Source organism: Hyperolius riggenbachi, chromosome 5 (assembly GCF_040937935.1).
Source record: "Hyperolius riggenbachi isolate aHypRig1 chromosome 5, aHypRig1.pri, whole genome shotgun sequence".
Lineage (NCBI taxonomy): Eukaryota > Metazoa > Chordata > Amphibia > Anura > Hyperoliidae > Hyperolius > Hyperolius riggenbachi.
In genome coordinates, this window is record NC_090650.1 from 227,036,343 (window position 1) to 227,180,521 (window position 144,179).

General features: G+C 43.4%; 1 protein-coding gene across 1 annotated transcript; it reads left to right on the top strand.

Moving 5' to 3' along the window:
- Positions 1-13,475: 13,475 nt before the first annotated feature.
- UBE2QL1 (ubiquitin conjugating enzyme E2 QL1) lies at positions 13,476-95,689 on the top strand. Its single transcript, XM_068234584.1, has 2 exons — positions 13,476-15,023; positions 94,824-95,689. The coding sequence occupies exons 1-2, from the start codon at positions 14,202-14,204 to the stop codon at positions 94,953-94,955; spliced, it is 954 nt and encodes a 317-aa protein (XP_068090685.1). The 5' UTR covers positions 13,476-14,201; the 3' UTR covers positions 94,956-95,689.
- Positions 95,690-144,179: the final 48,490 nt, after the last annotated feature.

Here is a 144,179-nt window from a genome sequence, read left to right on the forward strand (position 1 = left end):
AGTAATAAGAGTATAACATAAGCTACATACCAAATGGAAGGAAATCAAATGATCTGAAAATTGAACTCCTGGTTCGGGCTCATGATTATTTTAATGCATATCAATATATCTTATTGTGCAAAGTTTGGATCAGGTTCTCGGACAGACAAAGATCAGCATTGGACAGGACCTAGGTAGACAACAAAGGTCAAGTCACAGAAAAATACACACACACGTAGCTGCAATACTACAGCAACTTGGGGTTGCTTTAGTTGGCCTTTAAGATAGCTTATGTCGATGGTTCCTGTGATTGTAACAACCCTAGGTTCATCTAAAAGACAAAAGAAGACCAGGAGCCCAATGGTGCAGAATCATGTAAGATTCAGAAAAGCTAATTGCTAAGGATGTATATACTCACAAAGGTGGGTTGCAAATCCTTGCAACCACCGTCAGAGCAGGCGGGAAATTATCCGTCCCCGCTCAGTTTTCCAGGTCTGTGTCAGGAACTGGGTGGTCGCACTCCGGAAGTTCTTTAGGACAACTAAAAAACTATCACCTCTAAAAGAGGTATGACAAGACACCTAAAACACTTAAAACAGGGTGCAAGCACCCTCGAAACGCGTTGTCAATTTTATGTGCTCAAAAGACCTTTTTCAATAAACTGGTCCAAATTCTTCAAGAGAGGTAAGATTACCTCTCCGTTTGTAAGGTTAACAGCTTATTAGCCTATATTTTATGTATTGGGCGCCTCCACCCCTCTTCTTAGTGTTTTGGATCATAAGCATGTACACGCATGCATGCTCTCACGCTGCACACACGCTTGTGCTGGCTCCTACATCTTTTGACACAGAATCTTGAGCAACGGATGCACACACGGCGTTACACACCTCAACACATAAAAGTATGTCCCAGTGCATATACAGACCAGTATGTGCATAATACATGTACCATAAAACCATAGTACATGCCAACATCTGATTTTTTTAAGCCATTATTTTTAATCACTAGCTTAGCTCACACCGTTTAGGCATTGCACGGGCTAGTTTTTCATTATGTCGAAACAACATTATTCCATTTGTGAATTATACTTTTAAAATCATTGTTAATTTCTTGGGGATTTCTTTAATATTTCCACGCTTGGTTTCTGCCACAGAGTTAAAGTTATGTAGCAGAACCCTTGATCAGCTATGGTGCAGGTATAGCCAAGTATCAGAATCACTCTATTTCGCCGAACATGACTGGGTCATGCCTGGAATTGGTTTTGGCAAAAGCAGGGCACAAGTAGGAGGTCAATGACAACAAAAACAGTTTACAGCAGTAACAGACTGACAGATAAGCAGATAGCAAAACAGTACAGTGGCAATAATAAAAACTAAAACATTATCAGTAACAGCAGCGCAGAGTACAACAGGGGGGAAGAGGAGGGGGTATTTTCAGAGGGGCATGTACAGCTGAGTACCATTATCAGACACAATAGAGTATTATCAGCGACAGTGCTTTGAGAGTTAGTTTTAGGCTTAGGTGTAGGAGAGTTAGTGTTAGGCAATATAGTTAAAGCTTAGTGTTAAGCTATGTACCCAAGTTGCGATTTTCCAGATGACCAGCGATTTTTTTGAACACAAATGTTTCTGCGATATTGCGACATGGGTGCAGACGCACGACCACGCGAACATTGCTTAGCATCGCACCACAATAACGACTGTCACGGCAGATCAGATTGCTAAGATCTCCTACGACTCCCGCACAAAGTACCACAATCGCTTGAAGTCTTGTTCACTCCCGACGTGTGGCGTTGCGTAAGGTTGTGCATATCTGCCGGCAGAAAGGGGACATTGCAGGACCCGTCCGGTGGTGAGTACGGAGCTTTAGACATAGTTATAGGAGGGTTAATGTTAGGTAATAAAGTTAGAGGTTAATGTTGGGCGTAGTTATATAAGAGGGTTAGTGTTAAGCGATAGAGTTAGGTTTTAGGCAAAGTTATAGGAGGGTTTATGTTAGGTAGTAAAGTTTAGAGGTAAATGTTAGGCATAGTTATAAGAGGGTTAGTGTTAAGCGTTAGAGTGAGGTGTTAGACAAAGTTATAGGAGGGTTAGTGTTAAGTGATTGAGTGAGGTGCATAGTTATAGGATGAGGTTTAGTGTTAGACGATAGGGTTAGAGTTTAGTGTAGTTATAAGGAGTACATTTGATAAAGGCGCCAATAAAAAATTAGGCAAGAATAGCAGTTGTAGAATATCAGGAAATTTACTGATATCCTACAAACTTCCTTCATATAGTAAAATATTGGTAATAGTTACTGATATTAACTATGACCTAACCTCTCCCTACTCTTACACAGAACCCTCCACTGGTGGTGCCTAACCTAACCTTAACACCCCCCCCTCCCGCCCCCCCAGTGGGTGCCTAGCCTTTACACCCCCCCCCCCCCCCACACACACACACACACACTAACCTTAAAAACCCCATGGGCACCTAACCTTAACCCCCGTGTGCGCCTAAACTTAAAGTAACACTATCAATACCCAGTGTTCCTAAAATGACAATGTACAAATAATATCTAAGTAGCTGTGTAAACATTTTCCTACTTTTCATGTTAAATATCAGAGGCGAAAGCTTGGATTCATTGTGTGTAGGATTTAGCTCTATTGGATCAAATCATTCGCAAAAGGCGTGTCTGCTTCAATGCTCAGCCAATGTTGTTTTTGGATATCAGACTAAAGAGTATTTTTCTCTGAAAGCAAAAAAAGTATGAAAAGCTGGGGAGTCAGGTTTCATACACAATTACAAATTTTTATAACAAGTTACATTTCCTCTGCTATTCTGCAGACAGCTCAAAGGCACATGCAGCTGTCAGTGAAAGCTTTCTCACACACAGGGTTAACAAATATAGTGTGAGGGAATTCCCCCCTCCCCTCATGGTTCACTGGGCCGTCAGATTTGTCCAGACTTGCCCTCAGTTAAGAGTGAAAGGAATTTAACCTCCTGGGGACTGCCTAACGCCGATAGGCGTGGCCACGGCAGCAGCCCCAGGACCGCCTAACGCCAATCGGCATCAAGTCCTGGAGCTGCAGTTTGCAGGAGATCGCGTGCAGGCTGCGCGCGCATCTCCTGCTCGGGGGCGGAGCTCCACCCCACCTTCAGTCTCCGCTCGGGAGACTGTTAGACGGCAACACTGCCGTCTAATTACATAGTACAGCGCTGCGATCAGCAGCATCGCTGTACTGGGGACAGCCGTGTAACACGACTGTCCCCACGTGTGTCTCGGCAGTGATCGGCTGTCATAGGCTGGAGGGAGGGAGGGGGTAATATATGAAAATAAAAAAAAATAGCAAAATTTATTAAAGCCGACTCAAACCAAACATTTTTTTAATTCAAAATATTTCGTTGCACTGCTCTGACACATACAATGATAAATAAACACTCCTTCAAGTCTATGAGCATTTCAGTGCATGCTTTTCACGCTTCTCTTTATACAGGTGGCAGCCATTACTTTTGAGCTTAGTAGGAAGTTTTAGATCATGGGTTTGTTTGTCATCAGCTACCCTTCCTCACAGGGGCGTCGTCTATGTGAAATCTCACACAAGCGGAGATCACCTCCCCTGTGACATCATCAGTAGCAGCCTGTGTTTTGTTTTTTATCTCCTCCACCAGTCTGCCGGATTCTGTCCCGGCAATATGAAAGGAAGGGGGGGGTTTCTCAAATAAATGTAAAATATTTTATGTTTGTCATCATGCAGCTGAAAAAAGGCTGCTATTTATTATTATAATTTAGAAACTAGATTTTATTTCTGTAGTCTTGTATTTTTAGTTTGGGTCCACTTTAAAAAAAACGAACATTTAGTTAAAAATAAACAAACAAATAACCATCCGGGGGGCGATCTGACCCCACCAATAGAGAGCTCTGTTGGTGGGGAGAAAAGAAGGGGGGAATCACTTGTGTGCTGTGCTGTGCGACCCTGCAGCTTGGCCTTAAAGCTGCAGTGGCCAATTTCACAAAAATTAGCCTGGTCTTTAGGGGGGTTTTCCACTGTGGTTCTCAAGTGTTTACAGTGAATGGGAACCGCTTTAAAAAAAAAATGAAGCAAATACTTACCTAAGGAGAGGGAAGGCTCTTGGTCGTATAGAGCCTTCTCTCTCGGTGCCCTCTATCCTGTGCTGGCTCCACCCCCCCCCCCCGAAGGCGTGCGGCCCCATACTGCACAGGCGTGAGCGTGCAAGAGAGCGTGCTTGCGCAGGCGCAGTACAGGGCCGCAATTCTTTAGGAGCACTTGGGCTCCCAGATGACTTCTGAAGCTTCCTTCGCCCGGGTAAAGCAGTATTTGACTAATTTAGTCAAATACTGCTACCGGGCGAGCCAGCACCGGAACAACGGGACCAGGAGAGGAGCCGGAAGTCTCTATAGGACCCAGAGCCTTCCCTCTCCTTGGGTAAGTATCTGTCTCATTTTTTAAATGCGGTTCCCATTCACTTTAATACAGTAAACAAAAGAGGTAAGCAAGTGAAATGTATACATCATTATTTACCAGCACTTCAGGATCTCTCTCAATCCCAGGTTAAAAAAAATGTTAATCGATACTGTTCCTTTAAAGGGAAGGTCCAGGATGAATAAAGAGTTAAAATCGATTTACCTGGGGCTTCCTCCAGTCCCTGGCAGTCGTCCTGTGCCATCGAGCAGCTCCTGGGGCCTCCGATCCCCTCTAGTGCAGATGCCGACTTTGCCAGGTTGGCATTTGCTTGCGCTTCACCATGTGGCTCAGTGAGTAGCACTGACGTCATCCGGACTGTACTGCGCGGGCGCAAAACTACTGCGCCTGCACAGTACAGTCCGGATGACATCAGTGCGACTATGTGAGCCGCACGCTGGAATGCAAGTAGGCCTCTTGTACCGGAGGGTATTCCGGGCCACCGGCGGGGAGTGAAGCTGCAGCGAGGGCACACAACGGATGCCAGGGGCTGGAGGAAGCCCCGGGTAAGTAGATTTTTACTTTTTAATCATCCTGGATGTTTCTTTTAACCTTGCACCCCTTTCAACTGCTCTGGTTATCAGAGAGTAATAGAGAAGGGCGAGTTTGGATTTTATAGTGTTAGGGGGTTAGCGTTAATTTTACGTTAGTAAGCAAGAGCAATAGTGCCACGCAAATTCCCAATAAAAAGCCATTTTAGATTATCCTTATAGAGGAACTTCAGCCTAAACAAACATACTGTCATTAAGTTGCATTAGTTATATTAATCAAAATAGATAGGTAATATAATCTATTACCCACCCTGTTTAAAAATAACAGACAAATGTTTGTGATTTCATGGGGGCAGCCATGTTTTTGGTTGAAAGGAGGTGATAGGGAGCATGAGACACAGTTTCAACTGTCCTGGTTCCTGATCACCCCTCCTAGCTGCATGCGCTAGGCAACAAGAACAACAACATCAGAAATCCCATCATGCTTTGCACAGCATTTGGGTAAAAATGCCTAGGCAGATTTCTTTGATGGGGCGGAGTTTAGCTTCTGTGCAGCTAAAATGAGGCTTGGGTAATAAAAACAAAGTTCTGATGCTGTGAAACTGTTAAAGAAACACCAGGCCTTTTCAGTGCTGCTGAGCAGATTTTTAGTCTGAAGGTTCACTTCAACAATATTTTAAAAAACGGCAATCCTGACACCCAAATTAACACAAGCCTTTTTAAATGGATATGCCATAACCGACCAAACCATTATAGATGTTTGGAACTTCAATCTTCTCATGGTCCACTCTTCTTCAGGATACCTCCAATCCATACACTACTATTATTTTTAACAATGGAGAGGGTGGATTCATTATTAAATATACAGTGGTTTGCAAAAGTTTTCGGCCCCCTTGAAGTTTTCCACATTTTGTCATATTACTGCCACAAACATGAATCAATTTTATTGGAATTGCACGTGAAAGACCAATACAAAGTGGTGTACACAAGTGGAACGAAAATCATACATGATTACAAACATTTTTTTACAAATAAAAAACGGCAAAGTGGGGTGTGCATAATTATTCAGCCCCCTTTGGTCTGAGTGCAGTCAGTTGCCCATAGACATTGCCTGATGATTGCTAATGACTAAATAGCGTTCACCTGTGTGTAATCTAATGTCAGTACAAATACAGCTGCTCTGTGACAGCCTCAGTGGTTGTCTAAGAATATTGGGAGCAACAACATCATGAAGTTCCAAGAACACACCAGAAAGGTCAGGGATAAAGTTATTGAGAACTTTAAAGCAGGCTTAGGCTACAAAAAGATTTCCAAAGCCCTGAACATCCCACGGAACACTGTTCAAGCGATCATTCAGAAATGGAAGGAGTATGGCACAACTGTAAACCTACCAAGACAAGGCCATCCACCTAAACTCACAGGCCGAACAAGGAGAGCGCTGATCAGAAAGGCAGTCAAGAGGCCCATGGTGACTCCGGACGAGCTGCAGAGATCTACAGCTCAGGTGGGGGAATCTGTCCATGGGACAACTATTAGTCGTGCACTGCACAAAGTTGGCCTTTATGGAAGAGTGGCAAGAAGAACGCCATTGTTAACAGAAAAGCATAAAAGGTCCCATTTGTAGTTTGCCACAAGCCATGTGGGGGACACAGCAAATATGTGGAAGAAGGTACTCTGGTCAGATGAGACCAAAATTGTACTTTTCGGTCAAAATGCACATCACTCTGAACACACCATCCCCACTGTCAAATATGGTGGTGGCAGCATCATGCTCTGGGGGTGCTTCTCTTCAGCAGGGATGGGGAAGCTGGTTAGAGTTGATGGGAAGATGGATGGAGCCAAATACAGGACAATCTTGGATGAAGACCTCTTGGAGTCTGCAAAAGACATGAGACTGGGGCGGAGGTTCACCCTTCAGCACAACAACGACCCTAAACATAAAGCCAGGGCAACAATGGAATGGTTTAAAACAAAACATATTCATGTGTTAGAATAGCCCAGTCAAAGACCAGATCTAAATCCAATCGAGAATATGTGGCGAGATCTGAAAACTGCTGTTTACAAACGCTGTCCATCTAATCTGACTGAGCTGGAGCTGTTTTGCAAAGAAGAATGGGCAAGGATTTCAGTCTCTAGATGTGCAAAGCTGGTAGAGACATACCCTAAAAGACTGGCAGCTGTAATTGCAGCAAAAGGTGGTTCTACAAAGTATTGACTCACGGGGCTGAATAATTACGCACAACTCACTTTGCAGTTATTTTTTTTTTAAATGTTTGGAATCATGTATGATTTTTGTTCCACTTCTCACAAGTACACCACTTTGTATTGGTCTTTCACGTGGAATTCCAATAAAATTGATTAATGTTTGTGGCAGTAATATGACAAAATGTGGAAAACTTCAAGGGGGGCGAATACTTTTGCAAACCACTGTATTTCCAAGCTAATTACAACATTGATGTTGCTGAAATGTCACAGAAATACTCTAACAATTGTTTTGCCAGCTCAGGTGATGTCAGCATCCTGTTCTAGTGGCAAAGTCACTGAAGCATTTTATGGATGAAGGAGGCGGACATACATTGCATTGAAGATGAGTCAGAGATCATGATGCTAGATTACCATGGATACTGTAGAATGCTGGCAAATCACTTTGAAGGCAATTTGGTGAACAGATAGCACTTCTCAATGCAATGTTATGAAAGCATAACAGTCAGGAACAGACAAGTACTTTCCTGACATCTGAACTGCTAAGTGAAAAGGTCATGTGCCTGTGCCTTTAAAAAGCCTTACTGAAGATTAAAAGGTAACCAGTAATAGCCCAGCACCATTTTAGAAACCATACACTGTACTGTGATTGGCTCTACGATGACTGCCCCGGATTGCTGTGTAATCATAGAGCTGAATTTCACTGTTTTGTAGCTTACACATCATCTAAGGACTAAAAACATAATGATGTGTGATTTTGTTCTTAGTTTTAAAATCCCAGAGAGACAATGGTCCCCCCTTTTCACTGATAAAAACACCTTAAATGAAATTACGGTACTGATATTTTACTATGCACTGCTCAGCACCTATTCTAACCTTAACCCTCCGTTCTAACCCCCACCTAATGCCTAACCCACCCATAGGTGACGAACCCTAACCCCTTCACCTAATGCTTAACCGTAACTACCCCATATGTGCTTAAAGTGAAGAGCCCCTACCTATTGCCTACCCCCCCCCCCCCCCCCCCAAGTGCCTAACTTTAATTCCTAGTGTGGGCCCATGGTCTACTGCATAATACACAACTACATAATGCGCAGAGCGCTCCCAGCCACGGGCAGACGCTGTAGGACACGTGCAGCCATGCCCAACTTTGGCGAGCCAGAAGAGGCTGCCGGGGAGCATTTAGCTGCCAAAGGAGGGGGACGAAGGAGAACTGGGGGGAGCAGTGAGCGTCAGGACAGCTGCCAATACATGCCTGCTCCCCCGTTCCTCCTACTTAATTCGGCTCTGGTATCCTTTAAGCTCCAACCACCTCTTATATCGCCCCTCTGGTGCCTCTTCTCTGTTCCCGCAGGCATGTAAGCACTGATGTAACATGCCATGGGTCATGGGGACAGAGATGCCACTGCAGAGAGCCCTAGAAATAGGAGGCCTGAAGAAGGATGGAGGAGAGGAGGAAGAGTGTGCCAGCTGCTCAGGTGAGATATGGTGTATTGCTGTGCACGCTGCATTAAACCGCAGGTCTCACTGCTCTGATCGTGACACCAGTGGTGGCTCCAGGTTCAGATTTTATGGGGGGCTCAAAAGAGGCACAATGGTTGGCAGGCGGGGCTCACTGGCCCCCCCCCCCCCACACCAAAAAAAGGAAAGGAGTGAGTGCATACTAAGCGTGCCATGTCAGGTAATGCCAGCTATAGGTGCCACCAGTATAGGTAATATAGCTGCCCCAGTATAGGTAGCATAGTATATGTAATAAAGTTGTACCCAGTATAGGTAGCTAGTATAATTGCCCCAGTATATGTAGTATCATTGCCCCAGTATAGGTAGTATAGTTGCCCCAGTATAGGTAGTATAGTTGCCCCAGTATAGCTAGTATAGTTGCACCCAGTGTAGCTAGTATTGTTGCTCCAGTATAGATAGTATAGTTGTCCCCAGTGTAGGTAGTATAGTTGTCCCAGTATAGCTAGTATAGTTGCACCCAGTGTAGCTAGTAGAGTTGCTCCAGTATAGATAGTATAGTTGTCCCCAGTGTAGGTAGTATAGTTGTCCCAGTATAGCTAGTATAGTTGCCCCAAATGTAGCTAGTATAGTTGCCCCCAGTGATGGTAGTATAGTTGCCCCCAGTGTAGCTAGTATAGTTGCCCCCAGTGATGGTAGTATACTTGCCCCAGTGAAGGTAGTATAGTTGCCCCCAGTGTAGATAGTATAGTTGCCCCAGTATAGCTAGTATAGTTGCCCCCAGTGTAGCTAGTATAGTTGCCCCCAGTAAAGGTAGGATAGTTGCCCCCAGTGTAGCGAGTGTAGTTGCCCCAGGAGGGGGAAGCAGCGCAAGAAGGAGGGGCAGCGGAGACAGCTGCAGGGGGGGAGCAGACCCCCCCCCCTCACCTGGGTCCCTTCCTACTGCTTCTCAGTTCTCATCCCCTCCACATATGCGGCGGCAAGCATGTAGAGAATTACTCACCCCACTTCTGCGTTCCAATCGCTGGAGCGCAGGATCACCGTCACCACAGGTCTCCACCTTCAATGGTGCCCACTGTGCTTCCGCTAATCAGGAAGCACAGTGGGCAGCATTGAAGGTGGAGACCTGTGGCAACGGTGACACTGAGTTACAGCGCTTGGAACGCAAAAGTGAGGTGAGTAATTCTCTGCCTGCTTGCCGCCGCATATGTGGAGGGGAAGAGAAGAAGGAGGGGACCCAAGTGAGGAAGGGTGGGTTCTGGCCCCCCCTGCCGCTGTCCCCGCTGCCCCTCCTTCTAGTGATGCTTCCCCTTCTGCTCTGCCACTGTGGGGGGGTTGGTCAGGGGTCGGGTGGTCTTTCAGAGCGGCTTACAAGATGTCAGCTGGGGCTTGAGCCTGGGTAAGCCCCAGTGTTGAGCCGCCACTGCGTGACACCCTGTGCCAAGTGGTTCTTTTTAGGGGGAGAACCTTGGGGCTTCTACAGGCCCTGGGCAATTTCAAAATTGTTGTATTCATATACACCCCCTTTATGGCTACTGTGTTTCTTCATGGTAGATGACTTAATAAATATGTCTTTTTATCCTGCTTGTGTACCCTTATGGTGAATAAGCATATAGGAAAGAGAAACCCAGCCAAAATCTATACTGTCTTGATAACATTTAGACTTTTCATAGATGGCCCTCTCCTGAACTCTCAACCCAACCTGTCCTCTCATGTAACCCTCCTCTCAGAAAGTGCTGACCATAATCTCTTGATCCGCTGTCTGTCCCCATGTGACATTACTCAGCAGTACTGGTACTGCTGAATTGACTGAACAGCACGGTGGCGTAGTGGTTAGCGCTCACACCTTGCAGTGCTGGGTCCCCAGTTTGAATCCCAGCCAGTGCAATTTCTGCACTGAGTTTGTATGTTCTCCCCGAGTCTGTGTGGGTTTCCTCTGGGCACCCTGGTTTCCTCCCACATTCCAAAAACATACAAATAAGTTGATTGGCTTCCACCTAAATTGGCCCTAGAGTACAATACATACATAGACATATGACTATTCGATTGTGAGCCCCTCTGAGGGACAGTTAGTGACAAGACAAAATACTCTGTACATCGCTGTGGAAAATGTTGGTGCTATATAAATACTAAATAACAGAAATAAAATAAAAGTTCCATGCAGGTCTCAAGCCTTTCTCACATGTGACTGCACTTTCAGCCAGCCCCTTTCACCCAGACTGTTGTTGGAAGTGTCCACAAGCTGCAAGGCTGGGAGCATATCATGCCAGTTGGCATTGTTTTGTACATACACAAGCAAATATACAAGCTCCCAGAAAATAATAATCCTAACATTTGAATAGCGCTTTTCTCCTGCCGGACTCAAAGTGCTCCAGAGCTGCAGCCACCAAGGGTTGGGCTCTAGAGGCAACTCAGCAGTTGGGAGTCTTTGCCGAATAGGTACTGACCCTAAACAGTATTCGAACCCTGGTCTCCCATGTCAAAGGCAGAGCCCTTCCCCAATACACTATCCAAAATATGGGGCGTGGGATGGCCCCTGCAGTTTTCTTAGTGTAAGCAGCTGCAGGGAGTGACAGTAAAGATGGCCATACACAATTCAACCAAACCATTTGAATTTCCATTTTAAAAAATAAAACAAAAAAATAATGGATTGTATAAAAGATTCAAATGTTAAGGGACAGGTAATGGACATATCCCCACATGGGAGCGTCGCACCTGCCCCCAATGTTCTCTCTTTGGGGGTTTTAGAAATGCAGGCTTCTGGCTCTGCTCTCTAATTGCAGGCAGTTTCCCCGAGAGCTGGGGAGAAGACCGGCGGCGGAGAGACTGATTCGCTCGCTACTTCGCGAGCTCCGGGAGGTGACCAATCAGAAGCCATCGGGGAATATATAGGGCCGGCCGAGTGACCAGTGCGGCAGCCGAATTCAACAGAAGAAGATCATTCCCCCCGGCGTGGACATTATTCTTGGTGACACCTCGGGTAATGTCTTCCTGCAGGTGGACATTTGTTTATTATTATTATTCATTGTTTATTATTGTGTTCTGAGCGATTTGGTTTCCTCTGTTTGTTATCAACAAACTTTCAAATTATTTTGGTTACCTGAGGTTAAGGTAACTTTTTATTTCCTTGGTTACCCCAATAAATGGCCGCGGCCTTTTGCCAATAATTTGTGTGGTCTGTATTTACTATTAGTAATATTAAGTAAGGCCTCTTTCACAGTGGGACGTTGCGTTTGATGCAACGTTAAAGACGTACAACGTGCCCCTAACGCAGCGCATGTAGGTTATGAAATTGGACGTAATTTTGCACTGCGTTATGAGTCTCTTGGTGCGTTGTTTTCGTTGCATACCGATGGAACGAAAACTGCGCATGCGTTACATTTAAAAAAAACAACATTACTGAGAATGTGCAACAGCAACACACATAACGCAGCAGATTTATTTCTAAACGCACAGCATGCAGCACTTCCTAAATATTGCTACAAGTTACATACAACGCAACGTGTGCACTGTGAATGTCACACAGACTTTGTATTGCTGTGCGTTAGTCTGCGTTATAATTTTTTATAACGTGCGACTTTAACGTCCCACTGTGAAAGAGGCCTTAATGTTAAGGTTCAGATGTTAAGGCATGGGGTGTGCGCTATCACCGCTATTTCTCCAATCTTTTAATATCTATTGGACGTGGTGGAAAATTCTGGTTGATTTATAGAAAAAAAAAAAAAAACTTTATAATTAGCTTGTGGTGGATTAAGGCGCGTACACATGCCGGATTACCGCAAACGATGGGGCGGCCGTTCTGCCGAGCGGATCTATTAAACCAAGCCTTATCAGCCTGCCGACAGACTGTACACACAGGCAAACTGTCGGCAGAACGGCCGCCCTGTGGGCGGGTGTGACGACCCGTCGTTTGCAGGAATCGGTCAAGAAAATGTATTGCATTTAGAAGATCTAAATAACAAATTGTATGGTGTATGGTCACCTTACTTTTCACATAGAGGGGTTTAGATCATCTACTATAAAGGATCTGCTGCTGACATCTTGGTGAGAAATACTATAGGATAGCTTCAGTTGTTTTGTGGAGTCCAAGGCCTCGACAGGTCACACGTTCTGGGGGTACCAGGAGATCCTACATGAAAATAGGCAGGCGGTTTTAACATTCTGACTGATCAGTGTCCCTACTCAAACCCATCCCTCTACTATGATAGCGATAGACACTATAGCAAACATTTCAGAACATCAAAATGCCATACCTTTGTCTCATTACTATCAGCCTTATGCATTTTTATATTCTTTAACGTTTTTAATCTCTACACACAAACAACTAATACGGGGAATGTAGAAAACAATGGACTTTATTTATTCGCAACTTTGCATGACACAAGACCCACTTAACTGATTGATATCTGGACATCTTTCAAAAAAAGACAGAGGAATGAAACCTGAAAAGCAAGCTATGTTTATCTGTCTCCTCCTAAAGAGCTGTTCTTCTATCCTGTGCTGAAACCAGGCTTACCAGACCAGTTCCAGCATTAACTTGTGATTGCTTTATAAAGAAATTGGGTCAGCAGTTAAAGAAACTGGGTGCTGGGAGGAAATCGTGGGGGCACTGGTAATATATGACCCTTTCAGTGCCAAAGAACAAAGGAGATAGATAACAGCAGGAACATCTCATTTTTTTCCTCCGCTCAGCCCCCTTGAGATGATGCAGAATAGCTGCAGACCCAGCAATTTAGGATGCAGCACAGGTAACAGGAATGGGGGGGGGGGGGGGAGAGAAAGAGGAAGGGCTTGCTTGACGTCCTAGAAAAATGGGAGTCACCACCAGCGCATTAATCCAGGGTCTAAAGTAGCCACTCGTGTGCCTGCCTTGGCTGATGCTTACATGTGAACTGCAAAACTCCTTCCCCCTCCTCCTCCCACCTCTACAGCAACCCTCCCCCCTCTTTTGTGAGGTCTGCAGATGAGACAGAAGGGATAGGGCTGGCAAGCGATCAGTACTGTTTCACTGCACCAGAAAGAAGGTGAAAGCAGATCCAAGGAGAAGAGATCAGAGCACTGCAGTCAGATAAGGCAAGGTGAAAGGGACCACAAGAAAAGCAAGACGTCTGGACGCAGTACGTATGCCTGTATGCACATTCATGTTCAGGATCAGCACCAGCAAAAGGCATGTTGTGCTGAAGCTTATAGAAATGAAAAAAATACAGACTAAGCAAGCCGCAGCGCTAGTACATTGAATGGGAATGGCCATGTACAGAGCAATGCAGCCCACTAGTCATAACAGACTCATCCTCCACTTTCTCCAGCGTCCATGAATCAGCTACTCAGCATTTACTACGCTTGTTTTTTACCAGGCGAACGCTGCATAGACTGACATGGCTTTTATTTATTGAATTCATTGTAAGAGGATTATGGATCGGCTCTGATGGTGTCATCGGTACTGCATTGCCATCTGTGATCTCGTTGTAAGGAAAGGCACTGGCATCTTGGTGATTGTATAGAGTGCAATCTGTGACACTGCATAGAAGTCGTGCCTGAGCTCAGTCATCACGAGTCCCCCTGCAGTATTGTAAGTGGCAGCAGATCGTCGCTGGAAGGGACCTTGGAAGATGGCCACTCTCCTGCGAAAAATAGGACTGATTCGCCTTAATGACCGGGATACAGAAGACCCCAAGCATCACCACCACCGCAACCAGCAGGGATCGTTGAAGAACAGCAAGGGAAAGAACAGCAGCAACAAGCAGCAAGGAGGTTTAGCTGGAGGGGGTGGGAGTAGTGGCGGGGGCAGTAGCGGCTGCTGCAGCAATAACTCGACAACAACTGAAGGGATGCTCGGCCAGGCTGAGACCAAGGGCAAAAAGACTGAACAGTGCCATAAGGATAATAAGCATGGTACTGCTGCAGGCAGAGAAAAGAATAGTGCCAAAGAGACCAGCACCCCAACCATTACAAAAGAGTCCAAGCAGCAAGGGGGTAGCAGCGGAGGTGTGGGGAACAAGCAAAATGGGGGGTCCTCCTTGCAACCCCTTGTACCCCCCAATAGACAGCACTGTACACAGGTGAGGAGCAGGCGACTGATGAAGGAGCTTCAAGACATCCGCAAGCTGAGTGACCATTTCATCTCTGTGGAGCTGGTGGATGACAATCTATTTGACTGGAATGTCAAGCTGCACCAGGTGGACAAGGACTCCACCCTCTGGCAGGACATGAAGGAGACCAACACTGAGTACATCTTGCTCAACCTCACCTTCCCGGACAACTTTCCCTTCTCCCCACCATTCATGAGGGTGCTGAGCCCCAGGTTGGAGAATGGTTATGTGCTTGATGGTGGTGCAATCTGCATGGAGCTTCTCACCCCCAGAGGATGGTCCAGTGCCTACACAGTAGAAGCGGTCATGAGGCAGTTCGCTGCCAGCCTTGTTAAGGGGCAGGTAAGCAAGGGGCTGGCATCACTCAGGGATTTAACAATGCCCAGTGCAAATTGCTAGACATTAATATGCCTCACCTTCTGCTGCAGTGCATTGTGTGTGTGTGCGTGTGCGTGTGTGTGTGTGTGAGTGTGTGTGTGTGTGTTATTATTAACGAAAGTGCATTTTCTTTACAGGTAACCATGATTGCGAATTAGCCAAAATAATAACTGATGTAACTGTTTCCTACAAGCACAGTATTAAAAGGAGTATATAATGTGGTGGTCCAGTCGCCTGAAGACAATACAGAAATGATAGGTGCTATTGACATGTTGTTGCTGCATTGTTCTCAGCCACTGGCAGCTTTAGTAAAGCGTAAAGATTTTAATTAGCAGATGACCATTGCATGACCTCAGAATTTAATTCGCTGCCTACATTTATGTTTGAGTTATTTTCAGATAATGTGTGCTTCTGGAGGTTCTAGAGCCCCAAGGAATACCATTTAGCACAAGCTTCATCATCCTGAGGTCATTGAAGCACCTGTCTTTTTCACCAGAATGAAAGGAATTGTATTAACACGTATTATTCAGAATTTAAATTAGGATATTTTTCTTTTAACATGTATTAGAAGAAATCAATAAGTAATATTTTTATTTTTACCTTTATGACAGTCTAAAATCTTAGAATAGAACAGAAACTGATTATATTAATAATGATGATGATGATGACATTAGCTCTATAAAATATTGGCTTATATATAATGTATTTCTCAGATGTAGAGCTGACAATTTATGACCATTTGATAAGTGGCAAGCGGATAGTTTAACCAGAGCTGAGATTCCAACAGGCTTTACCATATAGCAAGCAGATTAATTTCCACTCCAGGCCTGCCTGGAGAGCAATCATCTTGTTCAAATGGTAAGGGTTTATTTTAGCCCTTTACTAGTTCCCAAAATAAGGTGAGCTTTACAGAGCTTTTACCTGCAGTACATACACTGATCAACTGCGGGCACTGTTTCATTTTAACCTTAAATGGTTCTGTTAATATTTTTAGAAAAGATTAAAAAGTTATGGAAAATGCAGTTATCTCTAATAACATAAGGGAGAGCGCATTTATTAAACTGTTAAGGGATCTAAAGTATGTCTGTACCAGTTCACAATAGTAGGAGTTAAGATTATTTTAATTGCATATCAAATGTGCTAGATGGAAGTTCTAAACCTGTTTCTCACAAGAAATCCACTGAATCAAGCAAGCAGCCAGCAAATTAATTTGTACCTGTTCAAAACTGATGATGATGGATCACCATTTGCTGATGATCTTTCTCATGACATGCAACAATAATAACGTATCTTCATGAAGGTATGCAGCAGAAGGATGGCTGCAATACACTGTGTCCTTCTACATTAACAGTAATATATGGGTTAGCCATTTTATGTTAGGTTGAATTGCCATACATCATTCTTTTAGAATGCCATTTTGCAGGCAGTTTATTCTTCCCATGATTTGTTTAGATGTGTCTTCCATGACCTCAATTCTCAGGTTATATGTCAACCTTTTCTCCGGGAAAGACTCAATCTTTCTGTATTTGCTTTCAGGATGTTACTTTGCAGATTGATCACCTATCTGTATAGATTGTATCCTTCCCCTTGGATAAGTGCATATCTAGAAATCAATAGAAAGATAAATCATATTACGGTAACATTTATGGAAATGAAGGAGAAAAAAACTTGGTTTGTGTCATAGTGAAAATATACTAAATGCTGAGTTTAGGCAGTAAATATGCTTCCACTGAATTATGAATGAATGCTTTATAAACAGATAAGAGTCTGACAAGAAACAGTATGATACACTTCCTGGGGCTATAATTGAACCAACTTTAGATGATATTTTATAAGCCATAATTTTGACATTTACAGGATAAGTGAAACCATAAGATAAACTTCAGGTATGACCTTGCCCATGGCTGCCCTTAAAAAGCCCTGTCCAAGCTAGAGTTTCTCTGTTCTACGCTGTTTGGCCTTTCCAGAACTGGCTTAAAGGTTAGGGCACACTCGGTTCTCTTCTGGCATATAGAAAGGAATGGGGGATGGGCTGGTGGTAGCAGGATGGTCATTGTTCTCCACTCAGAGGTAGGGGATGCAATAGAGCTTTTGTTTTGGCCAGGTTAGGGCAAGGTCAGCATTATATGCATCTTTCACTTGCAGTTAAGTACTACACAGGTAAATATACTGGTACTTGAAAATTAGTCTGCCTTTTTATTGGTAATATAATCATACAATTGCATTTTTATGTAATTCAAAAGGTAGTTTTCTGATTTAATAGTAGTTTAAGAGACTATGAACTGGAATATGTTCATGTGATTGATTTGTTTTCTTATTGTTTTTATGCATTTATATAACACTGAAGTCTTTCACAGTGCTTTATAACATGCACTGAATAATTAATATCCCTTGAAGGAGCTCACCACATAATATACCTGCCATAGACATAGTCTGATCGATGTCCCTTCAATAGTCATAGTGTAATGTCCCTACCATAGTCATAATCTAATTTCCCTATCATAGTCATATTCTAATGTGTAGCAGTAGGAGAACAGAGGCGCCAGCAGGATAAAAGTGGATAAAAACTTTAAAATTTGCTGGGAGGAAGTGGTGGACTTACCTCCATAAAGCAGACACGAAAGACTGTCTGAATAGTAGTCACATTTATTAATTAGTACCCCAAAACAGTGCAACGCGTTTCGCAGGCCCAGCCCGCTTCATCAGGCAATAAAAATGGGGACAAGACAGAATTTCAGCAATAGCAGGTGTAGCGCCTCAGTGAGACGCTACACCTGCTATTGCTGAAATTCTGTCTTGTCCCCATTTTTATTGCCTGATGAAGCGGGCTGGGCCTGCGAAACGCGTTGCACTGTTTTGGGGTACTAATTAATAAATGTGACTACTATTCAGACAGTCTTTCGTGTCTGCTTTATGGAGGTAAGTCCACCACTTCCTCCCAGCAAATTTTAAAGTTTTTATCCACTTTTATCCTGCTGGCGCCTCTGTTCTCCTACTGCTATACCGTGTCCACCCCTGGTGGAGGGGTGATCTACCCCCTTTCGCATCTACAGAGAGCGACTTCTTATCCCTGAGTGAGGACAGGTCTAATCTCCTCACCTGCCTATACAGTGGTTGCCTGTGTGGTAACCCATGTTTGTGAGTATAATTTTCTCACGATAACCTTTACTTCATTTATGCTTAACATACTACACTATATTGGGCTCTCGGTTTCTCTACTCTTTATATTCTAATGTGTCATTAGTAGTCATAGTGTAATGTTTCTACCATAGTCATAGTCTAATATCCCTTCAATAGTCTAATGTCCCTACTATAGTCATAATCTAACGACCCTACCATAGTCATAGTCTAATATTTCTTCAATAGTCATAGTGTAATGTCCCTACCATAGTCACCCTCTATAATAAAACCCTTGTGTCCTTGCGTCCTCCTGTGTCCGCGCATTTGGGCCAGTGTGCATGCGCGGCACGTGGACGGACTTGGGACAGCAGGAGGATGGGTGCAGGGGGTGGGCAGCTGTGCACACGCTGGGGAGGGAGGCACGGTGGTTGTGGGTAAGGTGTGAGAAGGGGGGGGGGGTTGCGGCCAAGCCCTAGTGCCCGGTTTTTAACGGGCGGGTCTAGTAGCCTAATATTTCTTGAATAGTCATAGTATAATGTCCCCACACCAGTCTAATGTCTGTCATAGCCTAATGTCCCTATCACAGTCAAAGTCTAATAGCCTTACCATAGTTATCAAATGTCTGTACCATAATCATAGTCTAATGCTTCTTCAATAGTCACAGTGTAATATCCCTACTAGTACGTGTCCAGTTTCAACTAGTCTTGCCATCTCTTCACGATGCGCTCCATACCAACGTTTCACATCACTCCAATACTTCCTCCTTCCAGCTTTGAAGGAGAAGGTATCGGGATCGGGAGAGCTGGAATGGAGCACAGCGGCTGGAGGCAGCAGCAAGGGTGAATTAACACCCACTGCCGCTGTCCACATGCAGGTTCTGATCAGAAGCATGTTCTGAACATGTCGACACTAGTACCTACCATAGCCATAGTCTAATGTCCCTACCATAACCATTACATAGCAACTGCGGGCGGTCCTGTGAAGTATCACTACTGCGATACGTCACTCGCGGGCACTATGTTAATTTACATAGTTACAACTATGTAAATTAACATAGTAGTGGCTGCGAGTGAAGTGGCCCGCCCGCAGTTAAAGTTGCGCACGTTGCTATGTAAACAAAGCGTGTAACTAGGGAAGGCACACTCCTTACATAGCAGCGAGCACTGCTATTTAAACCGGTTTAAAACCTTGACATAATATTCAATAAAAACATGTTTTCCTACTTTTTATATGCCTTACGGTTATCATATTTGCATTTGTGCATAAGTATTATTATTCATTTAGAAATTATAGGTTCCCAAAAGTATTGTTTTTTGCTTGTGAGCTGACTTTGCATTTTGTTAATAAATGGTTATATTCATTATGTATTGAAGGCAGACATGCTTTGACTCTCTGTCTGTGTGGAGCTGCTTCTCCACAGTCAGAGAATGTGTCACATTCCTCACTTGATACATTTAAGTAAACACAAGAGAACATAATCTACAACTTTGGATGCATCCACATTTCTCTGCACTGAACTTTCAAACTCTGTGTGTAACCCTTCAAATGCTGCTCTAGTAGAAAAAAAAATGCTGGTTGCATATAATATGCTGTAAATAATGTCATAGGGCAAAGGTGAAATGCTGGGTTATATTCCGCTTTAAGGCAGGCAAATTGGGCGATCATTCACATTAAGCTGCGCTGCTTGATGAATCAGGCCCATAGTATAATGTCCCTATCATAGCCATAGTCATTATCATAGCCATAGTCTAATGCCTATACCATAGTCATAGTCTAATATTTCTCCAATAGTCAAAGTATGATATCCCAACCATAGTTATAATGTAATGCCCCTACCATATTCATAGTCTAATATTTCTTTAATAGTAATAGTGTAATGTCCCTATCTTAATCATGGTCCGAAGTCCTTACCGTAGTCATAGTCCTATGTCTCTACCATAGTCATAGTCTAATGTTTCTTCAATAGTCATAGTGTTATGTCCCTACCATAGTCATAGTCTGATGACCCTACCATAGACATAGTCTGATATTTCTTCAATAGTCACAGTGTGATGACCCTACGTTATTCATAGTCTAATGCCCAAATCATAGTTATAGTTTAATGTTCCTATTCATAATCTGGGGACAATTTGATGGAACTCATTAACTGTACCAGTATGTTTTTTTGTGATGTCTGAGGAAATTGGACTACTAAGAGTAAACCCTTGCAAACATAAGAAGAACATGCAAACTCCATGCATGCTGAAAATTGAACTTGGGACTGTGGTGTTGCATGGTGTAGGTGTTAACCACATGGATGGACAAAGAAGGGACCAGGATGGAAAAAGAAGGTTTAGAACCATTGTAAGATTTTTATTGTGTGTCTTTGTCCATAGACCAGAGATTATTTTAATTTCTTGGTGCTGGGAATCTCTCAGTCTGAACAGCTATTAAATCCTGACATAGGTCCTAACTGTCCCCCAAACTGTTAACATGAGATGTTTGTATTGCGGCCTGCATCACCCATTTGTGAGATACTCTTGGTTCATGGACAGTTATTTGTAATAATATTGTCAGGAACTAAGGAGAAATACTCCAATTAGAAACATAAACATTGACAGTTGTAAACCATTTCTGTTCTAGCAAGGAAAAAAAAGGTTTTGTCTGTAGTTTCCCTACCCGTCCACCAGGTCCTGATTGTAGCTGACATATTATGTGCATGTGGACATTGTGTTGGAGGCATGTAGAAGTGAAAGTTAAAGGTCTGATTCAATTACAGTAATCACTAGCGTTATGAGCCAGCAATGGTCTAAAGGTGGCCATACACTACTGCGGGCCGATCGACCCTCTAATTCAATAATTTTATCGAATCAGAAGAGAATCTGTGCTGCAACATCTCAGTCAAAAGGATGTATCAGACATGCTGGAAAATTTTGGCCGCGAGTGCTTGATTGGGTGCACAGCGGTAACTGCGTTTGATATCCTGACGACCGACGGACTCCTGGCCGATGTTCCCCTCCCCCCCCCAAATGTATATGTGTCCCCGTGTGCATTGTGAATGTCTCACCTCTCTGCCAGCGCAACTCCTGGCCTCCTCTGGTGTCTGACGGCACTGCGAGCGCCTGTACCACGTAGCAGTGGCGCATGTGTGACGTCACTGCACGCACCTGGAGCGGGAGTCGCATAGGCGGACTGGTGAGACTTTACTGAGCACGGGCAATAGGAGGACGCTTTTACACTTGCGGGGCAGCCAGGGAAGCGGCGGAACTAGGCTGATTTCTGATAAGTTTTATGCTGAAATCTATTAGAAATCGGTGTGGGGTGTATGGACAGGCAACAGATCCCTCTCTGAGCAGATTTGATCATAGAGGGATCTACCTCATGGTCGATCGGGCCTTACATTGACCTGTGTATGGATACCTTAACAGGAACCTGAGGTGTGAGACCTATGGAAGCTTGAGTTGCCTGGCAGTCCTGCTGATCTTTCTGGTCAGTAGGGTCTGAATCACGCACCTGAAACAAGCAAACAGCTAAACTTGTCAGATTTGTCATAAACATCTGATCAGCATGCTTGTTCAGGGTCTATGGCTTAAAGTAATAGAGGTAGAGGATCAGCAGGACAGCCAGGCAATGGGCTTGATTCACAAAGCAGTGATACTTGTTATCATGCTGTAAAAAGTGCCTCGCACAAAATTTTGCGTGAAAACGGTTATCGCGCACAAAAATTCACGTTTGCACGATAACGCAATTTTTTTGTGCGTTAACATTCCGCTTTCATGCGATACATTTGCGTTAATGCGCGACCGTTACAGGGCGAAAAATCACGTTATTTTTGCATGTGATAACCGTTTTTCACGCAAAGCACTTTTTTACAGCCGTGATAACAGTTATCACGGCTTTGTGAATCAAGCCCAATGTGCGTTATTTAAAGGAAATAAGCATGTCAGCCTCCATATCCCTCTCACCTTGGGTTTCCTTTAAGATGTAAATAATTATTCTCATGATGCAATTCAGTAAAAAAGTGTCAGATGCGCACTCACTTGGCTGTATGAGAAAAAATGTGCATCTGAGAAGCGAACATCTTTTTTTTTCTGATGATCTTCTCTCCTGATACAAATAGTGATTTTACATATCAGAGGTGTTAAAGAGAACCCGAGGTGGGATTTAATTATGTTACTGGGGCACAGAGGCTGGTTGTGCACACTATCACCAGCCTCTGTTGCCCCATGGTGTGCCTCCAGGACCCCCCTGCGCGCCGCTATACCCCCCGCAGTGCTAGCGACACACAGCATGTCGCCAGCACAATGTTTACCTATGCCTGTCTGTTAGCGCCGCTCCCCCGCCTCCTCTGTATCGGCGCTACCTGCCCGTGTCCCTTCCCTCCCGCTGATTGGAGGGAAGGGACGCGGGGGTGTAGTGCCGATACGGAGGAGGCGGGGAGCGGCACTAACAGACAGGCATAAGTAAACATTGTGCTGGCGACACGCTGTGTGTTGCTAGCACTGCGGGGGTATAGCGGTGTGCAGGGGGGTCCTGGAGGCACACCATGGGGCAACAGAGGCTGGTGTTAGTGTACACAACCAGCCTCTGTGCCCCACTAACATAATTAAATCCCATCTCGGGTTCTCTTTAAGCTTTTCTAAAGGTGCCCATACATCTAGTGATGTATGGACAGATCTCTATTTGATTGAATCTGATCAGAGAGAAGTCTGTTGGCTGCACAGCATGAAATCTCTCAGGAATCAGGCTTATCTTGCCACCTTTGCGCTGCCTTCTCCCCAAATGTTAATGTGTCCGCCTGTGCATCAAAATATCTCACCTGTCTGGCCGCCTGGAGTCCAACTGCTCCTTCTTCCTCGGTCGCCTACCACGTGGCTGCTGCACTGGCGCTATGAGTTGAAGCCACGTTTACATTTGGGTGAACAGCAGCCAGGGTGTTCCTCCACATTCATCGTTCATCCCAATATCGTATGCTGTTACCGCCATGCACCCAATCGACCACATAGGCCCAAGATTCCCCAGCATGTTTGATAAATTATTATTATTATTATTTATTGTATTTATAAAGCGCCAACATATTGCACAGCGCATTTAACTGATTTCTGGCAAAAATCAGTCAAATCGTCGATTGGGCATACTTGGTGCAGCACCGATTTTCATCCAATATAATAATAATTATCAAATCCGAAGGTCGATTGAACGCAAAATCGCCAGATATGTAGCCACCTTAATGCTTTACCCCGATGATAACGTACATTAGGGTTGGGACACACTAGAAATCATAGAACGCTATTGCAGTTGCTAGCATTTTGTGTAGGCACTTTGCAGGCGATTGTAACTGCGATTTCCTGCGATTAAGGTAGTGATTTGTAAAGAGTGTCAGCAATTTTATAGCGATTCTCAATTTGATTGGTAGATTCAAATACACTGTGTTTCTTGGTTGTTCCAGCGCTTTAAAATCACATGCAAATCATTACATTTATGATTTATGCACACTTTGCCCGCTCTCCTATACTTTGCATTGAAACGAAAGTGCTTACAAAATACTGCATGTCCTGCAATTGCAATTTTCAAAATCGCAGTCGCTATAGTGGGCTCACCTCCATTCACTTTCATTATCAGTGTATAAGTGTTTTAAAAAAAAACCGCTGGCTATTCTCAAAACTCCATAATCGCTCAAAAAAAGCACTCTAGTGTGCCCCAGGTCTTACTCAGCTCCTCAGCATGTTGCATTTTTGCTCTAAAGCAGAATTAGTTATCACATACTGTATGTACCCACTGATAAGCATCCCCATGCATAAGCTGAGCCCCTCCTCACTTTTGGCATAACAATAAAAGCAACTTGCCCTCGCTCCGGCTTGCATCCTCTTGTGTCCCTTGCAGCCTATGAACTGGCCACTGGTGCTCCAGGCTTACTGTCATGTGAGCCTGGGGCTCTACTGGCAACTTCAGAAAGCTGCTGGGAACATTAGAGGATGCCAGCCGGAGCAAGGACAGGTAGCTATATACTGTACATGCTGCAGCAAACTCCGCAAAGCACCCTCTTATAGGGGCCACAGCACATATCAGCAAAAAGCAGAAAATCGTTTGCTAACGTTTTTCTGACAGTTTGTCATCAAGTTTTGAGCCCCTAGGGGGATATGGTACCGCGAACGCAACCAACACTAAAAGCTACATGCAGCTTTTTGGAGATTTCAATGCTCTCATTGGTAAACACAGTGGGCTTGATTCACTATAACAAATTCCTTATCAGAGTTAACATGCCTTATCAGAGTTATTCCCGCACTTTGATTGGCCCCATAGGCTGCCTGTCAAGTTTCCTGTCAATTGACAGGAAGCCTATTGTGCCAATCAGAGTGCGGGGATAATGTCCTTTAAAGTGATTGGACCCGCAGGGGCTCAGGGCAGCTCTCGTCATTGCCAATTAGCAGGCATAAGGTCGTAGGGCTCGCTATGCTACTCTAATAAGGCATTCTAACTCAGATAAGGCATGTTAACTCTGATAAGGCATGTTATATGTCATTGATATATAAAAAGAAATCAAGGAGTGCTATGTGGTGCATTAATCTATAATTTAACTGATAATAAAATGGAATCACACTTACAAGATGGAAGTGGTAAAATCGCATGTAACTCAGCAAGTGGGTAAGTGGGGAACCTCTTTCAATGCCTTTGTCTGAAATCCCAGCAACATGGGAGTCCTTTATGTTTAAAATGACATCAGCGCTCAACTGGTCTTATCTGTGTAAATATTCAGTGTATCAACTCACCGTTTATATCAACACTCCAAAAAACATTTATAGCCTATTTTCAGCGGAAGACCTATAGCTCTAATCCTAAATTGTTTAAATCAAAATTGTTATTGCATCAATATATGACCAATTAATGGCCTAGTATCAATGACCTAACTTCACTACCTGACCTGGGACCTTGTTTCCAAGGACCCTGAAGGCTCTAATTGCAGAAAATAATTTCTAATAGCTCACACACAATTTTGTTAAAACGGCAAAAGTCCAAGTTAACAAGTCCTAAATTCAAATAAGTCCCAAATTCAAAGAACTCCTAAGTAGGTGAATGCAGGTACTTCTCACAACATCAGAGGTTATCTTTTTTTAAGGAAAACGATTATGCTCACCAAATTCAAATGCCAATTGTAACAGTTGGCATTCAACACATGTGGCCCAGCCAGTAAATCTCAACCGATCCTCCTGTGTGCTTCCAACCGTATCCAGACCATGCATGAAAAGAAAAAAAGAACTCTATGGCGTAGTATGCTTGTAATTCTTCACCACTTAGGCCTCGATTCATAAAGCATTCCCGCATGCGGGAATGCAGAAAACGGCACACTTTACCGACCACACAGCAAGATCTGTATTCATAAAGGCTTTTCCGCATGAAAAGCCGACATTCGCGAGCAAAGTGATAAATCACCGCCTTGCGCGGTGATTATCACAGCAAAAGTAACAAGTGGTCAATTCATAAAAATTAGAGGTAGCGGTATGCGGACGGGTATTACCGCTACCTCTGATGTGGCGAGAAGCGTGCGGAATCCGTTGCAGTGAATGGGACAGACCTCCCAAGCAGCTGCAGAGAGAACACCGCACGGAGGGATTCCGCCTGCTTCTCCGGCTTCCGCATGTCTCCCGACAGCCTAACGCCTGCCTACAGCGGAGTATCTCCGCACGCCTGTCACAACAGGCAACATTTTTATGAATTACCACCCTGAAGGCGGAAATACCGACAGCGGTGTTTCCCCGCTCGACTTTCCCCGCTCGCAGGCACTTTTATGAATCGAGGCCAAAGTGCCCATCACATCAAATCTCGCATGCCGTGTCCCAGCACCAGCAATTCTCTCTCATGCAGGCACTCCCAGGTTATAACACTAGCCGATTACCAGATATTATGGCTGACCCGTCAGAACCAGCATATGCGTTTGATCAAGCAGCTTGAATCTCTTAATGCAGTGTGTTAAACCTCATAGCACCTTAAACTCAGACATAGATATGCATAGCGTGATACCGTTTTATTCCAAATAAAAAAGATTAAAATTTCACTCACAAAATTCGGATAAAAATGCGCATATCAATAAGAACATCCACGTGGCTCAGCGTCTCCTTCTGTGGTTAGGCTCCGCCCATGGGAGTCCTGGTGGATGGAACAGTTTCAGTGTTGAGTGAGTCCTTCGGTCAGTGTGCCATGACACGTTCCAGCGTTGTTACGTGTTATCAGATGACGCTGCAGTACCAGGCACTGCTATTTGTTGGTGCATCGTTGCTAGGCAACGCACACACAGGAACTATCGGTATGGCACAGTGATGACCGGGACTGGGCGGGGTTAGTCATTCAATCCCTCACTGCTAGCTCTAGCCAGCTGTCAGTCAGAGGCACTCATGCCCCTGGCTGCCGTGAATGGCCGATTGTAACTATTATGCAAATAGCAATGTTTGACAACCAATTCTAAAATTACATTTTTATATACATATACAGTATTTATTTATGTAAACATATTGATATGACCGCTCCTATTCATCTCAATGTGGGGTGCAGTGGATTCCAGAGGTAAACGAGGAGGACAGCCACTGGCAAATGCCCATTTGAACCGGCCCATAACCCTTAAACTGTTGGAGACATCTATAGGTGTTCTGAGTTTTTGCATCCATATGCCATGGACGTCTAAAGGCATTTTAGTACAAAACTACTTCTCAAGTTGCTCATGTTTTTGACATGGACAAGGATCACTGGGCTCCTCTTGCATCTTGTGTCAAAGACCATGTGAGCTGGTATTGTTTAGGTTGTGAAGCCCCATGCTGGCTTGCTCAGCCATTCCGACAAGGGGTTAAAAGACGCTTGGGAATAAGGCCACTTAATAAGAATATTTAAAAAAAAAATAGCTAAAAACAAATTAATTGAACTATAAACAAAAAACTAATATAGGGATAGTAAAGCAATAGGTGATAAGTGATGTTAATTATAGGACGTCATGAAAAACAGATTGCATGTTAAAGTGTACTCAAGCTGACATGTGATATATAGAACTAGGCTGTGTTGAAGCAGTTGAGATTGGTGCAATGGATATTGTTGCATCTCAGCCATGTCATAGATCGCAATCTAAATTTCTGACTATGGGGCATAGGGGTGTTTGGGGCGAGTACTGGTAAGTGTATGGCTACTGTAGCAGAATACACATCATGTGCCGACGATAGCGTAACAGATTGGTAGGAAGGCTAGTGTTGGGCGTATCGGTATAAGGAGGATTTGTGTGAGAGCAGAATCCAATTTTTTTCATGGCCACGCATGGTTACCTTTGCCAAGTTATGCAAAACTTTGACAAAGGGGATCCTGTGCGCCACTGAAAAAAGAATCAGATTCTTCTGCAAGTTTTAATGAATGAAACACACTTCAACCTTATTGGTGCGCAATCTGTACTTACAAACTTTGCAGAATCCCAGTGGGCATCTGCGTAAACACTAGAGCCTATCATTAACCGCTAAGTTGCAGTAGGTTTTGGTATATTCAGGGCTGTTTCATACTACCTTCCACTGGTCTGCATTTTTACCACTTTGAACAACAGATCGAAATGGAAATGCATCAAGTGTCATGCTTTTCTTTGGGCCCTTTCTGTGGAAAGTCTGACTGCAAGCGTGTTTCCAGACAGCAGATTGTGTTGCTATTTATCTGATGAATGTGCACAAGTGTACTCTGGAATTACATCGGACTCTGCATTTTACTGGTCACTCTCTATTGGAGGGGGGTAAATATTATGCCGGCCACAGTTGGACTTGTAGCGGGACAGTTTACCCTGGCCACACTTGCGAGGGGAAGGGAGGCGGATTGTTGTACTGGTCATTCTTACAGATTTGCAGTTAGCCTGCCACACTTGTTTTTAGTGGGGTGTGGAGCGCAATTGACTTCACCTGCTGGGGGAAGGGGGGGGGGGGGTAATTGGGAGGGAGGTGTTCAGGTGGTTAAAGAGAACCTGTACTGAGTAAAAATATTTTAAATAAACACATGAGGTAACGTCAAATGAACATTACATCGGTACCTTGCCATCAGTTCCTTTCAGAAGCTCACCATTTTCTTCTGACAATAATCCCTTCCAGTTCTGACAATATTTTGTCAGATCTGAAATATATCAGTTGCTGTCAATAAAATATCAGTTGCTGTCAGTTATAGCTGAGAGGAAAACTGATGTAATATCCATGTTTCCCTATGGCTCAAGTGGGCGATGTGTGTGCTGACCAGAAGGATGTTATGGGTAATGGCCATTTTCAAAATGGAGGATGGAAAATTCCCTTGATCACAGTGAACAAACAGGACGCGGGACAGGAGAAAGACACTGAGGAGTAGACTACATGGAAGATAAGTATGACTTGTGAATGCTTATCTTGACTTTTAATTTTCAGTTCAGGTTTTCTTTAAAGTGTACCAGAGATGTCATCATAAAAAGATTTGAGACTTACCCAGGGCTTCCTCTAGCCCCATGAGCACCGATGTGTCCCACACCGTCCTCCTGGCTGCCTTCGTTCATCCGCAATCACTCCCTGTAAACTGGCTCAGTCGCACCAGACGGTTCTTCTGCGCATGCGCGGCCTCCATCACTCCTCATTGACAGTAATCCGGCGAGTAAAATGTGTTTAGAATGATGTAAAGCATAAAAATAGCTTAAAATATTGTGTAAATAATCATCAGCTGCAGTAGCTCTATTACGTTCCTGTGTCTTTCTGCTTAAGCAGTCTAATGCTGTGCATACACGGTTAGATTTATGCCCGGCTTGGCCCCGCCGGCGCCTGGATCGATCCCCGCTCATCCCCGCGTGCGCTCCTCATCTTCCGCTCGTTTTCTTCCCATTGTCCGCCCGCGGGTATCAAGCGGAGAGTCGAGCGGCTCGCTGATCGGACCTGTCGGAAATTATCAATACAGCCATCAGCGGCTCGATTAATAAATATGAACGTACCGTGTATCCCCAGCATTAGAGGTTACAGCTAGAAACAGCTCATTGTGAATGGGGAGGGGGGAAAATGCAAATACAGGTCTTTCACTTCAGATCCTTTATCTGTAGCTAAATAATCTCTCACCTGTTCTCATATGATCTGTGATAAAGCAGTGTGTGTGTGAGCAGGGAAGAAACAAACAGTTAGGGCTCGTTCACACTAAGGGCTTTTTTGCCCTTTTTTCAAGCGCAGGCGATTTTCAAAATCGCCCTAAAAATGCTTGTGCAATGATTCCCTATGAGAGAGTTCACATCTGAGCGTTCACATCTGAGCGGTTATTTTCCGATCCGCTCAGCAAAGCGGTGCCTGTACCTCAGTGGAAGATATAGGAAAAACGCTCACAAAATCGCTTTGTGCAGCGATTGCGTTTGTGTTTTTAAGAATAAATACATTGTATTTATTATTTTCTGGATCAACGAGTTCACTTCCTGACTTGTGTCAGGGAGTGAATTAAAAAACACCCTGGAAAAGCACTGAGAAAAGCACTTTTAACAAAAACACACCGGCCACCCAAGCGCCGGGAATCACAAAAACAAAAAAATAAGACAAAAACGCCCAACGCGAACGCTAACACAATCGGAATGCAATGTGAACAAGGCCTAAATCATTGCTCTATGCATAGAGAGGTGGAACCTTCCCACATGGTACAGCTCAAGCTTCAATGCTGACACAAGTTGATAAACAAAGCTATATTTTCACATAGGCTGTGATGAGAGACCTCTGAAAATCTTTCTAGTGTTGCTGGCTAAAAGCTTTATAGGAATGTGGGGTTTACAAAAAAAAGTGTTTCTTTGATAGTTGTTCTTCAAAGCCCCAGTTCAGGTTGTGAGAGAACGCGGAAAAGCCGCCGCGTGTACTGACAGCAAGGCGGCTGATTCCGCGTCCAACGCGGCGGTCTGCACGCGGAAGCAAGCATCTAGTGACATGGCAGAACGCGGAAAAGCCGCCGCATGTACTGACAGCAAGGCGGCTGGTTCCGCGTCCAGCGCGGCGGTTTGCACGCAGCAGCGTGCAGCTGGTGTGGCCGAGCCTGTTAGTTCACACAGGTTTAGGAATACGCGTGCGCGCGCTGAAAGGCAGAACTGTGTTATCACTCTGTTATACATCAGACTAGTTCCAGGGTGTAGAGACCACGGACCTCACACCCAAGACTAGGCATTGTTTGATATTTGTTATGACCTGTTGCTTTCCTGACTATCCCTCTGCTTTCTGATTCGGTACCACGCATATCTGATATCACATTGCCAAACCCTGCCTGTCTTGGACACCGAATCAGCCTTTTGTCTTTATACTTTATCTGTCTGTGTGTTGCCGACCTGGCTTGCCCGACCTCGAGAGCTATCTCTCTCCACTTAAAGGGACACTTAAGTCAAGAAAAAAAAAATTAGTTTTACTCACCTGGGGCTTCCAATAGCCCCCTGCAGCTGTCCGGTGCCCTCGCCGTCTCCCTCCGATCCTCCTGGCCCCGCCGGCAGCCACTTCCTGTTTCGGTGACAGGAGCTGACAGGCTGGGGACGCGAGTGATTCTTCGCGTTCCTGGCCACAATAGCGCCATCTATGCTGCTATAGCATATATCATATACCATATAGCAGCATAGAGGGTGCTAATGTGTCTGGGAACGCGAAGAATCACTCGCGTCCCCAGCCTGTCAGCTCCTGTCACCGAAACAGGAAGTGGCTGCCGGCGGGGCCAGGAGGATCGGAGGGAGACGGCGAGGGCACCGGACAGCTGCAGGGGGCTATTGGAAGCCCTAGGTGAATAAAACTCATATTTTTTTTTACTAAGTGTCCCTTTAAGAGATAGTCTCCAAGATCAGTCAGTGACATCCACCTTCAGGTGTCACTCACTCTCTGGTCCTTCCTACCTTCAGCCTGACTCCACCCCTTGGAGAGTTTCAGCCTGCTGGAAGGTTTCTGTACTCTCCATAGCAGTGTCTTCTGTACTGCTTAGGGTCACCTGTTCATCAGGTGGATTGCTCAAAGTCATACTGTTACACCAAACACTCACCATATATGTCTAGAGGTGTCCAGAGGTTGCACTATATCTGTATTATTGGTGATTCTGCAGATCATCAATAATCAGGTATAGATCTGTATTCTTGGTGATGCTGCAGATCACCAATAATCAGATTCTCTCTGCGTGCAGACACCGATCGTTACACAGGTACAGTTTTATATGTATTTAATAGACCATTATTAAAAAAAAGCGAAAGCTAAATAAAAAAAGAGTCTGTTGTACCAGTTCATCGTTCCCATCTCCTCCCCAATAGCCTACGGCTGGCTCCTCACACCTGGCCAAGTCACGTAGGCACATTACTGTCACTCTCCAGTAGGGAGGAATGGCTTCAGATTCACTGGGAATGGCTGGAGGTTGCTAAGGGAGACATGAAGGTTTGTGAGTTGATGAAGCTAGTATTTTCTTTTTTTTGGTTTTCAGACAACTTTTATGTATAATACAGTTAGGATGAATTCACACTGTACGTGTTGTATAAAGCACACATTATATTGAGCGTGAACGGCAATGGAGACTGCACAAAGTCTGCATGCAGTGAGTTAGAATAACATGATTCATTACAACACAGAAGTGTTAACAGGCCCATAGAATTGTATAGTGAACTGGCATACTGTAACGATTGTGGAATTCTCTCCGTGATCAGCGCACAGGACGTGCGCTGACACTGCGGAAATCCTCCACAAGCGTATAATTTGAGGGAACCCAGCAAAAGGTGCAACGCACCTGTAGAGGGAAATTCCTGTCGGCAGGTGGAGCTGTGGAGTGCAGAGGAACAGCTCCTCTGCCCTGCCACAGACGCCAGACAGGAATTGTACGAAGGGAAGAAACGCAGGGCAAGATAGCCCTGAAAGAGAGAGAGAGCAAAGCGACAGAGGGTATGCGTGTCCGCCAATCTAGTCGCCACCCTGCGACGATGAACCCACAACCATGAAGATAAGGTGAGAAGGCAATCGCAGGAGATGGCGATTGCTAACAGCGACACAAGACAGAATAAGCACAGAGGAGGAATGTATGTGTGTGCACCAATCTAGTCGCCAACCTGCGACGGTGGACACACAACAAAGGAAACCGAGTGAGAACGCAATCGCCTGAGAAGCGATTGTGAATGAGAAAGAGCAAAGGGACAGATTGTATGTGTGTGCACCAATCTAGTCGCCAACCCGCGACGGTGCATACACAACAGCAGATATGAAGTAGGAACGCAATCGCGAGAGAGGCGATTGCCAGAGGTGACACAAGGCTACAGCAAGGCAGAGCACGAGAGTAGCAAAGGCACAGCAAATCATACAATGAGAAGATAAGGAAAATAACAAACGCTAACTAAACGCGAACACCGCACTCATTCGCAACAGCGAACGCATTTACTGCGCGGTCTCCGCGTGTTAAGCACAACAGAGACAAGCACGCCTAACCAACCACCGACAGACAAACATGAAACATAGGACGCGAGCGCTTGCTTAACGGTTACCTCACCGAGCCTGCAGCAAGCGTTCGTATCAGACAAGACAGATACACGAAAACAGGAATAAGTGAGAGATACGATCCACTGCTCTTTCCGCCAGAGCGAGTGCGATCCAAGTAAGGAACAAAGCTTGCAGGATCCCCTGCTCTTTCCGCCAGAGCAAGTGCGATCCAAGTATAGCAAGATAGCTTTAGCAGGATCCACTGCTCTTTCCGCCAGAGCGAGTGTGATCCAAGTATAGAAACAGAGCGAGCTGAATCCACTGCTCTTTCCGCCGGAGCAAGTGCGATCCAAGTACAGCAAGAGAGACAGAACAGGCAATACAAATAATACAATCCTGACTGCTCTAGCAAGGATGCCTAGCGCAGTCCCAGGAATTACTCTAAGCTAATCTTCAAACAATAAGCATGGCTGACACTCCAGGAGTGTTTCACAGGACAAACCCTTATGACCAGCGACGTACTGTGGAATCACATGGTATATATAGAGCAAGCCTACAAAGGATGTGGCTAGGCAATTTGCATGACAAACGTATGCAAATTCCTCAGCAGCAGCAAGCTGCAAAACTGACAAAAGGTCTCTCTTCCAGAGACCTGCAGAATGCAGACCTGAACAGTGGTCAAAAAGCTGCCTGCCTGTGCAGGCAGCTGAGCGGATCATTACACATACAGAATTATGCTGCAATGGAACTGTTGTAGTGTGAAAGGGTGATTAAAACTTGGGCTTTCATAAAAACCTTTCAGCACACGGTTATAAAAAGGGATGGTGAGTGAAATGCTAATAATTGAGGCTGCTTTTAAAGTGGATCTGAGATAAACTTTTACACATTTCATAATTGTGCCCCTACATACTGTATATTTTGTAGAGCATTCCTCAAGCCAAATACTTTTTTCATGTTTTAATGCCCTAATTCCCTATAAACTAAGCAAGCCACACCCACAGCCCCTCTAGCTCATAGGCTGAATCCCATATAGCAAGTGTTCATGGGAGCTCTGTCTGGGGAGGAGGAGGCTTTTCCCAAAGGAGGAGGAGGAGGCATTACCAGCCGGGAGCTGCTGAGATTTCAGAGGCAAGGGGGTGGAGAGGGGAGGAGAGAGGAGGGAAGGGGAGTTTTCACAGGCTGAGGGGTGGAGATGCAGAGCTGCTTGCCTGTGTAATGATAACAAGCAGAATATGGCTGCTCTCATTGTATCACTGGAAGAAATAATCATATACTGTTGAAGCTGTCTGCAGCTAGATTTACTGTGTAAACCATCTAAACTTTAGATAAGATATATAGACAAGTTACTTGCTGTAGTTAGTTTTTCATTTCGGATCCACTTTAACACTTGTGCGGTGATCCCACAACAGGGGAGGGGGCCACGGGATTACCGCACCACACAAATCCGTACTTCATATGACCCTGCGGCAGAGAGCGCGAACAGGGTAATCTCCACAGCTTTTTTCAGCCAAGCTGCTCTCTTCCTATAATACAAGTGTAGGAACAGATAAAAGGTTTTGACAAGGCTGTGTAAATCTTAAAGATGAATGAGACTAAAAGAAAGCATAGCAGCTTTACTTACCTGGGGCTTCATCCAGCCCCTAGAAGTCTCTGTATCGCTCAGCGCAGCTCCACTGTCACCCAGTCTCCTGCTATCTCCACCGTAGTGGTGGCCTCTGCATAGGTGTATGCCACTTGCGGTCACGTTCCCATGATCTGCCACCAGCGCATGCGCAGAAGCTGCCAGCCACTACAGAGGAGACAGCAGGAGACTGGGTGACAGCAGAACTGCGCCGATGTACACAGAGACTTCTAGGGGCTGGAAGAAGCCCCAGGTAAGTAAAGCTGCTATGATTTCTTTTAGTGTCATGTATCCTTTAACTTGGTGGTAAAGCGGCACTGTGTGCTATGTTGTCTTTCTTTCTGGTGTTTAGTCGAATCTTTCTGCTTTCTTACAGTAGAGATATGGCCCGGGCTTGCATTCATCACTGGAACAACAGAGAGGTGTGATTTCAATGGGGAATGTTGATTTCAGCTTCAGTGTCACTGGCATTGGTACTGGGGGAGATGTCCCTACTTCTTACCCTTACCTTCTTCAATAACCCCCTCCTTTGCTGGTCTGATAGCCAGTGCTTCCATTATACTGCTGCTGTTCCCCTCACATGCAGAGCACTATAGTGATAGTGGAGTATATTATCGCCTCCAGCATCTGGTCCTCCTCTTTGGTGCAACTGCCTCATTCATCTCTGTCCTGGTTCTCTGCCATTTTGCATGTCGTGTGACATTATATTACATGCAAGAAGACCTGGGAGCAGTTGTACAGAAGTTAGGGACAGTGGACGACTGCATCAAAAATAAGGACCTGAGCTGGAAGAAGTAATAGATTATTAATCCTCTATTGCTGCTGTACTCTGCATGGCAAAATGGAGAGGGTTCTTTGTGGCAGCACCTTAAAGAAGGAAGGATCTCAAGGTAGATGCATTTGTTTTGGAGGGTGGAATGAAGGGAAGGGTGTCACGGTGGCCACATTTGTTAAAAATAAGGGGTTGTAATGGTGGCTTCAGCTGTGGATTGAGGGACACAGGCAGAAGGGTCTCATTGTGGGGCACTCTGTTTTTGGGAGAGGAGGGGTTTCATAAAGTCAGCACTTGGCTTGTTTTGGAGAGGGCTGTCATGTTAATCACAAGTGTTATGGGTGGGAGGCACATATGGATTGAAATAGTGACGTTTGTCTTCCAACATGCAGAGTGTAGGCAAAGCAGTATACCTACATTGCTGTTTGGGGTTTACAGAAGTATTTCCATCAGCATTTCAGTCCAATTACTAAAGCTCTGGTGTTGGAGTCAGTCAGACTAAGAAGCAGTTTGGGGTACCTCTTCTGACTCCTGGTATGTTTAAATTGCAATGAATAATACAATGTAAAATATGTGTGCAGAAAACATCCTATTTCAAAGATAATAAACGTAATAAAGTACTTCCCTGCAGTAAAATTAAAGCCCAGTATGTAGCTGTGTCACTAGTGTGACGTCCAGCTGAGCTGTTATGAAGCCTGACATTCACACATAATTGTAATCTGTATAATAGTATATTGCAAAAAGTCTTTTCATTGTAATTGAATTGTGATCTGTTTATTTGAGTGTAAATACGTGTAACTATAGTTAGCTCTAGGGCTAGTCCCACATGAGTAAACAATTTACTTGGCTCAAGAAATAAAATAATTTGATACATTATTATATATTATTAGACCCAAGCCCGTTTAAAAACGGGCTCTAGGGTCTGCTTCTCCCCGCCGTATGTTACTGCACACACCCGGCTGCCCGCTCACACGCCCGCCAGACTCCCTGGCCCCGTCCTCCTGTCTCTGTGAGCCTGGGTCCGTGCTGCGCACATGCACAGTAGCAAAAAGCACGGACCAGCTACACAGAGACAGCACACGCAGGGACATAGGGGTTTTATTATAGAGGATATGCCTGGGGCTTGATTCACAAAACCGTGCTAAAGCATAGCATGACTGTGCTATACGATTAGCACACAATGTGATGCGCGGGAAGGTTTGCGCGTGTAACTATTTACATGAGCGCATGTAAATCTTATTGTGCGCAAACCTTCATGCGCGTTACATTCTGCTCTAAACGCATAGCACTGTTGTGCTGTGCTTTAGCATGGTTTTGTGAGTCAAGCCCATAGTATTTAAATAATATAATCATGATTATACAGTGCTAATATATTGAATATACTGTACACATTGTCTGCAGATCTGTTGTGAGTCCACTGAGAAGATTGTGTACATAGAATGCAGAGGTCTCCACTGCCCACAAACCCAATTGAGTGCGTGAAGAATAGACGATTCTGCCTATATCCACTGGAGACTAAAGGTGGCCATGCACTTGACCATTTTCCCATAGATAGCAGGCAGATTGTGATAGAATCTGCTAGAAATCGATGCCAAAAATGATGCCCAATCCATTTATGTCTGAATTCGGTTGATCATGCAGGATGGAAAATGTAGCTCTATTGGCAGTGGGTCAGGAGTGTGTGGCTAGCTAGATTTGGTCACGACTGAAGCAGAATATTGGCAGCAGAACTAACATTTAACTGTTCTCCCAGTGTACGTCCTCCCGTGTCCGGTGGGATTTCTCCATGCTACGGGGCTCCTCCTCCCTGTGTCTTCTCTCTGTGTCACGTGTCAAAAGCTGGAGTTCAAACACTAGAGGTCCGGCATGTATGCTGGCGAACACTAGTGTTTGAACTCCAGCTTTTGTCACATGACACAGGTAGAGAAGACACAGGGCATAATAGAAAAAGTCACTGGACACAGGAGCATACATGCTAGAAGGACAGGTGAGCACTCTGCTGCCAACAATTGGGGATGGAGATGGAGGAGACCTGAGCGACCAGGCAAGTGACGCCAGCTCCACTGATTTTCAATTGATGTGATGGTGAAATCAATTGAAAATCTGTTTACAGTGTGTGGGCAGCTAATAAATATCTCTCTGATTAGATTTGAGCAGAGATGGAGCTCTCTGGTGGCCATCTATAAGTATATGGCCACCTTAAGTTTAACTGCACATTACTCTGCTACATGTACAAAATATTGGATGGGCTAAAGCAAAATAGGCACATTTGACATTGGCTGAGCTATATACTTTAGAACAGGGGTCTCAAACTCAATTTACCTGGGGGCCGCATGAGGCAAAGTCAGGATGAGGCTGGGCCGCATAAGGAATTTCACAATCGCGGCGCATCGCTGCCTCTGCCCGCCCCTCTCACTCTTCCTTCACAGAGAGGGGTGGGGAGAGGCGACGATCCATGCGGCGATTGACATCAGGAGGGGCAGAGCTGAAGCTGAAAGCTCTGCCCCTTCCAGGAAATGCTGGCGGATTGCCCCCGGGCGATTTGGGGGCTCTGCAGCCCTCGTTTAGCGGCGGGGATGCGGCGGATTACTTGGGAGCACTGAAGCGAACTATAAGGAAGCTTTTGCCGGCGAGGGCCACAAAATATTGTATCGAGGGCCGCAAATGGCCCGCGGGCCGCGAGTTCGAGACCCCTGCTTTAGAACCAAACTTTAACAGTATCCTCATTCATGTTGGTAGTGTCAGTCTTGGTTAGCCAATAGGGTTCAGCTTCCTAACCAGTAGTTCTTTGGTTTGTTCCCAAAAGCAGATAAAATACTTTCTTCCCATAGATTTAAAATTGCTGAGCTTTGGCAGTGAAGAGCATGTTGATTTTATTTCAACCAACATGGAAAACACATTAGTATATTAAAAACAGAGAATCAAAGGTACTACAAACCGAGGAACTAGAGTTGGATGCCTAATGTTTACCTTACCGCACTGCACAGTGTCTCCTGGATGAGAGAGAAGGTTCAAGATGACCACACTGTCTTGGTGACCACACTTTTAATTGGGATATGGGAAGGGGGGACATGGTGGCTGCACTTGTTATCTGACCCCTGGTGGATAGTCTCCCTCAGGGTGGGAGGAAAAATCCTCTTTTAAAATATGGTCACATGACCAGAAGCAGCCCAGCTTATTAAGTAAAACTGCAGACTCCGTGAGTGTGTCTTTTGGCACTACTCAGACTCATCGTGCTGTTCATAGTGCAGGGGGAGAGGCTGGAGAACCGTTCCCTGAGAAGGTTGCAGTTAGAGTTGCTCATGTAGTAGCATGTGATCAGGTAATTGAATTGGCTCTGAGTTTCTGTAACAGTTTCTTGCGTTAGCCTACACAGAAATCATAGAAAGCAGCCCTTGACATCTGTGTTTAAAGTATATCCAAGGCACAACTCAGGTCAAAAGTCAATTTCTTACCTAAGACGAGGGAAGCCTCGGGATCCTGTATAAGGTCCCACTTCACCCTCCGGTTCACCGTTGCTGAGCACAGACCTCCAAAGAAATCTCACAAGCTCTTTGTCAGATTCAAAGCTTTGAACCGCTCTCTTCAAGCACAGGCACAGCCATACTGTTCCTACACGATACGGCTACACCTGCGCAGTAAGCCATGCTACTGTGCAGGCATGGCCTTGCATACATGCCTGTGCTTGTGCACAAAGAGGAGCACAGTTCCAATGTGCAGGAGGGTCCGGGCTGCTGCGGAGCTCCGGAGGAGGTTGTGGGAAGCCTCTGGAGGATTCTCTGCCTCTGGGGCATCTTTCAGCCCCCTCATAGCTTTAGCGGTCCTTCAGTTTCATCCCAACCTGCTTTGTTGTGCCTATGTGCGTCTCCAAAAGCTGACCGACTAGACCAGTCATTGGCTACTGTGCATGCGTGGTCTTGTGTGCCTCCATCCTGCACACATCAAGGAGGCACGTGGACTTGGCTGCGCATGCACAGAAGTATTATGGCCTAATAGTTTAAGAGAGAAATGAGATTAACTATTTGGTGCTTGCGATACTTCTCAGGACTGCCCACAGTAAATTGCTTACATAGCAACGCGCATAACTAAGGAAGGCACACTCCTTACATAGTAGCGAGCGCTGCTATGTAAGCACGCCTTACATACATACATAGCGACCGCTCGCTCACATTAAACTGTGCTGCTTTAGCAGCACAGCTTGATGAATCAAGGCCATTGTGCTGTAAGACTTTACGCACAGTATTCTGCTTACCGCAGTTTAGTGAATGCACCCCTATGTTACATGTTTCTTCAACAATTGTCTGCGACCTCATTTTGCAACCCTCACTGGGTCATAGCAGACCACAAAGAGGTGTGCTATAAAATTAGCAGAATACTGGATCTGTCTTTGCAGTCACATGCACAAACCCTTAGGGCCTGTTTCCACTACACGCAGATTGGATGCAGAAAAACTGACTAAATGAAAGCCTATGTGCCTGTTTCCACTAAACGCAGTTTTTCTGATGCAGATATTCCCATAGGCATTCATTGGAGTTAGTTTTTCTGCATCCATTCTGCATTCAATCTTCGTGTAGTGGAAACAGGCCCTTAATGAGAAATGTTTGCACTGTAAGGGCTTGTTCACACTAACGGCGTTTTTACCCTTTTTTCAAACGCGAGCGATTTTAAAAATCGCCCTAAGAACGCTTGTGCAATGATTCTATATGACAGAGTTCACATCTGAGCGGTTCGGTTTCCGATCTGCTCAGAGAAGCGCTGCATGGGCCATTTTTGTGGCGATTCCGCCTCAATGGAAGATATAGGAAAAACGCTCACAAAAACACTTTGTGCAGAGATTGCATTTGCGTTTTTAAGAGTAAACACATTGTACTTATTATTTTCTGGGCCAAAGAGATTACTTCCTGACTTGCGCCAGGGAGTGAATTACAAAACCGCTCAGGACAAACGATTTGAAAACCGCTTAGCACAAAAACGAATCACCCACCCAAGCACCGGGAATCAAAAACAAAGATGTGTCAAAAACCACCCAAAGCTAATGGCCACGCAAATGGAACGCAATGTGAACAGGGCCTAATACAGTTTTTCTTTGTGCATTGCTTGCAACTTCTAATACATTAAGCGTTTGGCTTTTCTCACTATTGCTTGCAATGACCCAGGCAGGCTTGCTGATTCAGTTAAGCTCTCCTCTGCTTGTTAGAATGCCCCAACCCTGGAAAACCTTAGTAAAACAGGCCCGTCCACATATTTCTCTTCAAAATTTGAGCTTTTCCCAGTAGCTAAGACTTGTCACTAAATCCCCTTGTTGACATACCAGAACAAAGCTATTAATATGAAAATATACTTCCCAAACCATATAAATATTCATGTCTTGTGAGCTATGTAAATAAGCTCATAGGATTTATTAATTTATTCATTGGCAAGTGACCAGAAGAGATGAAAAGAAATGTTAATATTTACTTTGTCAAAGATGTTCTGTCATCTTTACTGTTTTTTTAAAGCGATCCCGAGACGAGGCTTGGGATCAAAATTAGGTACTCACCTTAAGAGAGGGAAGCCTCGGGATTCTATTGAGGTTTCTTTCGGTGCTCCGGTGTCCCCCGTCGCTGAGCGTGGCTCCTCTGAGCGTGGCTCTTTTTCTTGTCTGTCACGTACATGGGATGCGTGAATCCTCTGTGTGGCCGGATGGGTGCAGCCCTGGAGTACAGGTGGGTGCGTCCAAAGCCAACTGCTGAGTGCGACTAGATAATCCAGTGCGAGGTACAGGCACAACAGACAAAAGATGTAGTCAGGGATAAGCCAGGAGTCCAATAACATGAAATCAGTCCGAAACAGGTGAGGTACAGGAACGTAGGTCAAACGGATAGTCAAAGGATTGCCATGGATCAAAGCTAGGATGTCAGTTCATAAGGGAAAGCCTGAGCTGGTAGGTTGCCATGGGCAACCACTTGCTGAGGCGTGGCACTGTCTACCAGCATGGCCACGTAGTAGACACGCGAGCTCGGCCGTGTATGCACAGTAGCACGGAGCCTCTGGCTTACTTCGCATGCACAGGCGTGCTCGAGCAGACACGAACGAGGGAGAAGAGCTGCGTGGCCCCAATGTAATTAGCGGCAATGCTGGGCTGTGCTCAGCAACGGGAGACATTTACGTACAGAGGTAAGCCTCAATAGGATCCAAAGGCTTCCTTCTCTTTAGGTATCTAATTTTGTACCCAAGCTTCGGCTCAGAGAACCCTTTATCTGTGTACCTGAACTGACATCTAACCATACTAGCTGGATCCACACTTGTCTGTCAGTTTTCTACGCCACTTTTTCTGCATGAGTTGTTTGACAGTGCTGCATTGTTGTCAATTGTTTTTCTGCATGTGGAAGACACAATTCAGTGACGTAGCCCATTGATTAACATTAGTTCTCAGTTTTCCTGTGCAGAAAATGCACAGAAAAACTGACGAGTGTGAATCCAGGTATGATGTCGCCTCTTACCATTCCATTTAGTGCTGTATATTATCTTCTTGTTCCATCTCCCACAGACCCCCTCATGAACTTGTGCATAAGCAGTAAAAATGCACTCATCTGCGACCGCACACAAGTATGTGTACCAAGCAGAATTTTCAAGTATGAGACACAAAGCTTGCTCGGTGGAGGGGTGTAATAAGGTGATAGTACAACAGAGTAACCAAGCAGCTCAGGGTGACCCAAACTACTAGGAATGTATAGGGGGATAACCCACAATGCACTACCACTAAATATGCAAATTATCCCTTTTCGCCCTTGGTAAGCAAAGCAAGCATCCAGAACCGCGGGTAATAAGGCAGCATTTAGTTATGTATTTCAGGCAATGCCTCATTAAAGGGGGGGGGGATTGAGATTTGCTTTAAAACACAGAGTTTTCCCTGTAAGATTACTTTTGTCTCCCCAATTACTTACTTCAAAACACTGATCAAATCATGGGGGTGCTGAAAACTTCTGCCATTTTACTTCAGTAGGAGCCAATAGCAATTCCTGTACCTTCCTAACCATGGTCTGGCAAAATAAGCTAGTATGATACTAGCAGCAGACTAATGGTGATCACTAATGACCCAATCTTTATTGTCCAGTCTTGCCAAATCTATGTTGTAGAAAGATAAATTGAATGAATACTTTAGGCGGTCTCTCATATTACATATACATGGTAAGATTGGACAAAAAAGATTGGATCGTTTGTGGGCACCTTAAAAGAATACATCAAACTCCCTTTTAACCATTGTGCCTGTGTCATGCAGAATGGGGGTTTGCCCCAAATTTTCTAAACAGAGCATGCAGGGCTGTCATGAAATGATGCATTAAGAGATGTTATTTGGACAAGGAAAAAGGATTGCATGTAATTACCTTCTGTTGCAGGAAGCTGCTGTGGTTCTTCCCATCATTTTCTGAAGCACCAAAAACAAAAATTTGCTTTCCTAAAACAGAAAGAATTTGCGATAATTCAGGTTGGAGTGAGCTCGAGATGTCTCCCAGGCACCACTGCTGAATATATGCAAATTAACCATTGTACCCTTGGAAGCTAAACACACCTCCAGAACCGCTGGAATGCAATGATGTGTCAGCTTGTTAAATTGTACAGAGCCATAATAATCCAACATGCATACAGACTGTTTCGGATTGTTTGATCCTCATCAGTGCATGGCATGGATTAATTTGGCTCTATGGAGTAGGGCTTGTAAACCGAGAGGTACAGACTAACCAGCAAGCTCATGGTGACCCAGAACTCATTGGAGTGTGTAAGGGACTACAATGGTCCTAAAAGCCCCCTTACTAAGATGTTAAGAAAAACAAAAAATTGCTTTCTTAACACAAAAAGAATTTGCGATAATTCAGGTTGGAGTGAGCTCGAGATGTCTCCCAGGCACCACTGCTGAATATATGCAAATTAACCATTGTACCCTTGGAAGCTAAACACACCTCCAGAACCGCTGGAATGCAATGATGTGTCAGCTTGTTAAATTGTACAGAGCCATAATAATCCAACATGCATACAGACTGTTTCGGATTGTTTGATCCTCATCAGTGCATGGCATGGATTAATTTGGCTCTATGGAGTAGGGCTTGTAAACCGAGAGGTACAGACTAACCAGCAAGCTCATGGTGACCCAGAACTCATTGGAGTGTGTAAGGGACTACAATGGTCCTAAAAGCCCCCTTACTAAGATGTTTCTGAAGCACCGTGACTTACATAAGGCCTTACAGAACACAAAAATAAAGCACGGCATATTTTATTAGACTGATAAGTAATTATAAACAGTGTTTAGAGGCAAATGGTAGGAAGAATAACTTTTCAGGTATCAAATCTGCTTTCCGCTGGGCCCCAGCTTGTTTCCTCTCCTGTGGATTCAGTGGGTGGGCATGTCAGTCCGGTATGACCATGCAACACTCGGAGTAGGAAGATCAATAGATGCCAGACTACATGCTGCAGAATCCTTGCATTATAATACAATCCATTTATCCAAATGGTGGGATGGTTGCTGGAAGTTATTGGTGAGCAGTATGAAGATCTAATTTTGGTAAGCTGGGGCATTGTATGATAAGCCTTTGTGGATAGGTCCAGAGCATCAGGCAAGCAGAGAAGCACAATGGGGTTTCAATCTGAAAAGTTTAGTTCCAAAAGTAATACTTAAAATTTAGACTAATCAACATGATTTGAAAATTTGCCTTGGCCAATTTTGGGCTTACTTTGACTTAAATTAATAGTTTTTTTAATAATATTCACAAATTTTAATATTGTTGAAAGATAAAAAAATCAGTTAATAGTGTATTAATTTCTCTCCATTCACTTACAATCATCTTTCCCATTGCCTCTGTAGTTGCCAATGAACTCGTATTGCTGTTGATTGTAGCACAGGGGACGCTCTTACAGCAGCATAGCACATCATAGCCTCACACAGCATTCACACAGATTCAGCCTCCATGAGCTCCGTTTGTTCTGAGGCCTAGGACCCAATAGAGCGCTTTAAAGAAAACCTGAACTGAAAATTAAAAGTCAAAATAAGCATACACAAGTCATACTTACCTTCCATGTGGTCTACTCCTCAGTGTTTTTCTCCTGTCCCGCATCCTGTTTGTCTACTGTGATCAAGGGAATTTTCTGTCCTCCATTTTGAAAATGGCCATTACCCATAACAGCTTTCTGGTCAGCACACAGTTAAACTGTAACATCGCCCACTTGAGCCATAGGGAAACATGGACATTACCTGATACATCAGTTTTCCTCTCAGCTATAACTGACAGCAACTGATTTTTTATTGACAGCAACTGATATATTTCAGATCTGACAAAATATTGTCAGAACTGGAAGGGATTACAATACAATACAATAACATTTGTAAAGCGCTTTTCTCCCATAGGACTCAAAGCGCATAGTTGTGTCTCAGATTAATACAGGGTTGCATGCTGGGTTGTGTTACAGAGGAGATAGTCAGATGTTCATGAAAGCCAGACTAAAGAGGTAGGTTTTCAGTTTAGACTTAAATGCTTCCAGGGATGGAGCTGTTCAGATTGGGTGTGGTAGGGAGTTCCAAAGTGTAGGGACAGCATGACAAAAGGCTCTGTCTCCAAAGGTTTTGAGGTGGACTCTGGGGGTGACCATGGTGTTGCGTCCTTTTGATCTAAGATTGTGGGGGGTGTGATGCAGTTGCAACAAGTCCTTCAGGTATCCAGGGCCCAGATTGTGCAAGGATTTGAATGTCAGTAAGCCAATCTTAAACAGAATTCTCCATTTTATCGGTAGCCAGTGGAGTGAGCTCAGGGTTGGTGTTATGTGGCAATGTGGATTATTGTCAGAAGAAAATGGTGAGCTTCTGAGAGGAACTAATGGCAAGGTAACTATGTAATGTTCATTTGAAGTTACCTCATGTGTTTATTTTAAATATTTTTACTCAGTACAGGTTCTCTTTAAGCAGTTCTTTGCGGATTGCCAGCAATGAAAGTGGATATAGGTGAGCCAGTTGGAGCGATTGCGATTTGGCCAAATCACAATCGTGGTGCCTGTTGCACCATTATGCTAGTGATCACCATCCAATGTTGAGAATAGGTTCGCCACAACATTGTTTTTCATTCAATGTACATATCTATTTCAAAGCATTTTTGCTGCGCTTATACTACCCATAAACCACCAGCTTACCCAAAATCCCTCGCAGAACTTCAAATCTGCTATTCAGAATTGCTTATGCAATTGCTAGAACTAAATTAAAATCACTACAAGAAATGCTGGGAATCACTGCTGAAATCATTTTACAAAATGCTGAGCGATTGCGACTGCGATCATGGATCTGTAGTGGGTTCCAGGCCTCAGTGATATTATTTACTGTGAGCTTGTGCGAGTTCCGTGAGAGGCTATCCTCTCTTCCAAAAAAGTTACCTTGCAGTTTCCCTTTATTAGTTTTGGGAGCAGTTATCTACCGACCTGAATCCCCCCTCCCCCCCACACACACCTTGATCTTTTCACCCCATGCAGCATACAGTATATGTGCATGTAGAGACTGGAGGAAAGGGGAAACTAATAGGTTTTGGCACTAAGACCCACAGTAGATTGTTTTCAGTTCCTGTGGGGAAAATATAAGTGTACCTGCCTGTGCAAGTACCATTTGCTTAATCTTTAGGAAATAGGGGGGGGAAAAAGCTCGTTAAAAATAATTGCAATCAAAACTAAGTATAACGTACCTCCCATAGTGTCTCATTAGCTTGTACAGATGACTGTAAAGGCCCATACGCACGGCATACAAATGTCTGTCGCTGCAAAGTAGCGACAACAGACAAGCGACAATTCGGGATTTTATAGCAGCGATAGTTCGCGCTAGCTACACACGTAACAACAGAAGGGGTAAAGACTCGGCAGAAGATAATATCAGCTCAGTGCTCCCTTGTTCAATAGTTGTTTCCTGTATCAATAATTATGAGGTGAGACGAGCGCGCTGTATATAATTTATAGTGTTTGGTTGATATCTTGTTCATTAAGTTTTTTACTCTGCAGAAGATGTCTGCTAGCCAGTCGACAACCGGATGTTGCGTAGACGTCTGTTGCTAGCAAGTCTGCAGTCTGTAGAAGACTTCCATACATATGTGAGGACAACAACAGACTCCGCGACAGAAATCAAGAGCAATTCACCAGTTCAATCGCTCAAACATGGCCGTTTCAGCAAACAGTCTGCTGACAGTCTAGTCTTTGTCTCTTGTTGCGTTCACACAAACAAACCGTATGCCATGTGTATGGGCCTTTAATCAGATACCAGCCAGGGCCATTACAAATAGGAGGTATGTTTACTGTACACAGGTCAACTAGAGAAGAGCTTAGAGTCTATTTAAGCGCTGATGCTTACATTGTTATGGCGCACAAAAAGCTGTTGCTCAATCCAGTGACCGGTCTGTCTGTAGGTGTGTCCGGTACCAGCCCAACCACTCATCACTGAACCAGTTCAGGATAATTAGCTTTTAGATAGTTGGGACTTTATCCCATTGTTGCTATATTAGTTGAATAAGGCTGGAGGTATGTCTGTTTTCATGCACCTAAAGTGAATTTGAAATGGGGCAAAAAGAAAATGCTAAAGACTTTCCTCAGTAGTGCAGAGACTCCCCCCATCGTCCTATACCCCACTGATCCAGAACTGGACCCACTAATCTTAGCCAACAAGGGCTTAATGGACATGTTCTCATGGCATTCACAGATATGGTCAGCGCAATAACACAAGGACGTTTCTGCATGGCTTTTTTATACTTGCATGTTAGATGTAATGCTACTGTGCAGCCACGGACCATACTCCTGCATGCGCAATGCGGCTGCGCACGTATAAAGATGAGAGCTCGGCCGCAAACAAGAAGAGGGTCCTCCAGCAGCAGTGGAGTTGAGTAGGACATGAGAAGCACTGCACCATCCCACACTCCTTTTGAAAGTTATAGGTTTGCTTAAAGTCTTTTTAATGCCTTTTACATCTATTTTACTTTACATTTTAAAGTTTTTCATTTTATCTCATTGCTCGTCAATATTAAGCAACCACGAAAACACTTGTGAGATAACTTTGTGCTAATTTTCCATAGTAAGCAATGCCTATATGGAGAGTTTTTGCATTAATTACATTATTTGGTAATACTGATTGATCCAATAAAGTCTCTCTCATAGGTGACTTAAAAGAAGACTGTGCACCTGGAATTATTATTTTGTAAACAAACCTCCTCATGAGGAAAGTTAGTGAAAGAGTGTTCCATGGGCAGGGGGCAGGTGCTGGAGTGAGTGTGATTACTTACCTAAGTGGTACTGCTTCTGGCCGCTCTTCCCCTCATCTTTTCCATGGACCAACAGCAGCTGTACCACATTATGAACTTTCCAGCAAATTTGTGCACACCTGCCGCAATGCATGCCGGAAGATGGTGTTCCTGGATGCAAGAACAGAGATGTCTTTTCATCCACGGACTACATACAAATTTGTTGGGAAGTTCATAATGTGGTACAGCTGCAGTCAGTCCATGGAGAAGATGGTGGCTCACTTACATATGAGAATTAAGAGGAGCAGCACCCCTTAGGGAACTAATTACACTCACCCAAACCCTTGCTCCCGCAACGGAACACTCTAGAGAAAAATATTGCAGGTGCACAGTTCACTTGAAGGACTAATACGAAGTGAACCTAAAACCTGCAATATCACTCAGTCTCCATATGTAGTTGAGCAAAAAGGAACCTAATGACATAGTTGCATTTGAAAAAATTGCTTCCTGGTACTGATGGAGTTATGTCATTTGATCATTTATTTTATTTATTTATTTAAGTATTTATATAGTCCCGACATATTACGCAACGCTGGAGTATATTGTCTTATCACTTACTGTCCCTCAGAGGGGCTCATAATCTAATCCCTACCATAGTCATAGACAAAAATGTCAATTAATGATTGTCTACTTTGTTGGCTGATGGGAAATTATCTGAAGACTAACTTTCTCTGCTCACTCTGGTCTGATGATTCTGCTAACACCCAAATCATCCCATGGAGACTGAGCTCTGAAAGGCAGGCTTACCTAAAGGCCTATACACACCGTCAATCAGTGTGACCTGATGGAGATCAGGATCCGTTCCTTGGGGGCATAGCGGCACAGGAGTGATGTTGTGCGCTGCTTGCAGGGTAAGTGGAGAGAGCAATGCTATCTCCTGTGGCTTGGCCGAAGTGATCCACCAGGATGGATCGCTCATTGGCGGCTGCCCTACACATGCTGGATTGTCAGCCGATGCGGTCATTACCGGCCGTCTTGGCCGAATTTCATCTTGTGTGTACACAGGCCTTACGAGTAGACTGTTATTCAGCATCATCACATGAACAGAAGTTTTTTTTTTTTTTTGTACTAGTAAAGGTGCAGTAATCTACAGTAATATATGTACCAGTGGACAAGGTCACATACTCATACTATTTGACCCCTTTACACTATGCATGTTTCAATGTGCAAGGGATACAACCTGCGCAATGCATAATGCAACAGTTATGGCGCATGAACCGTTATCGAGCCCCATCCATTCCTTCCACATCTGCAAATTCTGCGTGTGTTGTCCAGAAATGCGCAGGAGTCAGTGCAATATGAAAACGGTATCGATGAAAACACAACATGCATAATGTGAGTGAGGACTTAGAGATAGATTTTGGTAGTGTAACATTCTTTTCAAGGAACTCTCTAACGGACTCGACTCTCAGCGTTAGCTTGTTTGATTTGTAAGGCCTGGAACCCACTAGGAGCGCTTTGTGATTTGAAAAGCTTTTGCTAATGTAATGTAATGGGTGTAATCCCACTTGGAGGATGTGATTTTATAAAAATCCCCCAAAGCATTACATTAGTAAGAGCTTTTTCAAATCACTACTGCTTAGAAAAGGCTTCTAGTGGGTTTGAGCCCTAATTAGTGAGCAGTTCTAATTCACAAGAGATTAGAAAAGCCTAATGATACACTAAAAATAGGTAGGAGGCACCCGGGGTAAAAGAAAAATGTATAATTTTATATGTACAGCTTTATATGGTAGTATCCAACAATGATAGCATAAAGTTGTCCTACCTTATGCGTGTCTCACTTGGGATAACAACAAGTAGAGGTTCAGGATAAAAAGTCAGTTTTTTTGGTGCTCTAGATAACGCGTTTCACGGCCTCAGCCGTTTCCTCAGGTCAATAACAGTGCCTTCAAGAACGAATGGCTGTACTCAAAACACAGAAGACAGTATTCAAAACGTAAAAGGTGTCTTTCATATATACAATCAAGAATGTTGGTAACATCCCTCAAATGTATAGAAATATATAGAACAGAACATACATAAAAAGTAATAATAGTAGAAATTAATAAAAGCTAATAAAAACTAATAAAACCATAATATAAAGGGGATTATTTCCATATGCAGTAGATAAAAACATATAGGACTATATATATATATATATATATATATATATATATATATACCGTATATCACTCCAGTACAAGATTGGCATACAGAGGTGCATTGCAAAAAAAATAGGACTAGGACCATATAAGGTATACACAGTATATAACAAGTGTAGTGTCCATTAACCATACGGTTCTAAGTTTGCAACTAGGAATGTTGGGTAGACTCTATTATATTTGTAATCCATATGTGACTGTCCAAATAGAAGTTAATATCTTTAATCAAGGTTTTCCTCAATGGAGCGTAAATTCATTGTATAGGCTCAAGGGCCATATTGCAACAATAGGAGAGTGATAGAAAACTTGCCCTGGGGTATTACAAGTATAAGTATTAGATTCAATTAGCATATAGCGCTAGAATATGCATAATATAAGCATCTGGGGTCCAGGGAGTAAGAAGTTATACAGTGGTTATTTGGTGTGTGGGGGGGAGGGAGAGGGAAGAGTCATTCTTTTTAGTGTCTAATTAAGGTAATAGGTTTAGAACTAGGTGCGGGTCTGTTCTGGGTGGGTTAGTATTGGGATTAGGAGCCGGTCTGTGGTTAGATTAAAGGTGGCCATACACTGGTCGATTTGCCATCAGATTCGACCAACAGATAGATCCCTATCTGATCAGAGAGGGATCGTATTGCCACCTTTACTGCAAACAGATTGTGAATCGATTTCAGCCTGAAACTGATCACAATCTGTGGAGCTGCCGCTGCTGCCCAACCCCCATATATTTCCTGTTCCGGCCGGCGAGAGTCCCCTGGTCCCCGCTCTCTTCTTCTCCGCTCCGGGCTCCAGACCGTTCCTGCAGCTACTGAACTTCCTTTCCAGGGTAAGTTTAAACATTGCACGTGAGCAAGCACCGGTTTTGGCGTGAAACGGCTGTAGTGCCGTCCTGTTCACCGCCTGGTCACCCTTCCCAGCTCACCAGACACCCTCCACCACCCAGGTTTGATTTATCTTTACTATTTATCAAACTGTTGCATTCGTGGCTGTATGCTGTTTACTGAATAAAAGGTCTTAAAGAGACAGCTGCACAGTCATCTTTTTATGTCCTTTAGTTGTGCTCTGCACTATCGTACTTGCTGCACGTCTCATGTTATGACCTTTACAGCGAATGGAGGAGCGTGTGGATTAGGTGAAGCATCTGTTATTACGTTGTGTACAAGCTCTCGCAGAAAGGCCAACCCTCAACCGGAACAGGTAATGTATACCCGCTGTATTGCGTCGGTCGTCGGGCTTTCGAACGCCGCTATCGACGCACTCCCGACCCGCCAGCGATCGAGAAAAATCTTCCGCACGGATGGATCGACGGGAATCGATGGGAACAATCGTCAGGTGTATGGGCCCCTTAAGAGTTTGAGATAGCGTTAGCGTGTACAGTATATATATATATATATATATATATATATATATATATACAGGTCCTTCTCAAAAAATTTGCATATTGTGATAAAGTTCATTATTTTCTGTCATGTACTGATAAACATCAGACTTTCATATATTTTAGATTCATTACACACAACTGAAGTAGTTCAAGCCTTTTATTGTTTTAATTGATGATTTTGGCATACAGCTCATGAAAACCCCAAATTCCTATCTCAAAAAATTAGCATATCATGAAAAGGTTCTTTAAACAAGCTATTAACCTAATCATCTGAATCAACTAATTAACTCTAAACACCTGTAAAAGATTTCTGAGGCTTTTAAAAACTCCCAGCCTGGTTCATTACTCAAAACCGCAATCATGGGTAAGACTGCCGACCTGACTGCTGTCCAGAAGGCCATCATTGACACCCTCAAGTAAGAGGGCAAGACACAGAAAGAAATTTCTGATCGAATAGGCTGTTCCCAGAGTGCTGTATCAAGACACCTCAGTGGGAAGTCTGTGGGAAGGAAAAAGTGTGGCAGAAAACGCTGCACAACGAGAAGAGGTGACCGGACCCTGAGGAAGATTGTGGAGAAGGACCGATTCCAGACCTTGGGGGACCTGCAGAAGCAGTGGACTGAGTCTGGAGTAGAAACATCCAGAGCCACCGTGTACAGGCGTGTGCAGGAAATGGGCTACAGGTTTCGCATTCCCCAGGTCGAGCCACTTTTGAACCAGAAACAGCGGCAGAAGCGCCTGACCTGGGCTACAGAGAAGCAGCACTGGACTGTTGCTCAGTGGTCCAAAGTACTTTTTTCGGATGAAAGCAACTTTTGCATGTCATTCGGAAATCAAGGTGCCAGAGTCTGGAGGAAGACTAGGGAGAGGGAAATGCTGGTCCACTGTGTTTTATCAAGGGCAGGGTCAATGCAGCTAGCTATCAGGAGATTTTGGAGCACTTCATGCTTCCATCTGCTGAAAAGCTTTATGGAGATGAAGATTTCATTTTTCAGCATGACCTGGCACCTGCTCACAGTGCCAAAACCACTGATAAATGGTTTACTGACCATGGTATTACTGTGCTCAATTGGCCTGCCAACTCTCCTGACCTGAACCCCATAGAGAATCTGTGGGATATTGTGAAGAGAAAGTTGAGAGATGCAAGACCCAACACTCTGGATGAGCTTAAGGCCGCTATTTAAGCATCCTGGGCCTCCGTAACACCTGAGCAGTGCCACACCCTGATTGCCTCCATGCCACGCCGCATTGAGTCATTTCTGCAAAAGGATTCCTGACCAAGTATTGAGTGCATAACTGAACATAATTATTTGAAGGTTGAAGGAGACGGACTTAGGAGTACTCATCGACAACAAGTTAAATAGTCGTACTCAATGCCAAGCCGCTGCAGCTAAAGCTAACAAAATTTTGGGATGCATTAAAAGGGAAATAAAAACTCGAGATGCTAGCATAATATTGCCCCTGTTTAACTCTCTAGTAAGGCCACATCTGGAATATGGAATTCAGTTCTGGGCACCACATTACAAAAAAGATATTGCAGTTTTAGAGCAGGTGCAGAGACGAGCAACAAAATTGATACGTGGGATGGAAGGTCTCACTTACCAAGAAAGATTAGATAAACTGGGTTTATTTAGTCTAGAGAAAAGACGCCTTAGAGGGGATCTAATTAACATGTATAAATACATCAGAGGGCAATATAATAGCTTGGCGGGTGAGCTTTTGGTGCCTAGGCCTTCTCAAAGGACTAGAGGATATGATCTGCACATGCAGGAAAAACGTTTTAGCCATTTATTTAGGAAAGGGTTCTTTACAGTAAGAGTGATTAAGATGTGGAATTCATTGCCACAGGAAGCCGTTATGGCAAACTCTATACCTGCATTTAAAGGGGGCTTAGATGCTTTCCTTGCGTTGAAAGACATCCATGGCTACAATTACTAGGTAATGCCTAATGATGTTGATCCAGGGATTTTATTTGATTGCCATCTGGAGTCGGGAAGGAATTTTTCCCTTTTGGGGCTAATTGGATCATGCCTTGTAAGGGTTTTTTCGCCTTCCTCTAGATCCTAGGTTCTCAACATGTGGTACGTGTACCCCAGGGGGTACTTCTGATGGTTCCAGGGGGTACTCGGGCTTGATATACTTAAAGGGGCACTACAGTGAAAAACTGTAAAATTTAAAATATGTACAAACATACAAATAAGAAGTACATTTTTTCCAGAGTAAAATGAGCCATAAATTACTTTTCTCCTATGTTGCTGTCACTTACAGTAGTTAGTAGAAATCAGACAGAAGTGACAGGTTTTGGACTAGTCCATCTCTTCATAGGCGATTCTCAGCAAGGCTTTTATTCTTTATAAAGATATTCCCTAAAAAGGATTTAAACAATGATCCTGGCCAGCCTCCCTGCTCCCTACACAGTTTTTTGACAGTTGGACAGAGCAACTGCCATTCACTAAGTGCGTTTGAAAATAAATATATCCCTGAGAATCCCCTATGAAGAGATGGACTAGTTCAAAACCTGTCACTTCTGTCAGATTTCTACTACCTACTGTAAGTGACAGCAACATAGGAGAAAAGTAATTTATGGCTCATTTTACTCTGGAAAAAATGTACTTCTTATTTAGATATGTTTGCACATATTTTAAATTTTACAGTTTTTCGCTGTAGTGCTCCTTTAACCAAGAATAAGAAATTTAGAGTTTTAGAAGATGATAAAACGTAAACACCACCAAATGAGTGCGTTAGCTAATTAAAAGCAATAGTAAATGCTTGGAAATTGTTTAGAACTAATTATTATGTACTATGATTAAATATATATTTTTCAAGGGGTACTTGTGATAATGTTTACTATTCCAGGGGGTACTTGGTGAGTTTGGGGTTATAAAAGGGGTACATACCAATAAAATGTTAAGAAACACTGCTCTAGATCAACAGGGATATGTGAGGGAGCAGGCTGGTGTTGTACTTTATACTGGTTGAACTCGATGGACGTATGTCTTTTTTCAACCAAAATAACTATGTAACTATGTTGACTTTTTTTTGTTTTAAAAACACTTTTATTTTATTGGTCGGATGAAACATGCTAATTTTTTGAGATAGGAATTTTGGGTTTTTATGAGCTATATGCCAAAATCATCAATATTAAAACAATAAAAGGCTTGAACTACTTCAGTTGTGTGTAATGAATCTAAAATATATGAAAGTCTAATGTTTAACAGTACATTACAGAAAATAGTGAACTTTATCACAATATGCAAATTTTTTGAGAAGGACCTGTGTATATATATATATATATATATATATATATATATATATATATATATATATATATATATATATATATATATATATATATGTACAGTGGTTTGCAAAAGTATTCGGCCCCCTTGAATTTTTCCACATTTTGTCATATTACTGCCACAAACATGAATCAATTTTATTGGAATTCCACATGAAAGGCCAATACAAAGTGGTGTACACGTGAGAAGTGGAACGAAAATCATACATGATTCCGAACATTTTTTACAAATAAATAACTTCAAAGTGGGGTGTGCGTAATTATTCAGCCCCCTGAGTCGATACTTTGTAGAACCACCTTTTGCTGCAATTTACAGCTGCCAGTCTTTTAGGGTATGTCTCTACCAGCTTTGCACATCTAGAGACTGAAATCCTTGCCCATTCTTCTTTGCAAAACAGCTCTAGCTCAGTCAGATTAGATGGACAGCGTTTGTGAACAGCAGTTTTCAGATCTTGCCATAGATTCTCGATTGGATTTAGATCTGGACTTTGACTGGGCCATTCTAACACATGGATAGGTTTTGTTTTAAACCATTCCATTGTTGCCCTGGCTTTATGTTTAGGGTCGATGTCCTACTGCAAGGTGAACCTCCGCCCCAGTCTCAAGTATTTTGCAGACTCCAAGAGGTTTTCTTCCAAGATTCCCCTGTATTTGGCTCCATCCATCTTCCCATCAACTCTGACCAGCTTCCCTGTCCCTGCAGAAAAGAAACGCCCCCAGAGCATAATGCTGCCACCACCATATTTGACGGTGGGGACGGTGTGTTCAGAGTGATGTGCAGTGTTAGTTTTCCGCCACACATAGCGTTTTGCATTTTGGCCAAAAAGTTCCATTTTGGTCTCATCTTAACAGACCACCTTCTTCCACATGTTTGCTGTGTCCCCCACATGGCTTGTGGCAAACTGCAAACTGGCAAACTGCAAACGGGCTTTCTTCTTGCCACTCCATAAAGGCCAGCTGTGTGCAGTGCATGACTAATAGTTGTCCTATGGACAGATTCCCCCACCTGAGCTGTAGATCTCTGCAGCTCATTCAGAGTCACCTTGGGCCTCTTGACTGCATTTCTGATCAGCGCTCTCCTTGTTTGGCCTGTGAGTTTAGGTGGACGGCCTTGTCTTGGTAGGTTTACGGTTGTAAATTGTGCAAAAGTTGGATCAGCGCATCACCAGGCCGCCTCCGAATGGCCTTGAATCAGAGGTGCGCTGAGCCCCCCCCCCCCCCCCAGAAACTGCAAACGCACCTTGAACCCAAACGGAAGCTCTGCATATACACCAAAAGCAAAGCTGTTAAGTGGGAGCAGCTGACCAAAAATGAATTAAATTAGTACATGGCAAGGAAATGAACAGCGCTATTGAAAAACAGACAAGTGCCTACCTGCAAAAGAGTGCAAGCCCCACTTGTGGGATAAAATACACACCTAGCATACACATGACCTGTCTACCACTGGAGGATGTTGGTTTCCGTAACAGCTTGCATGCAACCTATTAAGTACTCGTCCCTCCCACTGGGAAGAAGTCAATCCTCCATGGGAGGGCACCTAACACTAACTAAATCCTAACCTATGTATATGCATAGCCTGGGTGCAGCTAATCAAGTAAATTTGAAAATTGCGCAAAAGGTGGATCAGCGCATCACCAGGCCGCCTCCAAATGGCCTCGAATCAGAGGTGCGCTGAGCCCCCCCAGAAACTGCAAACGCACCTTGAACCCAAACAGAAGCTCTGCATATACACCAAAAGCAAAGCTGTTAAGTGGGAGCAGCTGACCAAAAATGAATTAAATTAGTACATGGCAAGGAAATGAACAGCGCTACTTAAAAACAGACAAGTGCCTACCTGCAAAAGAGTGCAAGCCCCACTTGTGGGATAAAATACACACCTAGCATACACATGACCTGTCTACCACTGGAGGATGTTGGTTTCCGTAACAGCTTGCATGCAATCTATTAAGTACTCATCCCTCCCACTGCGATGAAGTCAATCCTCCATGGGAGGGGACCTAACACTAACTAAATCCTAACCTATGTAAATGCATAGCCTGGGTGCAGCTAATCAAGTAAATTTGAAAATTGCGCAAAAGGTGGATCAGCGCATTACCAGGCCGCCTCCAAATGGCCTCGAATCAGAGGTGCGCTTTTATACCTGAAAATAAAAGTATGAGAATATTTTCTTTGCTGCTAATCTTCTAGTAATTATTCGTAGTACACAACCAATTCATTATATCATATTTTTTTTCTCGCTTCAGTGTCTCTTTAATAGGTTGCATGCAAGCTGTTACGGAAACCAACATCCTCCAGTGGTAGACAGGTCATGTGTATGCTAGGTGTGTATTTTATCCCACAAGTGGGGCTTGCACTCTTTTGCAGGTAGGCACTTGTCTGTTTTTAAGTAGCGCTGTTCATTTCCTTGCCATGTACCAGGTTTACAGTTGTGCCATACTCCTTCCATTTCTGAATGATCACTTGAACAGTGCTCCGTGGGATGTTCAAGGCTTTGGAAATCTTTTTGTAGCCTAAGCCTGCTTTAAATTTCTCAATAACTTTATCCCTGACCTGTCTGGTGTGTCCTTTGGACTTCATGTTGTTGCTCCCAATATCCTCTTAGACAACCTCTGAGGACGTCACAGAGCAGCTGTATTTGTACTGAAATTAGATTGCACACAGATGCACTCTATTTAGTCATTAGCACTCATCAGGCAATGTCTATGGGCAACTGACTGCACTCAGACCAAAGGGGGCTGAATACTTGATTATGATTTTCATTCCACTTCTTACGTGTACACCACTTTGTATTGGTCTTTCACGTGGAATTCCAATAAAATTGATTCATGTTTGTAGCAGTAATGTGGCAAAAACTTCAATGGGGCTGAATACTTTTGCAAGCCACTGTGTATGTGTATATATATATATATATATATATACATATTTATTTATTTATTTTTATAGGCAAAGCCTAATGGGTATAACTTTGACTGTAACGTGTAAAATACATGTTAGGACATTTGGTGTGAGGACATACTAAAAAAAAATACAATTATTATACATAATTCCTAAGATTAAACTACATATTTTTTTCCTTGTATAGGTCAGTAAACTATGTTGATCTCTCCTTTCTTGTTATATTCCATGGGCAGCTCTTTTGTCAGCTAACTGATCTGCCTCTAGAGGCATTCATTGGTTAGATATATTCCCATACTGAGTCACTGGAGATTTGCCTGTTAGGAGAATTTGCGGCACAACAATACTCTGTTGTAATGGTTCCCGACATACAGAAGGATTTTCTGGCAGGCTGTATGGGAAAGTGCTTTCCAAATTTGATCCAGCAGCACTTATGAGTGATTAAGAGCTTTCTTATATGACTTGCTTTTTAAAATGTAATGTTTAGTAGCCAGTCATCGAAAAAAATATATAGTGACTCATTTCCACATCTCTTATTAGGTTGAAGTGTTTTCTTCCTCACTGAAAATTTGTGGATTAAAATAAACTTAAAATATGTTTTTTTTTCATTTTTTGAGTCTAGGGGAGAGTTATAAAATGGGGGAGGTGACAGAATAATATAATATTTTATTTTCATGCTTAACCCACAGTTGTAAATCTTCCCTGCGGTACTGTGTTGATGTACAGCTTCTTGTTTTTGAACGTTCTGTAATAGGGATGAGATTGCACGAAAATCACTATGCTGCTATATTTTACCCTCAGGGAGTAAATAAGAGTTGCTGTGCCCAAAGTACAGAGTTTGGTAAAAGGTCACCGCATTGGAAGGAGGAGGGGGTACACCATGAGCTGTAGGTCTTCTGTAACGCTGGCTGAGCAAGAATTTAATTACATTAGGAACATGACATTCTGAGCTTAAGCACCCTCTGCTGACAGTTTTCGGGTGGTACTAGCCTGGGAACACATAAGCCCATTAAGGACAACTGAAGTGAGAGGTATCTGGAGGTTGCCATATTTATTTCCTTTTACACAATACCAGTTGCCTGGCAGCCCTGCTGATCCTCTGCCTCTAATACTTTTAGCCACAGACCCTGAATAAGCATGCAGTAGATTAGGTGTTTCTGATATTATTGTCAGACTTGACAAGATTAGCTGCATGTTTGTTTCTGGTTTGATTCAGACACTACTGCAGCCAAATAGATCAGCAGGGCTGCCAGGCAACTAGTATTGTTTAAAAGGAAATAAATATGGCAACCTCCATATTCTTCTCATTTCAGTTGTCATTTAAAGCCACCGAAGAAGTGAAAACTTAAGGTGCACGTTAACGGTACAATTTTTCACTAAATGCAATCTTTCGATGCGATTTGAGCAATCATAACTTATTGGAAGGGATTTATCGATTGTTCACATTTGCTGAACGATTCTTCCTTCAAATTTGATCATAAAATGTAACTTTTGGATCGATTTTATCCTATTTAGCAATTGACCAAAGAATAATTCCTTATCAATTGCCTTCAAAAACAGCAAATTTTCTATACAATTTGATCATTAAAATTGCATCGAATGATCGCATTTGGTGAAAAAATTGTACTTTTAATGGGCAGCTTTAGGCAGACCTGTTGTAATTTGGCATGAGTGTCTTTGCAGGTCACTTTAGTACCGTAACGAATATAGAAACAGAAGCAGGAAATTTTGGCGCATGAGGCAGATGGACAAAAAGGGCGCTGCCATTGACTCCCATATTAAATATTGTTTAACAGGCGCCGAACAGGAAAAAAGGGCGCCCGTGATAATTTATGTTTTCAAACTGCATCCGTGATAATTAATGTTTCCCAACTTTGCCAGCGACCAGTAATGTTTACACATAAAATATAATACTTATTTATAGTTTTGAGTTAAAGGAATTCTATCAAACTTTAACTATTTCTGTAAGCAGTATAAATCAATGTGCCAACAACAGTGAGTATGAGCACAGCATATATTTTTGCTGTACAGCGTGTCATAGTCTTTATCTAACTACTGTCGGCATCCCCTAATAAAACTGACGGCGACTGGGAATTGGGGCAGTCCATTATACAAGAGGGGAATCCTCTTGCTGCGTACAGCAATGCTTTATTCTATTCTGATTCTCCCCACACAGAATAGCAAGTTATGCAGCATGTGAGCCAGCTCATAATGTTACTGTGAGGAGCCTCTCTCAAGCCTAGTCTGAAGGAGACTCCGTGCTGAGCTGCCGTTGTGTGATTACTTGTTGCTACACAATGGTAAGCATATGAGCTGGAGGAGGGTGCGTCATTGCTCTGTAGACGAGCCGTAGAGGAAAATTTATACTATAATAAATCTTCCTCTACGGGACTACGGCTCGTCTACAGAGCAATGACGCACCCTCCTCCAGCTCATATGCTTACCATTGTGTAGCAACAAGTAATCACACAACGGCAGCTCAGCACGGAGTCTCCTTCAGACTAGGCTTGAGAGAGGCTCCTCACAGTAACATTATGAGCCGGCTCACATGCTGCATAACTTGCTATTCTGTGTGCGGAGAATCAGAATAGAATAAAGCATTGCTGTACGCAGCAAGAGGATTCCCCTCTTGTATAATGGACTGCTCCAATTCCCCGTCGCCGTCAGTTTTATTAGGGGATGCCGACAGTAGTTAGATAAAGACTATGACACGCTGCACAGCAAAAATATATGCTGTGCTCATACTCACTGTTGTTGGCACATTGATTTATACTGCTTACAGAAATAGTTAAAGTTTGATAGAATTCCTTTAAATCGTAATGTAATATTTAAATAATCACTTTTCACCACCAGGGGGGTCTTCAGGTTAGGCACCACCAGGGGAGATTTAGGGTTAGGCACCACCAGGGGGTCTTAAGCCCCGTCTACACGAGGCGATCCGGCAGCTCGATTAGCCGCCGGATCGCCTCTTCCGCATCCCCACGCGTACCCGCCGTGTCCCCGCTCTCCCGTGCGTGCTTCGGATTCGATCCGTCCCCGCACCGTGCCGCTTATTTTCCACTCGATTCCCTGCCATTGTCCCCTCGTGGGAAACGAGCAGGGAATCGGCGGCAGCAAAATTGGACCTGACGGATCTTATCAATCGAGCCGCATCAGCGACTCGATTGATAAGGAACATTGCTCCGTGTAGACGGAGCTTTAGGGTTAGGCACCACCAGGGGGGTCTTAGGGTTAGGCACCACCAGTAACGTCTCAGGGTTAGGCACCATCATGGGAGTCTTAGGGTTAAGCACCACGGGGGGGGGGGGGGGTCTTAGGGTTAGGCACCACCAGGGGAGATTTAGGGTTAGGCACCACCAGGGGGTCTTAGCGTTAGGCACCACCAGGGGGTTCTTAGGGATAGGCACCACCAGGGGGGTCTTAAGGTTAGGCACCACCAGGGGGGTCTTAGGGTTAGGCACCAGAAGGGGGGGTCTAAGGGTTAAGGATAGGTAGAGGGTTCTGTGTGAGAATAGGGTTAGGTTTAGTTGTAGTAAAATGTTAGTAATATATACTAATGTTTTTCTACAGTTATTACGAGTGTACTTATATTTCGTCATTATTTGATTTTTTTTAAATATGTCAATTAAGTTTTAATCGGTACTAAATGACTTTTTAAAGGTTTATCGATTTTATAATAAAAATTGTTACAAAATATTGTTTAGAAACTTTATAGTAGTATAAAATGTAAAGATATGTTTTTGGATCCTGATCTGGTTAAATCATAAAAAAAAATAAAAATAACAAACAGTACTTAACCACTTCACCACTGAGGGGTTTTACCCCTTGAGCACCAGAGCAATTTTCACCCTTCAGCGCTCCTTCCATTCATTCGTCTATAACTTTATCATTACTTATCACACTGAAATGAACTATATCTTTTTTTTTTCGCCACCAATTAGGCTTTCTTTAGGCGGGACATTATGCCAAGAATTATTATAGTTTTTAAATAATGCATGCTACTGTAATTAAAACTCATGAAATGTATTTGCCCATTTATCCCGGTTATAAAACCGTTTAAATTACCGTATATACCCGCATATAAGCCGACCCGCATATAAGCCGACCCCCCAACTTTTCCCTGAAAAACCAGGGAAAAATGATTGACCCCCATATAAGCCAGGGGTAGGAAATGCTGGATTGGTGCAGCCCCCCAGTGTGTCCCAGTATAGCTAGTATAGTGCCCAGTATAGGTAGGTAGTGTCCAGTATAGCTAGTATAGTGCCCAGTATAGTGGCCAGTATAGGGCTTAGTATAGCCAGTATAGTGCCCAGTATAGCCAGTATAGTGCCCAGTATAGTGCCCAGTTTAGCTAGTATAGTGCCCAGTATGGCTAGTATAGTGCCCCAGTATGGCTAGTATAGTGCCCCAGTATGGCTAGTAAAGTGCCCAGTTTAGGCAGTATAGTGCCCAGTATAGCGCCCAGTATGGGTAGGTAGTGCCTCAGTATAGTGCCCAGTTTAGCTAGTATAGTGCCCCAGTATGGCTAGTAAAGTGCCCAGTTTAGCCAGTATAGTGCCCAGTTTAGCTAGTATAGTGCCCAGTTTAGCCAGTATAGTGCCCAGTTTAGCTAGTATAGTGCCCAGTTTAGCTAGTATAGTGCCCCAGTATGGCTAGTAAAGTGGCCAGTTTAGCTAGTATAGTGCCCAGTTTAGCTAGTATAGTGCCCAGTTTAGCCAGTATAGTGCCCAGTTTAGCCAGTATAGTGCCCAGCATAGGTAGGTAGTGCTCCCCCTGCTCCCCGCTCCCCCCGCGGCCGCCACTGCTATTACCTGCTTAGGCAGCGGCCGCTTCCTAATCCGCGTTCCCCTTCTGAACTTTCAGAGTGTATCACAGCAGCGCGCCCGGTGCTGCTGCTGTGACGATGCTGAGTGCAGGAAAGAGCGCGGCTCCCTATAGCGGCGATCTGTATCGCCGTTACCAGGGGAACCGCTCTTTCCTGCCCCCTGCATCGTCACAGCAGCAGCGCCGGGCGCGCTGCTGTGATACACTCTGAAAGTTCAAAAGGGGCACGCAGATTAGGAAGCGGCCGCTGCCTAAGCAGGTAATAGCAGCGGGGGAAGCGGGGAGGGGGGGGGGAGCGGGACGCGGTAAACCCACCACCCACCACTAGACCACCAGGGAAGACTCGCATACAAGCCGACCCCCAACTTTTGACCCCCTTTTTGGGGGTCAAAAATTCGGCTTGTATCGAGTATATACGGTATGTCCCTATCACAATGTTTGGCGCCAATATTTTATTTGGAAATAAAGGTGCATTTTTTTCAGTTTTGCGTCCATCCCTAATTACAAGCCCATAGTTTATAAAGTAACAGTGTTATACCCTCTTGACATAAATATTTAAAAAGTTCAGTCCCTAAGGTAACTATTTACGTATTTTTTTATTGTAATTTTTTTTTTTAATTACAAAAAAATAATAATTGGGGAGTGTGGGAGGTAATGAGTTAACTTTTAGTGTAAAACTAATGTGTTTGTATATGAAAAATGCTTTAGGGTGTAGTTTTACTATTTGGCCATAAGATGGCCACAGTAACTTATTGTTTATGCGACCTGCAAGCGTACAGGAAGTACGCTTGCAGGAAGTGTTATGAGGCTGGGAAACTGTTTTTTTTTTCCACAATGATCGCTGCTTCTCATAGAAGCAGCTGATCATTGCGGGGGCTTAGATCAATGAACGGGAATGGTTTTTCCCGTTCATTGATCTCCGGGTGAGCGGGCGGCGACGTGCACGAGAGCGGGAGCACGCGCACAAGCGAGTGGCAGCGGCGGGAGGTGCGGATATCTTTGTCCCTGGGAGTGAAAGGATAGAAAAAGGGACGGAGATATCCGTACGGCTGGGGGTAAAATGGTTAAACATCATTTATGTAAAATCCATTTTAAATCATTATAATTATAATCATTGTGAATATACAAACGTTATTGTAATTTTCCATCTATAATTACAGAGAATAGTGTTTTACCAATACAACATTTCATAGACATTATTTAATTATTTGAATATGTAAAACATTATTGTAAACGAAATATTAAAATATAATTGTTTTATAAACGATACTTCAGATTAACGTTTACACCAGGTGCCCTTTTTTCCCGACGCCCTTTTTGCATGTACGCTATAGAAACTAGGTACGGTAGTGGTGCATAAGCCGTGTTAAAGGAAACATCAATCAAAATGTGCTGCCTCATGATACACTTACCCATCTCCTGCAAGGGGCTGGAGAAAGCCCCGGGTAATTATATCATGGGGCAGCACATTTTGATTGATGTTTCCTTTAACCACTTGAGGACCACAGTCTTTTCGCCCCTTAAGGACCAGAGCCTTTTTTCCATTCAGACCACTGCCGCTTTCACGGTTTATTGCTCGGTCATACAACCTACCACCTAAATCAATTTTACCTCCTTTTCTTGTCACTAATACAGCTTTCTTTTGGTGCTATTTGATTGCTGCTGCGAGTTTTAGTTTTTATTATATTCATCAAAAAATACATGAATTTTGTAAAAAAAATGACTTTTTTAACTTTCTGTGCTGACATTTTTCAAATAAATTTCCTATACATTTGAGCACGAAAGTTATTCTGCTACATGTCTTTGATAAAAAAAAAAAACATTCAGTGTATATTTATTGGATTAGGTAAAAGTTATAGCATTTACAAACTATGGTGCCAAAAGTGAATTTTCCCATTTTTAAGCATCTCTGACTTTTCTGACCACCTGTCATGTTTCATGAGGTGCTAAAATTCCAGGATAGTATAAATGCCCCCCAAATTACCCCATTTTGGAAAGAAGACATCCCAAAGTATTCAGTGAGAGGCATGGTGAGTTCATAGAATATTTTATTTTTTTGCCACAAGGTAGCGGAAAATGACACTTTGTGACAAAAAAAAAAGTTTCCATTTCTTCTAACTTGCGACAAAAAAAAATGAAATCTGCCACGGACTTACTATGCTCCTCTCTGAATACCTTGAAGTGTCTACTTTCCAAATGGGGTCATTTGTGGGGTGTGTGCACTGTCCTGGCATTTTGGGGGGTGCCTAATTGTAAGCACCCCTGTAAAGCCTAAAGGTGCTCATTGGACTTTGGACCCCTTAGCGCAGTTAGGCTGCAAAAAAAGTGCCACACATGTGGTATTGCCGTACTCAGGAGATGTAGTATAATGTGTTTTGGGGTGTATTTTTACACATACCCATGCTGGGTGGGAGAAATATCTCCGTAAATGACAATTTTTTGATTTTTTTTACACACACAATTGTCCATTTACAGAGATATTTCTCCCACTCAGCATGGGTATGTGTAAAAATACACCCCAAAACACATTATACTACTTCTCCTGAGTACGGCGATATCACATGTGTGGCACTTTTTTGCACCCTAACTGCGCTAAGGGGCCCAAAGTCCAATGAGTACCTTTAGGATTTCACAGGTCATTTCGCAACATTTGGTTTCAAGACTACTCCTCACGGTTTAGGGCCCCTAAAATGCCAGGGCAGTATAGGAACCCCACAAATGACCCCATTTTAGAAAGAGGACACCCCAAGGTATTCCGTTAGGAGTATGGCAAGTTCATAGAAGATTTTATTTTTTGTCACAAGTTAGCGGAAATTGATTTTAATTGTTTTTTTTCACAAAGTGTCATTTTCCGCTAACTTGTGACAAAAATAAAATCTTCTATGAACTCACCATACTCCTAACGGAATACCTTTGGGTGTCTTCTTTCTAAAATGGGGTCATTTGTGGGGTTCCTATACTGCCCTGGCATTTTAGGGGCCCTAAACCGTGAGGAGTAGTCTTGAACCCAAATGTCTCAAAATGACCTGTGAAATCCTAAAGGTACTCATTGGACTTTGGGCCCCTTAGCGCAGTTAGGGTGCAAAAAAGTGCCACACATGTGATATCGCACAGTTAGGCTGCAAAAAAGTGTCACACATGTGGTATCGCCATACTCAGGAGAAGTAGTATAATATGTTTTGTGCTGTATTTTTCCATAACCATGCTGGGTGGAAGAAATATCTCTGTAAATGACACATTTTGTATTTTTTTTTACACACAATTGTCCATTTACAGAGAGATTTCTCCCACCCAGCATGAGTATGTGTAAAAATACACCACAAAACACATTATACTACTTCTCCTGAGTACGGCGATACCACGTGTGACACTTTTTTGCAGCCTAGGTGCGCTAAGGGGCCCAACGTCCTATTCACAGGTCATTTTGAGGCATTTGTTTTCTAGACTACTCCTCATGGTTTAGGGCCCCTAAAATGCCAGGGCAGTATAGGAACCCCACAAGTGACCACATTTTAGAAAGAAGACACCCCAAGGTATTCCGTTAGGTGTATGGTGAGTTCATAGAAGATTTTATTTTTTGTCACAAGTTAGTGAAAAATGACACTTTGTAAAAAAAACAATAAAAATCAATTTCCGCTAACTTTTGACAAAAAATAAAATCTTCTATGAACTCCTCATACACCTAACAGAATACCTTGGGGTGTCTTTTTTCTAAAATGGGGTCACTTTTGGGGTTCCTATACCGCCCTGGCATTTTACGGGTCCAAAATCGTGGGTAGTCTGGAAACCAAATTTCTCAAAATGACTGTTCAGGGGTATAAGCATCTGCAAATTTTGATGACAGGTGGTCTATGAGGGGGCAAATTTTGTGGAATCGGTCATAAGCAGGGTGGCCTCTTAGATGACAGGTTGTATTGGGCCTGATCTGATGGATAGGAGTGCTAGGGGGGTGACAGGAGGTGATTGATGGGTGTCTCAGGGGGTGGTTAGAGGGGAAAATAGATGCAATCAATGCACTGGGGAGGTGATCGGAAGGGGGTCTGAGGGTTTGGTCGAGTGATCAAGAGCCCACACGGGGCAAATTAGGGCCTGATCTGATGGGTAGGTGTGCTAGGGGGTGACAGGTGGTGACATGAGGTGATTGATGGGTGTCTCAAGGTGTTATTAGAGGGGGGAAATAGATGCAAGCAATGCACTGGCGAGGTGATCAGGGCTGGGGTCTGAGGGCATTCTGAGGGTGTTGGCGGGTGATTGGGTGCCCTAGGGGCAGATAGGGGTCTAATCTGATTGGTATCAGTGACAGGGGCTGATTGATGGGTGATCAGTGGGTGATTAGATGGCAGAACAGATGTAAACAATGCACTTTGGAGGTGATCTGAGGGTAGGTCTGGGGCAATCTGATGGTGTGGGTGATCAGATTGCCCGCAAGGGGCAGGTTAGGGGCTGATTGATGGGTGGCAGTTACAGGGGGTGATTGATGGGTGGCAGTGACGGGGTGATTGATGGGTGATTGACAGGTGATCAGTGGGTTATTACAGGGAAGAACAGATGTAAATAATGCACTGGTGAATTGATAAGGGGGGGTCTGAGGGCAATCTGAGCGTGTGGGACTGGTGATTGGGTGCCCGCAAGGGGCAGATTAGGGTCTAATCTGATGGGTAACAGTGATAGGGGGTGATTGATGGTTGATTGATGAGTAATTAGTGGGTGTTTAGAGGAGAGAACAGATGTAAACACTGCACTTGGGAGGTGATCTGATGTCGGATCTGCGGGCGATCTATTGGTGTGGGTGGGTGATCAGATTGCCCGCAAGGGGTAGGTTAGGGGCTGATTGATGGGTGGCAGTGACAGGGGGTGATTGATGGTGACAGGGGGTGATTGATGGGTGGCAGTGACAGGGGGTGATTGACAGGTGATTGACAGGTGATCAGTGGGTTATTACAGGGAAGAACAGATGTAAATAATGCACTGGCGAATTGATAAGGGGGGGGTCTGAGGACAATCTGAGCGTGTGGGTGGGTGATTGGGTGCCCGCAAGGGGCAGATTAGGGTCTAATCTGATGGGTAACAGTGACAGGTGGTGATAGGGGGTGATTGATGGGTAATTAGTGGGTGTTTAGAGGAGAGAACAGATGTAAACACTGCACTTGGGAGGTGATCTGATGTCGGATCTGCGGGCGATCTATTGGTGTGGGTGGGTGATCAGTTTGCCCGCAAGGGGCAGGTTAGGGGCTGATTGATGGGTGGCAGTGACAGGGGGTGATTGACAGGTGATCAGTGGGTTATTACAGGGGGGATAGAGGCATACAGTACACAGGGGGGGGGGGGTGTCTGGGGAGAATCTGATGGGTGGGGGGGGGTTGATCAGGAGGGAGCAGGGGGCAGTTTAGGGTTAAAAAAAATAGCGTTGACAGAAAGTGACAGGGAGTGATTGATGGGTGATTATGGGGGTGATTGGGTGCTAACAGTGGTCTGGGGGGTGGGCAGGGGGGGGGGGGTCTGAGGGGTGCTGTGGGCGATCAGGGGGCGGGGGGGGAAATCAGTGTGCTTGGGTGCAGACTAGGGTGGCTGCAGCCTGCCCTGGTGGTCCCTCGGACACTGGGACCACCAGGGCAGGAGGCAGCCTGTATAATAGGCTTTGTATACATTACAAAGCCTATTATATGCATTGTGCGCGGCGATCTGGGTGCTAGTAACCCGCCGGCGCTTCCGAACGGCCGGCGGGTTACAGCGCGAGGGGGGCGGAGCCAGTCGCTGGCGGCTGATCGCGTCACGAATGACGCGATCGCCCCATAACCACGCCCGCCACCGCTTAAGGCGGAACTGCAAGTGGTTAAGCAGGAAAGTAGTAGACCCCATTCACACTTAAGTGTTTTGCCGGCGATTTCGGCAAAATGCTTAATGCCAGCACTTTTGAAAGCGCTAGTGTAATAAAACCCTATGGGCCCGTTCTTACTTGGGCAATTTGCGCTAATCGCCAAAAATTGCAAAACGCAAACGCGTAGCCTGCACCATTTTAAGGTGATTTCCCGGCGATCGCGTTTCAGTGCTATAGAAGCGCTAAACGGAGAAATCGCTGCACTGTACAGTGATTTTTCAGTGTAAAATTGCGGAAAAATCACTCCCGCAAAAATCACTGGCGTTTTGCGTTTCTAAGTGTGAATGGGGCCGTAATGCTCTTTTCCAATCCTCTCTCAGTTAATACCTTCAAAATACTAAGTATGATTGGGCATGGTCCTCTTCTTCTGTGTTGTATTTCATAATAGTGTTGTGTGGATGTTTCCCTTTTTACTGCTTAAATGCTGTGTACTATGTTAATAGTTTATAAAGAAAGCACAATAAAAAAATTGTGATGATAATAATTAAAGGGATACTTAAGCCTGGAATAAAAAAATCAGTTTTACTCACCCGGGGCTTCTACCAGCCCCCTGCAGCCGTCCCATTACCTTGCAGTCACTCGCGGATCCTCCAGTCTCCCGCCAGTTTTTTTTCGCCGACAGCCCTGACCACGCGTAGCCTTCTTCCCATTCCCGTCCACAATAGCGTCCTACGCAGGACGCTACTGCGGTCGGGAACCGAAAGAAGATGATGCGTGGCCTGCACAGGCTCAGTAAGCCTGTCAACCAAAAACTAAACTAGCTATTGAGGGGGGGAAAGGAGAATCTGTGAGTGACTGCGAGGGCACAGCATGGCTGCAGGGGGCTGGTAGAAGACCCAGGTGAGTAAAACTGATTTTTTTTTTTATTCCTGGCTTAAGTATCCCTTTAAAGGGAAGATCCGCGCTGCTTAAAAAAAACTCGGCGCAGCTTCTCTCCCTCCGGGCGTCCAGCGGTGAAGAAGCCGATCTCGCCAGGTCGGCTTCCGGGTCGGCGTCATGTGCGTTTCACGGCGCGGGTCACGTGGTGTACGTGACGTCATCGGGTCTCTACTGCACAAGCACAGTAGTTCTGCGCATGCGCAGTAGAGACCTGATGACGTCTCTACACCACGTGACCCCCCGCCGTGGAGCGCACGGAAGCCGACCTGGCAAGGTCTGCTTCTGCACCGCTGGACGCCCGGAGGGAGAGGAGCTGCGCCTAGGGCACCGATCGACTGCCAGGAGCTGGAAGAAGCCCCAGGTGAATGCAGTTTGGTTTTTTAAGCAGCGTGAACCTTCCCTTTAAAGGAAAGAGTTTCCAGTCATTCTGATGATATCGACAAAATAAGAGTAAATTACACTTGGGACTACATTCACAGTGGAGCATTGCAGTGCGACTTTATGGGGGCATCTCAACGCAGAAAGTTGCACTGCAATAGTATCCTAACGCCTGCATAATCCATGGCACTGAAGCATACTTTTCTTTGACTACATGCTTTACTGTATGACACCTAAATATCACATAGCATTTTCGTTCTGCTGTGTTGCATTCTTGTTATACAGGGAACAAAATGTCCCACTGTGAACTTAGCCTAATAATTTAGTATTAGAGACCACAAGCAAAAAACCCTTCAGCAGATTATTCAATAAACCAATGCAAAGAGCTTTCCAAAGCAAAGTAGTTAACAGCTGAGTATTGAAGCTTATAAGATAGTTTAATAATAGTTTGATAATTATTGCACACTTTTCTTTGCGGTTTCTTATAGGATAATATCCTTTATGGTGCAAGACCCATATAGTTACCTGAAGCATTCCCATGTTAGTAGGTTTCCATTGAAATGTATGTGTTTGCGGTGTGAGCTTCTCCTGATATGTCCCAGCTCCTGATACTGCTGCAGTTCCTGATTTGCCCCAGCTCCTGATATTGCTGCAGTTCCTGATACTCTCCTGATATTGCTGCAGTTTCTGATACTCTCCTGATATTGCTGCAGTTCCTGCTATGTTCCAGCTCCTGATACTACTGCAGTTCCTGATAAGTCCCATCTCCTTATACTGCTGTAGTTCCTGATATGTCCCAGCTCCTCATACTGCTGCTGTTCCTGATATATTCCAGCTCCTAATACTGCTGCAGTTCCTGATACTCTCCTGATACTGCTGCAGTTCCTGATATGCCCTAGCTCCTGATATGGCTGCAGTTCCTGATATGTCCCAGCTACTAATACTGTTGTAGTTCCTAATATGTCCCAGCTCCTGATACTGCTGCAGTGCATGATATGCTCCAGCTCCTCATACTGCTGCAGTTCCTGATGTGTCCCAGCTACTCATACTGCTGCAGTTCCTGATATGTCCCAGCTTCTGATACTACTGCAGTTCCTGATATGTTCCAGCTCCAGATACTGCTGCAGTTCCTGATATGTTCCAACTCCTCATACTGCACAGGGGTCGAGTGGGGCGTGGACGCGGGTGGACGACGTCCACTTGCTTTTTTCAGAGAGTGGACGCCGTCCACCCTGGCATGTGTGGAGGCAGTGAGTGCAGAGGAGAAGGAGCGATCATGGGCACAGCGGGGAAGGGGGGACGTCTCCCCCCCTCCCTCACCTTGGTGCCCTTCCCTCCCCCTTCCTCCCTATTGGGAGTGTTCAGCTGCAGTTCCTGTCTCATCCACTGAACTGATTCGGTTCAGTGTGATGAGCCGGATCACTTAACTCACAGGAAAGAATCGGCTTAAATGAACCGGACATCGCTACTTACCCAGCGAAGGAGGTAAGTCCTACCGCTGCCAGCCACCTGCAAACTTTAGTTCTGGAGGGGGAGAGGGAGGAAGGGGGAGCTCTGAGGGGGGGAGGAGACGTTCCCTGCTGTGCCCACCAATCCCTCCTCTCTGCGCTGCCTCCCCTCCTTGTGGAGACATCTGGCTACCTATTCTGGGGGCATCTATAGACCTAGCATTACTGGGGGCACCTATAGACCTGGCTACATATACTGGGGACACCAATACACCTAGCTACATATATTGAGGACATCTATACAACTGGCCACCTTTTTTGAGGGACATCTATACACCTGGCTACCTATTCTGGGGACATATACCCCTGCCTACATATACTGGGGACTACTATACCCCTGACTACATATACTGGGGACATATACCCCTGACTACATATACTGGGGACTACTATACCCCTGACTACATATACTGGGGACATATACCCCTGACTACATATACTGGCACATATACCCCTGACTACATATACTGGGCACGTATACCCCTGACTACATATACTGGGGACTACCATACTCCTGACTACATATACTGGGCACATATACCCCTGACTACCCATACTGGCACATATGCCCCTGACTACATATACTGGGCACATATACCCCTGACTACATATACTGGGCACCTATACCCCTGGCTACATATACTGGGGACTACTAAACCCCTGACTACATATACTAGGCACATATACCCCTGGCTACATATACTAGGCAACTATACCTCTGGCTACATATACTGGGGACTACTATACTCGTGGCTACTTATACTGGGGACACCTATAGACCTGGCTACCTATGCTGGGGGTACCTATTTTGGGGGAACTGCTGTCAGATTATCTGCATTTTTGCGGAACCGCTGTTATGTATTTTGGGGAACAGCTGCCAGATTATGTGTATGTTAGAGGAATGGCTGCAGCCAGATTACATGTATTTTGGGGAACTGCTGCCAGATTGTGTATGTTTTGGGGACCACTGCTGCCAGATTATATGTATTTTGGGTGATCCACTGCCAGATTTTGTGTATTTTGGGGAACTGCTTCCAAATTATGTGTATGTTGGGGGAACTGCTGCTGCGACATTGTCTGTTTTGGGGGAACCACTGCCATATTATCTGTATTTTGGAGGAACTTCTACCAGATTATGTGTCTTTTTGGTGAAATGCTGTCAGATTACATGTATTTTGGGGGGATACACTACAGCAGAGCTCAAACTTCCCTGGCAGACCTTTTACATCACTGCTAAGGTCATGTATATTTGGCCCCACCCATGACCACGCCCACGTTATGCTTGACCACGCTAATTTTTTTGGCTCGCCGCGCTACGCGGGGGGCAGGGGTTTTTGGGGTGAGTCCACTTATCTCTTTTTCCAGGACTAGACCCCTGCGGCTGCAGTTACTAATATGTCCACAGGAATAAACACAGGGCTTTATATGAACAACTTCACTTTTATTCTTCAAATCTCGAATCTTCTAGAATGCAGACGTAGCATGCAAATACGATTTTCAAACTTCCAAATCACAAAAAAGACTGCCTGATACGTGTTTCACAGCCAAAAGCCGCTTCCTCAAAACCCATCAACTGCAGGAAACAGGGAATGTAACTAACACCGCAATCTGTAGTGAAGATAGTAACAAGCACTCAGCTGTGATTCCATGCGTGCTACGCGCAGCTATGGTCTGGAGGTAGTTTCCTCCAGTCCATGTGGAATCGCCACTGAACGTTTGTTACTATTTTCACTACAGATTGCGGTGTTACATTCCTTTTGGCTGTGAAACACGTATCGGGCAGTCTTTTTTTGTGATTAGGAAGTCTGAAAATTGTATTTGCATGCTACGTCCACAATCTAGAAGACTCGAGATTTGATGAACAAAAGTGAAGTTGTTCATATAAAGCCCTGTGTTTGTTCCTGTGGACTTTTTACGGTATTTCGTTGAGGGGTGGAACAGAGCTACTTGTTTTATTGTGGTTATAACAGTTACTAATATGTTCCAGCTCCTGATACTGCTACAGATCCTAATTTGCCCCAGTTCGTCATACTTCTGCAGTTCCTGATAAATCCCAGCTCCTGATACTGCTGCAGTTCCTGATATGTTCCAGCTCCTGGTACTACCGCTGTTCCTGATATGTCCCAGCTCCTGGTACTACTGCTGTTCCTGACACTGACCCATCTCCTGTTCCAGCACTCTTCTTTACTTACCAATGCCTCCACATTCTTCATAGAACTCCAGACATGTCAAAGACTTTTAAATCAATGCCTGGCTTAGTTCCAGCTGTGGGCCAACAAGTTCCCTTTGATCTGGATAAAAGTCACATATTATTTTTTGCTCCCAGGTGAGCCACTAGTCTAGATAAACCCATTGCTGGTCACATTTTTCAGACGTCTTCAAACGTGTTTCCAATATCCTCAGTGAATCACGCTGGGACAGCTGTGCTGCCTCTACAATTATATTAAAACTGCTGCATTATGAGTTAACACACTGCACTGGTACTGATATGATTTTCTGTTTACGATGCAGATCTGGCTGCAGATTATTCTGGCTATTAGTATAATTTGTTAAGAGACATTTATGACATCTGAACATCCACGATTAGACATTTACATTTTAGAATGTGTTTCCTGTTTTGCATGCTTAGAATTGTACAGCCTATTTTATACTGGACCCACTGAGAATCGATGGGCAATGTCTTCATATACCCAGGGCTGTGGAGTCGGTACAAAAATCTTCCAACTCCTCGGTTTATAAAACCACGACTCCGGGTACCCAAATTGGCCACGACTCCGACTCCTCGACTCCGACTCCTTAGTCTAATACTCAACAGGGCTGTGCATTTTGCACAAAAATCATCCGACCCCGACTCCTCAGTTTATGAAATCAACGACTCCGACTCCGGGTGCCCAAAATTGCCCCGACTCCTCAACTCCGACTCCACAGCCCTGCATATACCTGCAGTAATGTCCCAACAAAACTCACTTTGTCTTACTTTCAATCTTGAAATTTTAATTATTATTATTATTATTTATTGTATTTATAAAGCGCCAACATATTACGCAGCGCTGGAAATTAATTTAGGTTACAGACAATATTTAGGGGTGACAAACAGCAATATGACAATACAGGAATACAAGAAAACCAGATCACACATCACAGTATGAGTACAAGGTAATGCTTAGTCAGTCACTGGATGGGAGCATGGAGATTAGGCAAGTTAGGTTCACTCAAATGCATAGCATGGGTTTACAGTAATGGAGGTGCATGATCAGGTAGGACATAAAAGGAGGAGGACCCTGCCCAAAGGCTTACAATCTAGAGGGAGAGGTAGGGACACGAGAGGTAGGGGACCAGAGTTCAGCTGTGGGTTTAGAGCAATTGTGAGGGGTGGTAGGCCAGAGTGAAAAGGTGAGTTTTGAGGGCCTTCTTGAAGGTGTTAAAGGAGGGGGCTGCCCTAATGGGTGGAGGTAGGGCGTTCCATAGTGTTGGAGCGGCTCTTGAGAAGTCCTGGAGGCGTACATGGGACTGGGTGATGCGGGGGACGGTCAGGCGAAGTTCATTGGAGGAGCGGAGTGAGCGGCTTGGTGTGTATCTCTGAGTAAGATCAGAAATGTAGGTTGGACAGGTTTTGTGGACGGATTTGTAGGTCAGACACAATATCTTGAATCTGATTCTGGACTGGATAGGAAGCCAGTGGAGGAGTTCACGGAGGGGAGCCGCCCTGGTGGAGCGATGGGAGGAGCGGATAATTCTGGCTGCTGCATTCATGATGGACTGCAGTGGGGCAATTCAGGTCATAGGGAGACCAGACAGAAGGGCATTGCAGTAGTCGAGGCGAGAAATTATGAGGCCATGGATGAGGAGTTTGGTGGTGGCAGAGGTCAGGAAAGGGCGAATCTTACAGATGTTACGAAGGTGGACTTTCCAGGACTTTGTGAGGTTTTGGATGTGGGGAGTGAAGGAGAGTGCGGAGTCCAGGGTGACACCCAGACAGCGGGCTTGAGAGGTAGGGCGAATGATAATGTGGTTAACAGTGACCTGCACATCTGGGAGGTCCAGGGATGACCAAGGTGGGAAGATCATAAATTCCATTTTGTCTAGATTTAGTTTCAGGAACCTAGCGGACATCCAGGAGGAGATGGCAGATAGCCAGGAGGAGACCTTGTCCATGGTAGTGGTGGATATGTCAGGGGTGTGGAGGTAGATTTGGGTGTCATCTGCATACAGATGATAGTTAAAACCCATGGAGGAGATAACCTTGCCAATGGAGGATGTGTATAGGGAGAACAGTAGGGGGCCAAGGACCGAGCCTTGGGGGGCTCCCATTGAGAGGTGGTTGGGGGTGGACGAGGACTCATTGAAGGAGGTTGTGAAGGAGCGGTTGGAGAGGTAGGATGAAAGCCAGGCCAGGGTGAAATCGTGAATGCCCATGGACTGGAGGGACTGGAGGAGTAGGGGATGATCTACAGTATCAAAAGCTGCTGAAAGGTCAAGGAGGAGGAGAATGGAGTATTTACCTTCAGCTTTAGCTAAGGCAAGGTCATTGACCACTTTGGCGAGAGCCGTTTCGGTTGAGTGGGCAGGCCAAAATCCAGATTGCAGTGGGTCTAGTAGTGAGTTGGCATTGAGGTACTGGGTCAGGCGTTTGTGAACCAGACGCTCAAGGAGTTTTGAGGCAAAGGAGGAGTTTTGAGGAGGGAGATAGGGGTCGAGGAAAAGTTTCTTGAGCAGGGGCAGTACTGTGGCCTGCTTGAAGTCTGAGGGGAAGGTGCCTGTGGATAGGGAGAGGTTAAACAGGGTAGTGAGGACTGGGGCCAAATCCGTGAAGTGAGGCTGAAGTAGATCAGAAGGGATGGGGTCAAGGGGGGAGGTAGTGGTATGGGAAGTCTGCAGTAGGTGGTTGACTTCCTCAATGGTAGTAGGAGTGAAGGAGGTGAGGGGAGGATAGGGTGGAGGAGGTGTTGGTTGTGAGCGGGTGGGAGGTGAAGATTGAAGATTGGATATTTCCTGACGGGGGTTTATATGAAAAGGGCGCCGGTAAAAAAGGGCGCTTGGTGGAGCCCATATATACCAACTTCGGCTACAAAAAAGGCGCCTGGTGTAGCCCATATAAACTTCAGCTACAAAAAAGGCGCCTGGTGTAGCCCATATAAAAACTTCGGCTACAAAAAAAGGCGCCTGGTGTAGCCCATATAAAAACTTCGGCTACAAAAAAACTCTGGGATGTGTTAATTACTATTCCCCCTCCAGGCCGCCATGGATAGTGGGGGAATGAAATAATTCGGCTTCCAGCGCTTGTAGCCCATATAAAAACTTCGGCTAGAAAAAAAACTCTGGGATGTGTTAATTACTATTCCCCCTCCAGGCCGCCATGGATAGTGGGGGAATGAAATAATTCGGCTTACAGTGCTTGTAGCCCATATAAAAACTTTGGCTACAAAAAAACTCCGGGATGTGTTAATTACTATTCCCCCTCCAGGCCGCCATGGATAGTGGGGGAATGAAATAATTTGGCTTCCAGCGCTTGTAGCCCATATAAAAACTTCGGCTAGAAAAAAAACTCTGGGATGTGTTAATTACTATTCCCCCTCCAGGCCGCCATGGATAGTGGGGGAATGAAATAATTTGGCTTACAGCGCTTGTAGCCCATATAAAAACTTTGGCTACAAAAAAACTCCGGGATGTGTAAAATAGAATTCCCTCTCCAGGCCGCCATGGATAGTGGGGGAATGAAATAATTCGGCTTCCAGCACTTGTAGCCCATATAAAAACTTTGGCTACAAAAAAGGCGCCTGGTGTAGCCCATATAAAAACTTCAGCTACAAAAAAAGGCAATAATATGGGCTACAAAGGGGCACCCTACTGTAGCCGAAAACCTTGTACCCGAAAAAAATATGGGCTACAGAGGGGCGCCCTACTGTAGCCGAAAACCTTATAGCCGAAAAAATATGGGCTACAAAGGGGAGCCCGCTTGTAGCCTATATCAAAACTCGGGCGCCCTTTTCTACACCTATTTCCAGAAATAACATTGATGTCTATGGCGGCGCCCTTTTCATACAGGCAGCTCAGGCGCCCTTTTCAACCGATACCGTGAAGGAGGTGAGGATAGGGTGGAGGAGGAGTTGGTTGTGAGCGGGTGGGAGGTGAAGATTGATGATTGGATATTTCCTGACGGATGGAGACTATTTTGTTGGTGAAGTGGGTGGCTAAATCTGTGGCAGAGAGGGAGGAAACGGAGGGTGGGAGGGTGGGTTTAAGCAGGGAGTTGAAGGTGCCAAAAAGACACCGGGGATTGGAAGCTTGTGCTCTGATGAGCTTGGTAAAGTATTCCTGCTTCGCAAGGGCAGTGTGGAACTGCAGCAGGTTAGTCTTGTACTGTAGGAAATCCTGGTTAAGTCGAGTTTTCCTTCATTTTCGTTCAGTGGCACGTGTATCCCTCTGGAGGTTGTGAGTATGGGTAGTGCGCCAGGGCTGGGGGTTAGGGGTCGGTTGCGGCGGAATATTGGTGGAGCAGCTTTCTCTAGGGCTGATGAGAGAGTTTGGTGATACTGAGCTGCAGAAAGATTAGGACAGGTTAGGGTGGGGAGAGTGGAGGAGAGGGCATGGAGGGAGTCAGCAAGGACGCCAGGGTTGAGCTTGCGTAGGTCTCGCTGCCATCGACCAGGTGGGTGGGCGGGTAGTTTGGTAACGTTCCAGCGCCTGGTTCCTCTAAACACGTTTGACCCAGAAGGCGGAATATGTTTCTTCTAAGTGTGAGCATGCCTGTAAGCAAACATGTTTGTTCCCAGCCTTAATCATAGCCCTGACCTGTACCGTGTAGGCCTGTCTGTGTTGGACTTTTTTCAATAAAATCCTTTAAGTGAGCTTTGTGAGCTTTTCTCCCTTTGATTTTATTTGTGTCTCTGTGTAATCTCTAGCTTGCACTATTTTTGCATGTTACTGGGGAGATTGTTGGCTGCAGTTGACTGAATTCAGAGGCTGAGCAGATACTTATCTTGTGTTAGCCATGGTATGGCTCAGGATAGCCCAGATGTTTGATATATCTGCTCAACCCTCTGCACCAATGCAGAAATTCGGTGCACAATCTAATTAGAGCCAGCCCCCGAGCCTAGGAGTCTCTGCCTTAAAGGGAACCTGAAGCAAGTAAAATTATTTAAAATAAACACATGACATAGCTGCAAATGAATATTACATACTAACCTCACCGTCAGTTCCTCTCAGAAGCTCACCATTTTCTTATTACAGTGCTCCCTTCCAGTTCTGACAATATTTTGTCAGAACTGAAATATACCAGTTGCTGTCAGTTATATAACAGCAGCTGTCAGTTACAACTGAAAGTGCAAGGTAATGTTTCCCTATGGCTCAAGTGGTCGATATTACAGTTTAACAGTGTGCTGACCAGGAAACGGTTATGGGGTAATGGCCATTTTAAAAATGGAGGATGGAGAATACCGTTAATCACAGTGGACAAGCAGTACGCAGGAGAAGAGAAAGAGATTGAGGAGTAGACTACACAGGAGATAAGTATGACCAGTGTATGGTTATTTTGACTTTTTATTTTCAGTTCAGGTTCTCTTTAAGTCTGCCTTGCTCTTTGCACAGCCTGAATCTTGGATACTGTCTCATGTGGTATAGTTCTTCTGCGTAGTGCCTGTTCTTGGGCTGCAGTACTCCATGATCCAAGACATTTCTAGCCATTGGTAGGTTTTCTCAGTGTCAGCCACCTGAGCTATTTGTTGATACTACATGCCATGCAGTGTCCTGTTTTCCCCATATTGCATGCAATGCATTATGCTTCACTCATTGTGCATAAGACTTTACGCACGTTATTTTGCTTACCGCAGTTTAGTGGTCCACGGCCTTTATTTAACCACTTAAGTACCAGCGGTCTCTGCCCCCTTAGGGACCAGAGACAACTGGTACAATACCGACGGAATCCCGATGAATCGCCGCATTTACCCGCCGTCACGCGCCGAGATCCTCCTGACATCCACTCTGCCGACTGTATGACAGCAGAGTTCCTGTGAGCCGGTCAGGAGCCGCTTTCATTGGTTCCTGACTGTGTCTATCAATGTAAGCCAATAGGAGTTGCTTACATTGATAAACATGGCCAGGAGCCAATGAAATCAAAAGCCAAAGCTCACAGGGCTCTTCCGTCATAGAGACAGGCAGAGCAAGTGAGCTGCGACAGGACACGGCAGGGATTCATCGGTGAGATTGGCGAGGAGTGACGAAAAGGGCGGATGCACGCTGCGGTGGTGATTGAAATCTACGCCCTGCCAGCCAGGTAACCACCAAAACGGTGTAGATTTTGGTGTAGATCACCGTGGTCCTTAAATGGAACCTGAACTGAGTAAAATGTTTTAAAATAAACACATGATGTAGCAGCAAATGAATATTACATACTTACCTCACCACCAGTTCCTCTCAGAAGCTCACCATTTTATTCTTACAGTGATCCCTTCCAGTTCTGAGAAAAACATTTTCAGAACTGAAATATACCAGTTGGTGGCAGTTATATATCAGCTGTTGTCAGTTATAACTGAATGTGCAAGGTAATGTCCATGTTTCCCTATGGCTCCAGTGGGTGATATTACAGTTTAACAGTGTGCTGACCAGGAAGCTGTTATGGGGTAATGGCCATTTTCAAAATGGAGGACAGACAATTCCATCGGTCACAATGGACAAACAGGACGCAGAAGAGGAGAAAGAGATTGATGAGCAGACTACATGGGAGGCAATTATGACCTGTGTATGTTTATTTTGAATTTTTATTTTCAATTCAGGTTCTCTTTAAGTAGTTAAAAAGCAACCCTCATTTTACTACAAGTGACACATTAAGATTCATTAGATTTGTGTGGGATCGGCAGAGCACAATCTGCTGAATGATTCTCTAATAACAAGGGAGAATGGCAGGCTCTACTCTAGCGGTTCTCACAGTAGGACATTCATCCCAGCTGTTGCATCCCCAGGTAGATTGAGATATATCTTTCCAGAAACATACATCATTGATTATATAAAATCTGTTACTGCAGCTCTTAATAAAACATTCCATTGATACAGGAGGCTCAGCTGGCTTCTGTATCATCGTTGCCATACAAGGAATATGAAGAAAGGTTTTCTTACATACTAATATGCAGTTGTACTACGGCGCAGACGCAGTGCTGCGCATGCGTATTACAACTGCCGCTGTAATGACTGCTTGGGGAAGAAGAGTGGAGAGGGGGCGCAGCGTACGTAAAGGGGGGGGGGTTGTGGCAATTCTTGAAAAGAATCGGGGGGGGGGGGGGGGTGGGGGGGGTTACTATTTAAAAAGAAACAAAAGTGGTAGGACTGCATACTGGCATACTGGGCATGATTCCCACCCTGGCAGTTGCGGCACTTCCGCCGGAGAGATGCTGCTGAACCCTGACAGAGCCACGAGTTGGGTCCAAATCCGACAAGGATACATATATTAAATAAAGATGCTTGTTTTTAGAAGATACAGTATAGTCTCTCTATAATACACTCGGGTATAGTAAACTACCTCTTCAGGCCATGGACAATCTCCATTATAAGTCTATGGGAGCAACGCCTGGTATTACTCTGATATAATAAAACTTCTGTTATAGTAAACATGTGTTTTGGCCCCTACGTCTGCAGAATCCTCATTTACAAAGCTAAGGACTCATTTACACTTTTCTTCCTTGCTGTCACTTCCTTGCTGTGTATTAACTGCAGACTGCAACTACTGTTCTTTTGTTTTTCCTAGTCGGCGACAATGTCAAGCATTTTGACATTGCGGTAGAAGTAAAGTGGCTTAAGGAGAAGTCATTTAAATGCCAAACTTCCGTAACAGAGAAAAAGAAAGATCAACATTAAAAGCATGGTTGAGTAACACTTAGGCCTTGATCACATTATACGTGTTGCCATACGCATTTTGGCAAAGCGTGTGTGTGTGCAATACGGAAGATCATCAAAGGGGAAGAATCTGCACTGTCTGACATTTTCACTTTATGTGCTGTGCTGCTGTATCACACTACTGCAATAATTGTTTGCAAAACGCAGCACTGACCCATTCACTATAGTGAATGGGACCAGCAGTGCAATGACACAGATGACATGCGATCTCATACGTTGCGTTCCAAAAGCACGTCCGTCTGCGTTTGCTGCTGTCAACGAGGCCTTAGTGCCCTTTTCCACCTCAATTACATTTTCACCTAAACACCAAGGAGGTGCATGCTGCATTTTTGGGGTGATTGTATTTTAGTTAAGTCAATGGGAATGCAGTAAAATCGCATAGCAATTCAGTGCCATGGGATTTTCTTATGATCCACCATTTGAAGAAAAATGTTTCCAATTTTTGTCCCATTGGAAATCCTAAACGCAATTGCGCAGAGAGATCCAACCGAGCGCACAATAATTGCATCGTAACCCATAAAATGTAAATAGAGAAAATCGCAACACATTTGCAATGGCAATCATGATTTTCAGTGGAAAAGGGCCCTTAGTAGGTGTCCTCATGCAAGTCTGTTGCAGTGATTTAGTCATTGCCTGTGTTAGGCTGCATGGGACTGTTTTCTACTGCCTAGATGCGGCAATGCTGAACAAAATTCTGGGAGAGCAGCAATGTTTTTGTACTGGCTTTAGAACTCTCGGTAACAATCATTCCGCAGTGATCACTTGCCGATACTAAAGATGTTGCTGACTGCCTGTGATACATTTCAGAAAGTAAATTGGGGAGAGGAAGGATTTTACACTTGGCAAGTGCTGACTAAATAAATTATAAATGAATATTGTTATACAATGAGCAATTGTATTAATTATATTATTTTGGTTACGTTGTGAATTAGCCCCAACAATGCTGGAAATCGCACCTCTTATTCCCTTACCTTAGTAAAGTAACCTAAGCAAGAGGTGAGTGGCAGTGAAGAGGCAAAAGTGCAAGATGTCTCACTTTGGGGTTGATCCACAAAAGGTCTGTAAAATTGTGCATTGAGCACACAGCAGTTTTTCTTGTACTTATGCCAGTTACAGTATGTAACCAGGGCTCTGACTCTTCAGTTTAGGAGACCACCGACTCCAACTCCAGATACCCCAAATTGCTCCAACTCCTCGACTCTGACTCTACAGCCGAGTGAGGACTGTGGAGTTGGTATAAAAATCATCCGACTCTGGCTCCACAGTTTATGAAACCTCCGACTCCAGGTACCCAAAATGGCTCTGATTCCTCAACTCCAACTCCTTAGTCTAATACTTACCAACGCTGTGGATTTGGTACAAAAATCATCAGACTCCGACTCCTCAGTTTAGGAAACCACTGACTCCAGCTCCAGGTACCCAAAATTGCTCCAACTCGACTCTGACTCTACAGCCCAGTGAGGGCCATGGAGTCGGTATAAAAATCTTCCAATGCCAGCTCCTCCAATCAGTACCTGATACTCCCTTTCCCACTATAAATCTTTATCTTTTCTTAAATAAATCATCTGGATGGCATGTATGGTGAAACCACCCCAAGGTGTGATGTCATGACCATGGTCCTGATAATTTGCTGCCTGTGAACTTCGTTGCATGGTGGGAAATAACCGCTTTTCTAGCTACCAAGCAAGCAATATCTCCTTCTGTGCATAGAACTCTCAGAAACGAACATTCCATACAGATCATCTGGCAGAACAAAAGATTTCACCATCAGTGATATATTTCAGAATGTAAATCAGGAAGAGAAAAGATTTAAAATTGGCAAACACTGAGTAAATAATCCATAAATGAAATGTTGTAAAAATAAGCAATTTTATTCATTATGCTATTTTCACTACAATTCCTCTTTAGACACACCACTCATGAACCACATATTGTATATTACTAAAACAGTTTCAGTGGAGGGTAAAATTGTCTTTCCATACAACTAATTCACCTGTATGAAACAAAAATATTTCTAACATATTTTTGTAAATTAAAGAAAACAGAACTGACTAAAAGTGTTAATTTAGATGAAACTTGTACTTGTGTCCTAATAATGTTGACAATTTTAGTGCAGAATGCTGCTGTGATGTGACTGCATTCTCTTAGCAGACCTTACTGGGAAAGGCAATGCCAGTTCAATGAAATCCTATAATACATTTCTCCCAAATTAAAAATGAATTGGCATATTATGTGGTTTAAAAACGTTGGCCATTTTTAAAATGCCCCAGTGACCTTTTACACAGCACAATATTTTGAGATGTTTAAAGCTGGGCAGATTGAGAAATGATAGAGGGAATGTAATTGTAGTATGTATGGATTTGTTGCCCATACTTGGTGACTGCTTGAGGAGATGATTGTACTTGATATAATCTTTCTATCTTGTACGCCAGGACCATTATTCTTTGACACACCACTGATTTCAGCAGGAAACTAAACTCTTACTTCATTAGATGTGTGCGATAAAACAGATCAAGGTTACTCATTCTGCAGCAGAAGCTGGTAGGCATTTACCAATGCTTCTTTGCTTAGTAGGAGACATTGAGGTATTGTTAGTGTTGCTAATAATGTGGTTTTAGAATGCTATTTTCAAGACATGCGGGATCCTGGTGGGCCGGAGACAATTAACCCCTTCATCTGTGAAAGGCCTTGGAACATACGGCGTCAGACTGAAAGCTATTCAAGCTGCAATCATTCACGGCTGTTATGAAGCATCCGATTTTTTTGACAAAATATATTGTGTTTTACGCTCTTTTTCCACCCGAGACTTCCTCTGTGCTCGCCATTATGTAAAAAGCATGACATATATGCACTGCTGGCAGCAGAGATTCGTGTTGACCTATTTTGCTTGCAGGCGAAGGATGATATCTCAAAATATGCACCGTATCTTATTTTTAGGGCATCTGCTTGTTTTGCTGCACAGAGACGAGTGAGATCTAAGATGTGATTTATGTTTCATGCCCCTGCCCTGGCTCTTCTATTAGTCCTTTGGTGTTTGTAATTTCCCATGAGGGCAGAATACTTGCTGCCATGCGTATATGATATTGCAATCCAATAAATGATGAAGGCTGTGTTTACATAAGAATCTGTTTATACGGAGTCAGATAATACCTTCCAGCAGCCAAGAGCATTTGGAACAGTCCCTTTGGAGATGCCCGCCAAGAAGTGACGCCCGGTAGCAAAAAATAATGTTCAGGTAACCATGACATGTAGTCATGTCTACCGAATGCTGATGTATATGAATTCATGCCCTGTATTTGTATTGAAGCTTAGTGAGAGTAAAAGAAATGGTCAGAAGGCACCACTCCCTCCCCCCACCCCTACCTCCTCATTCCCTCCCCTACCTCCTTATTCCCACCTTTACCTCCACATTTCCAACCCTTTATCCTCATTCCCACCCTTACTTCCTCATTGCCTCCCCTACCTCCTCATCCCCACCACTACCTCTCATTCCCATCCCTACCTCATCCCTATCGCTATATCTCCTCATTCCTTCCCCTACCTCCTCATTCCCTCCCCTACCTCCTCATTCCTGCCCCTCATTCCCACCCCTCACTCATCATTCCCTCCCCTCCTCCTCATTCCTTACTCTACCTCCTCATTCCTTACCCTACCTCCTAATTATCATCTCTACCTCCTAATTTCCTCTACCTCCTACTTCCCTGTTCCCACCTCTACCTCCTCATTGCCTCCCCCACCTCACTCCCTCCCCTGCCTTCTCGTCCCCACCTCTACTCTTCATTCCCACTCCTACCTCCTCATTCCCTCCCCTACGTCCTCATCAAAGGCCCCTCTTTCCCACCCCTACCTCCTTATTTCCTCCACTACTTCCTCATTCCCACCCTACCTCCTCATTCCCACCCTTCCTCCTCATTCCCACCCCTACCTCCTCATTCCCTCCCCTGCTTCCTCATTCCTACCCCCACCTTCTTATTCTTTCCCCTACCTCCTCACTCCCACCCCTGCCCCTCATTCCCTTCCCTATTCCCACCCCTACTTCCTCATTCCCTCCCCTACCACCTCATTCCCTCCCCTACCTCCTCATTCCCTCCACTACTTCCCTCTTTCCACCCTACCCCTCATTCCCTCCCCTACCTTCCCATTTGCATATTGAACAAGTCTAAACTAGTTCTTACTACTGTCGCCTGCTGGCCTTAGTGCTGTCAAAAGGAGTTGCTAGGCTGTTGCTATAGAGGGAGAGTAGAGATTTGTGCCTCACAACAGGTGATGTGAGGAGCAGGGCTGTGGAGTCGGAGCAATTTTGGGTACCTGGAGTCAGGGTCGGTGGTTTCAATAAACTGAGGTTTATGGCTTTTTTATGGGTTTTGGCTCATACAGGGTCGGTGATGGTACAATATGAACATACAGGTCATGTACAGTAGAATGCACATATATATGCACAGGTGTAGACAGTACACATAAACAGTGGCGTAGCTAAGGAGCTGGGGGCCCCGATGCAAGTTTTACATTTGGGCCTCCCAAGCACTCTATACATAACAATTGATATGGCGCACCAAACCCTGCCAATGGCAACTACAGTGTCAGAGGTGCAAGAAGGGGATGGGAAATAGCTTCTTAATGATTACTACTATTCAAAGTATCTATAGAAGTGATTATTACCAGCTCAGGACCAATAGAGAGCTAATACTGTAGTTGAGGGAGGGCCCTTCCGGGGCCCCTCTTGCCCAAGGGCCCCGATGCGGTCGCTACCTCTGCACCCCCTATTGCTACGCCCCTGCACATAAACAACATTGAATACTGCAAAAATAACACGACAGGGGAGATTTGGAGGGGGTAGGATCAAGGAGAAAGGACTAATGACTAAGAGCCAAAGGATGCTGCTGCCATTGTTCGGCGCCACCAGCCGCACCTGGCGACATTCGGCTGTTACTCAGCCGTCTAGCAAACAACATATATAATAAAATATTACAATCTCCTATATGTTTTATTGAGTCTAAATTTTACACATGGGACAAATTAAGTGGTCTTAGAAGACCACCTTAGCTACATATGGGCTGCATCCCCAATTTTTTTAATTTTGGAACAACTGGATAGCACCATAAAACCTAGCTCCTATTACCAGGCACCCAAGTGGACCCAATGTTGGCTGAAGAGCTCCTGTGCCCACCAGCAGTAGTAGCAGTGTTTTGGAAAGAGGGACAGGCTCACTCACCATTTTAGTACAATGGGACTACCAAAAGAACCATCTTCCAAAAAAATTCAGTGTTTCATGATTATGATAGCTGCAGATATATTTATCCTAATGATGTTGAAAAATTGTTTTAAAAAAACACATTTGGAAAACAAATGAACCTTTTAACTATATTTATAGTGGTAGATGGTATCTTGGTGACCCCATGTGAAGCAGGCGCCATCCAGGACAATGTATGAGGACATTGGCCAGTAGCCTGGGGGATGTGAACACCCTGAAAATCATCACACCACGTATGTGTATTATATTCAGCAGTTTTAGCCTCTCAGGCGCCTTCCGAAGCCTACAGCTTGCATATGGCTGCTGTCCCCAACATGAGACTTGCATTTCATGCCTCGGGTACAGTATGCTTCCATGTCTCATTGTGTGCAGAATGTGTTTGAATATGTGCAGACATGATGATGATGCTGCCATACAGGAACATGAAAAGAAGGTGTTTGTCTAGGCAAAGGGAGGATTTGTTTTTCTTAATTCCTTTCAAGATTGTGTTTTCTTTAAAGTACACCTCTTACAAACCTGGATGGCCGTGTCATATAATAATACTGAAAACTGCTAATCAGATAATCAGTAGTTACAGACAACTAGGCTGCTCAAGTAATGGAACATCCCTCTGGCCCTTTAAAAGTAGGGCAGGTTCTAGACATTTTGCTGCCTGAAGCAAAAGTGTGAGGATGCACTACCCCAGACGATGGCGTGGCCAGCAGCAGCCATATTGCTCCTTACATAGTTCGACATCAGGAGCTGGGGAGCTTGGACCACAGTTGGAAAGGGTTAAACCCCTGGTTCACCAGACTACTATGTTGTGATATTGTCCTTTCAAAAACAGAATTATAGACACTTATGACTGCCATCATTCTTATGCTGGGCACACACAATGGCCTCAATTCACTAAGCTTTATCAAACACTTTATTGAACGTTTGATAATTTACCTCATGAGTAAAACCTAATTTTGAATTCACTAAGGTGTTATAGATTTATCAAATGTTTTATCGATAAAATGTTCAATAAATCTATAACACCTTAGTTAATTCAAAATTAGATTTTACTCATGAGGTAAATTTTCAAATGTTCGATAAAGTGTTCGATAAAGCTTAGTGAATTGAGGCCATTGTGTTTTTTTGGTCGATTTCCCGTTCAATCAATTTTCGATTTCTTTTTCTACTCGATTTCCCGCTCGATTCTCTTATCTTTTCTTATCAATTTCCATTTACTTCTATGAGAAATCGAACGGTAAAACGATCAAAAGTAATATCTGACATGACAACTACCAACACACTAGTTTGTTATGTCAATTTTCAACAATAGTGTTGCATTCCTTTTACTTACTCCGACTCAAAAATAACAAACTTAAAAGGGTATACCCTAAGATTCACATATTATTTCCTTTACATGTAATTGTAAACTGCAGCAACATTCAGGTTTTCATCTTATAAGGGTAATTTCAGTTTAGTGGTGAATTTCTCTTCAGAATCACCATTTCACAAACGCTTTGGCAATGTGAATGAACACAGCATTAAGGCTGAAATAGAAGCATTCATTTTTCCTGCTGCGATGTATATTCTTGTAAGGTGCTCATGCAGTCTCTCTGTGCGCTACCTTCTTGCTGCTCCCTTTTCAGGGAATAAATAGCTTTGAGCGAGTCTATAGTATGGATGTAATGCTGGTTTCTTAAGGGACCACTATCAGGAAAAAGTGTAAAATTTAAAATAAATGTACACATACAAATAAGAAGTACATTTCTTGCAGAGTAAAGTGAGCCATAAATTATTTTTCTCATGTGTTGCTGTCCTTTACAGTAGGTAGTAGAAATCTTGACAGAACCAACAGGTTTTGGACCAGCTCGTTTCCTCATGGAGTATTCTCAGCATGGCCTTTATTCTTTATAAAGACACTCCCTGAAAAGGATTTATACAAATATGCTAGCCAGTCTCCCTGGATGGAGCAACTGCCATTTACTAAGTGCTTTTGAAAATAAAGAAACCATTGAGAATCCCCCATGAGTAGATGAGCTGGTCTAAAACCTGTCCGTATGTTACAGCAGCCACATGAAGCATTCAGTGTGTCAGTGTTTTTATTATAAAAGTGATCTTTGTAATTGACATGTATTGACAAATGCTTTAAGATATTTTGAGTTTGGATGGCACAATTCAACTTACAGGTAAAACCATTTTTCTTTATTCTCACCAACTGATAAAAGGGTTACTTCTAAGCCCTGAGCAGGGCTGTGAAGTCAGTACAAAAAATCACCCCACTCTTCAGTTTATAATACCTCCCACTTCAGGTACCCAAAATTGCAAGGCCATGAAGTGGGTACAAAAATCATCTGACTCCAACTCCGACTCCTCAGTTTATGAAACCACTCCAGGTACCTAAACATTGCTCCGACTCCTTGACTCCACAGTCCTGGCCATGAGCAGTAACTGCAGCTCTCCGGCACCATCTCTGCTGAGCCACACTCTCAGGTATTTAGAGTGCCAGCATTCCATGCGGAGATATCCACCACAGGGGCCCTATGTTGTCAGGTCCTTGTATTATAGCACAGTGATTGTTGTCTCCATACGGCTCGGGGCATTTTGCTAGACGTGTGGTGGACATCACCGCATGATACGTTGCACTGGTAATACTTGAGGGAGAGTGGGGGAACTTTTCATGGCTGATCAGAGACTATCCTGAAGGGTCTGCAGTTACTGTGTATGGCTTAGAAGTAAGCCATTTGTCAATTGTGGAGAATAAAGGAAAAAAGGTTTCACCTGTATGTTGAATGGTGCTGTCCAAACTCTGTCAGCGTCAGTTTTGTGGTACAGGTAGTCCTCGAGTTATAAACGCCCAACTTACAAACAACTCGTCGTTAGGAACGGCATGAATTCTTTGATTCTGTGGTAAAAAGTCAAAAAGACCTTGTAGTTTTTTGTGAAAATCAAAGAAAAAAATATGAAGAAAAAATGTTTTTTAAATGTAGTAAAAGGACATTTTGCTATGGTACACTATACTATATAGCTAGTTCCAAGTTCTGCATACACATTTTTTCTTTTTTTCAATAACATTTTTTATTGATGCACTCAGAAAGAGACAAAATAACAGAGATTACAACTTGTAGATAAATGTGCAAGTATATCATCATTTTCTTAAACAAGAAATTAAAGTCATGACAAAATTAGACATCAGTTTATATCTTTACATAGTCTTGAATCAAGGTCAGTGAATTCCTTATCGGTGCTTAAAGAGAAACTCCGACCAAGAATTGAACTTTATCCCAATCAGTAGCTGATACCCCCTTTTACATAAGAAATCTATTCCTTTTCACAAACAGACCATCAGGGGGCGCTGTATGACTGATATTGTGGTGAAACCCCTCCCACAAGAAACTCTAAGTACGTACTCCTGGCAGTTTCCTGTCTGTGAACCTTGCTGCATTGTGGGAAATAGCTGTTTACAGCTGTTTCCAACTGCCAAAAAAAGCATGCAGCAGCTACATTACCTGCCAACAGTAAAAATGTCACCATGTAATAAATGTCAGAATGTAAATCAGAAATTTAAAAGATTTTACAATGGGCAAACACTGACTAAATCATTTATACATAATTATTGTAAAAATGAAGCACTTTTGTCAAAATGAAGCACATATTTTTTTTTGAAATATTTTCACTGGAGTTCCTCTTTAAATCACTCAAATTAGTGTTGGTAAAGCTAGTTATAGTAAAAAAAAAACTGCCAGTATCCTACTTTAAAGAGAACCAGAAACGAAGCACCCTCATGTATTTTACCATATATATCAATGGGAACATGACAGTAAACACCTACTCTGCTCTTTGTTTCATTCTTCACTGCACAATCTGCCTGTTATCAGCTCTGATAATAATCCCCGACAGAGCACTCAGTCTAACTTTGCCCCGAATGATTATAGCTGAGTCAGTCTTCTGTGATGTCTTTTCAATCCCAAGTCTGCCCCCTTGTGGCTCTGCTTTCCTGCTAGGAGGATAAATAGCTATAATTATGTGGGGCAAAGCTAGACTGAATGCTCAGTAGGGGATTCTTATCAGAGCTGATAACGGGCAGAATGAGCAGTGAAGAATGAAACAGAGAGCAGGGTAGGTGTTTACTGTCATGTTCCCATTGATATATATGGTAAAATACATGAGGGTGCTGGGTCTCTGGTTCTCTTTAAGTGCATAAACATTTTAAAGCAAGCCTGTGATCCAACACTGGGACCCTCTAGAAATTTTTAAGTGGATTATGTGAAATCCATTCCATTTCAGAATTCAGAAGGCAAAATTAGCACATTGCAATCATCACAGGAAGGGGCACAAAGGGGGGCAGAGGTGGTACAGAGGGACACAGTAGAGGCAGAGGTGGCACAGTGGGGAGCACTGAGGGGACAGAGGGGACACAGTGAGGGGGCAGAAGTTGCACAAAGGGGGACACTGAAGGCATGGGGGAACAGATGTGACACAGAGAGGAACACTGGAGGCTTTTAGGGGAACAGATGTGACACAGAGAGGAACACTGGTGCTTTTAGGGGAACAGATGTGACGCAGAGGGGAACACTGGAGGCTTTTAGGGGAACAGATGTGACACAGAGAGGAACACTGGTGCTTTTAGGGGAACAGATGTGACGCAGAGGGGAACACTGGAGGCTTTTAGGGGAACAGATGTGACACAGAGGGGAACACTGGAGGCTTTTAGGGGAACAGATGTGACGCAGAGGAGGACACTGGGGGCACAGAGGAGGTACAGGGGACACAGATAGCATGTTTTTTTGACTTAAAGTGAACCGAGCACCTATTTTATCATTCCGGACATTTCTATAGCACTTGAAAAATGCATGCCGACAATCTGTTTCATTAGTAAAATAAACTTTCATTTTACGTTGTATTTTACATTCAAAGTAGATTAATTACCCTGTTTCAGCAGGGCTGCCCGGCCGTCCCTGGCCGCAGAGCTTTCAGGTCCCTAATTGTTTTATTGGGCTATTTACCAAGAGGTAAACAATGCTATTAGACAACAAAGGGGGTTAGTAATTAGGACTGTTTCTTCAAAGATGGAGTTTGTGTCAATGTGTCAAGATAGCATCTCTGACTTCTGTAAATAAGGAATGTGAGAAGGGGAGGGGGGAACATGGCAGCTTCTATGCCAGGAGAGATTCCATTGAAAGAGAATGTGCTCAGTTCCCTTTAAGTATGGATTCAGGTTAAGAATGAACCTACAGTCCCTATCTCGTTCATTAACAAATGCTTCAAGATATGTACAGGTGGTCTGACATTAATACATATATACTACAAATATCACATTTATAATAAAAACACTGACACACTGAATGGTCTTGGGGATTTAAAATAAAAATCAATGTTTTCATGATAGTGGTCCTTTAAATGATACTTCTTTTTTTTCTTGTAAGAATAATGAAGCATAAAGCAGTGTTTCACAAGTTTTCTTGTACTTCATTGAACGAGCGACTTGTTGACCCTGTTTTTCTCTGTAGACTGTCAAATAAGTCGCATTTAGAGCCCCAGTTCATCCTCCCAGATTTTCCATTGTTCATAAACGTCCTCAAAAGTTGCCTTTTTTGTAAGAAACTAGGCTAAAAATCTGTGTCTTGAAATTTACATCAGTTGACCAGAAGCAGATAAGTACAGGAGTCCTTTTCAACCACTTTGGGTATTGCTGCTGTTTCTTCCTGATTGCATTATCCCCGCTGTTTAGACTACAAGGGGGCGTACACAGACTAAAGCTGGCAACTAATTAAACAATTGTACCAAATCTATGTAGTGAAAGGGTAAACTGAATAAATATAATTTGATCAGATACTTAAAGCAGTCTTCCATATTACAAAGAAGTGGTAAAATTGTACAACCAAGATTGTATCATTAAAGGTGCCCATTTGTGGTACAATTTTTAGAGAACGATCACATTTTCAATAAAAACAATCAGATTGAAAGAAAAGATGGTATTTAATCGATCCACACCACTGAAGAATCCAAGTTACAATCACATCTCCAGCAGGTATGATCATATCTATGAAAAAAATCTGCCAAGCAGAATGATCATTTCTCTAAGGAAACTATTGATAATGCGATTGTTCAGGACTGATTGTGCCCATCAGCTTCTACATTTGTGTGCTATGAATGGATATCATCTTCACCAAACATTGAACCATTAATGGGCACCTTAAAGAGAATCTGTATTGTTAAAATCGCACAAAAGTAAACATACCAGTGCGTTAGGGGACTTCTCCTATTACCCTCTGTCACAATTTCGCCGCTCCCCGCCGCATTAAAAGTGGTTAAAAACAGTTTTAAAAAGTTTGTTTATAAACAAACAAAATGGCCACCAAAACAGGAAGTAGGTTGATGTACAGTATGTCCACACATAGAAAATACATCCATACACAAGCAGGCTGTATACAGCCTTCCTTTTGAATCTCAAGAGATCATTTGTGTGTTTCTTTCCCCCCTGAGGGGGGAGTGCAAAGCAGAACCACAACACTGAAGAACTTGGCAGCCTTCCAGACACAGGCTGACAAGTCTGACAAGGGAAAGATACATTGATTTATTACAGAGACTGTGATAGTACAAAGTGCTGCAGTAAGCCAGAACACATTAGAATAGCTTTTGGAACTTGTAGGATGATAAAAAACAGGATGCAATTTTTGTTACGGAGTCTCTTTAAGATTAATTCAGCCTGTAGCAAAAACAGTAGTGCAGGAATTAGTGTCTGGATTCCTGACTAGATACTTTACAAGTGATTTATTTGATATTTGTGCCTGGAGTAGGGCGTTAATAATGCATAAGAGGATTCGTAGCATTTGTTTCTGCATAAGAGATGTGTCTCATTATGTCCTAAAATGGAAGAGAGTCAAAACTCGTCAGTCTTCTGATACGGTGACCATATGAACATGTCACTATATCCGGAGACAGTAGTATCAGTGTTAGAACAAGGAAAATGGCACAGTTTATGCAACACATCAAAATGTCAGAGCAACTCATCTGTAGCCCTGTTACATTATAGTGTGCCAAGATGTTACTCGCTACACTATTGCTATGTTGAGCTATTTGTTGTGGTTGTTAGGATTATTCCATACCTGCAAACATACAGAAGATAGAGGCTGCTGACACTACCAATCAGACCAGGGAGCGTAGCGAAAGTTTATGCCAGTATGCTTCGAGCAGTGTGCTCTGGGGTGGAGGAGATGTATTAAAAGTATAGGTAGCAACACATCCCAGCACTACTGTATAGTGAAACTATGGTTTCCCTTTCATTCTTTTCAAATAAGTGTGAATGTAATTACAATCAATAAAGTAGGCGTACCGGCATGAGTGGGTGGTGGGTGAGCAGGGAAGCCTAACAGGCCCATTCGCAAGAAGGAAATTGAAGCCCACTACACTGCATTTTGATGGAACAGGCGGTAGACACAACATGGATAGGTCAAATCCATCATTGATTTTCTAAGGGCCCTTTCTCATTTAGCCATTTGCATTCTGACTGTTTTTGTCCATTTCTGCAATGGACTCACCTGGTACAGTTTGTCAGCCAGTGCACAGCATTGCCATTCATACTATGATGAGCACATATCTGTTTAAGAGTAACGGCAGGTCCCTGCAGAAGACCCTGGTAGAGTACAGTACATCTGTGCAATACATAACTGCTCCAGCTTGGTCTAGGATATTGTGAACCTCAGAGAACTAGACAAATAAGAATTTATGGGTGGGCAAAAAACTACCGGTAACTGCGCTTGCATTACATTTAGGGCCTGTTTCCACTGCTCGGATGCAATTGCATTGTACCGCAACTAGCAGTGGGTGACTTCCGGTTCACTTCCCGGAAGTCCGGATGCGGCTTCCGGTTCTCTTCCCGGAAGTCCGGATGCGGCCGTCTGTTCCTGCCTGGGGGAATCGGATGTGTGCTTCGGATATTTGCAGCATGCATCTGTTTTATTTCCCGGGTCGCATTGCAAAATTTGCATGCAATGGAAAATACTTCATTGATATGCATTGGCTTCAGTTTTGATGCAAATTTGCGGCTAGTGGAAACAGGCCCTAACTGTGTATTTCACCCATGTACTCAGATACAGTAACTTTGACTTAGCCTAACAGATAGAGGTATTGTGTATCTCACTAATATTATAAATGCGAAGTTTGGATGTTTGTTACTCAATCACGCAACAATGGCTGAATGGATTTAAATAAAATGTGACACACACATAGTGCATAACCTGGAATAACATATAGGATACTTTTTAACCCCATAACCGAAAAGTGGGCAGAGACAAATATAAATTTCACTGGGAAAATGTAAACTGCAGCCATTCTTTCACTGTTTATGGCAGGGTTCTTAAACTTTGCACAGTTAGTCACTGGGTGACTGGGGTTAATATTCAGAAAAGTCGGTACAACCTACAAAAGCCAATCAAAATTCACCTATTGATTTTCAAGGGGAATGTTTAATTGCTGCCATTCTTGCACTGTTAATGGTACAAGCCTCAAACCTGGTACAGTTGGTCATTGGGGACTGCGGTTCATATTAAGAAAAATGAGTGGAGCCACAGCCAATCATTTCAGCGCAAATTATTAATGCCAAAGGCCACAAAGCTCACAAACTAGGTCATTTAGTAATTGTACGTTAGGGTTGGAAAAAAACGGTGGAGCCAACACCAGCCAAATACATACCCGGGCAATGCCAGGCCATCAGCTAGTATTTAAATAGGGATGGAAGAAAGCTTGATTTGAAGTGAACATTAGAAAGATGCACTAGACATTAGCGTAAAATGATTCCATATTTATATCAGCAGTTGCAGCTAGTATTTGAATAATGCTTTCCTTTGCTCTAGCTGGTCTTACATAAATCAATTTTTCTGATTTATTTCCAATTTGATCACTTTGAATCTATTGCTCCAACATATCCAATTGATACCTACCCACCTCCTCCTAAAAGAATGTCTGTAAACGTTCTTATTTATCCAGGTTATGGTATACTGAAAGAAAAAAAAGTAAGGTAGCTTCCAGGATACACCTTTCCATGTTCTCAAAATAACGCAGTATAAGTGCCAAAACATCTAGTTAAAGCTTTCTGATTTTTTATTCTGACCAAGAACATAAAGTGACTCAGAGAACCCCTTCCCAAACCATGAACTCCATTTTATTCCTACTGATTAGCCTAACAACCTGAACACTGATTATGCGATAGGAAGTTTACTGCTGATATAAAAGAAAATTTGAGCTGTTATTGCTCTTGGCCTAATCTTTTCTCCGTTCTCTTCCCCAGGGTCGCATCTGCAGAAAAGCTGGAAAATCTAAAAAGGCCTTTAGCCGAAAGGAAGCAGAAGCAACATTCAAGAGTTTGGTGAAGACCCATGAGAAGTATGGCTGGGTCACCCCACCTGTATCTGATGGCTGACATGAAGCACCCGCCTAAAACAGACTTCTTAGAAGGGAAAGGATACCACCACACCAGGAAAATGAATAACTACATCAGTATATTTAAGAAAACAAAAAGATCACTATGCCATTTCCTCAGTGCTGTACATCATCCTTCATCCATTTGTCCTTTTCTACTTCTACTTCAGTTAAAGAATGTGATCAACAGGAAGACTTAATTTATTTATGCTATTCAGAAGTGTTTACATTGGAAGACATGGCAAGAGAGCAGTATGTGCCACCAAATGTAGTGTTACAATCATGTCTCCAGACTGATAAGCGATCATCTTCAGGTCACCATAGAGCGGAGATTGAGACTTCTTCATTGTCCATTCTAGACGCATGATTTTTTGGCTACTTTCCATGACTACAGCGCCAAAATACAGCCGTGGAGGTGATAACCACAGCTGTCCAGTTTATGTAAATGTAAATGAAGCCGTTAATATTCAATAGGCAAGCAGTGCATTGCAGGTACATGTTTGCTGTGCTGTTTATCTTTGTCTCTTTTCCTGACAGGTCTACAAAACATTGAAGATTTGTCTTTATGTGGAGCTGTGGTCCGCTGTGACTCAAACTTTAGACCTCATTTGTGTTCGATGTGATCTGTGTTGGATAACTGACGAAATATAACAGTGAAACAATAATTAAAAAGAGTTATAGTGTGGAACAATTGTAAAATTAAAAAAATCACTTAAAAAGTGAGTAACGTGTTGTGAGTGTTTGGATGGGTCAGAGAAAATTGCTATGATGGAAGGACATCAGAGAGGTATGTTTCTTTCTGATATCATAGTGCAGTGACAATTCATTTTGTCTTACAAAATATTGGAAGTGACCCTGCAGTAAACTTGGGCAATATAAACGGAGCATATGATGATTAAGTACATAATCATTGGTAGAGATGATCAATGAGATGCAAATATTTCCGGATTCATGCAGGATGTTGTCAACGTTTATGCAAATATATGCAGCTTGAAAATGGACCAATCATGTTCCACCAAGGTACTGTTTAGTCCATTTTCAAGCTGCATATATATTTACATAATTCTGCATGAACTCAGAAATATTTACATCTCATTGATCATCCCTAATCATTGGTTATTTTCAGGAAACACTGCATGGCAAAATAATTTTTGTTCTAGAACACAGGTGTCAAAGATAAGGATGCCCGTGGGGCAAAAGCAGCCCTCCTTGCTATTTTATGTGTCCCTCCTGACCTTCAAATGTACATTATTGTAAGCAGTACATAAATGACAGCCCACTGCCTTACTATCCAGAGTAGCACACTAGTGACAGTGATTCTGAGTGAAATATTGTCGGTTTGAGCTGGGGTGCAGCAATAACCCACGAAACACCTCTTCCCCACAAAATGAGCCCCCATGTGGCTGGTAAAGCACGGATACACCTTCCCCTAACACCATCTCCCCACATAGCAGAGTAGCGCTGCAGAGAAGTGTAATATTTACCTGCTCTAGCGTTACATTGTGTCTCTTCTTCTCTTCCTGGAAGTCATATGCTCTAAGCTGCACACTTCCTTCTCTTGATCACGTGACATGCCAGAAGTATGCAGCATGGAGCATGTGACTGTCAGGAAGATCAGAGGAGTCCTGAAGCAGCACTGGAGGAGGTAAATATTAAACTGCTCCACTTGGCTACTCTGCAGAAGGGGGAAGAGTAGGAGCCCACAATCATTATCATTACATCACTTAGTTTGAAACTGTTCAATAAATGTTAAATCCTGATTTTAAAAAAAATTGCCGCACGACTTAGACAATGTTTTAGATTTTGACCCCTTATATGACGAGTTTGATACCCCTGTTCTAGAACATAATTTCTGTTTGTAACAGTGTCTGGAGACATTCCTCCAGTTTGAGGACATTTTCTTTGACCTTTTTAGCCTCCCTATTGGTTTTCTAATGTGTAAATGGTTTTAAGAACTTGCCTACTTTACTGGTAGTTTCATTTACATCTGTTCCAGTAAGCAGATTCAGAATGGTTTCATTACTTGATGTCATGTATCAGTCATTGACTTTCTGAATCTTATTAGTCCTGTACAAAGATCTGATTCTGCCTGAGGGAGTTTTCACCATTTGTTGAGAAAACAAAAAACTGATAGGTAGGAGTCTAGAAAACTTTTCTAGTCATCTGATTGCAGTGTGAGGAATGTATTGTGTGAGAGCAGATGTGATGCCACCTCGCTGATTGGACTGATACCAAATAACTGTGCCCAGAGTTCCGGGGCAGTGTGGTATATTTACAGCGCGACGCAACGGAAATGACATTTTCACTGCATCCCCGAAGCCAGGACAAAACTATGTTAACGCGCGTACTTGCATTGCTTGGTGTCAGGCCGGAAGTCATCATCACATGTGCGAAAGCTTATTTTAACAATACGATTCCTTGCACTTCCGCATACCCAAAGCAGGGAGTGACGACGAGCACGTGTCTTGGCTGGTTGCCGGACAGGGAACACGGCATACTAATGCGGTGTTCCCTGAAGGCCTTTTTCGGCGGCGCATTGCTGTGTGAAACCGGCCTCACTCTGATTTTGTAGTTCAAACTTCAATTGTTCTCTTTGCCGCTAGAAGTAGCTCAGTCAGTTAGTTCCTTAAAAGGAACCCGAAGTGCATTATATGGAGCCTACCATATTTATTTTATACAATACCAGTTGCCTGGCATCGTGCTGATCTATCTGGTCAGTAGTATCTAAATCACACACATAAAACAAGCATGCAGCTAATCTTGTCACATTTTTGTAAGAAACATCTGATCTGGAAGCTTCTTCACAGTCTGTGGCTACAGGTTAGAGACAGAGGCTCAGGACAGCCAGTCAATGTGCATTGTTTAAAAGAAAATAAATATGGCAGCCTCAATATTTCTCTCACCTTGGATTTCCCTTAAGCAGAACTACAGTCAAAGTTTCTATCGTTTTTCACGGAGTACATTGAATAAATGTCACTGAGTGTCCCTTAAGTGTACCAGAGATAAATAAAATAAAAAAAATTATATATACCTGGGGCTTCCTCCAGACCCATATGCACGGATCACTCCCATACCGCCGTCCTCTGCTGCCCGCAGCTACGAGAACCTGGTCCCGTCACTGCTGTCAGTCGGTGCCAGTCTAGCGTAAGAGAAGTGCACTGTTTGCGTATTTCTCCAGCAGCCGCTGGAGAGATATGTAGAGGGCGCAGATCTCCTGCATATTTTTTTATTTTATTGATCTCTGAGCCCCTTTAAAGTCACTGACAATCTAATGTCCTTATCATAATAATAGTCTGAAATCTCTAACAAATTGTGGCCATCAATGGCCAAATTGTGGAGAAGCCAGTTATGTTTTTGGGAAGTCAGAGAAAACTGGATTACATGGGGGAAACCCAAGCAAACATGGGGAGAGCCTATACAACCCGTGCAGTGGTTCTGGCCAGAAGCTGAACCTTGGATTTGTGCACTGTAAGGCAAAACTGCCAGTTAGTCACCATGCTGCCTATGCTGACTAAAATACACTTGAAAACTACATGATATATGGTTTAAACAAGGCTCCTTTTAAATTTTGGGAGTGGCAGTGCTGGAGTTACTGTAGAGGCAATGAAGCATATTCTTTCATGAAAAACATTTTGAGTGGAAAGTGCTGCTAGATTGCTGCCACTCTCCATAGTGGAATGCATTGTAACTGGAATATGAGGCTATTACTATGTTATGCTCTGCTTACCCTGTCCTAATGGAAGCAAACTCTAGGCAGCTGTCCTCTGAGTGTTGTGATGAAGGCTGCAGAATGTGATAATAAAAAAATAAAAAAGAAATGACTTCACATTCAACACAGACTATAGAGCTACAGACCTCATTGGCTTAATCAGATGTGCAAAAGAACAATACTGATCTCCTGCAGACTGTGACCACTGAAGAGGTTCTGCAGCCAGCCAAACCAGCTGTAAGACAGCAGCTGCTGTGACAGCAAAAAGTGCTTACAAATATTGGCTTGGCTACTAGACTGATATGGTAGTGTAGGCAGAGGAGAGCAACATGCCAGATCGTAGGGGTACACAGGGATCAGTGCTTATCCTAAGTGGCATGAAGCAGAAGGCTGCAGCAGCGCAAGCTCCCCAACAGATTGTGGACAGCTGTAGAGCCTCATCTCTAATAGCTATCATCTTAGAGGGAATAGTGCACCTGATCTATGCTGTATTTTGGGGCTTCATCCTTGGCAGCAGGGAAGATGGTCAAAGTTGACTTCACAAGTCCAATGTAAAGTTCTCAGGGGTCTGGGGCCCTGTTACATCCACTTTTTATTTTTTGGCAAAAATTCTGCAAATATCAGCGAAGATCGAGGCAGGTTATTAGGACACCAAAATGGCCAATGTTGGCATGAGTGGCATTGGACAAATTTGTGTGCTGCCATACAGTGCAACATGCTGGGAACAGTAATTCTCCAGTTTGGCTACACTGTAGCCGAACTCAAGTGCAAAATAGCAGCAAGTGGGGGGTGGTTAGTGTTTGGCATAGATAGGGAAAGGTTCATGAGAGAGTTGAGGTACAGAGTGGTAAAGTGGAATATCAGTAAAATTACACTCTATTTTAGCAGATAGTAGAATATCGGTAAAATTATTGATATTCTACTACTGCTATTTTACGCCCATTTATCCAAGAAGTACTTCCTGAGTTGCGGTTTAGCTTCCGATTGGAGTAAGCTCACAGAGGCATGCAGCATTAGAGGAGGCGGGGAGGAGAATCTGTTTGACAAATACAAGGTACATAGCAGGCTAGCGACAAGCAGCTTGTCGCTAGCCTGCCACTATTTTGCAGGGGGGACAGCAGAGCCAAGCAGATCTGGCGGCGGCAATAGAAGGACACAGAGGCATGTCATTGTGCACAGAACATGCCTCTGTGTCATATTCAGATTTAAGTTTCTCTTTAACCACCTTGTAGGTAATGACGAGCTCAGCACGTCCATTACCGCCACGGTGGATTACTCAGCCCCTGGAGGGTCCTTATTGATATTTTCTGTGAGGTGTGTGGCTAGCTCTTGGCTAGCTACGTCACCCCCCCTCCTGATTGCTGCCGGCCCGCTCTGATCCCCGATCGCCGCCGAATACATACAACCCATACCCCCCGCCCCATAGCCTCCAGGGGTCGCTATGGCGGCGATCGGAACTGCGCATGATGTCAGACGTCATGCCCGATTGTCGCCATAGCAACGCCTGAAGCTATGCCGGAAGTCTTGGCCATCGCGGGATCGCGGCCAGGTAAATATCGCCCGCAGCGATCGGATGGGGGGGGGGGGACAGTGCCGGGGGACTTGGGGGAAAGTGTAGTTAGCCTAGTGCTAGCTACACCAACTTAAAAACATTAAAAAAAAGCCACCCACGGCAGCATGGCCACAATAATAATAATCAGCGCTGCGTAATATGTTGGCGCTTTATAAATACAATAAATAAATAAATAGAATGCCAGGGTGGTTAAGTCATAAACCCTGAACACGCATGCAGATCAGATGATTTACTGAACTTTGACTGGATTTGTCTCATGCTTGTTTTAAGATGTGTGATTCAGACACTACTGATTTACAAAAGATCAGAAGCATGCCAGGCAACTGGTATTGTTTAAAAGGAAATAGCAGCCTCCATATCCCTCTCATTTCAGATGTTTTTTAACCTGTTCTGGGAGTAACACAGAGAGAAATGCAATTAGGATTCTGCCAAATAAAAATTGAAGGGGAATTCCAAGCAGTGCTCACTTGGTCTGCAACAGTACCTGTCTCTGTCGTTAGAAACACAGGCATTAAAAACACGTTAGAAAATACATTATTGTCCCCTATACATTAATAGGCCTTAGTCTACGATAGGGACACATGTCCATGGTATGGTTTCGATTGTGAGCCCCTCTGAGGGACAATTAGTGACAGCATAGTGGTGTAGTGATTAGCACTCTTGCCTTGCAGCGCTGGGTTTCCCAATTTGAATCCCAGCCAGGGCACTATCTGCATGTAGTCTGTATGTTCTCCCTGTGTCTGCTGGGTTTCCTCTGGACACTCCGGTTTCAATTCCCAAAAACATCACATTATTTAATTGGCTTACCCCTAAATTGGTACTAGACTACTATACATACACTACACAATACATACATTGCCATATGACTATGATAGGGATTAGATTGTGTGAGCCACTCTGAAGGACAGTTAATTGACAAGACAATATACTCTGGACAGTGCTGCAGAAGATGTTGTTAGTAAATACTAAATAAGAAGAAGACAATGGCTTCAATTCGCTAAGCGTTACCACATGTGTTAAAGCAGAACATAGCTGATCTTACTGAACATTTTTTGACCCGCATGGAAAACAAAAATGACTGACTACTGAGAATTCCTCATTAACCCTCTTGGCGGTCTATTAGAAACCGCCAGGGGGCAGCGCAGCACTATTTAAAAATTTTTCCTTTTTTTAAATCATGTAGCGAGCCTAGGGCTCGCTACATGATAGCCACTATACAGCGGCATCCCCCCCCCCCCCGCCCGCTTCGATCGCCTCCGGCTATCTTTGATCAGGAAATCCAGTTCAAATAACAGGATATCCTGAAGGGCTTCCCCGTCGCCATGGCGACGGGGCGGGATGACGTCACTGACGTCATGGACGTCGTGACGTCATAGGGGAGTCCCGATTCACCCCTCAGTGCTGCCTGGCACTGATTGGCGGGGGAGTCCTGCATTATAGGAGTCTGGGGGGGGCGGGGGGGGCGCCGCGATTAGCGGCGATCTTGCGCGGAGCGGCGGCAATCGGAATGCACACGCAGCTAGCAAAGTTCTAGCTGCGTGTTGCAAAAAAAAAATGATGCAAATCGGCCCAGCAGGGCCTGAGAAATCCTCCTGCGCGGCATAGCCCGAGCTCAGCTCGGGCTTACCGCCAGGAAGGTTAATGTCAATTTACAAAGTATAGAGTGTATGGTAAAACAAGTGAGATGTTTGCTATTTTGCCTCCAGCCTGGGGCTGTCGGTAAGATAACTAACAGCCATAAAACTATTCAGGAAAATAAGAAAGTCAATTATTATTATTATTTAGTATTTATATAGCGCCATTATCTTACGCAGCGCTGTACAGAGAATATTGTGTTGTCACTAACTGTCCCTCAAGGGAGTTCACAATCTAATCCCTACCATAGTCTTATGTCTATGTATGTATCATGTAATGATAAAAACATATTTCCCTAATCTCCCAATATTATTATGTAGTTCACCATGATTCAAAAGATATTCTGCTGCACCAGATAATTGGGTGAAAAAATAGAAAAATCTTTATTCTTTAATCCGACATCAAAATTACAGATAAAAGCTCACGTGTATTATGCTCGGATACGCATGAGCTTTTGTCTGTAATTTTGATGTCGGATTAAAGATTTCTCTATTTTTTACCTACCGTAATCATCTGGTGCAGCAGAATATCTTTTGAATCATGGGGAACTTTGGCTTTGACTTTCCTGCTCCCATTTGACAAGTAACATGAGTGTAGCAGCCTCCCTTTTTCCTGCTTATTATTATGTAGTAATTAAAAATTGTCAATAAGAAACTAATGGTTTCGAGCTGATAGAAATTAACTTTGGACTTGCACTTTGCACTGCAATAATCTATAAGATACCGAATGAAATACTACATGATTCCTTAGAATACAGAATAAAATACCGCATGAGGAAAAAATTGTCAATAAGAAACGAATGGTTTCGAGCTGATACAAATTAACTTTGGACTTGCACTTTGCACTGCAATAATCTATAAGATACCGAATGAAATACTACATGATTCCTTAGAATACAGAATAAAATACCGCATGAGGAAAAAATTGTCAATAAGAAACGAATGGTTTCGAGCTGATACAAATTAACTTTGGACTTGCACTTTGCACTGCAATAATCTATAAGATACCGAATGAAATACTACATGATTCCTTAGAATACAGAATAAAATACCGCATGAGGAAAAAAATTCTAACAACAACAAATGTGGTATTTTACTGACCCTTTATTTTTTTTACAGACCAAGGGCTTGATTCACAAAACGGTGCTAACTGTTAGCATGGCTTTTCGCGCGTTTTAGCATTCGAGAGATGATAGAGCCAACAGTGAATGAAGGTTTCTCTAAGGGCATTTTCAGCTAGTTTGGCTTAGAAAGAAAGCTCTGCTCATTCAAAGAAGCACTTTTAAAGGAAAACAGTGTTCCAGTTTAGAGGTCTAGTCTCTCAACCAGACAGTACCTGAGTAACAATAATCCTAATTTCAAACGCAAGAAGAAGGCTGAATCTTCAGTTACATACAGTACACTTCTTCTGTTACATACAGAGTGTACAGTCTTGTACATTTATGCAATACTGTAATAGAACTTTGCAACTTCACAGTTTGCATCTGGAGGTACATTGTGACAAGTCACTCTACAAATATATATTTTCCAGCAAGTAATACCATATGGGAATCCTGAAATTCTTTCTTCTCCTCAAAATTAGTTGCATCTTAGAGGTCTAGAGCGAAATTGTCAGACATATGCCTTGCATGTGGGCAATATTATAGAGTGATTTCAAAATTGAGAACTGTAGCAAACAAGTACCGTAGGTGTTGCTCCTAAGAACCAATTAGAAAATAAAATAATGCCACGTATAGTTTTCTTTTCTTAAATAAATAAAAAAGCTTAAAAGCACAGGAAACTGAAAAAAAATAAATGAACTCAGCATTTGTGATCCCCATTTGCCACATCATCTGTTCCTAGCACTGCAGATAGTTCTTCATGATTTTGCCTGCTGGAAGTTGTTATGTTGCAGGTTGAATCCCTGATGGTATTGCATGATGGATAAGTGAGGGAGATGATTAGAAGGAAGAAGCAGAGAGCCTATTGCTCCTCTTCTTCACAGCCCACCATGATCAGAGGAAGAGAGAAAAACCCACCATGAATTAAGTTATACAGTATGTATTATAAATGTACCTACTTAAAACAGAAACTCCCATGATGCCTTACTACTGCCCAGTGAGTGAATATGCATATCATTCTTTAATGTCCCTAAAAAAAGAAACCCACATCCAGAGCCACTGGAGTCATAATAATTCAATTTGTGGAGAGCTGTATAAGAATTTAATTGTCCATCATCAATGCAAGGCATGGATTAATATAGCTCTTTATATCTGACCTAACATTTTACTGAATGGGTTTTGGGTTTCATTATGCTTTGTTCACATCATAAATCACAATCGCTGACGCCAGCATTTTGCGATTCTGTGCGCAATTTTGTTAGCCCCTCCAATTGCTTACCTGCACGTTAGGGATTTTTTTATAAAGCGCTTTTCTAAGCGCTTTTGCAGGGCGATTCATTTTTTTCTCTTACTGACATTAGTCAGGAAGTGAACTCTTTCACCCGGAATTGAATAAATACAATGTATTTATTCATGAAAGCGCTGTGTAAATCGCTATGCCAAGCGCTTTGCCTACACCTTCCATTGAGGCAATTCGCCCCGGAATATGGTACAGGCAGCGCTTTAGTGAGCGGATGGAATCGAACTGCTCATATGTGAACACTCTCATATGGTATCATTGCACAAGCGCTTTTAGGGCGATTTTAAAAATCGACGGTGCTTAAAAAACCTGAATATGCTCTAGGTGTGAACAAGCCCTTACTGGGTATTATGTAAAACTGTGCTTCATATTGTGAATCTATTTTGTTTACTTTTTAAATTATCTAATGGCCAATCACAGTTGAACTATCTTATGATACAATGAATATAGCCCAGCACTTACTGACCAGAGCTTTTTGCTAGAGCTGAGCAATCCTGTCACTGCTATACACAGCAGCGACATAAATCCTCCACTTTCTGTACTAGTAATCAATAATATGGACATTCCTTTTTCAAGACCTATTTCCAAAACTAGGTTCTCGTCTCCGGAAGTTCACCCACTATCTCCACACCCCAGCTAGTATAACACCTAAGGGTTACGGTTACCCCAAATTACACAAACCTCTCCTCTCTAATACAAATGCAAAAATGAAGAACATGGCTAGTATTCATTTTAACTGAAGTGAGAGGGATATGGAGGCTGCCATGTTTGTTTTCTTTTAAACAATACCAGTTGCCTGCCTGGTAGTCCTGCATCAGTAGTGTATGAATCACACACCTGAAACAAACATGCAGCTAATCTTGTCACATTTTTAATGGAAACCTCTGATCTGCATGCTTGTTCAGGGTCTATAGCTAAATGTATTAGAGGCAGAGGATCACCAGGACTGCCAACTGGCATCGTTTAACCACTTAATGACAACCAGACTTATAAAAACATCCTGCTAGAGCCTCTTAATGGCTCCAGGACATTTTATAAGTCAAACAGTGCTGCTGCCACTGTGCGCTCCCGCACGTGCATGTGCGTTCCCGTGCATTCCTGTGCGCATGCACATGAGATTAGTGAGAAGAAAAAAAAACATAGAGAAAATACACCTATATTTCCAAATAATATATTGTCATCATACTTTGTACTAAGGACATAATTAAAATCTTGTGATAACCAGGACAAATAGGCAGATAAAATGTGTGGGTTTTATGTACAGTAGCAGTGTTTATATTAAAACTATAGGGGATGAAATTGGAGAAATAGTGTATTTTTTAATTTTTTCCTTGTTTTTCCTTTTAAAATGCATAGAAAATGAAGTAATTACTGAAAACAAATATCAACCCAAAAAGCCTAATTGGTGTTGAAAAAAACAAGATATAGATCATTTCATTGTGATTAGTAGTGATTAAGCTATTGGCAAATGAAAGGGATGAGCACTGAAAGGTGAAAATCGCTCTTGTCCGTTAGGGTAAAAACCTCTTTGAGGTGAAGTGGTTAAAGGAAATTATCGTGATACTAGTTCAAAGGAAAGTAATTTCCCCTAAATGTATTATATAGGTAGAAAAAAACGTTTTGTAAAAAATAATACCTTTTAATGGCTAACTGATAGAGTTACATTTTGCAAGCTTTCTGGGTTCTAGTCCCCTTCTTCATACATATTTTCAGATGTTGGCTGAAGTAAAACACTGAAGCAGGTCTAAATGTACTAAATCCCTAAACGCATTTAATACATAACTTTTATTACTTACTTAAAATATCGGGCAACGACACACATATGACACAGCAAAATTGCAGAGTGAGGAGGTCTGATCCTACAGGACATATACCGTCCACCCCAGGCTCACTCCCAGTGTAACTGGGAATAGTAGCCGTAAGCAGATGGACAGTGTACATCCCAATGTGACTACGGTTAGACTAGGGGTCAGAACCTATATAGTGGGTGCAGGGTACCTCAACATATATCAAAACAGTCATGCAACCCTATAGATAGCCCCCAGCTCAGGTTTTGCATCCTAATAGTGATATCTTGGTGCAAAATATGGCATACAGATAACTCTCACTCACAGACTGTAGCTAAAACAAGATGCAAAATCACCCTACACAATAAATAAACCTAACATGTTTCACCCATAAAAGGGCTTCGCCAGAGGTAGGCATTACATACAGTGCAAAAAAGTGAAAATGAAAAATAAATAAACCTCATCCCACACACAGATAATGTCTACTGAAAGCAAAAGCCCATATCAGAGCTGAGCATTGCCAAAACTATGCAATGGCATGTATATATTGTTTGTCTCTAGGGGAATTATGTTCCTTTGAACTAGTACCACTATTGTATTCCTCCAAGTACTCTCCTAGTATAAATTGTTCAAAAGGAAATAAATAGGGCAGCCTCCATATCTCTCTCACTTCAGATTCCCTTTAATTTTAAAGGCTTAACTTCCCTAGCGGTATTGACAGATATACACGTCCATACAAAACATGCTGTGAACAGTATTGACGTGCATACTCATCAATACTCTCCTGCACTGCATACTAGACCCTTGCTTGACATATTTTGGCAAGTTACAGGAAAAAAAAAGTTATGAAAATTAATTGGATCACTTTTTGCACAGAAATCCTGGGAAAATTGCCATGGTATTACCTGTTTTCACAATTACTCGCTCTTCCAAATTAAAAACATGCATTCTTGGTTTGTATATACTGCATTACCTATTTGGAGTACCCAGTTAAGTAATGGTGAGGCAGAACGATGTGGATTATACAAGGGGAGAAGAGGAACCTAAAAGCCCAGCACTGAAGATGGTATGTTAAGTATAATTTTGCCTTCTTGAAGGAGCAGGTATTTGCAAATATACAGCATTACATGAGCAAGAAGCTATTCCCATAATGAATCACTCCTGCTCAGTGAGTGAATATGCACATTTTTCATTTATGTTCATGAAAAGCTAGGCATAAATCCAGAACCAGAGGTGTGCAGTGTGCCTGTAGCTTATTCATTTTACAGAGGCAAACTAATCCAATTTGTAAAATTAATAGATTATAGGCAGTATAATGTACACTTTTCCTATGTCAAAACTAGCATTACATTTTTAAGAAGAAGAATGTAGAAGGAGAGAGGGACACCGATCGCATACCGAAGTTGCTTTTATTGATTATAGGTAGCGTACACACACAGTCTGTACATCCTGGTGTCAGATCAGGCAGGTGGGTACATCAAAGCTTAACTTAAATGTCAGGTTTAGTGACGACTACTTTTCTTCTTTTTGCAACATCTTTAAGAAAATTACCTGTGACAGATACATCATTTTGGCTGTATGTATGCAGCAAAAAAAACAAACAAAAAAAACTTATAAATATGCTATTTGTCTGTGGATGCACCACTGTACATTAACGTGAACCTGAGGTGAAAATAAACTGAAGAGATAAACAATTGTATTTATCTTCCTACTCCTAAAAATGATTTTTTTTTAAAGTTATCCCATGGTTTTATTTTATATTTAAACATTTAGAGTACAAAGTAGATTCAATGCTTTGTTGTCTCTATTCAGTGACAGCCTATTAAGTGTCCCTAAATGAAAATACATGAACAATTGACCTTTTTTTTATCTCCCACTGCTCTCAGAAGTTGTATTCTGCCAGGAAAAAATTGTTATGGCTGTAATTAGCTAATTTAAATGGCTGTAATCAGTGATGTTTACTATATACCTGATAAGGTGCCAAGAAGACGGAAGCTGTCACTTCCATGCCTAAAAATGAACTCTTTCAGGCAACAAAATAGAACAAGCAGAACAGCCTCGTTATTAACATGTTTTGTACTCTGCATACACGTTTATCCCATCATGTCGCCTCGGGTACACTTTAAATGCAGTTCTAATGCCAATAGAGAATGGCACAATTAGAAAAGTAGTACAGAGTAGGTTATTGTAGCTGTTGCAGTACACGTGACTTATTTCTCAGGAAGTCCTTTCTATCTCTATTTCTTTCATTAATAGACTGTAAAAATGATCTGCTCTTTATTTGTTCTCATTCTGAAACAACAGTGACATTTCCTTCCACCTACAACGTACATTGTGTGCTGTTAATATGTGCATCTTAAATTAGACGCTGGAGATAATTAGTGTCTCGGAACACTTATTGATCATAAGCCACATTTTGCCAGTGTACATAAATGATGAATAGGAGCTGCAAACTGGTTCAGTGACAGTTTTAAGATGTAAAATGACATTTAAAAAGAACAAAATGGAGGGCTTTTGCGGGCAGCAGAATTTGAATAGCCTTCAAAACTCGAATACATTTTTAAAGATCCTTTTAACTCTAATTGCATATGGAAAGAGGATGGGAATATTTTGATGAAAGATGCAGTCATCCTGGGCAGAAGATGTCAGAAAAGCTTCAAGGCTCTAGTCTATTCATTTTTCTCTGTAATGTAAAATTTTATGAGAACACTATTGCATAAGAGCTGTGCACATTAGCATTTGTATATGAACTATGTAAGGGCCTGAAAGCTTTATGCTTTAATGTTTATGTATGCCTGGATACAATCCTACCTGCACTTTTGTTGGCTATAGCAATTAAGTCGATAGACTAAACCTTTGAAGGAAAACCTGCTCTTAGTAAAGCCTACAAAGTGATTGGTGAATACTTAGATAGAAGTTGTTTAATATAGTGCGTATTTCAAACACCACTTTTATTTATTTTACCATTATACCATGATATCACCAATAGGGATGGTCAAGGAGTATTATTCAAATTTTGTATGCAAATTTATGTAATTTGAAAATCAACCAATCAACTCCTGCTGAGGTAAAATTCTATTGGTTCATTTTCAAACTGCATACATTTGCATATAACATATGCCTAGCCCTGCATCAACTATAAATGATCTCATTGAACATCCCTTATCACCAATAGGATCTGATTAACTAAGCCAGAGGACTCCAAATTGCAATATTTCAGCCTAGTAGAAGCCAGTGGCGGCAATTGTAGAATGGGGTGCTATGATAAATCACCTGTCTGGCAGTGTCCTGGTCACATGGGCCTTCCCATGCATGTGTGAACTTACATATTTTACATATGTCCCAAGCTTTGGCACGAACATCGATACACGGGGCAGTGGTGTCAGGGATGCAAGAACGAGCATGTTCATGCGAAACTAGTGTCTATTAGTACACTAGGCCAACTTCTATAAACCTTGGCCAAGCAGTAGGAGCATTGCTGTTTTCCGCAACTTTAGAGTGTGTACTGCTTCTGCGTTACCAGTTGCTATCTTGTCTGATTGATTATCCATTCTGAATTCAATTTATTAGTGCATTAGAAAAAGATAAAGAGCATACTGGAAAAACATCCTATAAAAATGTTGACAAATCTGTCAATACATTAAAAACATTGAGGCCGGCCCACACTGCACGCCATTCACACAGCAACCTACAGCTACCTACCTACATGGATGCATCTAGCTGTGTGGAACTACTAAATGCAGAGTTCAACAATTGTAAAATCCAACAAATGCACCATGAAACTGTTCTCCTTGAGCACAAAAGCGCGGTGCCAACAAGCCTCAACTATGCTTGCCCTGACCACAGATCATCTTGACTTCACCACCTGACACAAGTTTGCACCCTACAACCAGCAATCTGCCAACAGTGCTTCTGAGACCTCAGTCTCTGATAGGTCAAACCCAGAAGCCCCATCCTGTTAGCTGTTTGCAGCAAAATAGTCCTCAGCCTTTTGGAATAGAGGCCCTATTCCCTTGTGGGCTCTCTGCTGAAGACCAATAGCCACTAAGATACTGCACCCTTGAAAAGCCTGCACCTGCCACTGGTGCCAAAGTCAACAGATTATCCAAGACTGTAAAAGGTGCAATCTGATCCTTCCAAGCCCACACAGAGCTTGAGGGCCTCCATGTCATTGCAATGGCTTAGCTTCCTTTTGTGAAATCTAGCAAGAGTCTGGAAAAACATGCTGATCTTCCAGTATGGAAAAGAGCACAGAGGAAACCAGGAGCTATTAATAGCGTAGTATATCAAATTCAAAGGTGGGGATAAATAACAAAAACAAAAATAAGGTACTTCACAGTCGCTCGACCTGTGCTATACTTACCTAATGACACTGTTCATTGACCTGAGGAAGCAGGTTTATACCTGTGAAATGTGTTGTGTGGTTGTCAGGTGTATTTTTTTTCACTAAAATACCTTATTTTTACTCCAACTGTATTTCATTTCTTCAGTTAGGTTTCTCTTATCAGTTACAGTTTTTAAATATTTTATATTTTTCTCTCCCAATTGTGAAATCTAGATTGGGCTGTAGTAACTTTCTTTACCACTGATTGGGGGGAGACGTTACAGACACTAATTTTCCCTTCCAATTTTTACCTGCAGCATAGTCTTGTTTGACAGCAGAGAGTGAAACATTGAGGAATTTGCTCTGGGGCTTCATTGTGTATCATTAACACAACCAAAATAACTCATAAAATATGCAGCCCCTCTATCCGCCATTGTCCCCAATAATATTTGAATACCCCTGTATTATAATGCCTCATAATGCCACCAGTTATAGGACTCTCCATTACAATTCCTCGTTATTTTGCTCTCCATAATTGGCCCCTATTACAATATCCTGTGTTAGTGTTCTTAATTATTATGCCTACCCCTCCTCCATTACACTATCTCAAGTTTCTGTGTCCCTCATTATACAATCTTTTATTGTAGTGCTCCACTGCATTACTACATTACAGTCTTCCACCACGGGTGTCCCTGCCATTGCAGTCCCTTTAGTGCTATTCCACTACTGCCCATTGCTGTTGTGCATTACTCCTCTGTAGTGTCCCTACTATTGTGTTTCCATATGGTGCTGCTCCATTAGGGTTCCCTATATTGCCCCCTGCTACTGCTCTCTACCTTCACACTGCAGTGAAGCAACTGTACAATACGTATCTGTCTGAATCACCCCCTCATCTATCTTTTAAGACTCCCATGTATGCTCTGCATCTCCTTTTTGTCACATGATCATATTGCTGAAAAAAGGGTCAGAGAGCAGAGCAAACATGGGAGAGTCAGTATATTAGGAGGAGAGGGGGAGAAAGGCAACACTACAATGGATAGGTACCTATTTTCCAGCTGTTTCACTGCCAACTCTGCAGCAGAGAAGGAGGTGAATTTTTGGTGTCCTCCAGATTTGTGATGCACGAGGAGTCCAAGGCTATTTGGGTCACTCAGTCCTAAACACGACCTGTCTCCTTGAATGTTCTTTTTTACATATATATTTTTACATGTTTTGAAATGTATGTCTATTCCTCTGAATCCCAAACTTTCCCGATTTTGTAATACACCGGTAGCTTCCAGGCTATACTGTGGGTGTGGTCAGGGCATATTTGATAGTGTCGTGTGTTCATGCATAACAGCTATGATTAGTGTCAGTCCAAACCATGCCAGATGAACTGCTGTGTAAGCTCTAAAGAAATAAATTAGGATGTTTTGTTTAGGCAGATCACCTTTGTTGCATGAAATAAAACAGTATTGTACTTCAGATTGCAAATGCATTTTCCGTAAATCTCACCTAGGCATAGTCCTTTCACGCTTCCCACTAATGCCTGTCTTGGCAGTGATGGGAACAGAAGACAGCTCTTCAGAAACATCCAGGGTTTAATAAGTAAGCCAGATAAGGTGGAGAGAAGAATCATAGTGGTATAAAAATGAACAAAAGAAATGTAGTTCTTGGAGTCACCTTGGCTTAATGCATTACCAAGGATAAGTGGAGAGACACTTGCTTTCCAAAAGATTAACTCATATTTAGCAAGGACACTGTCTTCTGCTAAGTTAAAAACTAGAATTAACACCAGCCACAAAGGGAAAAAGATTGCAGGGATTAGACATGCTGATTCCATTCAGTATTGCACATACATTTACTTATTCATATTCTTTTTATATTCATTTTTTTAGCACATAAGCTTATCAAATATGACCAAAAGGATAATGGTCCATATGCTATTTCCTTTTTCTCTAAAGTTTACTCCTAGGAGTTATTTTCTTCTTCTGTTTAAAATAAATTTTCCGCATTCTGCAAATGAAACAAAATACCAAAAGTAGGTGAAAAGGTTCTGTCAAAATCAGCCCCGTTTTAAGGGGTGAATAAAGCAGGTGACCGTCTGGGGGGTGTAGTGGCAGGGGGCAGGCGCAGCCGTAGGGGGAGAGCGGGCACATGCAGGGAGAAGTTAACTCACCTTCTGGGATCCACACGCTGTGTCTATCTTCTTCCTCCTAGGCGTAAGGTGAAAATATTGGTTAACTTATTTATCTTTTAAAGATGACAAATATCAGGTTCACCTGGTGCTGCAACAAGATGCTTGAGCTCAATTCTTAAGTTAAGCCCCATACATAACTTAGATAGCTGTCGGCAGAGGCAGGCCTAATGCATCTGGAGTGCCAGATCGCCTTAGCTGTGCTAAGGCCAGGCCTATTGTAGTCCTCCTTACGCTTCTGGCTCCATGCTACTCCATCATGGACCACACTATCGTCCATCCTTTCCTTTGCATAGCCATAAAATGTGTCGCTAGCCTCTAGCCTCATTAGTGATGCATTTGTACAGGACTTTGCTCCAAACTGTAAGCCAAGGGATCAAGTCCAGATTCCTGCAGACGACAGTAATTGTGTGTACGTACTCACCCATGCACAGCTCAATTTTTGTTGAGTTGTTATTGGTGTTGCACTGCGCTTGTCAATTGCAAATTCCGCTAAAAATGGTTGTGAAAAACACATTGCAAAATTGCAATTGATTGTGATTGCATTTGCAGTGTGAACTTGTTTTGCCTCACGGGAAGGGTTTTTAAACCCTCTAACTTCGCTCACCACCGTAGTGGGTAAAATGAATTGCAGCAAAACATGAGGTTCAATAGTAATATTTATTGAGCTACAATCCTGTTATAATAATCATCTAGGCTTGAAGAATCATAGTTACATTGTATTTGAGTAATTAGTGAGCACCAATATTCTTACCAAGTATTGTAGCATCACCCAGAGAAGATCGGGGAACCTCAGCGACCTCGGAGGGGAAATACCTGGCAACACAAACAGACGACATGTCTGCTTGTCCTTCGAGAGTCCCAACTCGAAAGTATTTTCCCTCCTTTATATAGACAGAATTTAATAACTGCGCAGGCGTAGAACATGTTTCATCAATGTGCCTGTGCAGAAAAGGGTGCGTGATCACCATGTGCTTGTATCAGTACGCCTGTGCAGACAAGACACATGACTGCGTGATCACATCGTGCTTTAGAAGCGTCACAGAACACGTCTGACAATAGTTGCTTATGTGAAAACTCCGCACAACATCTCATATTTTGACTAGTGTTCTAGATGGCAACATTCTCATGGTCAGTTGGCCATGAGAATGAAAAAACATGTTTACTAAAATAACCACTAGTGTTGTGCAGCATTTCATGGTCAGTTTTCGATGGGAATGAACAAATGTGTTATTTTTAATTATAACTGCCAGTGTTGTAATTAACTATCATAGAACATCCAGTACTAAAACAAGCTAACATACAGTGGGTTGCAAAAGTATTCGCCCCCTTGAAGTTTTCCACATTTTGTCACATTACTGCCACAAACATGCATCAATTTTATTGGAATTCCACGTGAAAGACCAATACAAAGTGGTGTACATGTGAGAAGTGGATCGAAAATCATACATCATTCCAAACCTTTTTTACAAATAAATAACTGCAAAGTGGGGTGTGCGTAATTATTTGGCCCCCTGAGTCAATACTTTGTAGAACCACCTTTTGCTGCAATTACAGCTGCCAGTCTTTTAGGGTATGTCTCTACCAGCTTTGCACATCTAGAGACTGAAATCCTTGCCCATTCTTCTTTGCAAAACAGCACCAGCTCAGTCAGATTAGATGGACAGCGTTTGTGAACAGCAGTTTTCAGATCTTGCCACAGATTCTCGATTGGATTTAGATCTGGACTTTGACTGGGCCATTCTAACACATAGATATATTTTGTTTTAAACCATTCCATTGTTACCCTGGCTTTATGTTTAGGGTCATTGTCCTGCTGGAAGGTGAACCTCCGCCCCAGTCTCAAGTCTTTTGCTGTCTCCAAGAGGTTTTCTTCCAAGTTTGCCCTGTATTTGGCTCCATCCATCTCCAAACTCTGACCAGCTTCCCGGTGCCTGCTGAAGAGATGCACCCCCCGAGCATGATGCTGCCACCACCATATTTGACAGTGGGGATCGTGTGTTCAGAGTGATGTGCAGTGTTAGTTTTCTGCCACACATAGCGTTTTGCATTTTGGCCAAAAAGTTCAATTTTGGTCTCATCTAACCAGAGCACCTTCTTCCACATGGTTGCTGTGTCCCCCACATGGCTTGTGGCAAACTGCAAATGGGACGTCTTATGCTTTCTGTTAACAATGCCTTTCTTCTTGCCACTCTTCCATAAAGGCCAACTTTGTACAGTGCATGACTAATAGTTGTCCTATGGACAGAGTCACCATGGGCCTCTTGACTGCATTTCTGATCAGCGCTCTCCTTGTTCGGCCTGTGAGTTTAGGTGGATGGCCTTGTCTTGGTAGGTTTACAGTTGTCTAATACTTCTTCCATTTCTGACTGATCGCTTGAACAGTGCTCCTTGGGATGTTCAAGGCTTTGGAAATCTTTTTGTAGTCTAAGCCTGCTTTAAATTTCTCAATAACTTGATCCCTGACCTGTCTTGGACCTGTCTTGTGTGTTCTTTGGACTTTACGGTGTTGTTGCTCCCAGTATTCTCTTAGACAACCTCTGAGGCCCTCACAGAGCAGCTGTATTTGTACTGACATTAGATTACACACAGGTGCACTCTATTTAGTCATTAGCACTCATCAGGCAACGTCTATAGGCAACTGACTGCACTCAGATCAAAGGGGGCCGAATAATTATGCACACACCACTTTGCAGTTATTTATTTGTAAAAAATGTTTGGAATCATGTATGGTATTCGTTCCACTTCTTGTGTGTACACCACTTTGTGTTGTAAAAATTACAATACAATTGATTCATGTTTGTGGCAGTAATATGACAAAATGTGGAAAACTTCAAGGGGGCCGAATACTTTTGCAACCCACTGTATATACCGTGAACAGTAATCTCTTATTAATCAATCAGACATTCATGTCGCTTTTGTATCCCAGAACTAGGCCTTAAAGTCAACCAGAGGTGTCAGAAAAAAAGGTTTCAATGCTGAAAGACCTTGCAACAAACTCTGAAGGGAAACGGTAAAATACTTGATGACCTTTGGATGGACAGCTAACAAAGTGTCATTTTATACAAAAATACTTCCTTGTTTGGCGGTTTAGTGCTAAAGTGTCAAACTCAAATACACAGTGGGCTGAAATTGAAAACTGGGACCAAGTCGCAAGTCAACCTCGATGTCTAGTGGCCACCTCCCTCCCTTATGCAGTTCCCTGGTGTCTAATGACCTCCTTACCGTATACAGTTTCCTGATGTGTAATGCCCCCTTCTTCAACATATGTCCCTGGTGTCAAGTTCCCCCCCATCTCCACTATTCAGTTCCCTGGTATCTAGTGGTCCTCCTCCCTTCTCTATATAGTTCACTGGTGTCTAATGCCCCCCTCCCTCGCCTATACAGTTCCTTGGTGTCTAGTGGCTTTCCTTCCTCTACTACACAGTTCCCTGGTGTATAGTGGGGTCATCTCTCCCCTTCACAGCTCCCTGATGTCTAGTGGCCTCTTTCCCTTCACCATGTGTCTTCACAGTGTCAGCACTTAGCCATATAGGCTTAGCGCTCAAGTGCTCATGGGCCAAATATAATGTTAAGTGGGGAAACCACTTGGACAAATTTGATGGTACTGCGGGCCAAATGTGTCCCACAGGTCAGAGTTTGATATGTATTGTTTAGTGTAATATACAATTCTACATAATGAAGTGTGAAGTAATGTGTAATTAACCATATTTTATGTTTCAATAAAGTTTTATTGTATAGCCAAGTGAATGCAACAATAACAGCAGCAAAAAAAGGTGCATAATATAAACATGCCACAAAAACATACCACACAAAATCAGGTGTAAATTTAATGTTACTGTATGGCTGCATAAACGTACAAGACAGAGTAGATGTAATCACAATGATACATATTGTATACGTCTATTACTAGATCCATGACAAGGTAGTATTTACATGAAAAACTACATAATTACCTATCATAAGTCTGTCATTTGGTCATTTAGTAATATGTCACAGTGTATAACCAAATGACATTGGGGACACCTGTACGGATGCTAGATTTTTGCCCCAGATGATAATGAATAGATATCTAGCCTGACTGGAGTGCTCCTTCTACAGTTGGCAGCAGTCCTGCATACTTTTACACATGAAGAGACAGAGTTGGCGGCTCCTACCATCATTAGCTAGCAGAAGCGCTAATAAAGGTATTTAGCTATTCCAAAGCAAGCTGATCTGTAATGAGTATTTGTGTACTTTGTAAATATAATTGTACAATGTCTTGTTACTCCCTGGCTATAGCTCTGCTTTATTGATTGTGACAACTATGAGCAGGCTAAGTGCTACCGGTAAGAACCTGCTGCCGGCCATGACAGAAAAACTTGCATTGGATTGTTTCTGCAAATTAAAAAAATACACGTTAATGAATGGAAATGACAGCAAAATCTGCATTGTGCAGCAAAGAGCAGATGCTCTATTAATATACGTCAAATTATTTTATATTACTAAGTAAGTACAACATAGCTAGCCTGTTATGCCGTTTCCTTGAATACTTATCCTGGAATGTATAATGCAGCCCGGAGAAAAAATAATTAGTCCATTAGAGTTCAGAGCTGCAGCACCATTTAAGTTATTAATTGGAGGCGTGGGGACTCAGTGGGGTAGGTAATGAAGCGCATCTAGAGGTCAAGTATTTAACTATCAGTAACAACACAATGCTGAGACAGAAATTACACAGGGGCACTAAAATAACTGGATGATTACCATGAACAATTTATCATTTAAAACACCATAGTGGTATATGCACCCAAGCACAGTCCTCCAGAAATGCAGAAGCTACATCTGCTCAGTCACATATCCTATTATTTTATCTTTCTACTTAGTGTGGTTTGCACTCTTAAAACAGAAGGTAGTTGCGTTAATTCAGAACGCTCGGAACTAGCCAACGGGAGCTCTATGCAGAGTATAGCATGCAGCGGGCGTTTTTACCCACCTCCCGGGGGATCTAGACATCGGTAGCCGTTCTTCTTCCTGTCCTCCGAGGCTCTGAATCACTCTGATGAGATTGTCGTCATCGATCTCACCACAGAGTTACAGCGCCACCTGGAGGATAGAGATAAAATTGCAGTTCTGGAGCCTAGGGAGGTGAGTGAGAGCAGGGGCTCCTGCAGAGACTTTGGCAGCATGATGTTTCCTGATTTTAGGATCTGAAACGTTTTAAAAAGACCATAAAATCTGGAAATCATAACGCCGGGGGGAAGGGGGGATTGGGGGTGTAACTATGATTATTCAAAATGCACACTGAAGCCAGGCTTACACCCAGAACCGCTGGTGTATAGCAGGCCTATAGCTTTGACATTTACAGAGCTATAGAGTATAGGCTTGCTATACACCATCGGATCTGGGTGTAAACCTGGTTTTTGGGGCATAAAGAGATAATTTGCATATTCAGCAGTGTGCATTGTGGGTAACCACAGTTACACACTTAACCCTCCTGGCGGTTTGCAAAAAAATCGCCAGGGGGCAGCAAATCTTTTTTTTAAATTTTTTTTTTTTTTTTCATGTAGCGAGACAAAGTCTCGCTACATGATAGCCGCTGCTCAGCGGCATCCCCCCAGCCCCTCCGATCGCCGCCGGCGATCGGAGATCCGGAGATCCCGTTCAAAGAACGGGATCTCCCGGAGGGCTTCCCCCGTCGCCATGGCGACGGGGCGGGATGACGTCACCGACGTCATCGACGTCGTGACGTCAAAGGGGATTCCGATCCACCCCATAGAGCTGCCTGGCACTGATTGGCCAGGCAGGGCACGGGGTCTGGGGGGGGGGGGCGGCTGCGGCGCGACGGATAGCGGCGGATCGGCGGGTAGCGGCGGCGATCGGGCACTGCACGCAGCTAGCAAAGTGCTAGCTGCGTGCAGCAAAAAAAAAATTATGCAAATCGGCCCAGCGGGGCCTGAGCGGTGCCTTCCGGCGGCTTACCCCGAGCTCAGCTCGGGCTTACCACCAGGAAGGTTAAATCTGAATTATCACAACTACTTTTTGTTTTAAGAGGGCAAACTACACTAAGCATTGCTTTTTCAGTAGGAGAGATTTTCGGTCTCTTTTAGTCCCCATTACTTTCCTAGTGGTTTTCGGTCACCCCGAGCTGGTTGGTTATTCTGTTTATCTTTCTGTGGATGAATTTCTTCTACTTTTACTTTGAGAAAGTATATTGGTATCAATATGCTGACAGCTAAATCTTTGTACATATGCTAGATGGCTCTCCACCGAGGCAGCTGATTGGGGCCCTCTCTGCTGAGAATCTAGTGTGTGTACAGTGGCCCTGATGTGTCGCCAAGGGATCTGGAGTGCTGGATCATCTCAGCGGAGCTCAGATCCTCACCCTCCATAGCAACAAAAGGTGGCTATAGCCTTACAACACGTCTGTACAGCACACGGCCACATTCTGTCATGTCCAAACCCTGCAGGTGTCGGTAATTGCGTGTGAGGACACACTAGTAGATTTCTGTTATCTGATTATTCCTGAACTCAGGATTGTGAGCCAAAATCTAAATCTGCGGAATGCAGATGATTGAGTTTGAGCATTATCAAAAAAGTGTGTATAGGTACATGGTATCGCTAACTTCATTTTCCTTTTTTACATTTTAATATTACCGTCATGTGTGTGGGTCTCGTTTTCAGCACACGCCTAACTACCATTGAAAGAGTATACTCTTTTAAAGGATAACTAAAATGAGAAGAATATGGAGGCTGACATATTTATTTCCTTTTAAACTATACCATTTCGCTGGCAGTCCTGCTGGTCTGTATAACTGCAGTAGTGTCTGAATAACACCAGAAACAAGCATGCAGCTAATCTTGCCAGTTCTGACAGTAATGTCAAAAAATCTGATCTGCTGCATGCTTGTTTGGGGTCTATGGCTGAAAGTATTAGACACAGAGGATCAGCAGGACAGCCAGGCAACTGGTATTGTTTAAAAGGAAATAAATATGACAGTGTCCATATACCTCTTGCTACAGTTGTCCTTTAAGCCACGTACACATGCTAGATGAAAGTTGGCCTTGGCGGCCAGCGAGAACCGCATCTGTTGAGAATCCAGCATGTGTACAGCAGCCCCCAACCTCTTATTAAGCCCCTCAACCTGTGATCCGCCTGGCGGACTGCTTTGGCCGAGAGCATTGTTCTCCCTGTTTATGCTTCCCACCACATGATGTCACTCCCATGCTGTTCTGTCAGCTCTCTGCCCCCGGCATAGGAACAGAGCACATTGTTAACCTGCAAGCTAGCGATGCGTCTGTACATCCTCTGCCTTGCAATGTCGCCCAGGAGATTAGATCCCAATCCCTCACTTGCAACATGCCTCATACATTTTAACAAGGCTTCAGGTGTCCCAGTTAAATTAGCAGTTTATTCCATCTACCTCAATAAACCTTTAGCCTCTCAAGTAGCTACAACGTCAATTTTGGATATTTTTTGAGAAATTTGAAAACATCATGCATTTTGCAGCCAATCTTTTCTTTATTAAGTCTTCCAAATTGTAGGAATAACAAGTTAATAGATGCTTTATTTTTAGGCATATAAGACGCACTTATTCTCCCTCAAAATTGGGTAGGGAAAGTCTTATATGCCGAATGTCTGGCCAGGTGTCCCCCCACAAGCTCTTACCCATCCTGCGACACGCTCCATCTCCGCCACTGTATACAGCCGATTCAGCCACTGTATACACTCGTCCTTCGTGGCCTCCATTGTTCCGTGTTCACTGGTGCCCTCTAGATGCCCATGTCATGTTTGACCTGATGCCATACGCAGCTAGATAGCGTACTGACTACTCTCCCAGCTACTTTCACTACACTCACATCTACACTGACTACACCGCCATGTTTATAGGCTTGAAAAAAACGGAGGACTGACCTCCGTGAAATGCATTGTCTGTTTTTCAATAAATTTTATATTTCCTTAGCCCTTGTGCATTTTATTAGCACCCCTGCCACCGTAATGGCATTTTAAAACTTTCATTAAGCGCCGTTCCTGGGCACACCCCACACTAATCCAAGCTGGGTCCTGGTCTCTATGTTAGCGAGTATGCACTGAAGATGTCACTTCCTCCTGTGACGCCGACGCTCCCAAGTGACTACAGCGGTCTTCCGGAGAGCTCGGGCCCCGGCTCTGCTAAGAGGGACGAAGGCGATATACTGTCTGGGCACTACTGACAGCCGCAACACTATCAGGAGAGACCAGTCCTGGCGGGGAGAGCACCCATCTTTCTGCAGTGCCTCAGAGCATCCTTCTTTTTGTTTATGTGTTTTTTCAGTGGATTGGCGAGGGCAGCCTGAGTGACATTTATGGTGAGTAGATCGCACCAAGGGGAGTAACCAAACCTCCCACTTTAAGCATCTGTAAGTTAAAATCATGCTGTCTTCTACTAGCATTTGGAGGGGGCGGGGAGATCAAATACATCAGCAAAATTGCCAGGATGAGCCAGGAAAGGAAAGCTTGATTTGACTTAAAGGGGAACTGAAGAGAGAGGTATATGGAGGCTGTCATGTTTATTTCCTTTTAGACAATACCAGTTGCCTGGCAGCCCTGCTGATCCTCTGCCTCTAATACTATTAGCCATAGCCCCTGAACAAGCATGCAGCAGATCAGGTGTTTCAGTGGTTCAGACTTATAAGTCTGATCTGACAAGACTAGCTGCATGCTTGTTTCTGGTTTTAATCAGATACTACTGCAGAGAAATAGACCAGCAGGGCTGCCAGGCAACTGGTATTGATTAAAAGGAAATAAACAGGACAGCCTCCATATACCTCTCTCTTCAGTTACCCTTTAAGAAATAAAACTCAGTTTTGAACAAATATGGTATTTTCTGAAACAAACTGGCACATTTGGGGGCAACATTTTAATATTTTAATATAACCAGCGTTTGATTGTTAAATGTAAGGAAACTACAGTAAGAATGGAGTTGGGGCGGGGGGATCTCCATTATATACACACGCTATATTATCTATCTAAACACAGACACCATTTATAATAATATTAAATAATTTACAACCATTAACCTGGTAGTTTTAGGAAATGGCTTTCTTTCATGCTCAGTGGGTTCCTTGTAAATTCTGAACTATCATGCTGACAGAGAAATGACCGGTAATGCACAGGTAATTTTATATCCACTGATAAAGTGAAGGTGATTTGCATAGACATTCAATTGACATCAATGATTATAAAGAACTGGTAGATGGTAGCAAAGCAGTAATCAGTCCCACACACTCTGGGAAGAATCAATAGATGTATTTAGTGTCTTAGAAACATTCCACTTAGCCTGCCATCTGATAAATACAAAGAGATGCAATTCTCAGATCTTTAAAGGTCTAGTATTTACTGACTAATGCTGCTTCCATGGAACAAATTAAAGGCAATCGGGTGGGAGGAAATGGGGAAGGAAGGACAAAAAAAAGGGAGAAAAAAAGCAGGATCTGATTGTGTAATTCGATTAAAAAAACATATTACGCAAACATATTGAAAAAAAACATTCATATTAGCTAATTTCTGCAAGTGATGTTAAACATACAGTATCTCTTATTAGTTGATTTGCTAAATCTAGCTTACTTTGTACTAAGAGGAAATTAATGACACATGACTGATAATAAAGGGAAAATGTAACAGATATCAAATGTAACATAACATTTAGTGACAATTAATCCAGCAACAGCATGGTGAGCCATCAGACTGACCTGTTTTATGCAGAAGTAGAGCGGCAACTGCCAAATACATAAGTTACACAGTGAAGGGTGATTAATGATGACTAGGCCATGATGTCGGTATTATCTAACCAAGTGAAGGGTGAAAACCTGATAACTGCACAACAAGCACCTTTCACTGTCTGTAAGGGCCCATACACAAGCCCAACTGATGTCACCTGTCGGGAATCAGGAGCTGGTCCCCTTTGGTGACATTGCTGGGTCAGGCCACACACACGCACGTCAGCTGTGTAGCTGACGAAGTGCTGTGTTGCTATGCCGGGTGACAACGGAGGGACGATGAACTGCGCATGTGTGACTGTGACATGGGAACAGGGGAGCAGCGCGAACAATGGAATTGGAGGGGGATCAGAAACACTCAGGTTGGGTAGATCCATATAGTGGATCGCTTGCAGGTTGGGCGTCGGGGGTCATTGGGCGCCATCATTCTCGGCTGCTTCAGCAGACTTAAGTCAGGCGTGTGTATGAGGCTTAACCACTTAAGCCTAACTGGACAAATATATTTGTCCAGTGTAATTGTGGAGACTGCACCACCAGTTTATTACTAAATGAGGCACATGTAACATCATTTTCACTGTGATGAGTTGTAGAATACTTTTGGTGTGTCTTAAAGCTTAGACACACGTCACATAAAAAATAGGTAGGGACAAACTCAATCCAACATAAAAAAGTAATTTTCGTATAATGCATCTCTGAGCTCCTCCTTTTCATGGTAGTAAAAACAGATTTTCTCCTTAGCTCTTTCTCCTCTGAGATAGTTGGCATGGCGGGGCCTAGGGTATTCTTTTTTAATTTTATTTTTCTTTCTTATTTTATTTTCTTTTTCTTTCCTTTTAGCTTAGACAAACTTTATATGTTACTATGTTTTGCTGTTATTTTTTAGTGGTCCAGCAGGATCATATATTGGAATCTTTTCTCTGCTGCAGGGCAACTCTCCCTGCATGATGAACCGTTTATTCTCTCTTACCTACCCTGCCTGCGAGTAGAGAATGTCTGTGTATTTCAACTGCTAACTTTTCCAATAAAAATGACTTGCTGAGTTAAAAAAAAAAGTAATTTTCAAAATTATGATCAAACTTGGGAAAGTCTTAGCAAAACTACAAGAGTGGTACTACAATGTGGTAACATTTTAACCCTAATAAGTTGTAGAATACAGTTTAGAGAGTTTTAGGGTTGAGGCCCATGTCTTGTGTATTCTTTTTAGTCACAAACTGAATCAAAAGCAATTACATTTTCACATATTCTGTACCAAAATAAAGGACTTTAAAAATGAAAACAAAGTGACAGAATACAGTGGTTTGCAAAAGTATTCGGCCCCCTTGAAGTTTTCCACATTTTGTCATATTACTGCCACAAACATGAATCAATTTTATTGAAATTCCACGTGAAAGACCAATACAAAGTGGTGTACACGTGAGAAGTGGAACGAAAATCATACATGGTTCCAAACATTTAAAAAAAAAACAACAACTGCAAAGTGGGGTAGGCGTAATTATTCAGTCCCCTGAGTCAATACTTTGTAGAACCACCTTTTGCTGCAATTACAGCTGCCAGTCTTTTAGGGTATGTCTCTACCAGCTTTGCACATCTAGAGACTGCAATCCTTGCCCCTTCTTTGGAAAACAGCTCCAGCTCAGTCAGATTAGATGGACAGCGTTTGTGAACAGCAGTTTTCTGATCTTGCTACAGATTCTCGATTGGATTTAGATCTGGACTTTGACTGGGCCATTCTAGCACATGGATATGTTTTGTTTTAAACCATTCCATTGTTGCCCTGGCTTTATGTTTAGGGTCGTTGTCCTGCTGGAAGGTGAACCCCCGCCCCATTCTCAAGTCTTTTGCAGACTCCAAGAGGATTTCTTCCAAGATTGCCCTGTATTTGGCTCCATCCATCTTCCCATTAACTCTGACCAGCTTCCCTGTCCCTGCTGAAGAGAAGCACTCCCAGAGCATGATGCTGCCACCACCATATTTGACAGTGGGGATGGTGTGTTCAGAGTGATGTGCAATGTTAGTTTTCCTCCACACATAGCATTTTGCATTTTGGCCAAAAAGTTCCATTTTGGTTTCATCTGACCAGAGCACCTTCTTCCACATGTTTGCTGTGTCCCCTACATGGCTTGTGGCAAACTGCAAACGGGACTTCTTATGCTTTTCTGTTAACAATTGCTTTCTTCTTGCCACTCTTCCATAAAGGCCAGCTTTGTGCAGTGCACGACTAATAGTTGCCCTATGGACAGATTCCCCCACCTGAGCTGTAGATCTCTGCAGCTCGTCCAGAGTCACCATGGGCCTCTTGACTGCATTTCTGATCAGCGCTCTCCTTGTTCAGCCTGTGAGTTTAGGTGGACGGCCTTGTCTTGGTAGGTTTACAGTTGTGCCGTACTCCTTCCATTTCTGAATGATCGCTTGAACAGTGTTCTGTGGGATGTTCAAGGCTTTGGAAATCTTTTTGTAGCCCAAGCCTGCTTTACATTTCTCAATAACTTTATCCCTGACTTGTCTGGTGTGTTCTTTGGACTTTATGGTGTTGTTGCTCCCAATATTCTCTTAGACAACCTCTGAGGCCGTCACAGAGCAGCTGTTTTTGTACTGACATTAGATTACACACAGGTGCACTCTATTTGGTCATTAGCACTCATCAGGCAATGTCTATGAGCAAATGACTGCACTCAGACCAAAGGGGGCTGAATAATTATGCACACCCCACTTTGAAGTTATTTATTTGTAAAAAAAAGATTTAGAATCATGTATGATTTGTGTTCCACTTCTCACGTGTATTGGTCTTCCACGTGGAATCCCCAAAAAATGGATTCATGTTTGTGGCAGTAATATGACAAAATGTGGGAAACTTCAAGGGGGCCGAATACTTTTGCAAACCAATGTTTAACAGAAAAAACATGTATGGCTTGGGAACTTGGCTTTTTAAATATGTATACCAAGAGGGTATATTACTATTATTTTTGCAAATAAGGTCTCATAATCATCGATGATGTACATTGAGAAAGCAAAAAACACAAAAAAGAGACCTTTAATTCCAAATACAATATTGTCACCATACATTGTGCAAGGAACATAATCTAAATGTTGTAATAACCAGGATGGATAAGTAAATAAAACTTTTGAGTTTAACTTATAGTTATCACTGTTTATTGTTAAGCTATAATGGATGTAAATGGAGAAATAGTGTGTATTTTTTTTACCTTAATTTCCCTGTAAAATGCATAGAAAATAAGGTATTTACTAAAAAAAATGTTCCCACGCTAAAAGCCTAATTTGTCCTGAAAAAAAAATTAGCTGTTATAAGGAGTAATAAAGTTATAGTGGTGGTATGTGAAAATTGCTCTCGTCCTGAAGTGGTTAAATGGAACCTGAGCTGTGTCCTAGCAAAGAAGACGGGACCTACCTGGGGATTCCTCCAACCCACTGTAGCCCGCGAGGTCCCCAGCATCTTCCTGGCTCCCTCCACAAATGCGCTGACTGCGGGTGAATTCGCATGTGCTCACTCCCACTGCGTACCCATTGTGTCATCACGCAGGCCACCATAAGTGTCCTGCCCATGCTCGGTTCAGACTCTTATAGCGGCCGGCATGATGATGCGACGGGTACGCAACGAGTGTGAGCACATACGACTCCACCTGAAGTCGGCGCATTACCGGAGATGCCAGCGGGACCATGGAGGGGGCCAGGAGGATGCAGGGGGCCTCACAGGCTATGGTGGGCTTAAGGAAGCCACAGATAAGTCCTATTTTCTTTGAAAGGGCACAGCTCAGGGTCCCCTTAAGAGCATTTATACAATGTGAAGATAGTTGAAAACTCACTAAACACAGAGAACCACCCCAACACTAATAGCATTGTAATATCATACCAGTGGCCTTTAGATAGAGCAGATCTCTTACTTGCAGAAGTTGCCCAATGATATGTTTACATTTTGAAGCAGGTAAATCTGGTTCCTGATAGGTCCCTATAAAGAATAGATTTCTTGATTCAAAGTTGAGCCAAACATCTCAAACTTAACTAAAATTGCCTCTACAGTCTAGACCTAGAACATTTGTTTTGTTTTGCAAAATACACAGGGTGACAATTCTTGAAAAGCAGTAAAATGCTGCTATAGTGCTTTATAATATACAGTAGTTCTTTGTATTAAAATATCTGTGTGTTTCTCTGGGTTGTTTAATTCAAAACTCAGAAAAGTGTGAGAATCCGTAAACCTGAAAATCATTTGATTTCAAAAACTGACTTCTTTTAATAAATTACTAAATAAAGTCTCAATATGCTAAAAAGATCTGAATACACAGCGTAAAATCAAGGGGAAAGTACTGGGCCACATAGTGTACTATACACGAGTAGATTAGTGACAAGTAAATTGTTAAGTGTGGGTGTGCACATGGAATGGTTGCTAATGTTAGCTACTGTGCAAACATTCTAAGCACTTGTGAAAAAGTGCAGTTAGGGCTTCAATAGGTTTTATTAATCAATAAACTTCCTAGAAAGTGTACAGTAAACAGAAAAATTCATTTAAAAAAATCATAAAAGCTATTAATGGAATCATTTTGAAAGCTTATTTACATTGCAGCATTTTTATTATGCATTTACAGACTTTTACTCAGTTCCATATAGGAGTTCTCATCTTAAAAGAGTTTAAATCACCTAAACTTGAAATACCACAAACTGACGGATTAGCCATTTTGCTTGAATTACATGAATTAAGCTATATGCATACTAAGGATTATTGTCACTTGAAAGAATGGTTAGTGATCTTAGCAATGAGCACTGTGCAGACAGACACGCTGTACAGTGTCCGTTGCAGATCTCCACTGTGAGGTGAACCCCACTGTAGTAACTTCAAAGGAAGTTCTTCCTTGAATACAGCAGCCCACCTGTCTTGATCACTGATGAGGACTCCAGTGACATTGCAGGACAATTGTAAACTGATTTGTATCTGAAATGGTGAGGAGCAGTTGTTTCAGGCAAGGATAAAGTATGTTCATAGCTTAACAGGTGTATTGAGAGTTCTGGCAAGTGGGAAGACGTTGATAAAGCAAAAGTTGTGAAGGCATTTCCCCAATACAACTCCAGTGCTCTGTTGTATGTAGAAAGATTTAGAGATCAGATGCTCTGCTCTAGACTGATAATCTTGGTGCCCTACAGGCACTCAGTAAGGGTACGATTCCCATTAGCCTTAAAGCTGAATTATTGCAAATACTTTCTGTTTTAAGAAGGCACAATTATAGTTAGCTTTGCTTTTTCAGTTTGAGGGCTTTTCAGTCTCTTTTAGCCTCTTTTACTTGCCTAGATGTCCTAGGTCACCATGAGCTGGGTCACCATGAGGGTACTCTGTCTATGGTACTGGCCCAAGATCTATCCTATAGCACCATATAAATCCATACCATGCACTGAGGAGGATTAGAACTCTGAAGTATCTTTATGCATTTTGGATTGGTGTTGCTCTGTAAAATTTGTAGTGCCTAGCTTTCATTGGCATAAAAATATGATTTGCATATTTGGGACTGGGGCATTATAGAAAATCACACTTGCACAATTAAAGCTGAATTATTGCAAGTACCTTCTGTTTTAAGAAGGCAAAATTATATTTGTAATGAGAACCAAGTTGGTAAACACACAGAGAAATAGTTTTAGCAACCCCTATTAATCCGTAATTTGAGTATGATTAAAATTATACATGTGGAAAATAAGTACAACAGTTTATATTGTTTTCAATTGGGATTTATTATTGAAATGATGCGGTATTTGAATTATATGCACATTCTTTGACTCTGGCATAAACTGAGAACTCTCTGTATATTAAAGAGACTCCGTAACAAAAATTGCATCCTGTTTTTTATCATCCTACAAGTTCCAAAAGCTATTCTAATGTGTTCTGGCTTACTGCAGCACGTTCTACTATCACCATCTCTGTAATAAATCAACTTATCTCTCTCTTGTCAGACTTGTCAGCCTGTGTCTGGAAGGCTGCCAAGTTCTTCAGTGTTGTGGTTCTGTGATGCATCTCCCCCCTCCAGGCCTCTCTCTGCACACTGCCTGTGTATTATTTAGATTAGGGCAGCTTCTCTCTTCTCTCTTATCTTTTACAAGCTGGATAAATCCTCCTCTGAGCTGGCTGGGCTTTCACATACTGAGGAATTACATACAGGCAGAGCTGTCTGCACTCTGCAGGAAGAAACAGCCTGACACTTCAGTGGAAGATAGCTGCAGGGGGAAAGAAACACACAAATAATCTCTTGAGATTAAAAAAGGAAGGGTGTATACAGCCTGCTTGTGTATGAATGTATTTTCTATGTGTGGACATACTGTACATCAACCTACTTCCTGTTTTGGTGGCCATTTTGTTTGTTTATAAACAAACTTTTTAAAACTGTTTTTAACCACTTTTAATGCGGCGAGGAGCGGCAAAATTGTGACAGAGGGTAATTGGAGATGTCCCCTAACGCACTGATATGTTTACTTTTGTGCAATTTTAACAATACAGATTCTCTTTAAGACTTGATGGGGCTTTCTCTGTTCACATTCCCAGAAGAAACTGCATGCAATAGTTGTAGAAGTAACCAAAGCAGAAGGCAGTTTTAAATCATCCTTGATTAATTAGGCAGGTAGTCAAGCCTCTGAAAGAGTCAGGCATATAGGCATAGTAAAATTTCCACTATTAACTTATCATCACTTTCTGCATTTTCCAACTACAATATATATAGTTTTCATGACAGTAAAGTAAGTAAAATCCTACTGGGACTCTCTCCTGCATACCCATCTGGGAATAGATAAAATATGCACTCCTGGATTCCACGTTCCACTCGCACATATACTTTGTTCCTTGTGAACATGAGTAACTCAGTAAAATGTTCATGAAGGTAAAACATCCTATTTTCTCTTGGATTGGAACATCATATTCTATAGTAAGAAATATTTCTTAAATCTAGGATTTCTGTATTCTCAGTATCAGTTACTCTCTGTTTTCAGTCTACTGTACTTGAGGTCTGTAGAATTGGGATAAACCCTTCACCAGAGCCATCTGTATTTGTCAAGTAATATTGGATAATTTTTTTTTTTTTTTTGTGTAAAACTTTTTTATTGTTTTTAACATGAAAAATAACATAACAAGCCCAACAGGCATCTCCCTTTCCCGCCCCTCACCCGGTCCCCTCCCACTCTTCCAGGCAGAATACATAGGATACATAAATACATTCAGATTAAGGATTACATCTAACATTATATATATAGCGGTCACAAATCCAAGTTGCAGAATTTCAGCCAACACTTCCATATTTTATAAAACTTTTTGGTAGATTTCCTAGCTTCATAAACAGATTTATATATAGGAACATCCTGGTTAATTTCTTTTTTTAGACCCGATAATGAGGGTGGGGATTGCTTTTTCCACTGCAATGCAATTGCTCTTCTGGAATACATGAGCACTAAACGGGCCAAGTGTAATTTTTTATCAGAGAGAGAGGTGTCTCCAAAGACGCCAAGAAGCAGGGCCTTAATAGTGTAAGGTATTATCCCATTAAATATTACAGACAGCATATCATGAACAGCAGCCCAGAACTCCTGTATTCTAGGGCAATTCCAGAACACATGTATAAAATCAGCCCTATCCTCCTGGCATCTCCAGCACCTCCCGGATTCACCCTGTTTCATCTTAGAGAGTTTATAAGGGGTAAAGTAAGTTCTATACAGGTACTTGAGCGAGGTTAGTTTGTGTCGTGCAGCTATTGGGGTAGTTATAATATGGGCCAGAGCGTCATCCCATTCTTTTTGTGTAAGGTCTGGGATATCGGCTTGCCACTTAAGCAGAAGTCTTGTGTTGCGGGTGGCTTCCTCACTAATAAGTGCAGTGTATATTTGAGAGGTCACCCCAGTCAGTCCAGAGTGTGAGAGAAGATCTTCCAAGGGGTGGGATTGCACTAAGAGGTCAGCTGTCTTAAACTGGGTTTGAAAGGCATGGCGCAGCTGAAGATAACGAAATAGCATTGAATTCGGCAGGTCAAATGACTGTTTAAGGTCATTAAACTGGCGAATAGAGTTATTTTCAGTGATATCTCACAGCTTGAGTATACCCTTATTTGCCCATACACAGGGATCAGGAACCGAGGCAAAATCCCGTAGTTTAACATTGTTCCAAATCGGGGTGTGGGGGGACCATTGCCCAATACGTGACAGGTATTTACCCGCAGTTTCCCATATAGCGGCAGTAGTTTTCATAGAGGTAGTTAATGTGGGAAGAGCTTTGGGGCCTCGAAAAGGGAGGCTAGAGAGGGCGTTGAAGGATCCCAGTATAGCTGCTTCCAGCATTGTGGCTGGGTTATATTCGGATTGGGCAAACCACCAATATATAGTAGTGAGAACAGCCGACCAGTAGTAAAATTTGAGTTTAGGAAGTGCAATCCCACCCCTGTCTACAGGAAGCTGTAAGCTGTTGAAAGCAATACGGGGAGAGGAAGAGGCCCACAGGAATGACCCCACAAGCTTGTCCAATTCAGAAAAAATATGATTAGGGATCAACACAGGTGTGTTCCGGAAGATGTATAATAATTTAGGGAGCACACACATTTTGAATAGATTGCTGCGCCCAATTAGGGACAGAGGGAGTGTTGCCCATGCTCTTAACTTCCCCTTAATGAGGGTCAAAAGGGGGGCCAGATTCAATTTACAGTAGTCTGACTCAGTAGCCGAGACATCAATGCCGAGGTACCGAATTATAGAAACTACTTGAAGGGAGTGTGATTGTGATGGTGGGGGAAGATAGGGATCTAACGGCAATAGTAGCGATTTGTGCCAATTAATCACTAGTCCAGAGTATTTCCCAAATTCCTGAATTATAGAGAGAGCTGCGGGTAGGGATGTGTGCGGGTCGGCTAAGTATAGTAACAAGTCATCCGCATACAGGGAGACTTTTTCCTCTAAGCCTGCTATTTTAAATCCAGAGACCTCGGCTGAGGAGCGAAGAATCGCCGCCAGGGGTTCCACTGCCAGTGCAAAAAGCGCAGGTGACAGTGGACACCCCTGCCGGGTACCACGACCCAGATTGAAAAAGGGGGAGACTCTGTTCCCCGTCCGGACCCTGGCCTTGGGGGCTGAGTATAGAGCTTTGATATAAGTAATGAACTTCGGGCCCACCCCAAATTTCTTGAGCACCTCCTCCAAATATATCCACTCGACACTGTCAAATGCTTTTTCTGCATCAAGCGATGCAATGACCCTAGAGCCACTATTAATATTGGATAATTTAAAAGAAAATTCAGGAAAGATGTGTGGAATAGTTTACGTTTAATGCACCCCAGCCCCGGAGGCTCATAGTAAATGAGAGTGAGGTTGATACTTTCTGTTTATCTGCAATAAAAAATGACTTTGCACCTCAATAAAGACTACAGATTTTGCGCATCCATCTGTTTTCAAGAATGTTTCACCAATAGGGCTCATTCACACTATGAGAGCTTTTCTAAGCGCTTTGTGATTTTAAAAGCTCTTGCTAATGTTATCCTATGTGAGTGTTCACACTGGAGCGATGTGATTTTGTTAAAATCCCCCATAGCTTTGCATCAGCAAGAGCTTTTAAAATCTCTAGCGTTTAAAAAGCTCTTGTACTGTGAACAGGCCCTAAGTGGTCAAAATAGTTGAGGAGACCTGAAAAGGAGCTTGTCTTGGTCTCATCCTGGAGTGGATTTAGATTTGAAAACATGAGCCAGTGCCAGCGAAATAGGTAGACCTGGAAATGTACTTTAGCAGTTTGTCTTTGTCTATTTACTCCAAAGGTGACTGAAATATGTATATGGATCTTCTGAATTATGCCTCTATCAAAACTTTCATTGGCACGATGCACAGGGAAACCCCAATAAGAATCATTATGACATTTTCTCTAAGCAACCTGGTTTGCAGTTTTGTGGGCCTTAATGGGTTAAAGACTATGACCATGTGAAGTCTGTATGGGTAAATATCCATAGTGGTAGTAAGGGATGACAATTGTTTTTTTGTAATTTGTTATACGCGACCACACTGAAAAATCTACAAGCAAGATTTGGGTCATAGTTATGAGGGATTTATATTATCCGGTCATTAACTAGATATTGAATCTACTATCTCTAGTGAATGTTATAAACTTTTATCAACTAAATAACTTGACTCAGATGGTAACCAAATAAACCAGCGCAAATGATAAGCTTGATTTGGTGATTTCCAAACAATCACAATATTGTAAAATTTGAACTGGCATTAAGTACAGATGTGATCAAAGAGACAATTAAAACTATAAGGACAAATACACCAAAAGTAAAATTTTCAAACAGATTTTTATCAAGCCTAGTAGGCCCATAATCTCAGGGAGCGGAACTCACAGAGAACATCTCAGAGTGGCAGGAAAACACTTGAAACCCCTTGTCTGTAAAAGACCCAGCTACATACAGGATACCACCCAACTCCTGAACAAACTGACAGCCATCGGCCCAGTACCTGAGGGAACCATACTGGCCACAATAGATGTGGAGTCCCTGTACACGAACATTCCCCATGATGATGGCATTGTGGCCTGTCGTAAATATCTTCAGGGTTGGGCATAATTGTAAAGCCTATTGCTGGACTGATGAAATTCATTCTTACCCATAATTATTTCACTTTTGGACGGGACATCTATTTACTGCAGATGGGAGTGGCAATGGGTTCACGATTTGCACCATAGTATGCAAATCTCTTCATGGCCAAAATTGAAGAGGAATACCTCAATGCATGTCACATAAAACCCATGGCCTACTTCCGTTTCACTGATGATATTTTAATCAGCTGGTCCGCAAGTGAGGAGGATCTTCTCCAGTTCCACAGGAACTTCAATGTCTTTCATCCTACAATCAAAAGTGAAACTTACCTACTCTCACACTGAGATTAACTTTCTGGACACCACCATATACATCAGGGAAAACCACCTACAAACGTCTGTGTATCGCAAACCAACAGACTGTCCCACATACCTAAGGTATGACAGTTTCCATTCCAAGCACATTAAGAACTCTATAATTTACAACCAAGCTATAAGGCGCAACCAGATTTGTTCTGAAAGGGTGGACAGAGACAAGCACCTGGATCGCCTTAAGAACATTTTCATTAATCTATTGGGGACTGGCTGCCTAACCCCCCTTAAGGACCAGGTGAATTTGCATGCGGAGGGGGGGGCACATTTGGGGGGGTCAGGCAGCTGGATCCCCAGTGCAGATGGCAAGGCTTGGTGTCCCCCCCTGTAGCCAGATGCCCCCCCCATAGCCAGCAGCCATTACTCCCCTCCCAGGCTTCAGCGATGAGCCACAGTGGACCCCTCCACTCCGGCCGGCATCCCCGCTCATACTGTTGCTCAGTTCCGGGTCCTGGCTTGATGACGTCATCAAGCCTGGACCTTTCACTGACACCAGAGCGAGCTGGGATCTCAGTCAGAGCAGAGGGGAGCACCGATCACTGTGGGAACAGCAGGAAGGTGAGTGGATCCTCTTCCCCCCCCCCCCCCTTCCCGTTGCATCAGTAACAGGGATCACTATGGTCCGCCCGCGATCGTAGTGATCACGTGATCAGAAGCCATATGCGATGGCTTCTGATCACTGAGGGGAGGTGTCAGCTGTCATATGACAGCTTAATCTCCCCTCTGGGGTGCGCACGGGAGTGGAAACGGCAGGCGGCGTAAATCCTATGCCGCATCAGAGTTAGGTGGCCACAAGGCCGGCGTAGGATTTACGCCAGCGGTCCTCAAAAGGTTAAACCAAGTTACAATCCTCCTATGACTGAGGCCCAAATCAGGAAAGCCAACATCATCCCCAGGACTGAAATCCTGCAATATAAGCAGAACCAGAAAGAAGACCATGGTTGTCACCTAAAACCCACACCTGGAAATCTTAAGGAGGATTGCTAAGAAATTTCAGCCCATTTTACACAAGGATTACAGACTGAGAAAGATATTCCCTAAACCTCCCCTCTTGTCATATCAGCAACCACCCAATCTAAAACATATGATTGTCAGGAGTTCTTTGAACAGGCCACAACAGAACGGAACATGTCAAATGTAGAAGAAAGGATCCGCAAACCAAGACAGGTTGAAGTGAAAAAGGCTTGAAAAATTTATTAGAAAAAATCCACAAGATATGCAATAAAAACAGGATCAACTGACGCGTATCGGGCCTACCATCTGCCCTTAGTCATAGTTAAAAGTGAACCTGCACAGGAGAAAATTTATATGAGACCGGGGAGGGAAAAACTCCACCCCCGGAAACACACAAACCACCCCTTAAAGGAACATACATCCATAAGAAATGCAATAAGAAAATTACAATAATAACATTGAAAATATCGTATAAAAGATGTAAAAATGTTATCACTGAAAACTGCTGGAATAAGTATAAATATGCCAATGAGTATATACAAGAAAAATAGTACAAACAGAGAGAGAGAGAACAGGGGCAGCAATGGTAATACATACAAATGACTAGGTACATGCAATGTATATACAATCCAATAGTGAAAATAAAGCTTCAATATGTATATACTAGACTCAAGTCCCACTTTTTGTTTAAACCCTGTGGTACACGAGTACCCAGTCTATGAATCCAAAAAGCTTCCCGTTTGAGCAACAACCTTTGCATGTCACACCCCCTAACTGGATACACCACCCGCTCCACCCACTGAAAAACAAAAGAAGGTAGATCCTTCTCATGTACCGTCTCAAAGTGTTTGGAGACCGCAGATTTGCGGAATGTGTTTCAATTAGTGCCACAATAATGTTCCGCTATGCGGGCTCTGAGATGACGAGTGGTGCACCCCACATATTGTACACGACATGTCATGCAAGAAATAACATAAATTGTGTTTTTGGTATCACAATTCACATACTGCTTAATTGGGAAGCTCTTGTTGTGTACAAAAGAAAATATAGAATTATTAGTTCTATGGCACTGGCAGTACTTGCATGTAGAGAACCCACAAGGGTAGGAACCTACTGTCGCCAACCAAGTGGGAGTGCGGGGGAGGGAGGGAGACCGGAAAAGGCTGGGTGAGAGAATGGACCCTAAGGTGCGGGCCCTCTTGGCAGAAAAACGGCACCCTCTATCAAGGATGGTTTTGAGTTTTGTGTCTGGGTACAGCACAGGGATATATTTTTTAATAATATTTGTAATTTTATTAAACTCAAGGCTGTAACCAGTGACAAAAGTAACCCGGTCTTCTCCGGCTCCACTACCTAGCCTGCTTTCCAATAGGTCCGAACGCGGTCTCCTAGTACTCCTTTGTCGCCCTACTGCCAACTGTCTTGCAGAATAGCCTCTTTGTTTGAGTCTAGTTTTAACTAGATTACATTCCTGTTCTAGATCAGTCGGGTCTGAGCAATTACGCGTAGCCCTAATAAATTCACCCGTGGGGATGGCATTTATGGTGTGTCTGGGGTGGCATGAATTGGCAAGTAGAATAGAATTCCCTGCCGTGGGCTTTCGGAAAGTACGGGTGGAAACTGAATGAGATGAAGGGTCCCCCCTAAGAGTGAGATCCAAATAGTCTATCTTGACCGGATCCGAGCACATTGTAAAATTCAAATTGAGATCATTAGTGTTAACATAGATCAGAAACTCTTCCAGGAGGGCCGGAGGACCTCCCCACACCAAAAGTAGATCGTCTATGAACCTGCCATACCAAATGATATGGGAAGCAAAGGGGTTATCATCCCCAAAGATGCGGAGCTCCTCCCACCACCCCATGTAGAGGTTGGCAAGGGAGGGGGAAAATTTCGCCCTAATAGAAGCTCCGCATCTCTGGAGAAAAAACCTCAAGTCAAACATGAAATAATTGTGCGTGAGGAGGTACCTCACAGCCCTCCCAAGGAAAGCCTGTAAGGACACATCAAGAGGAATATTTGCGGAGATGGAAGTCCATGGCCTCCAAAGCCAGATCATGTGGAATCGAGGAATAAAGTGATGTGACATCCATGGTTACCCACAGGAAGCCGTCCTCCCAGATGAAGCCATTCAAACTGGAGAGTACTTGACGGGTATCCTGCAGGTAGCCAGGGAGTCTGGCAACCAAGGGCTGCAAATGAGCATCGACCCATTCCCCCAGACGCTCGCCCACGGAGCCAATACCGTCCACAATTGGCCGGCCCCGCGGGGGAACGTCTAGTTTGTGGATCTTCGGGAGATGGTGGAAGACGGGCACAACCGGGTGCAAAGGACACAAAAATTCGGACATGCGTTTAGTTAAAGCACCCGTGCTGTGCCCTAAGTCCAGCAGCGCCTGAAGATCTTGAAGGAAAGCCTGCGTAGGATCTCGAAGTAAAGGCCGGTATACATTCACGTCCCCTAGTTGTCTGAGGGCCTCTGCCCGATAGTCCAGGGCATCCTGGACCACAACCGAACCTCCCTTATCAGCCGAGCGTATTACAATGTCATTGTTGCTCTCAAGAGCGGCTAAGGCTTGTTGCTCGGATGCTGAGAGGTCGGATGGGGCCCTGGACGCCCTGGACAAAACGGTCAGCTCCCTCTCAATGAGGTCCTGAAATGAGTCTATCTCAGGAGATCTAGCATTCGCAGGATAGAAAGATGGATTAGAAATTCTGACAGGGACAACTTGCTGTAAGTCTATCCTGCCAGAAGTATGCTCGTCGAGGTCACGCAATGCAGTAAGGGTCCTAATGTCCCTGCCGACAAAAAGGTGTGGGACCTGCAGACACATTTACTACACTGACAGGTTAATGATACCAGGTTCACAATAGGAGTACAGAGTACAAGGCACATTTTCCTGTGAATCCACCAATCTGGTATATCTGATCCTGTGTGCTAAATGCCCCAAAGGTATGTTCGTGGGAGAAACTGGACAAACTCTGCGCAAACGTATGAACGGACACAGGCAAACTATTAATGATACTAAATCTGTACTTCCAGTTGCTACACACTTTCGTTCCAATAGACACAGCATGAATGATCTTCATGTCACTGCCCTGAAGATTGGCTTCAAATCGTCAAAAGAAATATTAATAGCAGAAACGAAATTTATAAATTGGTTCAAAGCTGTGTACCAAGGCTTGAATAAGGACAAAAACTTTTTATATTGATATGAGGCTGATGATATTTAATGCCATAACTCTTTCTCAGCCTATATAGCTAAACTTGTGAACTTAGAATTTATGATGCCTCTGTGACAGTCTGGCTCCCAAGTCTATAAGTATTGTGTAAATAAGGAGTCTTATCTCAGCTAACAACCTCCCACCCCATTTAGATGTTCTCAGGGGCGTAGCAATAGAGGTCGCAACGGTCGCATGCGCGACTGGGCCCGGCTCCTGAAGAGGCGGGGGAGGGGCCCGGGGGGGCCCATGTCTTTTTGTAGTGCGGCCAGGACTGAGTGCGGCCCGTGCGCGCTATTGGGAGGGGGGAGCCGCAGCCGCGGGGAGGGCAGCCCGACCTCTCCCTCCCTTCCTCTCCCCGGGCCCCCCCCCCCCTTCAGATGCAGAGTGACGCGCACGGAAGCGCTGTAGGCTGAAACTCACCTCCGTCCCTGCGTTCCAAGCGCCGCTGATCTCCTCTCGCTGTATAGATGTTGTTACACACTGCTTCCGGCTAAACAGGAAGCAGTGTGTAACAACATCTATACAGAGCGGGAGGAGACCAGCGGCGCAGGGACGGAGGTGAGTTCTGCCTACAGCGCCTCCATGCGCGTCACTCTGCATCTGAAGGGGGGGGCCCGGGGAGAGGAAGGGAGGGAGAGGTCGGGCTGCTCTCCCCGCAGCTGCGGCTCCCCCCTTCATTATGGGGGGGGGGACCTACCTACCTACCTACCTACCTACCTAATCCTGGGGGGCAGCTACCTACCTATCCTGGGGGGGCAGCTACCTAATCTAACCTATCCTGGGGGGCAGCTACCTACCTAACCTGTCCTGGGGGGGCAGCTACCTACCTAACCTATCCTGGGGGGGCAGCTACCTACCTAACCTATCTGGGGGGGGGGCAGCTACCTAATCTAACCTATCCTGGGGGGCAGCTACCTAATCTAACCTATCCTGGGGGGCAGCTACCTAATCTATAATGGGGGGCAGCTACCTACTCTAACCTATCCTGGGGGGCAGCTACCTACTCTAACCTATCCTGGGGGCAGCTACCTAATCTAACCTATCCTGGGGGAAAGCTACCTAATCTATCCTGGGGGGCAGCTACCTAACCTATACTGGGGGGCACCTACCTCATCTAACCTATACTGGGGGGCAGCTACCTAATCTAACCTATACTGGGGGGCACCTACCTATCTAACCTGGGGGCACTTACTTGTCTAACCTGTATTCGGGGCACCTAGCTAGCCTATACAGGTGGCAACTATACTGGCTACCTATATTGGAGGCACCTACCTAACTAACCTATACTGGGGGCACCTACCTATCTAACCTATGCTGAGGACAACTATTCTGGCTACCTATATTAGAGGCACCCACCTAGCTAACCTGTACTGGGGGCACCTATCTATCTAACCTATACCGGAGGCGCCTGCCTATCTAACCTATACTGGGGTCAACTATACTGGCTACTTATGCTGGAGGCACCTACCTGGCTAACCTATACCGGGGGCAACTATACTGGCTTACCTATGCCTGGCTACCTATACTGGGGGGACCTATAGCTGGCTATAGGAATTTGGATATGTGTGTGCGTCGGGTGTTGCCGGGGGAGGGGGGCTGTTGTTGCCGTGGGGAGGAGGCCCACATCCAGATTCCGCATCGGGGCCCAGAGGTTTGTAGCTACGCCACTGGATGTTCTGTTTCATTTAAGGCATCTTAATGACATGTACAGGTATTTATGCTTGAAAAAAATCTATGTATCCCCTTTTGATGTTGCATGTATATAGCTGTCTGTTCCATCAGCTTATAAGCAAACAGGATTGAAACCCGACGAAGGCTGCACAGCCGAAAGCTTGCTTACTCTTATTTTTTTTTTAAGTTAGCCAATAAGTGATATCATCCTGTTTCAAAACTTCTTGCTTTTACTGATGGCTAACACGGTACAATACCCGATTGCTGTAGTATGTAAATCCCTTATGGAAACAAAATGATAGATGAAATTTAATGCTGATAATCTTGCCAATGGTACAGCACCAAATTAATGGGATTTAGCTGGGAACACCATTCTTCAAAAAGGATGTGTGAATACTGGAACCATATGCAATGATATGCAGCAGGAGCTACAGCAAATACAATTCAGGGATGCATAAAATGGTAAATAGAAGCGTGAGCTGCTAGTATACAACTTAACAAAAAGAAGTCCTTATTCCTGTCTCACGAAATTGCAAATGCAGCCAACAGACCTGCCCAACTCTTCCGCACGGTTGACAGTCTCTGCAATCCATCTTGCAGGAAATCCAGTATCAGACCTTCACAGGAACTGTGCGAGAAATTTGCCCACTTCTTCTCAGACAAAGTCTCCTCCATACGATCTGCCATTCAATTCACAGCCCCAGAAACTCATGCAGAGCCATATAACAGGTGCAAAAATAGCCTACCACCATGGTCTGATTTTAACCACTTCGGGACCACAGTCTTTTCGCCCCTTAAGGACCAGAGCCTTTTTCTCCATTCAGACCACTGCAGCTTTCACGGTTTATTGCTCGGTCATAAAACCTACCACCTAAATGAATTTTACCTCCTTTTCTTGTCACTAATACAGCTTTCTTTTGATGCTATTTGATTGCTGCTGCGAGTTTTACTTTTTATTATATTCATCAAAAAAGACATGAATTTTGTCAAAAAAATGACTTTTTTAACTTTCTGTGCTGACATTTTTCAAATAAAGTAAAATTTCCTATACATTTGAGCGCGAAAGTTATTCTGCTACATGTCTTTGATAAAAAAAAAAACATTCAGTGTATATTTATTGGATTGGGTAAAAGTTATAGCGTTTACAAACTATGGTGCCAAAAGTGAATTTTCCCATTTTCAAGCATCTCTGACTTTTCTGCGCACCTGTCATGTTTCATGAGGGGCTAAAATTCCAGGATAGTACAAATACCCCCCAAATGACCCCATTTTGGAAAGAAGACATCCCAAAGTATTCAGTGAGAGGCATGGTGAGTTCATAGAAGATTTTATTTTTTGTCACAAGTTAGCGGAAAATGACAGTTTGTGACAAAAAAAAAAAAAAAAAAAGTTTCCATTTCTTCTAACTTGCGACAAAAAAAAATGAAATCTGCCATGGACTCACTATGCTCCTCTCTGAATACCTTGAAGTGTCTACTTTCCAGAATGGGGTCATTTGTGGGGTGTGTTTACTGTCCTGGCATTTGGGGGGTGCCTAATTGTAAGCACCCCTGTAAAGCCTAAAGATGCTCATTGGACTTTGGGCCCCTTAGCGCAGTTAGGCCGCAAAAAAGTGCCACACATGTGGTATTGCCGTACTCAGGAAAAGTAGTATAATGTGTTTTGGGGTGTATTTTTACACATACACATGCTGGGTGGGAGAAATATCTCCGTAAATGACAATTTTTTTATTTTTTTTACACACAATTGTCTATTTATAGAGATATTTCTCCCACTCAGCATGGGTATGTGGAAAAATACACCCCAAAACACATTATACTACTTCTCCTGAGTACGGCGATACCACATGTGTGGCACTTTTTTGCACCCTAACTGCGCTAAGGGGCCCAAAGTCCAATGAGTACCTTTAGGATTTCACAGGTCATTTTGAGAAATTTCGTTTCAAGACTACTCCTCACGGTTTAGGGCCCCTAAAATGCCAGGACAGTATAGGAACCCCACAAATTACCCCATTTTAGAAAGAAGACACCCCAAGGTATTCCGTTAGATGTATGGTGAGTTCATAGAAGATTTTTTTTTTTTGTCACAAGTTAGCGGAAATTGATTGTAATTGTTTTTTTTCACAAAGTGTCATTTTCCGCTAACTTGTGACAAAAAATAAAATCTTCTATGAACTCGCCATTCTCCTAACGGAATACCTTGGGGTGTCTTCTTTCTAAAATGGAGTCATTTGTGGGGTTCCTATACTGCCCTGGCATTTTAGGGGCCCTAAACCGTGAGGAGTAGTCTTGAAACCAAATGTGGCAAAATGACCTGTGAAATCCTAAAGGTACTCATTGGACTTTGGGCCCCTTAGCGCACTTAGGGTGCAAAAAAGTGCCACACATGTGGTACCGCCGTACTCAGGAGAAGTAGTATAATGTGTTTTGGGGTGTATTTTTACACATACCCATGCTGGGTGGGAGAAATATCTCTGTAAATGACAATTATTTGATTTTTTTTACACACAATTGTCCATTTACAGAGAGATTTCTCCCACCCAGCATGGGTATGTATAAAAATACACCCCAAAACACATTATACTACTTCTTCTGAGTACGGCGATACCACATGTGTGACACTTTTTTGCAACCTAGGTGCGCTAAGGGGCCTAACGTCCTATTCACAGGTCATTTTGAGGCATTTGGATTCTAGACTACTCCTCACGGTTTAGGGCCCCTAAAATGCCAGGGCAGTATAGGAACCCCACAAGTGACCCCATTTTAGAAAGAAGACACCCCAAGGTATTCTGTTAGGAGTATGGTGAGTTCATAGAAGATTTTTTTTTTGTCACAAGTTAGCGGAAAATGACACTTTGTGAAAAAAAAAACAATACATATCAATTTCCGCTAACTTGTGACAAAAAATAAAATCTTCTATGAACTCATCATACACCTAAAAGAATACCTTGGGGTGTCTTCTTTCTAAAATGGGGTCACTTGTGGGGTTCCTATACTGCCCTGGCATTTTAGGGGCCCTAAACCGTGAGGAGTAGTCTTGAACCCAAATGTCTCAAAATGACCTGTGAAATCCTAAAGGTACTCATTGGACTTTGGGCCCCTTAGCACAGTTAGGCTGCAAAAAAGTGTCACACATGTGGTATCGCCGTACTCAGAAGAAGTAGTATAATGTGTTTTGTGGTGTATTTTTACATATAACCATGCTGGGTGGGAGAAATATCTCTGTAAATGACACATTTTTGATTTTTTTTACACACAATTGTCCATTTACAGAGAGATTTCTCCCACCCAGCATGGGTATGTGTAAAAATACACCACAAAACACATTATACTACTTCTCCTGAGTATGGCGATACCACATGTGTGACACTTTTTTGCAGCCTAGGTGCGCTAAGGGGCCCAACGTCCTATTCACAGGTCATTTTGAGGCATTTGTTTTCTAGACTACTCCTCACGGTTTAGGGCCCCTAAAATGCCAGGGCAGTATAGGAACCCCACAAGTGACCCCATTTTAGAAAGAAGACACCCCAAGGTATTCCGTTAGGGGTATGGTGAGTTCATAGAAGATTTTATTTTTTCTCACAAGTTAGTGAAAAATGACACTTTGTGAAAAAAACAATAACAATCCAATTTCCGCTAACTTTTGACAAAAAATAAAATATTCTATGAACTCATCATACACCTAACAGAATACCTTGGGGTGTCTTCTTTCTAAAATGGGGTCACTTGTGGGGTTCCTATACTGCCCTGGCATTTTACGGGCCCAAAACTGTGAGTAGTCTGGAAACCAAATTTCTCAAAATGACTGTTCAGGGGTATAAGCATCTGCAAATTTTGATGACAGGTGGTCTATGAGGGGGCAAATTTTGTGGAATCGGTCATAAGCAGGGTGGCCTCTTAGATGACAGGATGTATTGGGCCTGATCTGATGGATAGGAGTGCTAGGGGGGTGACAGGAGGTGATTGATGGGTGTCTCAGGGGGCGGTTAGAGGGGAAAATAGATGCAATCAATGCACTGGGGAGGTGATCGGAAGGGGGTCTGAGGGGGATCTGAGGGTTTGGCCGAGTGATCAGGAGCCCACACGGGGCAAATTAGGGCCTGATCTGATGGGTAGGTGTGCTAGGGGGTGACAGGAGGTGATTGATGGGTGTCTCAAGGTGTGATTAGAGGGGGGAAATAGATGCAAGCAATGCACTGGCGAGGTGATCAGGGCTGGGGTCTGAGGGCGTTCTGAGGTGTGGGCGGGTGATTGGGTGCCCGCAAGGGGCAGATTAGGGTCTAATCTGATGGGTAACAGTGACAGGTGGTGATAGGGGGTGATTGATGGGTAATTAGTGGGTGTTTAGAGGAGAGAATAGATGTAAACAATGGATTTGGGAGGTGATCTGATGTCGGATCTGCGGGCGATCTATTGGTGTGGGTGGGTGATCAGATTGCCCGCAAGGGGCAGGTTAGGGGCTGATTGATGGGTGGCAGTGACAGGGGGTGATTGATGGGTGGCAGTGACAGGGGGTGATTGATGGGTGATTGACAGGTAATCAGTGGGTTATTACAGGGGAGAACAGATGTAAATATTGCACGGGCGAATTGATAAGGGGGGGGTCTGAGGGCAATCTGAGCGTGTGGGCAGGTGATTGGGTGCCCGCAAGGGGCAGATTAGGGTCTAATCTGATGGGTAACAGTGACAGGTGGTGATAGGGGGTGATTGATGGGTAATTAGTGGGTGTTTAGAGGAGAGAATAGATGTAAACAATGGATTTGGGAGGTGATCTGATGTCGGATCTGCGGGCGATCTATTGGTGTGGGTGGGTGATCAGATTGCCCGCAAGGGGCAGGTTAGGGGCTGATTGATGGGTGGCAGTGACAGGGGGTGATTGATGGGTGGCAGTGACAGGGGGTGATTGATGGGTGATTGACAGGTAATCAGTGGGTTATTACAGGGGAGAACAGATGTAAATATTGCACGGGCGAATTGATAAGGGGGGGGTCTGAGGGCAATCTGAGCGTGTGGGCAGGTGATTGGGTGCCCGCAAGGGGCAGATTAGGGTCTAATCTGATGGGTAACAGTGACAGGTGGTGATAGGGGGTGATTGATGGGTAATTAGTGGGTGTTTAGAGGAG

What these genes read in the sequence shown, in the direction of transcription:
- UBE2QL1 (XM_068234584.1), top strand. Translation starts at nt 14,202, where the DNA reads ATGGCCACTCTCCTGCGAAAAATAGGACTGATTCGCCTTAATGACCGG. An exon ending in CCAGCCTTGTTAAGGGGCAG is followed by an intron (nt 15,024 to 94,823) that starts GTAAGCAAGGGG and finishes TCTCTTCCCCAG; the next exon opens with GGTCGCATCTGCAGAAAAGC.